Source organism: Bufo gargarizans, chromosome 9 (genome assembly GCF_014858855.1).
Source record: "Bufo gargarizans isolate SCDJY-AF-19 chromosome 9, ASM1485885v1, whole genome shotgun sequence".
NCBI lineage: Eukaryota > Metazoa > Chordata > Amphibia > Anura > Bufonidae > Bufo > Bufo gargarizans.
In genome coordinates, this window is record NC_058088.1 from 23,452,824 (window position 1) to 23,597,002 (window position 144,179).

The 144,179-nt window shown below is 44.6% G+C and overlaps 4 protein-coding genes across 7 annotated transcripts; 2 read left to right on the forward strand and 2 right to left on the reverse strand.

The window, feature by feature from the left end:
• Positions 1 to 19,013: 19,013 nt before the first annotated feature.
• Positions 19,014 to 72,741, forward strand: LOC122945953 (class I histocompatibility antigen, F10 alpha chain-like). 4 transcript variants are annotated; one of them, XM_044305178.1, is made up of 8 exons: positions 19,014 to 19,207; positions 19,488 to 19,588; positions 50,605 to 50,868; positions 64,652 to 64,930; positions 68,657 to 68,929; positions 70,088 to 70,186; positions 70,942 to 70,968; positions 71,966 to 72,741. In XM_044305178.1, the coding sequence occupies exons 1-8, from the start codon at positions 19,029 to 19,031 to the stop codon at positions 71,977 to 71,979; spliced, it is 1,236 nt and encodes a 411-aa protein (XP_044161113.1). In that variant the 5' UTR covers positions 19,014 to 19,028; the 3' UTR covers positions 71,980 to 72,741. The 4 variants fall into 4 exon arrangements, with proteins under 4 accessions (XP_044161113.1, XP_044161114.1, XP_044161116.1 ...); XM_044305179.1 differs by having other exon boundaries at positions 19,530 to 19,588; XM_044305181.1 differs by having other exon boundaries at positions 19,089 to 19,207; positions 19,378 to 19,588.
• A 15,741-nt stretch (positions 72,742 to 88,482) lies between these two features.
• On the forward strand, positions 88,483 to 110,423 carry LOC122919486 (class I histocompatibility antigen, F10 alpha chain-like). The gene is made up of 7 exons (XM_044268545.1): positions 88,483 to 88,602; positions 91,393 to 91,653; positions 92,401 to 92,679; positions 102,435 to 102,707; positions 103,008 to 103,097; positions 103,403 to 103,432; positions 108,538 to 110,423. The coding sequence occupies exons 1-7, from the start codon at positions 88,548 to 88,550 to the stop codon at positions 108,585 to 108,587; spliced, it is 1,038 nt and encodes a 345-aa protein (XP_044124480.1). The 5' UTR covers positions 88,483 to 88,547; the 3' UTR covers positions 108,588 to 110,423.
• A 2,065-nt stretch (positions 110,424 to 112,488) lies between these two features.
• LOC122919487 (olfactory receptor 5V1-like) lies at positions 112,489 to 114,995 on the reverse strand. The gene has a single exon (XM_044268546.1). It carries the CDS (start codon positions 114,850 to 114,852, stop codon positions 113,914 to 113,916), a length of 939 nt encoding a protein of 312 aa, XP_044124481.1. The 5' UTR covers positions 114,853 to 114,995; the 3' UTR covers positions 112,489 to 113,913.
• Positions 114,996 to 133,134: 18,139 nt separating this feature from the next.
• LOC122919736 (olfactory receptor 6C1-like) lies at positions 133,135 to 135,756 on the reverse strand. The gene is made up of 2 exons (XM_044268921.1): positions 135,694 to 135,756; positions 133,135 to 134,091 (listed from the first exon to the last, which is right to left on the reverse strand). The coding sequence occupies exons 1-2, from the start codon at positions 135,754 to 135,756 to the stop codon at positions 133,135 to 133,137; spliced, it is 1,020 nt and encodes a 339-aa protein (XP_044124856.1).
• Positions 135,757 to 144,179: the final 8,423 nt, after the last annotated feature.

Sequence of the window (144,179 nt, forward strand, 5' to 3'; positions counted from 1 at the left end):
TGGTTCGGCCCCATTCAACTTCTGGGTCTCTAAATTGTCCACGTGGCCAGAGCTAGCCTTTTATGCCTTGGAGGTGCTGGCCTGCCCGGCGGCCAGCGTTTTGTCTGAACGTGTATTCAGCACGGCAGGGGGCGTCATTACAGACAAACGCAGCCGCCTGTCTACAGCCAATGTGGACAAGCTGACGTTCATAAAAATGAACCAGGCATGGATCCCACAGGACCTGTCCGTCCCTTGTCCAGATTAGACATTAACTACCTCCCCTTAACCATATATTATTGGACTCCAGGGCACTTCCTCATTCAATCCTCTTTTTTTAATTTTACCATTATATTGCGGGGCAACCCAAAGTTGAATGAACCTCTCCTCTGTCTGGGTGCCGGGGCCTAAATATATGCCAATGGACTGTTCCAATGTTGGGTGACGTAAAGCCTGATTCTCTGCTATGGGACCTCTCTCCTCTGTCTGGGTGCCGGGGCCTAAATATCCGACAGTGGACTGTTCCAGTGGTGGGTGACATAAAGCCAGATTCTCTGCTATGGGACCTCTCTCCAATTGATATTGGTTAATTTTTATTTATATTTTTTTATTTTAATTCATTTCCATATCCAAATTTGTTTGCAGGGGATTTACCTACATGTTGCTGCCTTTTGCAGCCCTCTAGCCCTTCCTGGGCTATTTTACAGCCTTTTTAGTGCCGAAAAGTTCGGGTCCCCATTGAGTTCAATGGGGTTCGGGTTCGAGGCGAAGTTCAGGTCGAGTTCGGACCGAACTTCTCGAACCCGAACATCCATCACCACCATTTCTTTATAGCGGAATGGATCGTTTTGGCCCATTCATCACCATCAGAACCGCAAGGAGTACAAGAGATATGGACTAATATTTACATGTCTTCACCTGTAAATGTCAGAGGATATTTCAACTGACGCATTCATCAACACCTTGAGATGTTTCATAGCCATTAGAGCAGGGGCGGACATACCGCCTGTGCAGCTGGTTCAGCTGCACAGGGGCCCAGCGTGCGGGGGGCCCATACAGCTTGGACTGGTCCACTGGTGAGAGGGGACCCCTTCCTGAACTTCCGACTGAAAGATAATGTGCTGCTCAGGGGTTGATTTATAGAAGGGCTGACAGGTTTTAGTGTAATCAGCTCTCCTGGTCAGTAAGGCTGTGTCCACAGGGTCTGATTTTTACAAAATCACAGCAAAAAACACAGCATTTTGCCACAATTTTCTAAAAAATAGGACCTTGTGGACCTAACCTTACTGACCAGGAGAGCTGATTGGTCTAAAAACTGTCTAAAAGTGCTGACAGTCTCTCCTCCAATGGGCCAGCACTGCTAATTAGTGAGGAAGGAAGGACCCACTGCTGCTGTGTGGTGACAGAGCCCTGCTACTGAGAGGGGGAGGAGCCTAAGTATGCTAATGAGAGTAGGAGACCCTGAGCCTGCTACTGAGAGGGGAGGAGCCTGGCTGAGGACACCAGAACCAGCAATACAGAGCCAGGAGGTGAGGAAGGGATCTGTATGTAATGTAGTGCAAAAGAGTGCCTGCATGTGTGACAGTGTGTGCATGTGTACTAGTGTATGTGAGTGCCTGCATGTGTGACATTGTGTGCATGTGACAGTGCCTGCATGTGTGACAGCAGTGGCGTAACTACCGGGGAAGCAGGGTAGTTCGGGGCCCGGGCTGCCAAGGGGGCCCGGCGCCCCAGCAGCGTGTGTGACAGTTTATTTTCAAGTTAGTTAAATATCGTGTTCAGGGCCCCTTCACAGCAACCGCTAGTGTGAACTAATCTTACTGTCTGCTAAAGTCTCCTGGTCTGGGATTCGAACCCACAACCTCCAATCTATCAGTGAATCAGTGGCAAAGCATTTACCCTCACAGCCATAAAGGCTGCATTACAACTGACCGGGGAAAAATAAAATAAAATACATCTATACACATGACAGCTGCCCAAACACACCTAGCACTGCTACATCTATACACATGACAGCTGCACCAGCACACTCAGCTCTACTATATCTCTGTATATGACAGCTGCCCCAGGAAACCCAGCTCTACTACATCTATACACATGACAGCTGCCCAAACACACCCAGCTCTGCTACATCTATACACATGACAGCTGCCCCCAACACACCAGGCACTGCTATATCTCTATATGACAGCTGTCCCAGCACACTCAGCTCTGCTATATCTCTATATATGACAGCTGCCCCCGCAAACCCAGCTCTACTACATCTATACATGACAGATGCCCAAACACACCCAGCTCTGCTACATCTATACACATGGCAGCTGCACCAGCACACTCAGCTCTACTATATCTCTATATATGACAACTGCCCCAGCAAACCCAGCTCTACTACATCTATACACATGACAGCTGCCGAAACACAGCCAGCTCTGCTACATCTATACACATGACAGCTGCCCCAGCACACTCAGCTCTGCTATATCTCTATATATCTATCTACTGTATAGCAATACTTAGAGATATATAGATGTAGCAGGGCTGGTTGTGCTGGAGCAGCTATCATATATAGAGATATAGCAGAGCTGAGTGTGCTGGGGAAGCTATCATATAGAGATATAGCAGTGCTGGGTGTGTTTGGGCAGCTGTCATGTGTATAGATGTAGCAGAGCTGGGTTTGCTGGGGCAGCTGTCATATATAGAGATATAGCAGAGCTGAGTGTGCTGGGACAGCTGTCATATAGAGATATAGCAGTGCTGGGTGTGTTTGGGCAGCTGTCATATGCATAGATGTAGCAGAGCTGGGTTTGCTGGGGCAGCTATCATATATAGAGATATAGCAGAGCTGAGTGTGCTGGAACAGCTGTCATATAGAGATATATCTGAGATACTGCTATATCTGTATATGACAGCTGTCTCAGCACATTCAGCTCTGCTACATTTCTATATATGAGCAGCTGCCATGTGTATAGATGTACACTTAGCCAGCTATAACAGTAGAAGTCTCATATTTTTTCAGCCAGCATCAAGGCAGCTAGTATGGTCTAGTGGTTAGCTGCTCTGCCTCTGAAGCAGAAGGTCGAGGGTTCGAATCCCAGCAGACTCTTTTCTGAAATACAAGCACTGAGTCCATATAAGGACATACAGTACAAGGCGGGACACAGGAAGAGGCTGCATCGCATCGCTGACATGGAGGTAAGTAGAAGTGTTTATTATTATTTTTTTAATACCCGACTGTTACTGCCATGGGGGAGCGGGAGGCACCTGATACTGGCAGTGGCACCTGATACTGGCACATGGGGGAGGGGGGTTGGCACCTGATACTGGCACCTGGGGGGGAGGGGGGTTGGCACCTGATACTGGCACATGGGGGGGAAGAGGCACCTGATACTGGCACATGGGGGGGAGTGGGGTTGGCACCTGATACTGGCATGGGGGGGGAGGGAGAGAGGCACCTGATACTGGCATGGGGGGGGGGAGGGAGAGAGGCACTTGATACTGGCACTTTTTTTGTGGTGGTGGGGGGGGGGGGGAGATGGCACTATGATACTGGGACATAGGGGGGGGGGAGGCACCTGATACTGGCACCTGGAGGGGAGAGGGGGGGTTGGCACTTGATACTGGCACATGGGGGGGGAGGCACCTGATACTGGCACATGGGGAGGGGGGGGGGGAGAGAGGCACTTGATATTGGCACTTTTTAGTGTGGGGGGGGAGATGGCACTATGATACTGGGACATGGGGGGGAGGAGAGAGGCACTTGATACTGGCATGTGGGGGGTTGGCACTATGATACTGGCACATGGGGGGGAGAGGCACTTAATACTGGCACTTTTTTGCGGGGGAGATGGCACTATGATACTGGCACATGGGTGTAAGAGAGAGGCACTTGATACTGGCACATGGGGGGTGGGAAGGAGAGAGGCACTTGATACTGGCACATGGGGGGAGATGGCACTATGATACTGGGACATGTGGGGGGGGGGAGAGGCACTTGATACTGGCACATGATGGGGGGCACTTACTGGCACATTATTGGGGGGCATTATGGGGGACACTAGGCCGGCAGCCTATCAGAGGCCGGACACTGAGGGGCATCTACTGGGGCACTATATATGGGGCATTTTATACTGGTACATTTTGGGGGGCACTAGCAGGAAGGGGGGAGAGGAGCACTATGGGGGAATTTACTGGGGGCACTATATAGGGGTATTTTATACTGGCACATTATGGAGGCACTATGGGGACATTAGCTCAACTGGGGGCATTACAAGGGGGTATTTTTGCACTGTCACATTATAAGGAGAATTATTACTACTGGGGGGGGGGCATTATGGTGGGTTTTATTACTGCCCCATGGTATGACCCCCTAGTAGCAGCACCGGCCTCTCCCTGCTCTGCTATCCCTCTGCCCCTTCTCCAAATCCTTATTATAAAATCTTTCTCATTAGGATAAAACACAACATCAGCTCCGCCGAGCCCCCGGCCAAAGTGTGGAAGTGGCGTCCGAGATCCCCAAGGGCCAAGCCAAGTAACTGTAAGTGTTCATGTGGAGTATGTTTATGTTATGCACATATAGCCTACACTGTGCCCCACAATATACAGTATACCTCTATACTGTGCCCCACAATGTACAGTATACCTCTATACCAGGGGTGCACAACCTGCGGCCCGGGGGCCACATGCGGCCCTTGATACCATTCTGTGCGGCCCCCAACCATCTGGTAACAGACATGTATGCCTATGTCTTGTGGCTGCTCACATGTATTTTTGATGTATTTCTCCCATTAGATGGGAGTCCTGGAAGTGTAACTAGACATTAATGTTATATAATGTGTGTTCAATATGCCATAAGTACAATATTTCAGTTGTTAATACACCTTTAAATTTTAATTTCGGCCCTCGTCATTGGTTCAGTCTGGCAATGTGGCCCCCAACCAGGAAACGTTGTGCACCCCTGCTCTATACTGTGCCCCACAATGTACAGTATACTGCTACACTGTGCCCCACAATATACAGTATACCTCTACACTGTGCCTCACAATATACAGTATACTGCTACTGTGCCACACAATATACAGTATACCTCTACACTGTGCCCCACAATATACAGTATACCGCTACACTGTGCCACACAATATACCTCTACACTGTGCCTCACAATATACCGCTACACTGTGCCACACAATATACAGTATACCGCTACACTGTGCCTCACAATATACCTCTACACTGTGCCACACAATATACAGTATACCGCTACACTGTGCCTCACAATATACCTCTACACTGTGCCACACAATATACAGTATACCGCTACACTGTGCCACACAATATACAGTATACCTCTATACTGTGCCACACAATATACAGTATACCGCTACACTGTGCCAAAGTGGGGTTTACACAGGATGAGGGAGGTGCGAAGCGCGCTGAGGGGGGCCCTTACAAATATTTGCTGTGGGGCCCAGTCACTTCTAGTTACGCCCCTGTGTGACAGTGTGTGTATGTGACAGTGCCTGCATGTGTACAAGTGTATGTGACAGTGTGTGTATGTGACAGTGCCTGCATGTGTACAAGTGTATGTGACAGTGTGTGTATGTGACAGTGCCTGCATATGTACAAGTGTATGTGAGTGACTGCATGTGTGACAGTGTATGTGAGTGTCTGCATGTGTGACAGTGTGTGTATGTGGCAGTGCCTGCATGTGTACAAGTGTATGTGAGTGACTGCATGTGTGACAGTGTATGTGAGTGTCTGCATGTGTGACAGTGTGTGTATGTGGCAGTGCCTGCATGTGTACAAGTGTATGTGAGTGACTGCATGTGTGACAGTGTATGTGAGTGTCTGCATGTGTGACAGTGTATGTGAGTGTCTGCATGTGTACAAGTGTATGTGAGTGACTGCATGTGTGACAGTGTATGTGAGTGTCTGCATGTGTGACAGTGTATGTGAGTGTCTGCATGTGTGACAGTGTATGTGAGTGACTGCATGTGTGACAGTGTATGTGAGTGACTGCATGTGTGACAGTGTATGTGAGTGTCTGCATGTGTGACAGTGTATGTGAGTGTCTGCATGTGTACAAGTGTATGTGAGTGACTGCATGTGTGACAGTGTATGTGAGTGTCTGCATGTGTGACAGTGTGTGTATGTGACAGTGCCTGCATATGTACAAGTGTATGTGAGTGACTGCATGTGTGACAGTGTATGTGAGTGTCTGCATGTGTAACAGTGTGTGTATGTGGCAGTGCCTGCATGTGTACAAGTGTATGTGAGTGACTGCGTGTGTGACAGTGTATGTGAGTGACTGCATGTGTGACAGTGTATGTGAGTGCCTGCATGTGTGACAGTGTATGTGACAGTGCCTGCATGTGTACAAGTGTATGTGACAGTGCCTGCATGTGTACAAGTGTATGTGATTGACTGCATGTGTGACAGTGTATGTGAGTGACTGCATGTGTACAAGTGTATGTGAGTGCCTGCATGTGTACAAGTGTATGTGACAGTGCCTGCATGTGTACAAGTGTATGTGATTGACTGCATGTGTGACAGTGTATGTGAGTGACTGCATGTGTGACAGTGTATGTGAGTGTCTGCATGTGTGACAGTGTATGTGAGTGACTGCATGTGTGACAGTGTATGTGAGTGACTGCATGTGTGACAGTGTATGTGAGTGTCTGCATGTGTGACAGTGTATGTGAGTGACTGCATGTGTGACAGTGTATGTGAGTGACTGCTTGTGTGACAGTGCCTGTATGTGTACAAGTGTATGTGAGTGTCTGCATGTGTGACAGTGTATGTGAGTGACTGCATGTGTGACAGTGTATGTGAGTGACTGCATGTGTGACAGTGTATGTGAGTGACTGCATGTGTGACAGTGTAACAGTGTGTATATGTGACAGTGCCTGCATGTGTACAAGTGTATGTGAGTGCCTGCATGTGTGACAGTGTATGTATGTGTGACAGTGTATGTGAGTGTCTGCATGTGTGACAGTGTATGTGAGTGTCTGCATGTGTGACAGTGTATGTGAGTGACTGCATGTGTGACAGTGTATGTGAGTGACTGCTTGTGTGACAGTGCCTGTATGTGTACAAGTGTATGTGAGTGTCTGCATGTGTGACAGTGTATGTGAGTGACTGCATGTGTGACAGTGTATGTGAGTGACTGCATGTGTGACAGTGTATGTGAGTGACTGCATGTGTGACAGTGTAACAGTGTGTATATGTGACAGTGCCTGCATGTGTACAAGTGTATGTGAGTGTCTGCATGTGTGACAGTGTATGTGAGTGACTGCATGTGTGACAGTGTATGTGAGTGTCTGCATGTGTGACAATGTATGTGAGTGACTGCATGTGTGACAGTGTATGTGAGTGACTGCATGTGTGACAGTGTATGTGAGTGCCTGCATGTGTGACAGTGTATGTATGTGTGACAGTGTATGTGAGTGTCTGCATGTGTGACAGTGTATGTGAGTGTCTGCATGTGTGACAGTGTATGTAAGTGTCTGCATGTGTGACAGTGTATGTGAGTGACTGCATGTGTGACAGTGTATGTGAGTGACTGCATGTGTGACAGTGTATGTGAGTGTCTGCATGTGTGACAGTGTATGTAAGTGTCTGCATGTGTGACAGTGTATGTAAGTGTCTGCATGTGTGACAGTGTATGTGAGTGACTGCATGTGTGACAGTGTGTGTATGTGACAGTGCCTGCATGTGTACAAGTGTATGTGAGTGTCTGCATGTGTGACAGTGTATGTGAGTGTCTGCATGTGTGACAATGTATGTAAGTGTCTGCATGTGTGACAATGTATGTGAGTGTCTGCATGTGTGACAGTGTATGTGAGTGTCTGCATGTGTGACAATGTATGTAAGTGTCTGCATGTGTGACAGTGTATGTGAGTGTCTGCATGTGTGACAGTGTATGTAAGTGTCTGCATGTGTGACAGTGTATGTGAGTGACTGCATGTGTACAAGTGTATGTAAGTGTCTGCAAGTGTGACAGTGTATGTGAGTGACTGCATGTGTACAAGTGTATGTAAGTGTCTGCATGTGTGACAGTGTATGTGAGTGACTGCATGTGTGACAGTGTATGTGAATGTCTGCATGTGTGACAGTGTATGTAAGTGTCTGCATGTGTGTCAGTGTATGTGAGTGACTGCATGTGTGACAGTGTATGTGAGTGTCTGCATGTGTGACAGTGTATGTAAGTGTCTGCATGTGTGTCAGTGTATGTGAGTGACTGCATGTGTGACAGTGTATGTAAGTGTCTGCATGTGTGACAGTGTATGTGAGTGACTGCATGTGTGACAGTGTATGTGAGTGTCTGCATGTGTGACAGTGTATGTAAGTGTCTGCATGTGTGACAGTGTATGTGAGTGTCTGCATGTGTGACAGTGTATGTAAGTGTCTGCATGTGTGACAGTGTATGTGAGTGTCTGCATGTGTGACAGTGTATGTAAGTGTCTGCATGTGTGATAGTGTATGTGAGTGCCTGCATGTGTGACAGTGTAAGTGTCTGCATGTGTGACAGTGTATGTGAGTGACTGCATGTGTGACAGTGTATGTAAGTGTCTGCATGTGTGACAGTGCCACACAATATACAGTATACCGCTACACTGTGCCACACAATATACAGTATACCTCTATACTGTGCCACACAATATACAGTATACCGCTACACTGTGCCAAAGTGGGGTTTACACAGGATGAGGGAGGTGCGAAGCGCGCTGAGGGGGGCCCTTACAAATATTTGCTGTGGGGCCCAGTCACTTCTAGTTACGCCCCTGTGTGACAGTGTGTGTATGTGACAGTGCCTGCATGTGTACAAGTGTATGTGACAGTGTGTGTATGTGACAGTGCCTGCATATGTACAAGTGTATGTGAGTGACTGCATGTGTGACAGTGTATGTGAGTGTCTGCATGTGTGACAGTGTGTGTATGTGGCAGTGCCTGCATGTGTACAAGTGTATGTGAGTGACTGCATGTGTGACAGTGTATGTGAGTGTCTGCATGTGTGACAGTGTGTGTATGTGGCAGTGCCTGCATGTGTACAAGTGTATGTGAGTGACTGCATGTGTGACAGTGTATGTGAGTGTCTGCATGTGTGACAGTGTATGTGAGTGTCTGCATGTGTGACAGTGTATGTGAGTGACTGCATGTGTGACAGTGTATGTGAGTGTCTGCATGTGTAACAGTGTGTGTATGTGGCAGTGCCTGCATGTGTACAAGTGTATGTGAGTGACTGCGTGTGTGACAGTGTATGTGAGTGACTGCATGTGTGACAGTGTATGTGAGTGCCTGCATGTGTGACAGTGTATGTGACAGTGCCTGCATGTGTACAAGTGTATGTGACAGTGCCTGCATGTGTACAAGTGTATGTGATTGACTGCATGTGTGACAGTGTATGTGAGTGACTGCATGTGTACAAGTGTATGTGAGTGCCTGCATGTGTACAAGTGTATGTGACAGTGCCTGCATGTGTACAAGTGTATGTGATTGACTGCATGTGTGACAGTGTATGTGAGTGACTGCATGTGTGACAGTGTATGTGAGTGTCTGCATGTGTGACAGTGTATGTGAGTGACTGCATGTGTGACAGTGTATGTGAGTGACTGCATGTGTGACAGTGTATGTGAGTGTCTGCATGTGTGACAGTGTATGTGAGTGACTGCATGTGTGACAGTGTATGTGAGTGACTGCTTGTGTGACAGTGCCTGTATGTGTACAAGTGTATGTGAGTGTCTGCATGTGTGACAGTGTATGTGAGTGACTGCATGTGTGACAGTGTATGTGAGTGACTGCATGTGTGACAGTGTATGTGAGTGACTGCATGTGTGACAGTGTATGTGAGTGTCTGCATGTGTGACAGTGTATGTGAGTGACTGCATGTGTGACAGTGTATGTGAGTGTCTGCATGTGTGACAGTGTGTGTATGTGACAGTGCCTGCATGTGTGACAGTGTGTGTATGTGACAGTGCCTGCATGTGTACAAGTGTATGTAAATGACTGCGTGTGTGACAGTGTATGTGAGTGACTGCATGTGTGACAGTGTATGTGAGTGCCTGCATGTGTGACAGTGTATGTGAGTGTCTGCATGTGTGACAGTGTGTGTATGTGACAGTGCCTGCATGTGTACAAGTGTATGTGATTGACTGCATGTGTGACAGTGTATGTGAGTGACTGCATGTGTGACAGTGTATGTGAGTGTCTGCATGTGTGACAATGTATGTGAGTGACTGCATGTGTGACAGTGTATGTGAGTGTCTGCATGTGTGACAGTGTATGTGAGTGACTGCATGTGTGACAGTGTATGTGAGTGTCTGCATGTGTGACAGTGTGTGTATGTGACAGTGCCTGCATGTGTGACAGTGTGTGTATGTGACAGTGCCTGCATGTGTACAAGTGTATGTAAATGACTGCGTGTGTGACAGTGTATGTGAGTGACTGCATGTGTGACAGTGTATGTGAGTGCCTGCATGTGTGACAGTGTATGTGAGTGTCTGCATGTGTGACAGTGTGTGTATGTGACAGTGCCTGCATGTGTACAAGTGTATGTGATTGACTGCATGTGTGACAGTGTATGTGAGTGACTGCATGTGTGACACTGTATGTGAGTGACTGCATGTGTGACAGTGTATGTGAGTGTCTGCATGTGTGACAATGTATGTGAGTGACTGCATGTGTGACAGTGTATGTGAGTGACTGCATGTGTGACAGTGTATGTGAGTGCCTGCATGTGTGACAGTGTATGTATGTGTGACAGTGTATGTGAGTGTCTGCATGTGTGACAGTGTATGTGAGTGTCTGCATGTGTGACAGTGTATGTAAGTGTCTGCATGTGTGACAGTGTATGTGAGTGACTGCATGTGTACAAGTGTATGTAAGTGTCTGCATGTGTGACAGTGTATGTAAGTGTCTGCATGTGTGACAGTGTATGTGAGTGACTGCATGTGTGACAGTGTATGTGAGTGACTGCATGTGTGACAGTGTATGTGAGTGTCTGCATGTGTGACAGTGTATGTAAGTGTCTGCATGTGTGACAGTGTATGTGAGTGACTGCATGTGTACAAGTGTATGTGAGTGACTGCATGTGTGACAGTGTATGTGAGTGACTGCATGTGTGACAGTGTATGTGAGTGTCTGCATGTGTGACAGTGTATGTGAGTGTCTGCATGTGTGACAGTGTATGTGAGTGTCTGCATGTGTGACAGTGTATGTAAGTGTCTGCATGTGTGATAGTGTATGTGAGTGACTGCATGTGTACAAGTGTATGTAAGTGTCTGCATGTGTGACAGTGTATGTGAGTGACTGCATGTGTGACAGTGTATGTGAGTGTCTGCATGTGTGACAGTGTATGTAAGTGTCTGCATGTGTGACAGTGTATGTGAGTGACTGCATGTGTGACTGTGGAGTGACAGTGTGTGTATGTGACAGTGCCTGCATGTGTGACAGTGTATGTGAGTGCCTGCATGCAGTGGCGTAGCGTGGGTTGCCAGCACCCGGGGCAAGCCAAAAATTGCGCCCCCCCCCCCGCGCCTACCCCAGGCACGCCACTTTTAACAGATACTGTAGTAGATCACTAGCAGTCCTATGTTACACCTCAGATAACACAGAGATAACTCTCTGAGTACAGATAATGTAGTAGATGGGTGTGAGGCCCCAGAATTCTGAACACGTACAGTGTGACCTGAAGTCTGGGGCCAGAATGCGGCAGTATGGGCCAAATTCTCAATCTCCTCCCACAACCCTACCATGAAACAGATATGTGGATGGACATTATTATTACAGGAGAATGCCGCACCATACCTGTTACATCCAGTGACGTCTCCTGTGATGTAGACTCTCCTCGACGTCTTCATTCAGAGATAAGACCGCCATGACACCTTCTTTCAGCCGCTTCTCGTCTCTGCAGAGTTTCACCGAAAAAAATTTAGGTTCCTCACTTTACTATCATGCTCTCCTTCCTTCAACACTGTCATCCTGCTGCCCCCCAATACTGAGCTAGAGCCAGACAGATAGCTTTCATTCCCCCTGTATATTATAATGGCCCCCTCTTTATTATTAATGTACTGGCCCCCTCTTTAATAACAAAGAGGGGGCCATTATATTAGCAAAGAGGGGGTCATTACATTAATAATAAAGAGGGGCCATTATATTAGCAAAGAGGGGGTCATTACATTAATAATAAAGAGGGGGCCATTACATTAATAACAAAGAGGGGGTCATTACATTAATAATAAAGAGGGGCCATTATATTAATAACAAAGAGGGGGCCATTATATTAATAATGAAGAGGGGGCCATTACATTAATAATAAAGAGGGGGCCATTACATTAATAATAAAGAGGGGGTCATTATATTAATAATAAAGAGGGGGCCAGTACATTAATAATAAAGAAGGGGCCATTACATTAATAATAAAGAGGGGGTCATTACATTAATAATAAAGAGGGGGTCATTACATTAATAATAAAGAAGGGGCCATTACATTAATAATAAAGAGGGGGTCATTACATTAATAATAAAGAAGGGGTCATTACATTAATAATGAAGAGGGGGCAAATACATTAATAATAAAGAGGGGGTCATTACATTAATAATAAAGAGGGGGCATTACATTAATAATGAAGAGGGGGCCATTACATTAATAATAAAGAGGGGGTCATTATATTAATAATAAAGAGGGGGTCATTACATTAATAATAAAGAGGGGGTCATTACATTAATAATAAAGAAGGGGTCATTACATTAATAATGAAGAGGGGGCAAATACATTAATAATAAAGAGGGGGTCATTATATTAATAATGAAGAGGGGGCCATTACATTAATAATAAAGAGGGGGTCATTATATTAATAATAAAGAGGGGGTCATTACATTAATAATAAAGAGGGGGTCATTATATTAATAATAAAGAGGGGGTCATTACATTAATAATAAAGAGGGGGTCATTACATTAATAATAAAGAGGGGGTCATTATATTAATAATAAAGAGGGGGCCATTACATTAATAATAAAGAGGGGGCCATTACATTAATAATAAAGAGGGGGTCATTACATTAATAATAAAGAGGGGTCATTATATTAATAATAAAGAGGGGTCCATTACATTAATAATAAAGAGGGGGCCATTACATTAATAATAAAGAGGGGGTCATTATATTAATAATAAAGAGGGGGTCATTATATTAATAATAAAGAGGGGGCCATTATATTAATAATGAAGAGGGGACCATTACATTAATAATAAAGAGGGGTCATTATATTAATAATAAAGAGGGGGCCATTACATTAATAATAAAGAGGGGGTAATTATATTAATAATAAAGAGGGGTCCATTACATTAATAATAAAGAGGGGGCCATTACATTAATAATAAAGAGGGGCCCATTACATTAATAATAAAGAGGGGCCATTACATTAATAATAAAGAGGGGGTCATTACATTAATAATAATAATGTACTGGCCCCCTCTATTATTAATATAATGGCCCCCTTTTTATTAATAATGTACTGGCCCCCTCTTTATTATTAATATAATGGCCCCCTTTTTATTATTAATGTACTGGCCCCCTCTTTGCTAATGTAATGTCCCCCTCTTTGTTATTAATGTAATGGCCCCTCTGTTATTAATGTACTGGCCCCTCTGTTATTAATGTACTGGCCCCTCTGTTATTAATGTACTGGCCCCCTCTTTGCTAATATAATCGCCCCTCTTATTGCTGTGCCAATGCCTGTGAAGCCTTTCTGCTCCAGTCCTCTCCTCTCCTCTCCCACCCCCCATACTGCCGCCAGAGCCTCTGCAATTAGGTAAGTTAACATTAAAAAAAAATACTTACCTATCTCCATCCCCGCTTGTTCCCGCCGCAGGCGGTCACGAACGCCTCACTGTGCCTTCCTGCGCCGCGTCATCGCGTCATCTCGCGAGACCCGACGCAGGAGGTCACAGTGAGGTTATCGTGACCGAGTCCTGCGTCGCTCGCCTCTACTGCCTTATAGGCTTCAGGCCTAGTGGCCTGAAGCCTATGGGGCATAACGGAGGGGACGGGAGCCATAGGCTCCCGTAGCCCTCATTGAAATTTCGGATGCCTGGCGCCCCCTGCAATTTGGCGCCCGGGGCAACGGCCCCTCCGGCCCCCCCCACGCTACGCCCCTGCCTGCATGTGTGACAGTGTATGTGAGTGTCTGCATGTGTGACAATGTATGTAAGTGTCTGCAAGTGTGACAATGTATGTGAGTGTCTGCATGTGTGACAGTGTATGTAAGTGTCTGCAAGTGTGACAGTGTATGTGAGTGACTGCATGTGTGACAGTGTATGTAAGTGTCTGCAAGTGTGACAGTGTATGTGAGTGACTGCATGTGTACAAGTGTATGTAAGTGTCTGCATGTGTGACAGTGTATGTGAGTGACTGCATGTGTGACAGTGTATGTGAGTGACTGCATGTGTGACAGTGTATGTGAGTGTCTGCATGTGTGACAGTGTATGTAAGTGTCTGCATGTGTGACAGTGTATGTGAGTGACTGCATGTGTGACAGTGTATGTGAGTGTCTGCATGTGTGACAGTGTATGTAAGTGTCTGCATGTGTGACAGTGTATGTGAGTGACTGCATGTGTGACAGTGTATGTAAGTGTCTGCATGTGTGACAGTGTATGTGAGTGACTGCATGTGTGACAGTGTATGTGAGTGACTGCATGTGTGACAGTATGTGTATGTGAGTGACTGCATGTGTGACAGTGTATGTGAGTGACTGCATGTGTGACAGTGTATGTGAGTGACTGCATGTGTGACAGTATGTGTATGTGAGTGTCTGCATGTGTGACAGTGTATGTAAGTGTCTGCATGTGTGACAGTGTATGTGAGTGTCTGCATGTGTGACAGTGTATGTAAGTGTCTGCATGTGTGACAGTGTATGTGAGTGACTGCATGTGTGACAGTGTATGTGAGTGACTGCATGTGTGACAGTGTATGTGAGTGACTGCATGTGTGACAGTGTATGTGAGTGACTGCATGTGTGACAGTGTATGTGAGTGACTGCATGTGTGACAGTGTGTGTGAGTGACTGCATGTGTGACAGTGTATGTGAGTGACTGCATGTGTGACAGTGTATGTGAGTGACTGCATGTGTGACAGTGTATGTGAGTGTCTGCATGTGTGACAGTGTATGTGAGTGCCTGCATGTGTGACAGTGTATGTGAGTGACTGCATGTGTGACAGTGTATGTGAGTGTCTGCATGTGTGACAGTGTATGTGAGTGTCTGCATGTGTGACAGTGTATGTGAGTGACTGCATGTGTGACAGTGTATGTGAGTGTCTGCATGTGTGACAGTGTATGTGAGTGTCTGCATGTGTACAAGTGTATGTGAGTGACTGCATGTGTGACAGTGTATGTGAGTGTCTGCATGTGTGACAGTGTATGTGAGTGTCTGCATGTGTACAAGTGTATGTGAGTGCCTGCATGTGTGACAGTGTATGTATGTGTGACAGTGTATGTGAGTGTCTGCATGTGTGACAGTGTATGTGAGTGTCTGCATGTGTGACAGTGTATGTGAGTGTCTGCATGTGTGACAGTGTATGTGAGTGTCTGCATGTGTACAAGTGTATGTGAGTGACTGCATGTGTGACAGTGTATGTGGGTGTCTGCATGTGTGACAGTGTATGTGAGTGTCTGCATGTGTGACAGTGTATGTGAGTGTCTGCATGTGTACAAGTGTATGTGAGTGCCTGCATGTGTGACAGTGTATGTATGTGTGACAGTGTATGTGAGTGTCTGCATGTGTGACAGTGTATGTGAGTGTCTGCATGTGTGACAGTGTATGTGAGTGTCTGCATGTGTGACAGTGTATGTGAGTGTCTGCATGTGTGACAGTGTATGTGAGTGTCTGCATGTGTGACAGTGTATGTGAGTGTCTGCATGTGTGACAGTGTATGTGAGTGTCTGCATGTGTACAAGTGTATGTGAGTGCCTGCATGTGTGACAGTGTATGTATGTGTGACAGTGTATGTGAGTGTCTGCATGTGTGACAGTGTATGTGAGTGTCTGCATGTGTGACAGTGTATGTGAGTGTCTGCATGTGTGACAGTGTATGTGAGTGTCTGCATGTGTGACAGTGTATGTGAGTGTCTGCATGTGTGACAGTGTATGTGAGTGTCTGCATGTGTGACAGTGTATGTGGGTGTCTGCATGTGTGACAGTGTATGTGAGTGTCTGCATGTGTGACAGTGTATGTGAGTGTCTGCATGTGTGACAGTGTATGTGAGTGTCTGCATGTGTGACAGTGTATGTGAGTGTCTGCATGTGTGACAGTGTATGTGAGTGTCTGCATGTGTGACAGTGTATGTGAGTGTCTGCATGTGTGACAGTGTATGTGAGTGACTGCATGTGTGACAGTGTATGTAAGTGTCTGCAAGTGTGACAGTGTATGTGAGTGACTGCATGTGTGACAGTGTATGTGAGTGTCTGCATGTGTACAAGTGTATGTGAGTGTCTGCATGTGTGACAGTGTATGTGAGTGCCTGCATGTGTGACAGTGTATGTGAGTGACTGCATGTGTGACAGTGTATGTGAGTGTCTGCATGTGTACAAGTGTATGTGAGTGTCTGCATGTGTGACAGTGTATGTGAGTGCCTGCATGTGTGACAGTGTATGTAAGTGTCTGCATGTGTGACAGTGTATGTGAGTGTCTGCATGTGTACACGTGTATGTGAGTGTCTGCATGTGTGACAGTGTATGTGAGTGTCTGCATGTGTGACAGTGTATGTGAGTGTCTGCATGTGTGACAGTGTATGTGAGTGTCTGCATGTGTACAAGTGTATGTGAGTGCCTGCATGTGACAGTGTATGTATGTGTGACAGTGTATGTGAGTGTCTGCATGTGTGACAGTGTATGTGAGTGTCTGCATGTGTGACAGTGTATGTGAGTGTCTGCATGTGTGACAGTGTATGTGAGTGTCTGCATGTGTGACAGTGTATGTGAGTGTCTGCATGTGTGACAGTGTATGTGAGTGTCTGCATGTGTGACAGTGTATGTGGGTGTCTGCATGTGTGACAGTGTATGTGAGTGTCTGCATGTGTGACAGTGTATGTGAGTGTCTGCATGTGTGACAGTGTATGTGAGTGTCTGCATGTGTGACAGTGTATGTGAGTGTCTGCATGTGTGACAGTGTATGTGAGTGTCTGCATGTGTGACAGTGTATGTGAGTGTCTGCATGTGTGACAGTGTATGTGAGTGTCTGCATGTGTGACAGTGTATGTGAGTGACTGCATGTGTGACAGTGTATGTGAGTGTCTGCATGTGTACAAGTGTATGTAAGTGTCTGCAAGTGTGACAGTGTATGTGAGTGACTGCATGTGTGACAGTGTATGTGAGTGTCTGCATGTGTACAAGTGTATGTGAGTGTCTGCATGTGTGACAGTGTATGTGAGTGCCTGCATGTGTGACAGTGTATGTGAGTGACTGCATGTGTGACAGTGTATGTGAGTGTCTGCATGTGTACAAGTGTATGTGAGTGTCTGCATGTGTGACAGTGTATGTGAGTGCCTGCATGTGTGACAGTGTATGTAAGTGTCTGCATGTGTGACAGTGTATGTGAGTGTCTGCATGTGTACACGTGTATGTGAGTGTCTGCATGTGTGACAGTGTATGTGAGTGTCTGCATGTGTGACAGTGTATGTGAGTGTCTGCATGTGTGATTGTGTATGTGAGTGACTGCATGTGTGACAGTGTATGTGAGTGTCTGCATGTGTGACAGTGTATGTGAGTGTCTGCATGTGTACAAGTGTATGTGAGTGTCTGCATGTGTGACAGTGTATGTATGTGTGACAGTGTATGTGAGTGTCTGCATGTGTGACAGTGTATGTGAGTGCCTGCATGTGTGACAGTGTATGTGAGTGTCTGCATGTGTGACAGTGTATGTGAGTGCCTGCATGTGTGACAGTGTATGTGAGTGCCTGCATGTGTGACAGTGTATGTGAGTGCCTGCATGTGTGACAGTGTATGTGAGTGTCTGCATGTGTGACAGTGTATGTGAGTGTCTGCATGTGTGACAGTGTATGTGAGTGTCTGCATGTGTGACAGTGTATGTGAGTGTCTGCATGTGTGACAGTGTATGTGAGTGTCTGCATGTGAGGATGTGTGAAAAAGAGCGGTTGCATGTATGAATCTACAGTATGTGTTATTGCTCATTCAGTTGGCCGTATGAAGGAGTCTGCATCTGTTCTGCAATTTTGCAGAATGGCTGTGGATACATTCATTTCAACAGGTACGCAGAAGATGCGGGCGGCACATCGTGTGTTGTCCGCAGCCAGTTCCGCAGCCCCGCAAAAACAATAGAACATGTCCTATTTCTGTCCGCAATTGCAGACAAGAATAGACATTTTCCATCATAGGACGCAAGCGGCCAGTCTCCGTATTTTGTGGATCCGCAATTTGCGGACTGTAAGGCACAGCCGTCTAAATAGGCCCTTAGGCTGGCGCCACCTTGTGGCACATTGCGCAGACACAGATTGCAGCGACACTACGATACATCACAACTAGTAAAAGTGAATGGGGCCGTGACCTGGCGGTCTCAAAAATCCAACCTGCTGAATTTCTTGCAACTTTTCGATTGTGATTTTAATAAACTTCAAGGTCACAATGCGACCCCATTCACTTTACCTCAATTTATCGCAGAATTGTGCTGCTGTGATCCTTGGTTGCACGACACGTTGTTGCCCTAAAGCACTGTGCAGCCTTAAAGGGGTCACTGTATCTATTTTATTTATTTTTCACTTCCCCCCCTTTTTCATTGGTACTGTACTTATTAAATGTTGCTTCCTGGGCCAGCGCTGCGCTCCTGGTCCTTATAGGCTGCTTGGTCTTCTAGGATTATACACGTATTGTATATGTTTACTTCTGTATGTGTGGTGGGGGGCCCAGGCACATTCTTTGTACAGGGGCCCTCTGCGGTATGTGTCCGTCCCTGGGTATATCATCTGTCATATCTTCTAGCTCTGTCTCTCCCTCTTCTATCTCTGCCTCTCTTCTATCTCTGCCTCTCCCCATTTACTTCTGAATGTGCCTGGAGACCGGCACTAGGACCAGGGAGCGCTCCAGTCATGGCCTGAATTCACAGCGAGGCTGCTCATGCACAGGGTCTCCACACACTACATATGGGCGCGCGTCCTCCATTCCCCAGGCGCCTTTTCCCTGCACGCCTATTTCCCAGGACATCCATCGACCGAGCGACACCAGGTACAAACTACATCGAAACGTCACATGTATTACACAGCCGCACTATCCAATAAATACCTATTCTTTTGAATCCTTATTCTTTGTTATATTTTGTGCATTACAAAAAGCCCTACGTATTTTTATTTAATCCTGCTGAATCATGTCAAACTTTCACTTTCACTTTCTTGCAGTCCCTAAGCCTTCACTCTGCCTGTTAACTGCTTATCACCCACGGATTCATTTTGCTGTTGGAGAACATTTAAGAATCCCCCGATGAGAGCTGATCTATTGTGTTTTGCAGTGTTGCAGCTTTATGTTCCTTCCTGGTAACGTTATGTCACAGGATGGAGAACATGTGCTCTCTCGCCCTGATACTTCTGAGCTTGTCTGGAGCGTATTCAGGTGAGTGGAAATCAGCCAAATACTATATGCAGACACAAGTGTTTTCAATTGCATAGAAATATCCCGATGGTACCAGCAGTGTCGGACTGGGGTGCCTAGGGCCCACCAGTAAAATGTATTTTGGGGGCCCACCGTACAGATACATTCACATATTACCTGCTCACACAGCAGCAAGATGCTACCAGGTGATTGAATATGGGGGTCCCTGCAGTGACTCTGAGAAGGTAGGTCCTGGAGAGAAGAGGACACTGGTGGCTTTCCTCTACACCTAGAAGTCATCTCAGCTCTGATCGTGTCTATAATAATAAACTGGGGAGTTTCTTTAATAATCTATCAAGTTTTTTTATATGAACATAGGCTGGTGGAGGCAGTGGCGTACTGCCAATATAGGCAGACCACGCCGTTGCTATGGGGCCCGCGGCACAGGGGGGCCCGAAGCGCATGGAAGACTCCGCCCCCTACTCTGCACAAGACAGTGACAGTGTATTCATAGTTTCAGGCGGCGTTCTTGAACTTCTCCCTCCGGCTCCAACCCCACCCATTGTTCGGGCTGCATCTCCCTCCCAGGCAAGGATCCTGCTGCTGCTGATTGGCCAGTGTATCAGGCAGCAGGAGCAGCGCAGCCAGGCACACATAGAGACTAGGGTGGCCACTGGCTTCACGGACCTCGCCGGCCACGCCCCTAAAACTTACAAACCACGCCCACCTCCGCGAAGCCACGCCCATTCGCCTGTCGGGAACCGGGTAGAGGAGGGAGAGGTAAGAACTTGTGGAGGGGTCATGGGTGTCCTGGAGGGACAGTAGTAGTTATTAACGGTAACCCCTTTCAGCAGTACCATATTCACAGTATTTATTAACCCTTTTCAGCAGTCCCCTGAGGGCTTAATAAATACTGTGAATGGGGAACTGCTGAAAGGGGTTAATAAATAATGTGAAAGTGTGAAGGGCCTTCACATAAACCCTTTTCAGCAGTCCCTCATTCACAGTATTTAACCCCTTTCAGTCCCCTCTTCACACTTATTTATTTCCCCCTTTCAGCTGTTCCCAGGACCCACACAGTAGGTATTATTAACCCCTTACAAAATTACCAGCGCCTGCCCTTCCCCCCTTTGAGCAATCCCCGACGGCCCACAGCACAGACCAGGGAGTACCTCAGCGCAGCTGCGCTCCTCAGAGTCTGTTCCTCCACTTCCCGCGTGGCCGCGCCTGCCCAAACCAGAATTGACTGGCGCGATGCAGGCGCTGCCGGACGTGCGACTGATGTCGGTGCGCTCTACGCCGTGATGTGAGTGATCCTTAAAATGCCCCGTACTCGTCGAGTCAAGAGTCGCTGATGACCACAAAAAAGGAGGACTTCTGGCCGTCCGTCCTGGCCTTGTGCCAGACGGAGGACCAGGAGTCTAAAAACCGGACGTCTGGTCACCCTAATAGAGGAGTGCACTCGGCGTGGCAGAGTTATCCTCTGCGCTCACGTGCTGCCCGCCATCTGCCGCCCGCCCTTAAGACAGTCATCAGCCAGTGAGTGCCCCACACCCCTGGCCCATACTGAAGGACTGGTCAGTGAAGTGTGCCACAGTAAGAGGACAGCAGCAGACTTAATATAAAGCTCATATATGGTATTGGTTGGATATGGGTATTCTTGATAGGGGGAGGGCAGCAGCAAGCAGTGGGGTTTGGGGGGAAGGGAGCCATGTAGGATCATAGAGGACTCAGGAGGACAGTGTGCTTTCCTCCTACTCCCCCCCCCCCCCTCACTCCCGGGGAGAAGAGGGGGGAAGCACACTGTCCTCATGAGTCCTCTATGATCCTACAGGGTCCCCCAGCACATCAGTCACCTTGCAGGGGCGGGGGGAGAATATGATTGGTGGCTATGTGCACACTTAGCATCAGCAGCAATGAGTTAAAGGGGTTATCCAACCCCTATAATGCCCCCCAAAATGCTTGGGGCCGGGCACCTTACTTACCTCATTCCCCAGCACCCACATTGCTCCTGATGCCCACACAGCCGCCACTGCCTCCCTCTCGTCACGCAGATTAATACGTCCAGCGACATAGGGGGGGAGCAGCCAATAACAGGCCACAATGGGAACGAGCCTCCCTAGCATCGTGGGTGACGCTAGGGAGGCTTATTTCCGACGCAGCCTGCTATTGTCTGCACCCCCCAATTGGGCATAAGTATTAACTGTATGCGGTGCCTGGGCAATTTGGGGGGCATAATAGGGATTAGATAGCCCCTTTAACCCTTAGGATACCAGAGGTTTTTTCATTTTTGCATTTTATTTTTCCTTCCCTATCTTCCTTGAGCCATAACTTTTTTTGTGGGAAAAACCCACATTTTTTCCACCTTTTTAGGGGTTTTGTTCCTACAGCTTTCTCTTTGTGGCAAAACTAGGTCAGTACGATTACAACGATACCACATATGTATAGGTTTTTTATGTCTAAATAGTGTAAAAATACATTAACACTGATAAAAAAAAGAATTTTTTACTTTTTTACATCACCATATTCTGACCCCCATAACTTTTTTATAGTTATATGATCTACTGAGCTGTGTGGGGGCTCATTTTTTGCGGGATGAACTGTAGTTTTTATTGATACCCTTTTGGAGTGTGTGTGAGTTTTTAAATCACATTTTATTACATTTTTGGGGGTGAGAGAAGTGATGAAAAAATGGCGCTGGTAACAAAGCTGTGTCAGGCTTTACCGCAGTGGGCACAGGCAGGAGGAGTGATATATATGCAGGCTCCTTCCCTGCACTCGTTCAGTTGTGCTCGCATACATATGGCGCCCTGTGCCCACTCTGCTAAAGCCTGACATCGCCCATCTATGCCCGACTTTACCAAAGCAGACAGGCAGGAGCAGTGATGTGTGCTGTACATGGCTGAGATCCTTACTCCCATACAGAGAGAGTATGGATTATAAAGCGCTATAGGCCCCTGAATTCAGCACCTATTTCTTAAGGTTTCTAACGGTTTCAGTAGAACATGTATACATTTTTTTTATTGCCAAATGGGGAGGAGCCAGGAGGTGGGATGGGCCAGGGGTGGGTAGTGGGCGGGGTTGGGGGCCCAATTCAGACTCTTGCTATGGGGCCCAGTGATTTCTGTGTACGCCCCTGGGTGGAGGAGCTGTACATTGAATACATGTCTGTAGTGCAGTAAGTCTACTGTGTTATGTGCCACTTGTGCAGGGGGTGGGAGACTAGGGGCCCACTTTGCTGAGGGGCCCACCAGGGGGATTCCCCAGTGGGCCAGTCTGAGCCTGTGTTCCAGCAGTGTTAGGATACTGATCCTGAGCCCCAAATGCCTTCAGATAAGAAGAAAACCGCAGCACACTTTCATTACTAAAGAAGCTGCAGTTCTTTATTTACCCAACACTGTAACGTTTCAACTCTACATGGGTTCAGTGTCAGACTGGGTTGCCTAGGGCCCACCAGTAAATTTCATTTTTTGGGCCCAATTCACAACAACATGCAAATATTACCTGCTCACAGAGCAGCAGCAGCAAGACGCTAAAAGATGATTGATTATTGGGGTCCTTGCAGCGACTTTGAGAGGGCAGGTCCCTGGGCAAAGAGGATACTGGCTACCCAGCCTCTGTGCCAAGAAGTTATCTCATTTAAAGCATGGATAATAATACACCTTGGTACTTTGTTAAATAATCTACTTGGGTTTTTATACAGGCATAGGCTGGTTGAGATGCTGTACATGTAATGCAGATAGTCTACTCTGCCACGTGCCACTCGTGCAGAGAGTGAGAAACTAAGGGTCCAAATCAGGGGATTTACCTGTTCCCCGGTGAACTATAGTACATAGTACAGTGAGGTATATACTGTATACGAGTATGTTTTAACACATTGGTTGGCCCAGTGTCGAGATTTCATGAGTGGTGCCCCCACACAATAGTTATGCTCCCTTAGTGCCCCACATAGTAATTATGCTCCCTTAGTGCCCCCACGCAGTAGTTATGCCTCTTTAGAAACCCCTCATAGTAGTTATGCCTCTTAGTCCCCTCTGCACAGTCATTATGCTCATTTTGTAAACCAAAACAGTAGTTATGCTTCTTTAGTGCCCTCTTCACAGTACTTATGCTCACTTAGTGCCCCCGCACAGTAGTTATGCCTCCTTAATGCCCCATCACTGCCTGTGTCCTCCTCACTGTAAGAATAGCCCCTTAGTGCTCCGCTCACAATAGTGCTGCTCCTTTAGAGCCGACCCTTGCAATAGTGTTGCCCCCTTAATGCTATGTAGGAGGAGAAAGGAAATAAAAAGCAAGGGTTAATCCAATCTCCAAGAGATAGGATATAACAGGAGGCGCCAGTGGATGAAGTGTGAGGAAATGGAAAGAAATTTATGAGGTGCAAAGGGAAGGCCGCTGGAGGGGTAGCAACGCAGAAGTACGATCGCCGTGTTAAATAAATAGTGGGTAGCGGTGACTCTAAAAGTCTAGAACGGTTGACTGTGGAACAGTGGACCGAAAAAAGGCTGGTCAATGTGTAACCCTCATGAGAAGCGCCAAATCCCAAGAAGTGATAGAGAAAATTAGATTGACCAGCAGGGTGACAAATATAGTGTGTGTCACGGCTGAGGATGGGGAAAACCCTCAGCCGTGAGGTATCAGAAGGCGGATGGTCAATGCCAGGCCAGGACATTAATTAGGGAGCAGGTCACCTCCTACACATCCCTAATTCTGACCCTGTCTCCTATCCATAGGAGCCAACCCTGAAGGTAGGAGGGCTCATACTCCGGAACCTGATATTCCTGCTAGCCCTCAGGGTGGCCCTGGACTAGGAGCAGGGTAAGACGACCTGTTCCTCCTAGACACGGAGGAACAGGAGTCTCACTGGCCAAGCTACATAGAAAGGGGAACATGAACAGACATATGGCAATGACAGCTGAGTGAGACTAGTACCACACTTACCTGCCACAGACACACAACCTGGAACCCACATGCAAGTGCTGCTGTCCACAACAAACACAAAGGACACAGCACACAACAGACATCACACGGGAACCCAGGAAACCATATGTTGCAATAACAAATAGACCAAACAAACATCTTCTAAACACAATACATGAACTTATGACCACAAGGGTGGCCCCCACTGGCAGGTGGTATAACACAGGAGGCTACTCCAGCTAGCCATGGCTGAAGTACCCCTCAGACTGGTGATATTCACTGAGGCTTTATAGGCCCAAGTAGCCACACCCACACAGACACACCCAGTGTTCACACACACAGAAGGGAATTAACCCTTCCAACACCAGGCAAGGGAAGACAGCCACTTAAAGGGGAAGTACACACATAAACCCACACTTCCCCTGTTGCCCACACTTCACTTCAGTATTATTAATGAAGAATTCAGCTTCTTTAACGTGGACAATGAGCTCAACGCGTTTCGGGGTGTGCAAACCCCTTCATCAGGAGCAGGTACATAAAATCAATGGAAAATATAATAAGGCCTTTAAATGTGTTAGAAAAACCACTAAAAACAGTAGAAGGCGTCTTCTGGGGCCGAGGCTAAACACGTGGGACGCTGTAGAGACACGCCCATGTGTGAGCGCACTAGCGGCATTGCAAGATTCGAGGTGGAACGCAGGCCGTGCATCTGGCCCGACGTACGTTTCACCCTGGGATGCACAGAGGGACTTCTGGTTCCTGCACTATCGTCGAAAGTGGAATGCAAAACTTCAATTCTCAGCACGAACACCGAAAATGGAGTGCGCATCGGGCACCTACAGCAGATAAAATGCTGGGGGCACAAGATAGCATAATAATAAGACAGATAATTATCTGGGCACTTAATAGAGATATGTATCCCCATCAAATACAAAGAGCAAACATTAAAACATTTAAAGGGAACCTGTCATGTGGATATTTGATTATAATCTAACTAATTATATACAATCATTAACTACTAAAAAGTACCTTAGATGTATTCACTTACTGATGTGACAGATGGTTACCTCATATTATACACACAAAGATGCTGCATGCCGCATGCTAATGAGCTGATTTGAGTCCAGCGTGACGTCATTGAGTCCAGCGTTTATTTAATTCAGAGCTATAGCCACTCCCCTGCCCACCTGCTGCTGATTCCTATGGAAAAAAACTGTCATTCAGCAGCAGGTGGGCGGGGAGAGTCAGGAGCTCATGAATATTTTCGGTGTTTGTTTATTTCGGTTATCTTGCTGAACCCTTGCATCTGTGTTACCTAACCCGCTTCAGAACATTACAAAAAATATATATTACAACATTAGTGGATAAACAGCATACTTATACAGTACAGACCAAAAGTTTGGACACACCTTCTCATTCAAAGAGTTTTCTTTATTTTCATGACTATGAAAATTGTAGATTCACACTGAAGGCATCAAAACTATGAATTAACACATGTGGAATTATATACATAACAAAAAAGTGTGAAACAACTGAAAATATGTCATATTCTAGGTTCTTCAAAGTAGCCACCTTTTGCTTTGATTACTGCTTTGCACACTCTTGGCATTCTCTTGATGAGCTTCAAGAGGTAGTCACCTGAAATGGTCTTCCAACAGTCTTGAAGGAGTTCCCAGAGATGCTTAGCACTTTTTGGCCCTTTTGCCTTCACTCTGTGGTCCAGCTCACCCCAAACCATCTTGATTGGGTTCAGGTGCGGTGACTGTGGAGGCCCGGTCATCTGGCGCAGCACCCCATCACTCTCCTTCATGGTCAAATAGCCCTTACACAGCCTGGAGGTGTGTTTGGGGTCATTGTCCTGTTGAAAAATAAATGATGGTCCAACTAAACGCAAACCGGATGGAATAGCATGCCGCTGCAAGATGCTGTGGTAGCCATGCTGGTTCAGTATGCCTTCAATTTTGAATAAATCCCCAACAGTGTCACCAGCAAAGCACCCCCACACCATCACACCTCCTCCTCCTCCATGCTTCACGGTGGGAACCAGGCATGTAGAGTCCATCCATTCACCTTTTCTGCGTCGCACAAAGACACGGTGGTTGAAACCAAAGATCTCAAATTTGGACTCATCAGACCAAAGCACAGATTTCCACTGGTCTAATGTCCATTCCTTGTGTTCTTTAGCCCAAACAAGTCTCTTCTGCTTGTTGCCTGTCCTTAGCAGTGGTTTCCTAGCAGATATTCCACCATGAAGGCCTGATTCACACAGTCTCCTCTTAACAGTTGTCCTAGAGATGTGTCTGCTGCTAGAACTCTGTGTGGCATTGACCTGGTCTCTAATCTGAGCTGCTGTTAACCTGAGATTTCTGAGGCTGGGGACTCGGATGAACTTATCCTTCGCAGCAGAGGTGACTCTTGGTCCTCCTTTCCTGGGGCGGTCCGCATGTGAGCCAGTTTCTTTGTAGCGCTTGATGGTTTTTGTGACTGCACTTGGGGACACTTTCAAAGTTTTCCCAATTTTTCGGACTGACTGACCTTCATAACTTTTACCCTGTGTCCCAAGATAACACTATCTCCCCCATGTAATTTGTTTAAATTTCAATAAAATTATGCCCCAGCTTGTTGCACACACACACACACACACACCTAAACACATTACACACAAACATTACAACATACAGTATACACACACACACACACACACACACAACACATATATGCATACATTGTCTGTTCTGTCTTCTTACACGTTCACATAGTGTGCAGTCTGACATTCAGCATAAACCATTCCTGTCTTCCAAATAAGAGGACTGTTTTCTGTAGTCTAACTTGTTTATTGGCAAAACAGGAGTATTTGAATGTGGTAAAACTACAAGAACTTGTATAAGTATAAAGCATAACATGAAGCAGCAGAAGCATAAAACAACATGTATTATAACATTACATTAAAGGATATCTGTCATATTTTAACTCAAAATAAAATTTTCACACATGTAGTTACTACTGAGGTGATAATCCATAATCACTCATTTTTTCCTCACATACCCCATATTTAAGAAGATTCCGTCCATAACAACCGTTATTCACCAGACTTAATTCTGCCTCTCCTCTCAAGATGACCGCCGAGCCCTCACCCTGAGGCTAAGCCTGCCTTCCCTCACTACCCAGAATGCATTTTGCTAATCTCGGGAACGCACTGCCTGAGTTGTCCACGCTTCACGCCCTCTTCCTCCTGAGAGCCCATACATTTTAGCAAGTGGCTGTTCAGCCTGGACACATAAAAACAATGGTAAGCATTAACCCTGGCATCTAAACGGGTGCTACCGACAGCAGAGCTGTCAGGGCACCCGGCAGAGGAGCAATTACAGCGGTTCCTGCCTTTGGACTCCGATCCCCTCAGTGAGTGTTTTGGAGATCGGGCTTTGCTGCTGTGTTTCTGTGCCCTGATCTCCCATTCAGGATGTCCGAGCTGGAGAAAATGTTTATTTCGGACAGGGAGGCAGTCCATCCCCACCACCCCTCCTCTCCCCTGCAATTAAACAGGATGGCCGAGAGGTTTAGTAGATTGTCAGCTGTAAATCTACTGTAACTGCGGACTTCAGTGGATGTCTGCCGTTTAATCTCTACCTTGCTGCGGTCCGTAGGGACCGCTGTATGGAAGGGGTTAATGGTGAGGAAGCTCCCCGTCCCCCCTCCCCTCCTGGCGCTGCGCTTCGCCTCTCTGCTGCGGCAGGCTCTGGACTCCACATAACAGAAGAAGGGAGCTCCCCCCTTCCCCCCTCCCATCATTGGCTGCTCTGCTCTGGCAGCGTGTGATGGTTACCATGGCAACTGGATGCCATACACAGGCATCCAGCCTTGCCATGGTATGTAAGCTTGGCAGGCTCCTGCCAGAGGCAGCACTCTGATCAGGCTTCCTATGAATGGAAAATACACTGCAGTACACTATACAGTGTTTTGCAGTGTATTTTAGAACCCTCAGACCCACTGGATCTTCAAGAACCAACTGAGTCTGAGTCAAAAAAGTGTAAAAGAAAAGCGTAAAGAAAAAAAAAATCTAACATTTTCCCATATACGCATATTTATAATTTACAGAAAATTAATAAAATAAAATAACCTAAACATGTTTGGTATCGCCGCGTCCATAAGAACCTACTCTGTAAACATATCACCTTATCTAACCCCTTTAGAGGAACACATAAAAAAAATAAAAATGAATGAAAACCTTGGCAAAAAAAGACATTTCTTTGGTAACCTACCATCAAAAAAAGTGAAATACCAAGCGATCAAAAAGGCATGTGCCCCCCCCAAAATAGTAACAATCAAACCGTCACCTCATCCCGCAAAAAATGAGATCCTACATAAGACAATCGGACAAAAAATAAATAAAGCTATGGCTCTCAGACTATGGAGACACTAAAACATAATTAGTTTAATTTCAAAAATGCTTATAATTGTGTAAAACTTAAATAAATTAGAAAAATATACATATTAGGCATTGGTGCGTTCGTAATGACCTTCTCTATAAAATTATCACATGACCTAACCCCTCAGGTGAACGCCATAAAATAAATAAATAAATCTGTGCCAAAATTAAAAATGTTTTGGTCACCTTGCCCCTCTGGCTCCATCTCTCTCTATCAACCATAATTCTATCAATATAACTATTTACCTCTACCTCTTCATCGCCACTATCTCTCCATCGTTCTCTATCTCCTACATCCTCTAGTCTTTCTATATTTATTCTCTACATCTCCATCTTGATTTTAACTATTTCTACCATCTCATATATCACCATCCCTCTCTATATTATCTATTTGTCTAAAATTCTCTAAAAACATGCATTCATCTCATATTTATCTACTATAAAGCTGAGTATATATTATCGAACATTTCTGAAATAATTTAGATTTATTTTTTGTTTGTTTTTTGAAAGGCTGAGAGTAAAACAACACCTTTACAAGAATTTGAATTGTACTATGAGCAAAGTGATTCGGATAGTGAGGCAAGTATTATATGTCAATATTTCCGTAGTCATAAATACACCTATGTAAGGTGTAAATCCTCCATCGTATTTAGGTAGTCCTTCATTCTTCGAGTTATTGACGCTCACCTGTGTTCTATAAAAGGTATTGACTAGTGTGGTTGTGGAACAGGACCTTGTTTACTTATTATTCCTACACCCATTTGAGGCATAATATTAGGTGTAAGGCTACATGCACACGACCATTGTGTGTTTTGCGTTAAGCAAATTGCGGATCCGCAAAACACGGAAGGCCATTGATATAACTGCCTATTCTTGTCCGCAAAATGGACAAGAATAGGACAGGGTATATTTTTTTTTGCGGACAACGGAACTAGGGCTGAAACAATTACTCGATTGAATCGAGTAATTTGACACCCAAAAATCCTCAAAGCAAATTTTTTGCATCGGGGATTTGTTTGTGACATGTGACCACAGTGCGGGAGTGAAGTGCTTGCCATTACTCACCACTTCGTAGTCACCCGCTGGCCCGCGCCGCGCTGTACTGGATCCTGACACATCGTCAGGTCATAGTGCACGTAAGCGTGCACTATGATCCGATGCTGTGTGCAGAGTGGCTGGCAGCCGAGGAGGCGTGCGTGAGTGGCAGTACAGATCAGAGCTGCTGGTTATTGGTGGAAGGCTGGTAAGTGGCTGCGCTGCATGTGTGAAGGGGCACTGGGTGATTAGTGCTCGTCATGTGTGTCCCGGCACGGAGAATCCCTATGATAACACATTTACTGCTCAGTGGTGAAGAACGGACTTCTAGTTAGAGCTGTGTCACCTGTGCCGGTATGGCCAGAGGATGATAGGGGTAGTAGTGCTCACTGGCCTTGTTCAGAGGGGCTGATGACTGGCAGCATAGGGTGTTAGAGCGCCCCTGTCGTTAGTGGCTGCTTCATGGCGGTTTAGGTTTTGTTTCCTTTTAGTCCTTATACATCACTGTGCACACTATCCCTGTACTGTGACATCACTGTGCACACTATCCCTGCACTGTGACATCACTGTGCACACTATCCGTGTACTGTGACATCACTGTGCACACTATCCCTGTTCTGTGACATCACTGTGCACACTATCCCTGTTCTGTGACATCACTGTGCACACTATCCCTGTACTGTGACATCACTGTGCACACTATCCCTGTACTGTGACATCACTGTGCGCCCTATCCCTGTTCTGTGACATCACTGTGCACACTATCCCTGTACTGTGACATCACTGTGCACACTATCCCTGTTCTGTGACATCACTGTGCACACTATCCCTGTTCTGTGACATCACTGTGCACACTATCCCTGTTCTGTGACATCACTGTGCACACTATCCCTGTTCTGTGACATCACTGTGCACACTATCCCTGTACTGTGACATCACTGTGCACACTATCCCTGTACTGTGACATCACTGTGCACACTATCCCTGTTCTGTGACATCACTGTGCACACTATCCCTGTACTGTGACATCACTGTGCACACTATCCCTGTTCTGTTACATCACTGTGCACACTATCCCTGTTCTGTAACATCACTGTGCACACTATCCCTGTACTGTGACATCACTGTGCACACTATCCCTGTACTGTGACATCACTGTGCACACTATCCCTGTACTGTGACATCACTGTGCACACTATCCCTGTACTGTGACATCACTGTGCACACTATCCCTGTACTGTGACATCACTGTGCACACTATCCCTGTACTGTGACATCACTGTGCACACTATCCCTGTACTGTGACATCACTGTGCACACTATCCCTGTACTGTGACATCACTGTGCACACTATCCCTGTACTGTGACATCACTGTGCACACTATCCCTGTTCTGTGACATCACTGTGCACACTATCCCTGTACTGTGACATCACTGTGCACACTATCCCTGTACTGTGACATCACTGTGCACACTATCCCTGTACTGTGACATCACTGTGCACACTATCCCTGTACTGTGACGTCACTGTGCACACTATCCCTGCACTGTGACGTCACTGTGCACACTATCCCTGCACTGTGACGTCACCGTGCACACTATCCCTGCACTGTTTCTCCATTCACAGGTGTCATGTTCCCAAAATCGCATGTGTCATGTCTTCCCTGAGTCGCTCAGGTTATGTTTTCTCCAAATCGCAGGTGTCATGTCCCCAAGAATCGCAGATGTCAAGTATTCCCTGAATCGCTCAGGGTTATGTTTCTCCATTCACAGGTGTCAGGTTCCCAAAATCGCATGTGTCATGTCTTCCCTGAGTCGCTCAGGTTATGTTTTCTCCAAATCGCAGGTGTCATGTCCCCAAGAATCGCAGATGTCAAGTATTCCCTGAATCGCTCAGGGAAACGTTTATCTACAAATCGCAGGTGTCATGTCTTCCCTGAATCACTCAGGGTTATGTTTTCTCCAATTCACAGGTGTCATGTTCCCAAAATTGCATGTGTCATGTCTTCCTTCAGTGGCTCAGGGTTCAGGTGCCCTGAATCACTCTGGCGTCTGCCTCCCCTTAGTCACTTAGGGGTAACGTTCCAGGTCTGGTGTGTTCCCTGAATCGCTCAGGTCTGGTGTGTTCCCTGAATCGCTCAGGTCTGGTGTGTTCCCTGAATCGCTCAGGTCTGGTGTGTTCCCTGAATCGCTCAGGTCTGGTGTGTTCCCTGAATCGCTCAGGTCTGGTGTGTTCCCTGAATCGCTCAGGTCTGGTGTGTTCCCTGAATCGCTCAGGTCTGGTGTGTTCCCTGAATCGCTCAGGTCTGGTGTGTTCCCTGAATCGCTCAGGTCTGGTGTGTTCCCTGAATCGCTCAGGTCTGGTGTGTTCCCTGAATCGCTCAGGTCTGGTGTGTTCCCTGGATCGCTCAGGTCTGGTGTGTTCCCTGGATCGCTCAGGTCTGGTGTTTTCCCTGGATCGCTCAGGTCTGGTGTGTTCCCTGGATCGCTCAGGTCTGGTGTGTTCCCTGGATCGCTCAGGTCTGGTGTGTTCCCTGGATCGCTCAGGTCTGGAGTGTTCCCTGGATCGCTCAGGTCTGGTGTGTTTCCTGATTTGCTCGGGTGTGGTGTTCCTGTTGCTCAGGTGTGGTGTTCCTCCCACATTCAGGGTTCCAGGAATACTGCTGCTGATGCGCTGTCCCGGTTTAACGTTGATATCTTCTTTCTGAACATGCCACTCGCAGACGCAGCGGGGGCAGGCGTTCCGGCATACAGCGACCTGGGGAGGGACTAACATCATTGATCAGCAGAGCAAAGGACCTGTCGCACCGGAGCCTGTCTGAAAATACAGTCAGGAACTATCGTACGGGCTGGAATCTGTATAGAAAAGTTGCCGGGAGGCATCCACAGGGCAACGTGGATGACGTGTCATTCATTAGGGCCTTCATCGTGCATTGCATGCCAACCTCGGACTCGCTCACAATACCATCCGCCTGTATTTGGCTGGGGTGCAACATCAGTTCACGTTGGACAATCCGGCCCGGATCTCTTTCTTTACATCGCAGGCCATCAAGGCCACGCTCCGGGGCATGGAGAAAGCCGGTGCAAGTAGGCCGGTGGTCCGGCAACCCACGTCCGGCTCCTTGTTCAGGCAGTTGTCCTTGGCTCTGGATGGTGATCTTTTTTGGGCCCTTGGTTAGCACCATCATTAAAGCCACCCTTTACCTAGGGTGTTACGGGTTCCTTCGTCGGGGGAATTCACCGCCTCCGTCCGGAACGTCCGCCATCTCCAGAAGCAGCACTTGACCTGGCATCACGATCATTTCATACTAAGCATCCTGGCTACCAAGACCGCCCAGACAGGACCTCCTACTCTGGTGAGGATTTACCCCTCGCACAACGACTGGTGCCCGGTCAAGGCGCTGCAGCAATTGTCTTCAGGGCTGCAGGCGGCGGCGCCAGATAGTCCTTTACTTCCCTTTAAGGGGGGTCCATTGTCCACCTCTCAGTTCATGTCCCATGTCCGCTCCTTGGTTGCAGGGTTGGGTCAGGACCCCAAGGCCATCTCGGGCCACTCCTTTCGCATTGGGGCGGCCTCAGCCGCTTCTAGGCTCAAAGTACCACCGCATGTCATCAGGAGTATTGGGCGGTGGAGGTCGTCTTGTTTCTCCAGATATGTACTAAATCCTCAATCCGAGATTCGTGATGCGTTCTGTTCTCTAGCCCTGTAATGCTACAGTAAGTGTTTGACAGTATGTTATGTCTCCTTTTTGGCCCCTTTTAGGCCTACCCTCGCTCCGGGCTCCCGGCATTAACCAGCCTTCGGTAAGCCCTGAGTGGTGCGTTCAAGGGCCGTCGCCCTGACCACAAATATATATATATATATATATATATATATATATATTTATTGCCCAAAGAATTATATAATTGGAGTTTGTGCGGGCTGTTACATTTTACCTTAATGACTGGGCTCATATTTTGCATGAAGAGTTGACATTTTTATTGGTACCATTTTTGGGTACATATGAATTTTTGATCAATCATTATTACACTTTTTGGGGCAAGGTGACCAAAAAATGTTACATTTTTGCAAATGTTTGATTTATTTATTTATTTATTTTTATTGCGTTCACTAGAGGTGTTATGTCATGTGATATCTTTATAGAGAAGGTAGTTACGGACACAGCAATACATAATAGGTATACTTTTTCTTATTTACTTAAAGGGGTTGTCTGAGTTATGAAAAAAAAAATATATATATATAGCACTGAAAATCTGATGGGCAGCAATATATAACTAAGCTGAGCAACTTTTATGCAAAAAAAAAAATATATTTCCTAATTTCCCTGTTTTTTTTCTGGCCCATTGTTAACGTGCAATAAAAACAATCTCTGCCGCTCCCCCTGCACTGCTAAGGGAGTGAATACAAGTAATGCCCTGGGTGACATGTCTGCCTGCTGGGAGAATCAGCAGCATGTTGCATGTGTAGGACTACAAGTCCAGCTGTATAATGACACTGCTAAGGGAGTGAATACAAGAGCTGCCCTGAGTGACATGTATGCCTGCTGGGAGACTCTGCAGCATGTTGTATGTATAGGACTACAAGTCCCAGCTGTATAATGACACTGCTAAGGGAGTGGATACAAGAGCTGCCCTGAGTGACATGTCTGCCTGCTGGGAGAATCAGCAGCATGTTGTTGTCACGGACGGTGTACAGGAAACAAGGCAAAGCAACATGTATAAATGACTCGCTGGATCCAAAAGCTAAGGAACCAAGGGAGACCCCTGCAGAAGACCTGGCACTTTCCCTGGCTGCTCAGCCTATGCAAAGATCCTAATGGTGGAGATTTGCATATCCATGAACCTTGACTATAAAGCCCTGAGCACCCTACAATAGTGAGGGGACACGACCACCGGCTCCCTACACAAGATACGGAGGGAGTCAGGGTCACCTGGGATCCAGCAAACAGAAAATAACAGATAAAGGTACAACACTTGGCTTTGAAGCAAACATGAGAACAAAGTCAGCATGCACACACACTCCAGGAAGTAGTATAAGCCGCCCAGAAAAGCCTTCTGGGGAGGAATTTAAAGGGAAGCAATTAGTCCAACACATGACAGCTGAGAGAGGCTAACGAGAGGAGGAGCTGAATACCACAACACAGAAACTCAAGGAGGAGGTTCTGAAAGGCCTCTGTCAGAGCTTCTCAGCTGTCTGGTTGTGACAGTACCCCTCCCTCTACGAGTGGACTCCGGACACTCAGAACCCACCTTCTCAGGATGGGACCTATGGAAAGCCCTGATGAGATGAGAGGCCTTAATGTCCGTCACTGGGACCCACATCCTCTCCTCAGGACCATACCCCTCCCAATGAACAAGGTACTGAAGAGAACCGCGGACAAGACGAGAATCCACAGTCCTAGAGACCTGAAATTCAAGATTCCCATCAACCATAATCGGAGGAGGAGGCAAAGGCGAGGGTACAATGGGTTGAACATAAGGTTTCAATAAGGACTTATGAAAAACATTATGGATCTTCCAAGTCTGAGGAAGATCAAGACGGTATGCAACAGGATTGATGACAGACAGGATTTTGTAAGGCCCAATAAACCTAGGACCCAACTTCCAGGAGGGAACCTTCAATTTGATATTCTTGGTAGACAACCACACCAGATCACGAACATTCAGGTCCGGACCAAGCACACGTCTCTTATCTGCCACACGCTTATATCTCTCACTCATGCTCTTTAGATTATCCTGAATCTTTTGCCAAATAGATGACAAAAGACGAGGAGAATCTGTCCTCATCAGGTAAACCAGAAGACCCCTCTCCCGAGAAAGTCCCAAACTGTGGATGAAACCCATATGCACCAAAAAATGGTGACTTATCAGAGGACTCCTGACGGTTATTTAAAGCAAACTCAGCAAGGGACAAAAAAGAACACCAATCCTCTTGATTCTCCGCCACAAAACAGCGCAGATATGTCTCCAGATTCTGATTGACGCGCTCTGTCTGGCCATTCGACTGCGGGTGGAAAGCAGAAGAGAATGACAACCAAACCCCCAAGCGAGAACAGAACGCCTTCCAGAATCTGGAAACAAACTGCGTGCCCCTATCAGAGACTATGTCTGAAGGAATACCGTGCAATTTGACAATGTGATCAACAAATGCCTGCGCCAGCGTCTTAGCATTGGGCAAACCAGGAAAAGGGATGAAATGCACCATTTTGCTAAAACGGTCCACCACCACCAGAATCACAGTCTTCCCCGAGGAACGAGGCAGGTCCGTTATAAAGTCCATGGACAGATGTGTCCAAGGACGGGAAGGAATGGGTAAGGGAAGGAGAGGACCTGATGGCCGTGAATGAGGGACTTTGGCACGAGCGCAAGTCTCGCAGGCTGCCACAAAACCCTCAACCGACTTACGAAGCGCAGGCCACCAGAATCTCCGAGCGATGAGATCCAGTGTGGCTCTTACCCCCGGGTGCCCAGCAAGGACCGTATCGTGGTGTTCTTTAAAAATCTTGTGTCTTAAAGCGAGAGGCACAAACAACCTCCCAGGAGGACAAAGATCAGGAGCCTCTGACTGGGCTGCCTGCACCTCTGCCTCCAATTCAGGAAAAAGAGCAGAGACCACCACACCTTCAGCCAAAATGGGACCCGGGTCTTCAAAATTCCCGCCTCCCGGAAAACAACGTGACAGGGCATCTGCCTTCACATTCTTAACTCCAGGGCGGAACGTGACAACAAAATTAAACCTAGAAAAGAACAACGACCATCTGGCCTGTCTCGGGTTCAGACGCTTGGCTGACTCCAAGTAGGCCAGATTTTTATGGTCAGTAAATACGGTAATAGGGTGTCTGGCTCCCTCTAGCCAATGGCGCCATTCCTCAAAAGCCAACTTGATGGCCAACAATTCCCTATCTCCCACATCGTAATTTCTCTCTGCGGAGGAGAGTTTTCTTGAGAAAAAGGCACACGGTCGACAATTGGCAGGAGAGGAACCCTGAGACAAGACCGCCCCCACACCCACCTCAGAAGCATCAACCTCAACTATGAAGGGTAAAGAAACATCAGGTTGCACCAAGATGGGAGCGGAAGCAAAACTCTCCTTGATATCAGAAAAAGCCTTACGCGCCTCTACTGACCAAGAAGAAAAATCTACCCCCTTTCTGGTCATATCAGTGAGTGGTTTAACAATAGAAGAATAATTCAAAATGAACTTCCTGTAATAATTGGCAAAGCCCAAAAAACGCATCAGCGCCTTCTGATTCTCAGGAAGCTCCCACTCAAGCACAGCGCGGACCTTCTCGGGGTCCATGCGAAAACCAGAAGCGGAGAGAAGAAACCCCAGAAATTGAATTTCTGGAACCGCAAACACACATTTTTCCAGTTACGCATATAATTTATTCTCCCGCAGGATGAGCAAGACCTGACGTAAATGTTCCTTATGAGTTTTGAAATGGGGAGAAAAAATCAAAATGTCATCCAAATACACCAATACAAATTTTCCCATCAAATGATAAAAAATGCTGTTCACGAAATGCTGAAAAACGGCTGGGGCATTCATCAAACCAAAAGGCATAACCAAATTCTCAAAATGGCCCTCAGGGGTATTGAAGGCCGTCTTCCATTTGTCTCCTTCTCTGACCCTGACCAGGTTGTATGCCCCTCTTAAATCTAATTTGGAAAATACTTTAGCCCCAACAACCTGGTTAAATAGGTCCGGGATCAGAGGAAGCAGATAAGGGTCACGAATTGTGATACTGTTCAGCTCCCTGAAATCCAGACAAGGTCTTTAAAGAACCATCTTTTTTCTTAACAAAGAAAAAACCAGCGGCAACAGGTGACTTCGAGGGTCGTATGTGTCCCTTTCTCAGACTCTCAGAGATATAAGCACGCATAGCGATCCTCTCAGGTTGGGAAAGATTGTATAAACGAGATTTAGGCAGCTTGGCGTCTGGGATGAGATTAATAGGGCAATCGTACTCCCTGTGCGGGGGCAAATCCTGAACTCCACTCTCAGAGAAGACATCCGAAAATTCAGAGAGAAAAGATGGTACAGTCTTAGTAGCAACCTCAGAAACAGATGTCATGAGGCAATTCTCTCTGCAAAAGTCACTCCAACCATTTATTTGCCTCGCTTGCCAATCAATGGTGGGGTTATGCTTAGTGAGCCAGGGCAGCCCCAACGCCAGAGGGGTAGGTAAACCGCTAAGGACGAAACATGACACATCCTCAACATGAGCATCACTCACAATTAAACGGATATTGTGAACTATGCCCTTTAATGATTTTTGAGAAAGTGGAGCGGAATCGATAGCAAAAACAGGAATATCCTTTCCCAAAGTGCGCACCTGGAAACCATGAGTTATCGCAAATTGATTATCAATGAGATTAACCGCTGCTCCACTATCCACAAAAATCTCACAAAAAATGTTCTTGCTCTCTAGCGCCACCCTAGCCGGCAGGACAAAACGGGAACTACAAGCAAATGGAAAACCTTCAATTTCCGCCTCAACCCTGCCAATAGTAACAGACGGAACATTTTTAAAAGATTTTTTCCTGTTTGTTTCTTTATTACTCCCAGAAAACTGCCTGAATCTCCTAGAGGGACAAATATTTGCCAAATGATTTATACCTCCACAACAAAAACAAACCCTCCCATGCGAGCTGAATCTTCTATTGTCAGAAGCAATCAACCCCAGCTGCATGGGCTCCTGCTCAGAAGGGGCTGACGGCGACTGAGACCCCTGCGCACAGAACGGGACCGCTGCACTGTCCTGGGACTGAGTATGACAGGAAGGGGACATCTCTCCTCTCTCTCTAAGACGCCTGTCAATACGAACGGCCTGAGACATAGCAGAGTCCAAAGAAATAGGCCTCTCATGAAAGGCAAATGCATCTTTCAATCCCTCTGAAAGACCATGGCAAAATTGACTTCGGAGCGCAGCATCATTCCAACCAGTATCAACTGCCCATCTCCGAAATTCTGAGCAGTACATTTCTGCGGATTGTTTACCCTGGCATAATAGACGTAGTTTAGACTCAGCCAGAGCAATGCGATCCGGATCATCATATATCTGACCCAGGGCTAAAAAGAATTCATTCACTGAACGGAGAGGCCGTGCCCCCTCCGGCAGCGAAAAGGCCCAAGACTGAGCGTTACCTCTGAGCAGCGATATAATGATCCCCACCCTCCGTTCCTCATCACCAGAGGAATGGGGAAGAAGGCGAAAATGGAGTTTGCAAGCCTCTCTAAAACGCACAAAATTCTCACTACCCCCGGAGAACGTATCCGGGAGCGAGATCTTAGGCTCAGAACAAACTCCATGAACGCAAGCTGAACCGGTCACTTGAAGCTGAGAAAAAGTCTTACGGAGATCAGCTACCTCCAATGAAAGACCCTGGAAGCGTTCAGCCAAAAGTGAAACCGGATCCATGCTTGAGACGGTTACGGCGGCTTATAATATCACGGACGGTGTACAGGAAACAAGGCAAAGCAACATGTATAAATGACTCGCTGGATCCAAAAGCTAAGGAACCAAGGGAGACCCCTGCAGAAGACCTGGCACTTTCCCTGGCTGCTCAGCCTATGCAAAGATCCTAATGGTGGAGATTTGCATATCCACGAACCTTGACTATAAAGCCCTGAGCACCCTACAATAGTGAGGGGACACGACCACCGGCTCCCTACACAAGATACGGAGGGAGTCAGGGTCACCTGGGATCCAGCAAACAGAAAATAACAGATAAAGGTACAACACTTAGCTTTGAAGCAAACAGGAGAACAAAGTCAGCATGCACACACACTCCAGGAAGTAGTATAAGCCGCCCAGAAAAGCCTTCTGGGGAGGAATTTAAAGGGAAGCAATTAGTCCAACACATGACAGCTGAGAGAGGCTAACGAGAGGAGGAGCTGAATACCACAACACAGAAACTCAAGGAGGAGGTTCTGAAAGGCCTCTGTCAGAGCTTCTCAGCTGTCTGGTTGTGACAGTTGTATGTGTAGTACTACAAGTCCCAGCTGTATAATGACACTGCTAAGAAGGTGGATACAAGAGCTGCCCTGAGTGCTGGGAGAATCAACAGCAACTTGTAAGTGTAGAACTACAAGTCCCAGCTGTATAATGACACTGCTAATACACACAGGATCTTCCCCCTACCTTCTTATTCAATGCTCTCTCTAGTCTGTCAGCTTCTGTTCCCAGAACTGTCACTGCTGCAGCTACCCAGTCTGTGCAGCTTAAGGGGTTAAGAATCCTAGGAGAGAGCAGCCCGGCAGTGAAGGGGTCGTGGCCAGCACAGTGACATCTCGTTTACAGGCTTGTAAACCAACTTTATCAGAGCAGGGAGAGAAGCTGATATCACAGTTCATTGGAAAGCTGTTACATTTGCCTAGTTAGGAACATAGAACAAAACAATAACTCTGACAACCCCTTTAATTTTTGCACAATACTAGCATTATTGAAACAAGAAAAAAAAATGTTTTAGTGTATTCATAGTCTGAGAGCCATAGCTTTTTTATTTTTTGGCCAATTGTCTTATGTAGGGTCTCGGTTTTTGCGGGATGAGGTGCCGGTTTGATTGGTACTATTTGGGGGGGCATACACCTTTTTGATCGCTTGGTGTTGCTTTTTTGTGATGGTAGGTGACAAAAAATTGTCTTTTTGGAACTGTTTTTATATATATATACTGTATATCCTGGGAGTACCTTGCTTCTTCGATTTCTAGGTTCATTCCAGAAGTTATAGGTTCAGCCAACTCCACTGCAAGCACAGCAGCGCAGAGCTCCAGTCTGGGAATCGTGTGTTCGCGGAGTGGCACCGGTTTGGTCCGGCTCAGGACAAATCCTATATGGCATTGTTCTTTGACATCAATGGTCTGTAGGTATGCTAAGGCAGCAATTGACTTGACTGAAGCATTGCAGAAGATATATTGTCTTTCCATCTTGACTTCAGTAGATAGCACGGAAGCATAGGGTCGTGCCACATAAAGGCTGGACAAAGCTTCAAGAGACTTCCTCCAACCTTTCCACAGGTCCCTTTTCTCCGCTGGAAGCAGATCATCCCAATCAGACGTATCTGTGGTGAAGGCCCTTAGCATAACTTTACCTTGGATGGTAACAGGCGCTACGAATCCCAGAGGATCATATAAGCTGTTTATGGTGGACAGAACTCCTCTACGTGTGAAGGGCTTTTCTTCCTTGCTGATTTGGAAGGTGAATGTGTCTGCCTTTAAGTCCCAGAGCAAATCGAGGCTACGCTGCATGGGAAGGGAGTTGGTGCTAAGATCCAAGTCCTTTAGATCACTTGAATGGTCTTGGGGTGAGAAGGCTTTCAATAACTCACGGCTGTTGGAGGCGATTTTGTGCAACCTCAGATTAGAGCGAGTATCTCTTAAATTCCTTTTTAGGAGATTGATTGCTTTCTCATTCATGGGTGTGGATTTCAAGCAGTCGTCCACGTAGAAATCTTTTTCCACAAAGGATCTGACATCTGACCCATACTTTGCTTCACCCTCTCGGGCTGAATGCCTGAGACAGAAGATAGCGACTGCAGGGGAAGGACTGTTTCCGAAGATGTGCACTCTCATTAGGTACTCTACAATGTCTTCATTTGGGTCGTTGTTGCGGTACCAGAAGAACCTCAAGTAGTTTCTATGTTCTTCCTTGACGAGGAAGCATAAATGCTATGGAATCTCTGCGGAAGCGGAGAAGTACCTCTAGTAGTCTGTTGTTGAGGTCTGGACCAGACAGTAAGACATTGTTTAGCGAGATGCCTTCGCACCTATCGCTTGAGTCAAATACTACTTGTATCTGCCCTGTTTTTTTAGGATGATACACGCCGAATATGGGTAAGTACTAGAGATGAGCAAATCGAAGCTGATGAAGTGGAATTCGATCCGATTTTCAGGAAAAGTTCGATTCACAACGAATGCGAATTTCCTCGCGCTTCGTGGTAACGAATCGCATTTTTTTTTTTAAATGGCGGCTACACATGTGAGGACTAAGGACATGGGGCAAGGAACTCTGGAAGGGTGGGATCACCCAGATTGACATGCATGCATGCAGCCAATCAGCAGTCAGCCAGCACTGTGATGTCACAGCCCTATATATACGGCAGCCATTTTAGATTCTGCCATTTTCCAGCGTTCTGAGTGCAGGGACAGATGTGAGAAGGCGCTAGGGACAGCAATTGGAAAAACTTGATTGTGAAAAAAAAAAAAAGAAAAAACTATTTATAAATGCAGGGAAAAGATAGGGAGGAATCATTTCACAGCATCTTAGTGCAGGGAGAGACGTCAGAAGGCGCTAGGGACAGTGATGGGAAAGCGATTTGCAAGTGCAGGGAAAGATTATTTGGGGATCCAAATAGCCATTATACAGCTCTGTCATTCCAGCTATTTGTTCTTGGGGTGCAAGTGCTATCTTGAAAAGCCTTTAGTGGCTTATATCTGTGGAAAAAGAAAAATATATACGCATTTCACTGCTGCAGTTTTTTCTGGTGAAAGTGTATAGGGGTGTATTTAAGTAAAAAAAGAAATATATACGCACTGCACTGTTGCAGTTATATCTGGTTAAAGCGTATGAGGGATTATTTCAGTACTAAAAGAAAAATATATACACACTTCATTCTTGGGGTGCAAGTGCTATGTTGAAAAGCCTTTTAGTGGCTTAAATCTGTGGGAAAAGAAAAATATATACACACTTCACTGCTGCAGTTTTTTCTTGTGAAAGCATATAGGGGCGCATTTCGTAAAAAATAAATAAAAAATCTATACTCCACTGCTTAATTTTTTCCTGGTGAAAGCATTTGGTGGCCTATTTAATTAACAACAAGAAAAATCTATACTCACTTCACTGCTTAATTTTTTCCTGGTGAAAGCTGTGGGGATTTGCTCTGGTAGACAGGCTTGTGGACGCAGTATAGAGGCAACGACAACATCTTTAACTTAAACAGTTTGGTATTTATTCACACATAAGGATAAGCAAAACAAAGTCAGTTTCAAGGAAAACAGTCATCTTGAGTCTGGTGTTTGTTCACACCATGCAGCAATGCAGAAGTCCTTGGACATAACAGAAACCACCTGCTCTCACACCAACAAGGCAACAGGCCTTTACGCAGGCCCAAACTCCCAGGTCCCAACACAGAGACTGACAGAGCTTCACTGAGAGAGAGGAGTAAATTCCCACCACCTGACAGTGCTGCCTTTGTTTTATAGCCCAAACCAAGACCCGCCCTAGAACGTGGGGAGCAGTCACCCACCCTGCACTTTGGCTGCTCCCAGTAAGAGCCGGCCCGGATCGGCTTTACAGCCATACTAAATAGCAAAACCATGTCAGCCAGCACTAGCTGCCGCTGACACATGAAATTACCGGCTCTTACCTCACCGAGGCCAGGAATCTCGGTGACACATACCTTCTGTCAATGATGGACCCTTGCGCCTTCCTACAAAATGTATAAGGGCCTATTTCAGTAACAAAAAGAAAAATCTACACGCATTTCACAGCTTAATTTTTTTCCTGGTGAAAGCGTATAGGGTCGTATTTCAGTAACAACAAGAATAATCTATACGCACTTCACTGCTTAATTTTTTCACGGTGAAAGCGTATAGGGGCATTTTTCTGTAACAAAAAGAAAAATCTATACACACTTCACTGCTTTATTTTTTCCTGGTAAAAGCTTATAGGAGCGTATTTCAGTACTACAAGAAAAATATATTCTCAGTTCACTTCTGCAATCATTTCTTGGTGAAAGCGTATAGTGGCCTATTTCAGTACAACAAGAAAAATATATTAATCGCTTTTAGGGGTGTTTTTAATTTGCGTTTAATTTATTTAGTTCAGCTAAAAGTATGTCAGGCAGAGAAGTGGCGTCAGACACCCCCAGCCAACAGTCAGTGGGTTCGTCAGACACAACCCTTAGTTAGCATGGCCCGGGAGCAGGCCCTGTTCCCTCACCTGTCCTCAACCTGCTTCTGTCTTTTGCTGTTCCACCACCCACAGAAGTATTGCATGCTGTGGGCTCAGCTCTACTATACAGCAAGGACAATCAGCAGCTACTGGCCAGCCAAGATCTGGAGGAGACATCTGCCGCTTCCTCCGCTATACGGGCAAGTAGTGATGAGGAGAGTAGTGTTGAAGGTGGTGTTGCGAGCGGTCAGGTTCCTGACCCACAGAGTGTTGAGGATATCAGTGACGTGCAGACACTATCGATGATAATAAAGCCGATTGCACTTGGGAGCCGGGTGCAGAAGGGGCTTCATCATCATCAGGAGAAGAGGGTGGCAGCTTGCCTGTGAGCAAGCGACGGAGCCAGCAAGTCGATAGGGTGGCCGAGAGTCAGCAGGGTGGCAGCAGTGGGAGGTCGGGAGCTAACCTTTCCAGGGAAGTAGTGGTGCAGGGGTTCACGGAGGCAGCGGCGGTAGCAGTCAGTCAGTGCAGACTGTTGGGGGGAAAAATCACCTACTCGGCGGTGTGGCTGTTTTTTGTGAAGCCGACAGAGGAGGTAAACGTGGCCATATGTAGAATCTGTGGGCATAAAGTAAAGTGTGGCCAGGATGTCAATGTTGGCACTACGGCCCTGTGTTAACATATGCAGCAATGCCATACAGTGGCCTGGGAGAACCGTGGCTCCGATGTAGTGGTCCAGCCTGCCGCAGCAACCACTGCATCACCCACTGGCATGCACCCGGTTTCTGGCACTCAAGGCTTCACCACCTCAGCCGAAGAGAGCTGTCTGTTCCTCCCATCATCTGTCGGTCCTGATGCTCCTGCTCCTCCTACTCCTCGTCACGCATTCCGTCAGCAATCAGTTGCCAAGAGACAGCGGTATGCGTGCACGCATCTAACAGAGCAGAAGCTGAATGTGCTCCTGTCCAAGTTGCTAGTGCTGCAGTCCCTCCCTTTCCAAGTAGTGGACTCTGTACCTTTCAGAGAACTGATGGCTTGTGCCGAGCTGAGGTGGAGAGTCCCAAGCCGTCATTTCTTTGCCAAAAGGGCAGTACCAGCCCTGCACAAATATGTAGAACAGAAGGTGAGCCAGTCCTTGAGCTTGAGCTTGTCTGCCAAAGTGCACGGCAGCGCCGACGCGTGGAGCTGTAACTACGGTCAGGGACAATACATGTCCTTTACGACCCACTGGGTGAATGTGGTTCCTGCACAGCCACACCGGCAACTTGGCCAGGTCATGCCGCTTCCGCCTCCAAGTTGTCACGCCATTGGTCCTGCGACAATGTCCACCTCTGCTCCCTCATCCTACACTATGTCCTTGGCCTCCACTGTAGGGACAAGTCACAGTGCCCCTCCAGCATACCACATGTGCAGAGCACAGCAGTGTCACGCTGTTCTGCACCTGGTTTGCCTTGGCGAACTGAGTCACATACAGGGGAGGAACTGCTCCGTGTGATTCATCAAGAGATCGAATCCTGGCTTTCTCCGCAACAACTTAAAATTTAAATCATGTTGACCGACAACGGGAAGAACATGGTGTCGGCGCTGCGTCAAGGAAGGCTGAGCCATGTGCCTTGCATGGCACACGTGTTCAATCTGGTTGTCAAGCGGTTCCTGAAGTCTTACACTCATCTGCAAGACATCCTAAAAATGGCCAGGAAACTTTGCATGCACTTCAGCCACTCGTACACCGCAAAACTCTATGAGCTGCAGCGGCAGAACAGCATCCCCCAACATAGGCTGATATGCAACATTTTCACCCGTTGAAATTCCACCCTCCATATGTTGGACCGACTATACGAACAGAGAAAGGCCATCAACGATTTCTTGATAATCCAAGCGGATAGGAGTACTCCCCTGTGTAACTTCGATGTCATCCAGTGGCAGCTCATGGGTGACACTTGCCATTTGCTCAGGCCCTTTGAAGACGCCACATTATTTGTCAGTCGCCAGGACTATGGGATGAATGACGTCATTCCACTGCTTCATGTCTTGGAACAAATGCTGGTAACAATGGCTGGTCAGGCGACAGGAGATGTGGCGCCTAGTTTTCACAGCCACATGAGCTTTGTGGGGGCTGAACTGGAAGGGGAGGAGGACTTTGGAGCACAGGCAATGTATAGCGAAATGGGTGGTTTTTCTACTCAGGTGACAGGAGAGGAGGAGCAGGAGCAGCCAGAGATGCTACAGGGCGATTAGGAAGACGAGATAGAGGACCCAGACACACCGTGGCAATATGCAGTGGAGATGGAGTCCCTCTGAGTCACTTGTACAAATGGCCCGATGCATGCTCACTTGCTTGCGTAGTGACAGCCGAATAGTCACCATTCGGCAGAGGGATGACTTCTGGCTACCCACCTTGTTAGACCCTCGCTACCGGTCCAAAATGTTTTTTTTTTTTACACCCACTGAGAGGGAGGACTGAAAACTGAACTACTATAGAGACATACTATGTAGTCAGTTGGCTGCTGCCATCGTCCACCCTCTCGCAGGTCTGACTGGGGGGCCCTCTGTGCTCACGTTCCACTGCCATGGCTGCTAGGGTGGGGTGGCAGGAGCAGCCTGAGTCCACAGTCGCTGATGAGTAGCTTTCTTCACCCGCATAGTGAAGAAACTACTCACCAGCAGCAGCTAGACCTGGAGCAGGACCTGAACCAGCAGGTGGTGGCATACTGGGACAGCACCCTGCCACGCCACATTGAAGATCCGTTGAACTACTGGGCAGCCAAACTGGATTTGTGGCCGCAACTAGCCGACTTTGCCCTGGAAAAGCTGTCCTGCCCGGCCGGTAGTGTGGCATCAGAGCGGGTGTTTAGTGCGGCGGGGGCCATAGTTACCCCAAGGAGAACTCTTTTGTCCACCAAAAATGTGGAGACACTGACCTTTGTCGTCAATCAGGCGTGGATCAGCCAGGATTTCCACCCACCAATTCCAGATGCATCAGACTAGATCATCCATGGTGCCAAACCAACACTTTGACAAAAGAGACTGGTTTCTTCTGGCTACCTGCCCCAGCTACTACTTTGATGCTGCCACCCACCTGATGCCACACATCTGATGCCAAGTGCTCCTTCTTTCACCCACCTTCGTCAGCTGCCTTATCCACACTATGTCACCTTGCCACTCTGTGGCCTCCTCCTGATGCTGCCGCCACCTCCACACTCTGTCATTGTGGCAGTCTGTGGTTTAATACTGCTTCCAACTCCATACTCTGTCATTGTGCCACCCGTGGCCTTAACCTGATGCTGCTGCTGCCACCACCTCCAGACTCGGTCATTGTGCCACTCGGTGGCCTCCTCATACTGCTTCCAACTCCAGACTCGGTGATTGTGCCACTCGGTGGCCTTCTCCTGATGCTGCTGCTGCCGCCATCTCCAGGCTTGGTCGTTGTGCCACTAGGTGGCCTTCTCCTAATGCTGCCAACTCCAGACTCAATTATTGTGCCACTCTGTGGCCTTCTCCTGATGCTGCTGCCGCCACCTCCACACTCTGTAATTGTGCCAGTCAGTTGTCTCCTTATACTGCTGCCAACTCCACACTCTGTCGTTGTGCCACTCCGTGGCCTTATCCTGCTACTTCTGCTGCCGCCACCTCCAGACTCTGTCATTGTGCCACTCGGTGGCCGCCTGATGCTGCTGCTGCCACCACCTCCAGACTCTGTCATTGTGCCACTCGGTGGCCTTCTCCTGATGCTACTTCTGCTGCCGCCACCTCCAGACTCGGTCATTGTGCCACTCTGTGGCCTCCTTATACTGCTGCCAACTCCAGACTGTGTCATTGTGCCACTCGGTGGCCTCCTCATACTGCTGCCACCTTGAGACTCTCTTTGTGCCACTTGGTGGCCTCCTCATACCGAAACTAAACTCAAACGTGATCTGTAATGATTCTTAAACTCTGGCAAATGAACTAAGATCATTTTCTAGCCCTGCTGGGCAGAACATTGTCACATATAATTTCACAGGTTGCATGCATATATACACAGGCGCTCAGTTACACACATATCTACACTTATCTTTTTCGCAGAGAGATGAAGTCTGGGTCTGCAGCATTCCCCTCCTGAAGTCCCGACTGCTGAACTTTGTCATGTTACAGCAGCAAGAGGCTCAGGCTGTAGTAACATTCTGCAGAAGGGTGAAAGGAAGCCAGGATTTGGATCTGCCCTACATGCCAGATAAGAGCAGTGATAATATTGGATACTCTATAAAGCCTGCAGGCTTGGAAGAACAGCCATGGATATTGGGAGTAGGGATGAGCAAATTTCATATTTTGAAATTTGTTTTCAGTTCGTGTTGCGGTATTTGCTGAATTGCTGGCCATAGTTAATTACTGTTATGCTGGCTATAGATTTCTATTATGACGGAATGAATAACGGAATGCCTCTAAAGGCATTCCGTAATAGAATTGCGTTGTTGTCCATGGTAACGGAATCCATAACGCAATTCAATAAATACCACAACATGAACCAAAAGCGAATTTCAAAATATGAAATTCGCTCATCCCTAATTGTGAGGCACCTCTGTTCCTGCTTCTTTCTCTGCTAGAGCATATGGGTGGAAGTTTTTTAATTAGAGGGCAGGCCCACTAGAGGATCCCTCCCTTCTTTGGTGGTCCACTCCATCACAGGTTGTGCTCAGGGCCGGTGCCACCCATAAGCAGAGTAGGCCACCGCGTAGAGCGCACTCTTGCTGGGGCGCCGGCGCTCTGGAGTCTGGCCACAATAGAAGTCACAGTAGCAGACTGCTACTAGCAGTGGCGTTGCGAGGGGGGTGCGGGCCGTACCGGATGACATGTCTGATGGGGTGATCCCGGTCCGGACCCAACACGCACGTCTGCGCAGCCAGCCCCGCCCCTTTAAAACTACACTGTCCCAGCTCCCTTGCGGCGGCGGCCCCAACGCTGCACTATCCTCCTGAGAGCGTACAGCGTACAGCGGGAGGACGGGAGCGCGAGGAAGAGGAGCCGCAGCGTTCTAGGTAAGTATTGTAGTTTGTAGTTAGTTCTGCCTGCCGCGATGATTTAAGTTTTTAGTCAAAATGATTTTTATTGAAATATCACAAGTAGATATCAACTTCGACATGATTTAAGTTTTGATGGGGGGCATTGGGGGCTGAGTGGGGGGGTATTTGGGCTTATCTGAGGTCTGATTGGGGGTCTTTGGCTGATCTTAGGTCTGAAGGGGGCTGATCTGAGGTCTGATGGGGGGTCTGTGGGCTAATCTGAGGTCTGATGGGGCTCTGAGTGGGCTGATTTGAGGTCAGATGGGGGTCTTTGGCTGATCTGAGGTCTGAAGGGGGCTGAGTGGGGGTCTTTGGGCTGATCTGAGGTCTGATGGGGGTCTGTGGGCTGATCTGATGTCTGAGTAGGCTGATCTGAGGTCGGATGGGGGTCTGTGGGCTGATCTGAGTGGGCTGATTGGCGGTCTGATGGGGGCTGTGTGGGCTAATATGAGGTTTGATGGGGGGCTGAGTGGGCTATGAGGTCTCTCTGCAGTGGCAGATAGACTCACTGAGGCCAGCAGCAGCCATTTTAGTCAGATTACAGCCACTCTGCAGCTATGTCTCTAATCTGAATGAAATGGCTGCTGCTGGCCTCAGTCTCTGCCACTGCTGCTCTTAGGGTGGCCAGACGTCCGGTTTTAGTGCAAGGATGAAGATATTGATGGAATGCAGCTGTATGAGGAGCTCCTGTTGTATGACCAAGCATGAAACCAACTGACGTTCTGCGTTTTGCTCCAAATCTAGCAATAGCACTTTGAATACTGCTGACACTCCCCATCACAGTGGCTTCAGGTGAAAGAAGCTTCTCAAAACTGAAAATCATAAAAAATTATCTGCGGTCTTCAATGTCTCAAGAACGGCTGGTGGTCTTGCCATGCTTTCTATTGAGAATGCCATTGCTCAAGATATTGATTTTGAAATATTGCTGAAGGACTTTGCTAATGCTAAAGCAAGAAAAGTAACTTTGTTGTAGACCCAATAGCCTTGGTGAAATTATGCTTTTACAGCGTAAAGATCACAGATTGGCACTTGCATTATTGATTGTATTTAAGTTTGTACTGTTATGCACTGTTATGTTAGTTTGCACTTTGTTGTTTTGCACTATAATTTAATCACAATTTGCACTTCAGTTTATTGACATTATTTTTATTTTTTGTACTGTATTTGAGGTGGTAGAAATATTGGAATATTAGTCTTTAATATCTCTCCTGTCTCAAAGTGTTTTAATTTTTATTTATTTATTTTACCATTCTATTCAGACTTAATATTTCTATTGCAATTTTTATGTTTGGAAATCTTGTTGGCACTTGATATGTGCAATGCTGCTTTTATGTTTTGCATATGAGAAAATGTTTACAATTAAAATGTTTTAATTAAATGTTCTATTTTACTATTTTTATTATTTGGTCGAAAGGCTGATTGGGGGAGGGGGGATTGTAACGGGACTGCTGTAGAATATCTAAAATTAGCTGGTCAAGTAAAATGTTTCATGCAACACTCATTAAATAGGTGACCGACAAAAAGGGGAGGGTCAAAGGGCGTGGTCAATGGGCAGAGTCAGGGGGGCAGCAAAATTAGCTTTTGCCTAGGGTGGCAAAAATCCTTGCACCAGCCCTGGTTGTGCTCCTGATTAATAACCAGGCAGTCCACACATATATGTATACACCCTTGTTTCTGATGATCATTTGAGCAGTATTTTATGTAACAGTATGTTTGTCTCTCGTAGACAGTCACTCTCTGCGCTATTATTCCATCGGGGTCTCAGCTCCAGGATCGGGACTTCCTCAATTCTCCATAGTTGCATATTTGGATGATCAGCAGGTTGAACTATATAGTGGTGATATTGGCAGAAGTGTTCCTGTGGCTCCGTGGTTGAGCAGGAATGTTGGTCCTGAACACTGGGAGAGACGGGAAATTATTAGTAAAGAAAATGAGGCTTTATTCAAACATGAAGTGAAGGCAGCTGTGAAGAGATTCAACCACACTGGAGGTGAGACATACAATAACTCTGGAACGCTTTCACTTATCCAAGTCATTCTGAGACTGTTTTCTCGTGACATATTGTACTTCATGTAAGTGGTAAATTTGAGTCAATATGTTTTATCTTTATTTATAAAAAATACTAAATTTACGGATTTTTTTTAAAAAATCACTATTTTTGAAATTCACATTTCTTTGCTTTTAAGATGGACAGTGATACTTTATAAAAATAGTTATTAGGTAACATTCCCCATATGTCTACTTTGTTGGCATCATTTTGTAAATGTCATTTTATTTTTTAGGATGTTAGAAGGCTTTGAATTTTAGAAGCAATTTTGATGTTTTAAAAAAAAAATCCAAAACCCACTTTTTAAGTACTAATTCAGCTATTAAAGGGTTTCTACTAGAGATGAGCGAACTCGAACTGTATAGTTCGGGTTCGTACCGAATTTTGGGGTGTCCGTGACACGGACCCGAACCCGGACATTTTCGTAAAAGTCCGGGTTCGGGTTCGGTGTTCGTCGCTTTCTTCGCGCTTTTGTGACGCTTTCTTGGCGCTTTTTGAAAGGCTGCAAAGCAGCCAATCAACAAGCGTCATACTACTTGCCCCAAGAGGCCATCACAGCCATGCCTACTATTGGCATGGCTGTGATTGGCCAGAGCACCATGTGACCCAGCCTCTATTTAAGCTGGAGTCACATAGCGCCGCCCGTCACTCTGCTCTGATTAGCGTAGGGAGAGGTTGCGGCTGCGACAGTAGGGCGAGATTAGGCAGATTAACTCCTCCAAAGGACTTGATTAACTGATCGATCTGCAGCTGTGGATCATTGAGCTGCTGATCCTCAATTGCTCACTGTTTTTAGGCTGCACAGACCGTTTGTCAGTCTCATTTTTCTGGGGTGATCGGCGGCCATTTTGTGTCTTGTGGTGCGCCAGCACAAGCTGCGACCAAGTGCATTTAACCCTCAATGGTGTGGTTGTTTTTTGGCTAAAGCCTACATCAGGGTGAAGCTGTCACACCAAGTGCATTTAACCAGCAATAGTCTGTTCATTTTTTGGCCATATACAAAATCAGGGGCAAGCTGCGCCTGTCACCAAGTGCATTTAACCCTCAATGGTGTGGTTGTTTTTTGGCTAAAGCCTACATCAGGGTGAAGCTGTCACACCAAGTGCATTTAACCAGCAATAGTCTGTTCATTTTTTGGCCATATACAAAATCAGGGGCAAGCTGCGCCTGTCACCAAGTGCATTTAACCCTCAATGGTGTGGTTGTTTTTTGGCTAAAGCCTACATCAGGGTGAAGCTGTCACACCAAGTGCATTTAACCAGCAATAGTCTGTTCATTTTTTGGCCATATACAAAATCAGGGGCAAGCTGCGCCTGTCACCAAGTGCATTTAACCCTCAATGGTGTGGTTGTTTTTTGGCTAAAGCCTACATCAGGGTGAAGCTGTCACACCAAGTGCATTTAACCAGCAATAGTCTGTTCATTTTTTGGCCATATACAAAATCAGGGGCAAGCTGCGCCTGTCACCAAGTGCATTTAACCCTCAATGGTGTGGTTGTTTTTTGGCTAAAGCCTACATCAGGGTGAAGCTGTCACACCAAGTGCATTTAACCAGCAATAGTCTGTTCATTTTTTGGCCATATACAAAATCAGGGGCAAGCTGCGCCTGTCACCAAGTGCATTTAACCCTCAATGGTGTGGTTGTTTTTTGGCTAAAGCCTACATCAGGGTGAAGCTGTCACACCAAGTGCATTTAACCAGCAATAGTCTGTTTATTTTTTGGCCATATCCCAGTCTAATTCTGTCACTAAATCCATACCGGTCACCCAGCGCCTAAATACTAGGCCTCAAATTTATATCCAGCTAAATCTGTCCCTAGTGCTGTAGCTGGGCGAGTTATTTAGTGTCCGTTCAAGCACATTTCTTGTTCTGGGTTGAAATACAATTCCCAATTTAGCAATTTCATAATTTAGTGGTTCCTGCTATATCAGAGCTATTTGAAATCTATCCCAAAAAGGGTATATAATATTGAAGGTGCACATTGGGTCATTCAGAATAACTTCACACACACCCGCTACTGTGTATTTCCAAGTCTAATTCTGTCACTAAACCCATACCTGTCACCCAGCGCCTAAATACTAGGCCTCAAATTTATATCCAGCTAAATCTGTCCCTAGTGCTGTAGCTGGGCGAGTTATTTAGTGTCCGTTCAAGCACATTTCTTGTTCTGGGTTGAAATACAATTCCCAATTTAGCAATTTCATAATTTAGTAGTTCCTGCTATATCAGAGCTATTTGAAATCTATCCCAAAAAGGGTATATAATATTGAAGGTGCACATTGGGTCATTCAGAATAACTTCACACACACCCGCTACTGTGTATTTCCAAGTCTAATTCTGTCACTAAACCCATACCTGTCACCCAGCGCCTAAATACTAGGCCTCAAATTTAAATCCCTCTAAATCTCTCGTTACCCACCGCTGTACTGTTGTTGCTGGGCAAGATATTTAGTGTCCGTCAAAGCACATTTTTTGTTCTGGGTTGAAGTACAATTCCCAATTTAGCAATTTCATAATTTAGTGGTTTCTGCTATATCAGAGCTATTTGAAATCTATCCCTAAAAGGGTATATAATATTGAAGGTGCACATAGGGTCATTCAGAATAACTTCACACACACGCTTCTGTGCATTTCCAAGTCTAATTCTGTCACTAAATCCATACCGGTGACCCAGCGCCTAAATACTAGGCCTCAAATTTAAATCCCTCTAAATCTCTCGTTACCCACCGCTGTACTGTTGTTGCTGGGCAAGATATTTAGTGTCTGTCAAAGCACATTTTTTGTTCTGGGTTGAAGTACAATTCCCAATTTAGCAATTTCATAATTTAGTGGTTTCTGCTATATCAGAGCTATTTGAAATCTATCCCTAAAAGGGTATATAATATTGAAGGTGCACATAGGGTCATTCAGAATAACTTCACACACACCCGCTACTGTGTATTTCCAAGTCTAATTCTGTCACTAAATCCATACCGGTGACCCAGCGCCTAAATACTAGGCCTCAAATTTAATTCCCTCTAAATCTCTCGTTACCCACCGCTGTACTGTTGTTGCTGGGCAAGATATTTAGTGTCCGTCAAAGCACATTTTTTGTTCTGGGTTGAAGTACAATTTCCAATTTAGCAATTTCATAATTTAGTGGTTTCTGCTATATCAGAGCTATTTGAAATCTATCCCTAAAAGGGTATATAATATTGAAGGTGCACATAGGGTCATTCAGAATAACTTCACACACACGCTTCTGTGCATTTCCAAGTCTAATTCTGTCACTAAATCCATACCGGTGACCCAGCGCCTAAATACTAGGCCTCAAATTTAAATCCCTCTAAATCTCTCGTTACCCACCGCTGTACTGTTGTTGCTGGGCAAGATATTTAGTGTCCGTCAAAGCACATTTTTTGTTCTGGGTTGAAGTACAATTCCCAATTTAGCAATTTCATAATTTAGTGGTTTCTGCTATATCAGAGCTATTTGAAATCTATCCCTAAAAGGGTATATAATATTGAAGGTGCACATAGGGTCATTCAGAATAACTTCACACACACCCGCTACTGTGTATTTCCAAGTCTAATTCTGTCACTAAATCCATACCGGTGACCCAGCGCCTAAATACTAGGCCTCAAATTTAATTCCCTCTAAATCTCTCGTTACCCACCGCTGTACTGTTGTTGCTGGGCAAGATATTTAGTGTCCGTCAAAGCACATTTTTTGTTCTGGGTTGAAGTACAATTCCCAATTTAGCAATTTCATAATTTAGTGGTTTCTGCTATATCAGAGCTATTTGAAATCTATCCCTAAAAGGGTATATAATATTGAAGGTGCACATAGGGTCATTCAGAATAACTTCACACACACCCGCTACTGTGTATTTCCAAGTCTAATTCTGTCACTAAATCCATACCGGTGACCCAGCGCCTAAATACTAGGCCTCAAATTTAATTCCCTCTAAATCTCTCGTTACCCACCGCTGTACTGTTGTTGCTGGGCAAGATATTTAGTGTCCGTCAAAGCACATTTTTTGTTCTGGGTTGAAGTACAATTTCCAATTTAGCAATTTCATAATTTAGTGGTTTCTGCTATATCAGAGCTATTTGAAATCTATCCCTAAAAGGGTATATAATATTGAAGGTGCACATAGGGTCATTCAGAATAACTTCACACACACGCTTCTGTGCATTTCCAAGTCTAATTCTGTCACTAAATCCATACCGGTGACCCAGCGCCTAAATACTAGGCCTCAAATTTAAATCCCTCTAAATCTCTCGTTACCCACCGCTGTACTGTTGTTGCTGGGCAAGATATTTAGTGTCCGTCAAAGCACATTTTTTGTTCTGGGTTGAAGTACAATTCTCAATTTAGCAATTTCATAATTTAGTGGTTTCTGCTATATCAGAGCTATTTGAAATCTATCCCTAAAAGGGTATATAATATTGAAGGTGCACATAGGGTCATTCAGAATAACTTCACACACACCCGCTACTGTGTATTTCCAAGTCTAATTCTGTCACTAAACCCATACCTGTCACCCAGCGCCTAAATACTAGGCCTCAAATTTAAATCCCTCTAAATCTCTCGTTACCGCTGTCCTGTTGTAGCTGGGAAAGTTATTTAGTGTCCCGTCAAAGCACATTTTTTGTTCTGGGTTGAAGTACAATTCCCAATTTAGCAATTTCATAATTTAGTGGTTCCTGCTATATCAGAGCTATTTGAAATCTATCCCTAAAAGGGTATATAATATTCAAGGTGCACATAGGGTCATTCAGAATAACTTCACACACACGCTTCTGTGCATTTCCAAGTCTAATTCTGTCACTAAATCCATACCGGTCACCCAGCGCCTAAATACTAGGCCTCAAATTTATATCCCGCTGAATTTGAATACAATACATTGGGCCAAATAATATATTTGTTGTTGTGGTGAACCATAACAATGAGAAAAACATCTAGTAAGGGACGCGGACGTGGACATGGTCGTGGTGGTGTTAGTGGACCCTCTGGTGCTGGGAGAGGACGTGGCCGTTCTGCCACATCCACACGTCCTAGTGTACCAACTACCTCAGGTCCCAGTAGCCGCCAGAATTTACAGCGATATATGGTGGGGCCCAATGCCGTTCTAAGGATGGTAAGGCCTGAGCAGGTACAGGCATTAGTCAATTGGGTGGCCGACAGTGGATCCAGCACGTTCACATTATCTCCCACCCAGTCTTCTGCAGAAAGCGCACAGATGGCGCCTGAAAACCAACCCCATCAGTCTGTCACATCACCCCCATGCATACCAGGGAAACTGTCTCAGCCTCAAGTTATGCAGCAGTCTCTTATGCTGTTTGAAGACTCCGCTGGCAGGGTTTCCCAAGGGCATCCACCTAGCCCTTCCCCAGCGGTGAAAGACATAGAATGCACTGACGCACAACCACTTATGTTTCCTGATGATGAGGACATGGGAATACCACCTCAGCATGTCTCTGATGATGACGAAACACAGGTGCCAACTGCTGCGTCTTTCTGCAGTGTGCAGACTGAACAGGAGGTCAGGGATCAAGACTGGGTGGAAGACGATGCAGGGGACGATGAGGTCCTAGACCCCACATGGAATGAAGGTCGTGCCACTGACTTTCACAGTTCGGAGGAAGAGGCAGTGGTGAGACCGAGCCAACAGCGTAGCAAAAGAGGGAGCAGTGGGCAAAAGCAGAACACCCGCCGCCAAGAGACTCCGCCTGCTACTGACCGCCGCCATCTGGGACCGAGCACCCCAAAGGCAGCTTCAAGGAGTTCCCTGGCATGGCACTTCTTCAAACAATGTGCTGACGACAAGACCCGAGTGGTTTGCACGCTGTGCCATCAGAGCCTGAAGCGAGGCATTAACGTTCTGAACCTGAGCACAACCTGCATGACCAGGCACCTGCATGCAAAGCATGAACTGCAGTGGAGTAAACACCTTAAAACCAAGGAAGTCACTCAGGCTCCCCCTGCTACCTCTTCTGCTGCTGCCGCCTCGGCCTATTCTGCTGCTGCCGCCTCGGCCTCTTCCTCCGCCTCTGGAGGAACGTTGGCACCTGCCGCCCAGCAAACAGGGGATGTACCACCAACACCACCACCACCACCTCCGTCACCAAGCGTCTCAACCATGTCACACGCCAGCGTTCAGCTCTCCATCTCACAAACATTTGATAGAAAGCGTAAATTCCCACCTAGCCACCCTCGATCCCTGGCCCTGAATGCCAGCATTTCTAAACTACTGGCCTATGAAATGCTGTCATTTAGGCTGGTGGACACAGACAGCTTCAAACAGCTCATGTCGCTTGCTGTCCCACAGTATGTTGTTCCCAGCCGCCACTACTTCTCCAAGAGAGCCGTGCCTTCCCTGCACAACCAAGTATCCGATAAAATCAAGTGTGCACTGCGCAACGCCATCTGTGGCAAGGTCCACCTAACCACAGATACGTGGACCAGTAAGCACGGCCAGGGACGCTATATCTCCCTAACTGCACACTGGGTAAATGTAGTGGCAGCTGGGCCCCAGGCGGAGAGCTGTTTGGCGCACGTCCTTCCGCCGCCAAGGATCGCAGGGCAACATTCTTTGCCTCCTGTTGCCACCTCCTCCTTCTCGGCTTCCTCCTCCTCTTCTTCCACCTGCTCATCCAGTCAGCCACACACCTTCACCACCAACTTCAGCACAGCCCGGGGTAAACGTCAGCAGGCCATTCTGAAACTCATATGTTTGGGGGACAGGCCCCACACCGCACAGGAGTTGTGGCGGGGTATTGAACAACAGACCGACGAGTGGTTGCTGCCGGTGAGCCTCAAGCCCGGCCTGGTGGTGTGTGATAATGGGCGAAATCTCGTTGCAGCTCTGGGACTAGCCAATTTGACGCACATCCCTTGCTTGGCGCATGTGCTGAATTTGGTGGTGCAGAAGTTCATTCACAACTACCCCGACATGTCAGAGCTGCTGCATAAAGTGCGGGCCGTCTGTTCGCGCTTCCGGCGTTCACATCCTGCTGCTGCTCGCCTGTCTGCGCTACAGCGTAACTTCGGCCTTCCCGCTCACCGCCTCATATGCGACGTGCCCACCAGGTGGAACTCCACCTTGCACATGCTGGACAGACTGTGCGAGCAGCAGCAGGCCATAGTGGAGTTTCAGCTGCAGCACGCACGGGTCAGTCGCACTACAGAACAGCACCACTTCACCACCAATGACTGGGCCTCCATGCGAGACCTGTGTGCCCTGTTGCGCTGTTTCGAGTACTCCACCAACATGGCCAGTGGCGATGACACCGTTATCAGCGTTACAATACCACTTCTATGTCTCCTTGAGAAAACACTTAGGGCGATGATGGAAGAGGAGGTGGCCCAGGAGGAGGAGGAGGAGGAGGAGGAGGAAGAGGGGTCATTTTTAGCACTTTCTGGCCAGTCTCTTCGAAGTGACTCAGAGGGAGGTTTTTGGCAACAGCAGAGGCCAGGTACAAATGTGGCCAGCCAGGGCCCACTACTGGAGGACGAGGAGGACGAGGATGAGGAGGAGGTGGAGGAGGATGAGGATGAAGCATGGTCACAGCGGGGTGGCACCCAACGCAGCTCGGGTCCATCACTGGTGCGTGGCTGGGGGGAAAGGCAGGACGATGACGATACGCCTCCCACAGAGGATAGCTTGTCCTTACCCCTGGGCAGCCTGGCACACATGAGCGACTACATGCTGCAGTGCCTGCGCAACGACAGCAGAGTTGCCCACATTTTAACCTGTGCGGACTACTGGGTTGCCACCCTGCTGGATCCACGCTACAAAGACAATGTGCCCACCTTACTTCCTGCACTGGAGCGTGATAGGAAGATGCGCGAGTACAAGCGCACGTTGGTAGACGCGCTACTGAGAGCATTCCCAAATGTCACAGGGGAACAAGTGGAAGCCCAAGGCCAAGGCAGAGGAGGAGCAAGAGGTCGCCAAGGCAGCTGTGTCACGGCCAGCTCCTCTGAGGGCAGGGTTAGCATGGCAGAGATGTGGAAAACTTTTGTCAACACGCCACAGCTAACTGCACCACCACCTGATACGCAACGTGTTAGCAGGAGGCAACATTTCACTAACATGGTGGAACAGTACGTGTGCACACCCCTCCACGTACTGACTGATGGTTCGGCCCCATTCAACTTCTGGGTCTCTAAATTGTCCACGTGGCCAGAGCTAGCCTTTTATGCCTTGGAGGTGCTGGCCTGCCCGGCAGCCAGCGTTTTGTCTGAACGTGTATTCAGCACGGCAGGGGGCGTCATTACAGACAAACGCAGCCGCCTGTCTACAGCCAATGTGGACAAGCTGACGTTCATAAAAATGAACCAGGCATGGATCCCACAGGACCTGTCCGTCCCTTGTCCAGATTAGACATTAACTACCTCCCCATAACCATATATTATTGGACTCCAGGGCACTTCCTCATTCAATCCTATTTTTATTTTCATTTTACCATTATATTGCGAGGCTACCCAAAGTTGAATGAACCTCTCCTCTGCCTGTGTGCTAGGCCTAAATATATGCCAATGGACTGTTGCAGTGGTGGCTGACGTGAAGCCTCATTCTCTGCTATGACATGCAGACTGATTCTCTGCTGTCATGAAGCCAGATTGTCTGTTACGGGACCTCTCTGCTCTGCCTGTGTGCTAGGCCTAAATATATGCCAATGGACTGTTGCAGTGGTGGGTGACGTGAAGCCTCATTCTCTGCTATGACATGCAGACTGATTCTCTGCTGACATGAAGCCAGATTGTCTGTTACGGGACCTCTCTGCTCTGCCTGTGTGCTAGGCCTAAATATATGCCAATGGACTGTTGCAGTGGTGGGTGACGTGAAGCCTCATTCTCTGCTATGACATGCAGACTGATTCTCTGCTGACATGAAGCCAGATCCTCTTTACGGGACCTCTCTCCTCTGCCTGGGTGCTGGGCCTAAATTTATGACAATGGACTGTTGCAGTGGTGGCTGACGTGAAGCCTGATTCTCTGCTATGACATGCAGACTGATTCTCTGCTGTCATGAAGCCAGATTGTCTGTTACGGGACCTCTCTGCTCTGCCTGTGTGCTAGGCCTAAATATATGCCAATGGACTGTTGCAGTGGTGGGTGACGTGAAGCCTCATTCTCTGCTATGACATGCAGACTGATTCTCTGCTGACATGAAGCCAGATTGTCTGTTACGGGACCTCTCTGCTCTGCCTGTGTGCTAGGCCTAAATATATGCCAATGGACTGTTGCAGTGGTGGGTGACGTGAAGCCTCATTCTCTGCTATGACATGCAGACTGATTCTCTGCTGACATGAAGCCAGATCCTCTTTTACGGGACCTCTCTCCTCTGCCTGGGTGCTGGGCCTAAATTTATGACAATGGACTGTTGCAGTGGTGGCTGACGTGAAGCCTGATTCTCTGCTATGACATGCAGACTGATTCTCTGCTGTCATGAAGCCAGATTGTCTGTTACGGGACCTCTCTGCTCTGCCTGTGTGCTAGGCCTAAATATATGCCAATGGACTGTTGCAGTGGTGGGTGACGTGAAGCCTCATTCTCTGCTATGACATGCAGACTGATTCTCTGCTGACATGAAGCCAGATTGTCTGTTACGGGACCTTTCTCCTCTGCCTGGGTTCTGGGCCTAAATTTATGAAAATTGACTCTTACAGTGGTGGGTGACGTGAAGCCTGATTCTCTGCTATGATATGAAGACTGATTCTCTGCTGACATGAAGCCAGATTCTCTGTTACGGGACCTCTCTCCTCTGCCTGGGTGCTGGGCCTAAATTTATGACAATGGACTGTTGCAGTGGTGGCTGACGTGAAGCCTGATTCTCTGCTATGACATGCAGACTAATTCTCTGCTGACATGAAGACAGATTCTCTGTTACGGGACCTCCCTCCTCTGCCTGGGTGCTGGGCCTAAATATATGCCAATGGACTGTTGCAGTGGTGGCTGACGTGAAGCCTCATTCTCTGCTATGACATGCAGACTGATTCTCTGCTGACATGAAGCCAGATTCTCTGTTACGGGACCTCTCTCCTCTGCCTGTGTGTGTGCTGGGCCTAAATATATGCCAATGGACTGTTGCAGTGGTGGCTGACGTGAAGCCTCATTCTCTGCTATGACATGCAGACTAATTCTCTGCTGACATGAAGACAGATTCTCTGTTACGGGACCTCCCTCCTCTGCCTGGGTGCTGGGCCTAAATATATGCCAATGGACTGTTGCAGTGGTGGCTGACGTGAAGCCTCATTCTCTGCTATGACATGCAGACTGATTCTCTGCTGACATGAAGCCAGATTGTCTGTTACGGGACCTCTCTCCTCTGCCTGGGTGCTGGGTAGTGTTGAGAGCGAATATTCGAAAAGCAAATTTTTTTCGCGAATATCGCAACTTCGCGATTTCGCGAATATTTCGAATATAGTGCTATATATTCGTAAAAACGAATATTCGTTTTTTGTTTTTTCCCCCCCCCCCCACAAAATTACAGTACACATATAATTGATTGTTTCCCAAAGGTCCAACAGCTCAGATCTTACTCACATTGCCTAGAAAGTGATTGAGGCGCGAATCTTCGTAAGGCGATTTTATTAGCGCACATGCGAATATCGGCACGTCCCAGAACAGAGGCAAAGGGCTTTGCATTCATACATTAGTGAATTGAGTTGCGAATCTTCGTAAGGCGATTTTATTAGCGCACATGCGAATATCTACACTTGTCCCAGAACAGAGGCAAAGGGCTTTGCATTCATACATTAGTGATTGAATTGAGCTGCGAATCTTCGTAAGGCGATTTTATTGACGCAAATGCAAATATCTACACTTGTCCCCAGAACAGAGAGGCAAAGGCCTGTGCATTCATATAGTATAGCACCATATTCGCGAATACGTAGAACTTCGTAAAATTCGATTTACGAATATTCGTATTTTTTATTTTACTTTCCACCTTACAGATTACATTGATCTGTACTCTGTCAACTACTGTCATCACCCCCCACTGTATCTCGATTGATTCCCAAAAGTCTCACATTCCCTAGAAAGTGATTGAGGTGCGAATCTTCGTAAGGCGATTTTATTAGCGCACATGCGAATATCTACACTTGTCCCAGAACAGAGGCAAAGGGCATTGCATTCATACATTAGTGATTGAATTGAGTTGCGAATCTTCGTAAGGCGATTTCATTAGCGCACATGTGAATTTTGCATAGCATATGTATTATGCGATAATTCGAATTATCGCATATGCGAAATAATAACGAATTTGAATAATCGCGAATATTTTACGAATATTCTTTCGAATATTCACAAAATTTCGCGAATTCGAATATGGGACATGCCGCTCAACACTAGTGCTGGGCCTAAATTTATGACAATGGACTGTTGCAGTGGTGGGTGACGTGAAGCCTGATTCTCTGCTATGACATGCAGACTGATTCTCTGCTGACATGAAGCCAGATTGTCTGTTACGGGACCTCTCTCCTCTGCCTGGGTGCTGGGCCTAAATATATGCCAATGGACTGTTGCAGTGGTGGCTGACGTGAAGCCTCATTCTCTGCTATGACATGCAGACTAATTCTCTGCTGACATGAAGACAGATTCTCTGTTACGGGACCTCTCTCCTCTGCCTGGGTGCCGGGGCCTAAATATCTGAGAATGGACTGTTCCAGTGGTGGGTGACGGGAAGCCAGATTCTCTGCTATGGAACCTCTCTCCAATTGATTTTGGTTAATTTTTATTTATTTAATTTTTATTTTAATTCATTTCCCTATCCACATTTGTTTGCAGGGGATTTACCTACATGTTGCTGCCTTTTGCAGCCCTCTAGCTCTTTCCTGGGCTGTTTTACAGCCTTTTTAGTGCCGAAAAGTTCGGGTCCCCATTGACTTCAATGGGGTTCGGGTTCGGGACGAAGTTCGGATCGGGTTCGGATCCCGAACCCGAACATTTCCGGGATGTTCGGCCGAACTTCTCGAACCCGAACATCCAGGTGTTCGCTCAACTCTAGTTTCTACCACTTGCATATGACATATTTGGTGTTCAGACACTAGCGATCCGCTAGTGTCTGATGTAGCATACAAGCTAATTATTACATTAATCCGTTCGGCCGATAGCTCAAAAAAAGCACTTATATATTCATGCAAATGAGCCTCTAGGTGCTATGCAGGCGTTTGCAGGCGAAATCTCGCGCCTGCGCCGTTCGTCGAGGCATTCGGCGCAGGCGCAGTCAATGTCTGACCGCTCCCCGCTCAGACATTTCCACTGCGCCTGCGCCGCGTCATCGGCGCAGGCGCAGTGGAAATGTCTGAGCGGGGAGCGGTCAGACATTGACTGCGCCTGCGCCGAATGCCTCCGAATGCCGCGACGAACGGCGCAGGCGCGAGATTTCGGAAGGCTGAAGCAGGGGGAGGATCGAATACAGTTAGAGATGGGCGTGCTGGAGCGAGGCGCTGGGCGGCAAACTGCAAGGTAGACGGAGCCTCTAGGTGCTGGAAAAACGCCTGCATAGCACCTAGAGGCTCATTTGCATAAATATATAAGTGCTTTTTTTGAGCTATCGGCCGAACGGATTAATGTAATAATTAGCTTGTATGCTACATCAGACACTAGCGGATCGCTAGTGTCTGAACACCAAATATGTCATATGCAAGTGGTAGAAACCCTTTAAGTCACTTTGTGAGGCTTACATAGTAGAAATCACCCATTAATGACTAAATTTTTGAACTTCTCCCCTCAAATTATTCACAACTGATTTTAAAAACTTTTTTAACCCTTTAGTTGTTCCATAAGAATTAAAGAAAAATTGAGGTGAAATTTCAACATTTCACTTTATTTGCAGATTTTACATTTTTATCAATTTTTTCCTGTATTACATTAATGGTTAACAGCCAAACAAAACTCAATATTTATTACCCTAGTTCTGCAGTTTACAGAAACAACTCATATGTGCTTATAAACTGCTGTATGGGCGCCCAGCAGGGCGCAGAAGGAAAGGAGCGCCATATGGATTTTGGAGAGCAGATGTCGCTGGGATAATTTTAAGTTGCCATGTTGCATTTGAAGACCCCCTGATGCACAGCTACAGTAAAAACTCCCAAAAAGTGACCCCATTTTGTAAACTACGGGATGAGGTCACAGTTTTAGGGCAAGTTCGCACTTGCATTAGGGTATTTCATTATAGGTTCCGTTTATAATTGAATATAACGGAATTCATGTACGGAATGCAAAACTGAAGCATATGCTGTGAAGATACGAGATGTGCAGCACCTGAAACTACGGATACTGGAAGCCTGTGCTAGCATTTCTCCTGCGGTGTTGCTATCAGTGTGTGAAGACTGGGAGAGGAGGGTTGCATTGACAATCCAACACAATGGGCAGCACATTGAACACATTTTATAAGTGGTCAGAAACTTGTAAATAACTCATGAAAGAATAAAGTTACGTTAAAACCAAGCACACCATTGTTTTTATTGTGAAATTCCCAATACGTTTGATGTGTCACATGACCCTCTTCCTATTGAGAAAACAAAAGTTGGATTCAAAATGGCCGACTTCAAAATGGCCACCATGGTCACCACCCATATTGAAAATTCCCCCCCCCCCACATATACTAATGTGCCACAAACAGGAAGTTAATATCACCAACCATTCCCATTTTATTAAGGTGTATCCATATAAATGGCCCACCCTGTATATATATATATACTTTGCATGACCTGCTCTTGTCTTTTCTGCAGGATTCCATTTCGTGCAGGTGATGCACAGCTGTGAGATGAGAGATGATGGAAGCACCATAGGGCATCAGGAGTATAGATATGACGGGGAAGAGTACATGTACTTGGATATGAAAACAGCACTATTTATCCCCACCATGGCTGAAGCTCAGATCACCACACAGAGATGGAACAGTCCGGATATAAGAAGGGGGGAGTGGGTAAAGAATTTTCTGGAAAGTAGATGCATCGAAACTTTGAAAAAATACCTAGAGTTTGGAAGAGAAGATCTGGAGCGGAGAGGTGACTTCAGACTACCACATGTCTATAATTTTGCTACTGTACCTCACTGAGAATTCAAAAATATAAAAAATAATCTGCCCATCTATAGTTATCAAAAATGTGTCTCAGTAAATACAGCATATTTACACAGACTTTAAATAAAACCAATTCAAGGCACAAATACCATACTCGGCATGGGAGATACAGAATGATTACATGATCCTCCAAATAACATAGAAAAAATATTTAAAGCGACCAAAGAAAAAGTTTCATATTCACTCTGGAGTAAACAGAACACTAACATGGTGACCTTTTCATCTTCTCAGCTGCAGATCCACCAATTCCCAGCCTCCTCTTTTGCCATCCACGGCCACACTGCTTCAGACCACGGGATGCATACCGTTCATTTGCTAGTTGAAGACACTTCCTGCTTGTTCAGCCCTGCCCTTAGAATGGCCAGCACTGCTCAAGTGCACAGTGCCGGTCAGGTCAAGGGCAGCAGAAAGTGTCTTGGACTACCAAATGCACAATATCCATCAGATAGTCTTGGATGGCAGAGGAGGAGGTTGGGAATTGGCCGATCTGCAGCTGAAAAAATGGAAAGGAGAACACCAGGTAAGTATTCTGTTCAGTAACCAGTTATGTTATTGATTCCCTAAATACTTACCTTGTTTGTGAGACTTTTATCTGTAGGTGTTGCTTATATTGCTGCTTCTCGCTGTATTTGTTGTGCATGTTGGTATTTTCCTTTGTCTTCAGAGCACTGTTTCTTTAAGGGAAAGATGAGAGTGATAGTGTGTGACAAGCATTACATAGTACCGTGTTAGCTTTTGCGTTAATGGACACAAAAGTATTAAGGGGCTGGTATCTTTTTAGGCTAACTAGAAAAAAACATATTGCAAGCTTTTAGAGCACAAAGGCTCCTTCTTCATAGTGATGAGTGGCAGGGGAAATATTTGAATTTGCGATATTTCGCAAATATGTTGTTGAATATTTGTGATATATTCATGAATTCGCTATTATTTTTTTTATTGCAAAAATTGGAAATGTAATATATGCGTAATGCGTGCGAAATACAGGCGTGGGTCACTATAGCTACATTTTTCAAGCTACTAAAAGTTTCCTTAGAGTGGAGAAAATGGTTGGCACGGCAGAACATTACATTAGCTTTATATGCAGATAGAGTTCTCCAATATATTCGCGATTGCAAAATCGGCACTAATGATGCGAATATTTTGGTAATTTCACATTTTAACAGGTCTGAATACATATTACTGATTGGTGCACTAAGCATTGTTGTGAACTTGTGACATCACAGCACTATGTATGTAGCATGTAGGTTCTGCTGTCCATACATATCAGCTACACTATATAATAATATCACTATCTAACCTACACTGACTATCTTCCACTAACTTTCTGATTTATACATATATAAGCTAACTAACTAAACTAACTAACTATCTAATGTAATGACACAGGAAAGCAGAGAGCACAGCAATGACACTGCTCTCTCTCTCTCTCAGATCTGCAAAATACTGCATACACTGGCTGCTGGGGAGGTTCTTATATAGTAAGGGGTAGGCAACTTTCCTATTGGTTGCTAGGGATGTTGCTAAGCTTAGTCAAAGACATTGCTGCCTTCACATTGGCCCACAAGCAAGAAGGGAGGTTACTAATAAAAAAAATCTACAATATTCGAAATTACGAATATATATCACTATATTCTAAATATTTGCGAATTCTCGAAGTGCCGATATTCGCGATTGATATTCGCGATTTGAATATTTGCGCCCAACACTACTTCTTCAGGCAAGATTATAAATGAAAGACATGTTACAGCAAAACATGTACATGGGGGGGGGATTCATAATTAAGATACGGTCGAACAACAAGTGGACATGTGTCACCGCCAGCTCTCTGATAAGGTCTGGCAGACGTTCTTCTGTATCTCTTGTATGATGTTCTTTGTTTTGGTTTCACTTTGTCATCTCATTTCCTTCTCCCAGCTGTCACCTATTCACACTAATTGCCTCCCTTTATATTCCCTCCCATACTGCCTCAGTTTGCAGTTTATACTACTTCCTGGATTGAAGTGATCACTGCTGGAGACTTCTGTTACTGCTTGTTCAGATAAGTCCTTTCTTGTATTGTGTTTCTTTGCTGGCTTGATTCTAGGTGACCCTACGTATTAAGCGCATGGAGCCGGTGGTCGTGTCCCCTCACTATTATAGGGTTTTCTGGTGTCACACAGTCTAGGTACGAGGGCATGCAATCGTCTACCTCTGAGACCCTTGTATGTGCTTAGCAGTCAGGGTGAGCTCTTAGGGTTTTACAGGGGTCACCTTTATGCTCCTTAGTTTGGGATCAAGCCAGTCGGATGTTTATCCATAACTTCCAGCTATCTGCAATATCATCCACGACAACATGGTGAGCGGAGACAAAGTACAGTAGATTAGGGATTGGGAGGCGAGCTGAGGGAGGTGGAATATAGTCATCACTTTAAATTCCCACATTTTCCTGTCTCTATCATTCTTAAAATTCCCTTTCAGAATTAAAACCTTTAAGTCATCCATGGAGTGTCCTGGTCCAGAGAAATGGATTCCCACAGTTGTATCAGCCATGTGGTTTATCTTGAATCTGTGCAAATTCATTCTGGATTACAGTTTCTGTACAGTCTCCCAAATATAAATCCCTCCATTACGACACCTTGTACAGAGTATCATATACACCACATTGGTGGATTCACTGAAGAAGGTGTCCACGATCTTATAGGTCTGTTGGGTGTTGGGTATACGGACTGTCTTTGTGGATAAGATATGTGTCCAGGTCTTGCATTTTTTGTGGCTGCATGGAAAAGTGCCCGTCTGTGATGGTGATGAGAGGGCACTCCTGACAAAGAGATTCCTCAAGTTTGATGGTTGTTTGTATGCCAGAACAGGTAACTCCAAAAATATTTATTTTAGTCTTTGTCTTTATTGAATAAGGGTTGGAGGTCCACCGCAATTTTCTTTAGGATGTTCGTTTGGGGGTTGTACATGACCACTAAAGGCACACTGTTGGTGACCTCCTTTTGGTGACGTAGATCACATGTGACAGATTACATGTAATTTAATGTATTTTATAGTGTTCGCTCCTGTCACTGTCACACATTGTGTATCATCAGGGAACAAGCAGTATTATGTAGCTGAAGCCACATGGTGTGAGAGAGGAGGCTGCTGTAAAAAACTTAGCGTCCGTACTAAGTAGTCCGGTTGGAGTGGTGGGTCAATTAACAGGGCAGGATGCAAGCTGCCAAAGAAAAGCTGGTGATGCATGGCACAGGAGGATCACAAGGAGGTACCCAATGAACACTGTAGATTATGAACCAGTTGGCTTACCACCACTAGAAACTGAGATCTGAGTGCTGCGCTGTTTAAGTGGTTAAAGTTAAATAAACCCTGAGAGGCAAACGAATGCTCCCCTGAACCACAGGCTTGAGCGGACAGGCTTAGAGGCAACATCATGTTCAGGTGCCACAGGTTATCCAGGTGCTGAAAAACTGCCCTGCAAAACCAGTATTCACTTTAGACTCATGCGGAGAATAATTGCTAACAACTGTGCCTCGCTGTGTTATCTGTTTGCCCCTCAGTGAGAAAAAGTCCAGCATTCATCTACATTCTTCTTGCATCAAACCCACAACCTAGCATATGGACATATTTCACAGTCATACTTAATATGTCTTTTTTATTTTATTTTGCCTTCCAGTTCAGCCAGGGGTGAAGGTCCAAGGTCAAGAATCTACTAAAGTCACAAAGCTTCACTGTCACGTGTACGGATTTCACCCCAGAGCCGTGTACGTGAAGTGGATGAAGAACGGGGTGGACGACATTCCCTCATATGAGACCACACATGTCCTTCCCAATCCTGATGGCACCTATCAGATCAGGGTCAGTGTGGAGGTGATCCCTAAAGAGGGCGAGAGTTACTCCTGTTATGTGGATCACAGCAGCCTGGAGGAACCACTCCTTGTAAAATGGGGTAAGTGTGATCCACACTGGGGGCGGGGGGTATAACTAGCGGAAGGGAAATGGTCATTATTTCTAAATTGATGTTGAGCACATGTCTCATTTATGTCCTTTGCTGTTATACCAGCTACCTATGCTTGCCCATAACATTTCCACCGACCAGAAGATGAGTCGCTGACAACAAACACTGTCCCCAGTTAACTCTGGAGAAGCAAAAGTGTGAGACAAATTACAGACTGTGTTTTTTCTGTCCCCTATCAAATTTTTAAGATCCATGGACTGCTTTTCTCTAAATTAACCCCCACCCTTATGTTAAAGGGGTAGCCTCACTTCATTTCTTCTCTTGCATACCCTCTTTTACCTTGTGGACTCTAGGTCCCTCGCTCACCTTTCAGACTCCTTTTAAGAGGTTTCCAAGGGAGATTTTTATTTTTTTTTGTATTTTTGAAAATTGCCAGAATGGGTCAAAAATAAGATATAACTATTACTCTACCCATGAATCCCCGTTGCTACCATTCCACTGGTGCTCTGGTCCCTGCTGCTCTCCACTTCCCGGTACCGTCTTGTCACAATTGAAATGCCAGGAGATGACTTCTCAGCCAGTCGCTAATTACAGTGATGACCGAGCCAGGGCCAGTAAGTGCAGAGCAGTGAGGACTAAAGCAGCATCAAAATGGCAGCAACAGTGGATTGGTGCTTATTTTTTTTTTATTTTTAGCCATTTATGGCCCCTTATTGAAAAAGAAAAAATATTGCCCCTGGAAAAATGAAAAGTTGGTTTTCCTTAAAGGGTTTGTTTCACTTCACTAAGTTGCATTTATCAGGTAGAGAAAGTTAATATAGGAAAAACCACCGGCCTATGTGAGCTCCCATGGTCCTGGCTACCAAAGAGGCTGACGCTTTTTCCTATAGTGTGCAAGCACGACCACCACTGATGGATTGCAGGGTGGTCGTGACCATGGAAACGAGCAGTTTATAATGTGATGGAAAAATGAATCCAGCCAGCAAATGAAGCAATATAGATAATAACAATACATTCTCTACATGATAAATGCAACTTACTGAAGTGAGACAACCCCTTTAACTTCTGGGCCGCATAGCAATCTGTCTGTTACCCTAGTAGTTACACCAATGCGTTATTATCATCAAATTTCCTCCTTTTACCTTTAAGAACCAAAACAGAACATCTTTCGGACTATAGTCATCTGTGCGGCCATCAGTGCGGTCATTATTGTGGTCATCGTCATTACTGGAATCCTTATATACAAAAGTAAGTTTCAGCATTGCGATGCAAGTGGCTCAGTAATTACAAATACTGCCACAAATGCTCATTCTGCATTGGGTTGCACTCCATGGTTAGATACTATAAAAAAGCCAGTCAAGTATGGACTTCACAAAACGGTGGTGTCCCGTGGTATCTGGCAGCAGATGCTTTTGATATCTGATCCTCATGAGCCCATTGTTGGTACCCTTGGTAGTGGACAGGGGTCATCAGGAGCACTATGAATGGTCTGCAGATACACAACACCATAGACAGCATTCTGTGAGGCCCTGTGTGTCCTGACATCTTTGTGTTATAGCCAGTATGGACATTGTCAGTAATTTACTCTATAGTAGTTCTTCTGTGAGATTGGACCAGCTAACCTTCACTTCCCACATGCATCAATGGGTCTTGGACACTCATGACCCTTTTGTCGGTTCACTACTTGTCCTTCCTTGGACCAATTTTTGTAGGTACTAACCACTGGATAGTGGGGACACCCCAAAAGACCTGACATTTTGGAGATAATCTGGACCAATCATCTAGACAACATCATTTGGCCCTGGTCACAGTCGCTCATATTCTTACACTTGCCGACTGCCCATTTTTCCTGTATCCAACACATCAACTTTAAGAACCTACTGTTCTCTTGTTGCCATATTATATTCCATCCCCTGACAACTGCCAGATTCTATAGGAAATGTCTAGCATATATTTACTCTTCAGTTTTCTGTACATAATTCTATCTCCTTTTGTTATTTCAGATCGGAACAATTACAGAGCGGCCAGCAGTAAGTATTTGCTCTCTAGCTCTGCTCTGTGTGAGTACAGTGTGTGAGGGGGCTTGCAGTTGCCTGCGGTCTTGTCTTGTGGTCAATCACAGGTGAGGGCTGAAGTATGTTACCTCACGTGTGGTTGCCGCCGGCAACATGTTGTATTGGCAGTATAGCAGCCTGAGCTGTTGCTAGGCAGCTTGCTGTCAGGTGCATGTGAACAATGCCTTGCAGAACCGGATGATGAATGCTACACAACTCCAGGCACATTTTAGGGAGGTGACAGGCACCCAACTGTCACGTTAGACCATTTGAAACCATTTACATCTGCGTGGTCTGCATGCTAGATGACCTGCGAGGATAACTGACCACACCACCAGGCACAGGCATTATCGTCTTGCATGGGCCAGGGAGCATCTACGCTGGACCAGGGACCAGTGGGCCTCAGTGCTGTTCACTGATGAAAGTCTATTCACGCTGAGCAGAAATGATGGCCACCAACGATGTTGGAGAAGTCAAGCAGAACGCTATGCATCCGCCACTGTTTTCACCAGACGAGCCTTTGGTGGTGTTACAGTGTGGGCAGCTGTGTCTAGTCAATACAGAACTGCCCTACACTTTGTGAATGGTCCAGTGACAAGCACATACTACTTAAATAATATCATTAATCCAGTCATTGTGCCTCTGTATGAACAACACAGGACTGATTTAATCTTCATGGAGGACAATGCACCAGCTCATCGAGGTCACATCATTAGGGAACAGCTGCTGGAGTCAATATGTAGAGGCTCATAAATTGTTGTTGGCTTTTGTTTCAATAAATTCTTTGGGATGAGAGAATCTCTATTGCTGCTTCTACTTAAATGTCCTACTTTCATGATATAATATCACTGTAGCGTGAATTTTTACATGTTCCATAAATTTCACCAAAAAGCCAAATATCCCTAACTTTTTGTGAGTAGTGTATACAGTACATACTGCATAAACGCTAATTTTTTTGTACTTATTTTTATAGCTTCGGACACATAAGTTGACACCAGTAATGAGCTGAGGAATCATGACTCGATGTTGGGATGTAGGCCAAGATAGAAAGAAAATTAAAGTATATGGCCTGAAGGTTGGATGATATCGCAGCCTAGTGTACAAGGATCATTGCTGGACCTCTCCATTCCCTCACTGACTGTGACCATAATATTAACTCAAAACAATGTCTTCTAGCGGGTTGGAAGTCAACAATCTGCCCTTTACTTCTATTCCAGTCTCCATGAAGCTATTTTTAACCCCTAAAGACCAATTTTTTGGACTTCAGGCATCATTAATTTAGTAAATAATTGCAATGTAATATGCCTATGTCACCCCATACCTTGAAATAAATCCAGCTTCAATTTGTCCCCTCTGGTGGTGCTTAAAGTCCAAAACCATGTTATATTTTAAAGGGGTTACCAGGAGTACATATCCTCAAGATAGGTCATAAACATCCGATTAGTGGGGGGTCCAACTCCAGCTTTTCTGGTGAGCGATGCAAAATTGCGGAACGGACCCATGCAGGAGATTTGAAACTCCGATCACGATAATGATATATTAAGAAAGTAACCAGCACAGAAACTAGTACCCAAAATATTTTTCAAGGGTAGAAATGTATTTAAAGGTCAAAAATATTTTTGGGTTTTTGCCTCTCAGCATTCTGGTGGTCAAAACATTTTTGTTTTTATCCTAATGTACCAGTGTGAGGTCTTACTTATGTGTCTACTGTTTTTTGTGACTGCTACATATTAAAATGTATTAAATGCACAAATAATGTGTTTTTTTTAAGGTAGCATCCAATAGATAAAAATTAACTTTAAGACTTTAAGGTTCCTCTGATCTTCATCGTTGGAACATTGTCTGACTCCACCTGCCCCTGCTAGACTGCAAGAGCAGGAGCTGTAATCCAGCACCGTGCCACGCTCCGGGAAGAAACACAGCTGTGTTTCTGTTCAGCAGTTCAAGGGCCGCAAACTGTGGCTCTGCAAGTTGCCCGCAGCCCACAGGCAATGGGTTGTGCACCCCTGGCCTAGGCACAGCTCAGCCCCATTGAAGTGAATGCAGCTTACCTGAGATACAAAGCAAAGCCGCTATACAATGTACGGCATGGTGCTTGGTGAGCTGAGAGAAGACTACGACACTACTGCAAGCACCGATGCCTTCTCAACCAGCTGGTGTCGGACCCCACCTATCAGATACTAATGCATGGACACACAACTAAGGCCTCTTTCACACTTGCGTTGTCCCGATCCGGCGTGTACTCCATTTGCCGGAATTACACACCGGATCCGGAGAAACGCAAGTGAACTAAAAGCATTTGAAGACGGATCCATCTTCAAAATGCTTTCAGTGTTACTATGGCACCCAGGACGCTATTAAAGTCCTGGTTGCCATAGTAGGAGTGGGGAGCGGGGGAGCAGTATACTTACCGTCCGTGCGGCTCCCGGGGCGCTCCAGAATGACGTCAGAGCGCCCCATGCGCATGGATGACGTGCCATGCGATCACGTCATCCATGAGCGTGGGGCGCCCTGACGTCACTCTGAAGCGCCCCGGGAGCCGCACAGACGGTATGTATGCTGCTCCCCCGCTCCCCACTATACTTTACCATGCCTGCCAGGACTTTAGCGTCCCGGCAGCCATGGTAACCATTCAGAAAAAGCTAAACGTCGGATCCGGCAATGCGCCGAAACGACGTTTAGCTTAAGGCCGGATCCGGATTAATGCCTTTCAATGGGCATTAATTCCGGATCGGACCTTGCGGCAAGTGTTCAGGATTTTTCGCCGGAGCAAAAAGCGCAGAATGCTGCAGTATTTTCTCTGGCCAAAAAACGTTCCGGTCCGGAACTGAAGACGTCCTGATGCATCCTGAACGGATTTCACTCCATTCAGAATGCATTAGGATGACGACGGAACTGTATGCCGGAAGAAAAGAACACAGGTGTGAAAGAGCCCTTATGTGTTTCGGGCTGTTTGGATGCAAGTTTAAACACGATCAAACTTCAAGAAAAAAGAAAAAAAATGGAACCCTGGTGGAGGACTAAAGCTACACTAATAGTGCACCTGCCATTTTAAAAATAAAAACATATGTGTATATTTGACAACATATATGAAAATACATACACATATATGTACAGAAAGGAGAGTCTGTTTCACCATCGTAGCTGCCTACTTATATGGATACCTCTAATCTCAATAATGCAAAATTAGGTCATACTTGCAATTAAGACCCTTCAGAATGCAACTAGCCAGAGATCCTTCTGTGATCACCACCTCTTAATGGGCCATTGTATGCTCAGTGCCCAGTACTCCGAGAGAAATCACCTCTCCCTCTTTAATAAGGGACAAACACCCCAAAACAGTTGTCTGCAGATGGATATTTGGTTTAAAAGTCAGACGTTGACTCTTAAGGAGCCACTTCCAGAAGGTGATGACAGCAAGATGGTTTTGTGTCTCTGGGAGATGCCTCTTTATTGACTAATAATTGCATACATCCTTTACACAGTGTCTCAAAGACTGTCTGCTTCAGGTTCACATTGTCTTTGAACTGTTATAACGATGTATGCATGTGTTTGTCCAAAAAAGACCCACTGTTTTTAAATTGTATCTGATTTATGGAAAGCGCATCAGGACTTTTTTCTTCTTCACTCTATCCATCCAGCCTGAGGGTTTACATACCTTATGGCAGTATATCCAGTGGTTGCAGCACTCTTCCCATCGCAATGTGAATCGCTCCAATGCCAGTCGATCTGGATAAAAATGTGTCTATTAGTTTGGTCTCCCATGGCCATAGTTAGAATATTCTTCTCCAATATGTACATCATGCATTTCAGAGCCATTTTTATCTAGACCAGCATTGCATGGTTATATGGCTATGGATTCTAAGCAGGTGCGTAGCTATGGGGAAAGCAGAAGAAGCTGATGCCTTGGGGCCCAAACTCAGAATGGGCCCACCAAGGATGAGGACTAGAAGATTTTATTGTTAGGGCCCGGCCAATAGTATTATACAAAGACATTATATGGACCGGATGGATGCCATCCTCATCTGAGAGCAAGATCCTGACAAGCCACAGGCGTGGGGGCTGCACAAAAGGAGCGGGTTGTGTTGTGTGTGTTATGTTGAGTTTCTTCACGGTCCTTTCTGTGGGGTTATCAACATAAATTATTGCCACTATCCCTCTGCAGAGAACCCACCTTTTTAAAGGATTACCCCACTCACCCATAGTTCACCCTCGATGGCCCTTAACTAAACCTTGGATAAATCGTCTCCCTTACATTGTCCAAATATGTTTCTGCTGGGGAATCACCCACCATCTTCAGTGGGCAAACAAGTTCGTGGTCACTTTGTGGATATGTATCCATTCTCAGGTGCAAAGGTTCAGGCACTTGCCAGGGTTTAGCTCAGACTGGGTCAGGCTCTGTTGTCTGCCTGTCCATCATGTTCTATACTGTACTGCTACAGCTGCCGCTACTACTACCCCTGCTGCTGCTACTACTACCCCTACACAGTCACATATCTACTGACTTGTCCATCATGTTCCATACTGTACCACAGCTGCTGGGAACCCTACCCTAGACAATATAGCAAACATGAAACAGCTCCCAAAAAGGGATAATTTTTTACAGCTTTTTTTTTTTTAAAGCCATTGCTTCTTGATTTTCATATAAGTATATTTCCTTTGTGAGAGATTTTTTTTTTTTTTATAAATCCTGTATTATTCATACTTGACCACTGGAGGGCAGCTACTTAGCTATGTGATCCTCATGTATCTTCTCTATGTTCTAAAATCACTGTGGGAGGGAGGATGAAAGTTAGTTTGCAACTTTTAAATGTACCAAGAAACTCAGGGTTGAAGTTGGTGAACCACTACCATCTAGGTAAGGAGCCAATGACCTTTTCTTAAGTAACACCCTTTTGTCTACCTCATACCCACTATATAAGAGGATGTATCTTTAAAGGGTTTCTACCACTTAGGCGTCACATATTTGGCTGTCAGACACTAGCGATCCGCTAGTGTCTGCTCTGGCCAACCATTCTAATACAATTGCTTTTGGGGCGGTGGTTTGGCTAAAAAAACTACTTTTATTAATATGCTAATGAGCCTCTAGGTGCTATGGGGGCGTCATTAGCACCTAGAGGCTCCGTCTACCTTTAGAAACTGCCGCCCCCAGCGCGTCCCTCCAGCCCGCCCATCTCCTCCTGAATGCGATCCTCGTATGTATTCTGCGCATGCGCAGGAAATGTCTGACAGCTTCCCCGCTCAGACATCTCCACTGCGCCTGTCCTCGGAGCACTATGGCGTCATCGCGCAGGCGCAGTGGAGATGTCTGAGCAAGGAAGCGATCAGACATTCACTGCGCATGCGCAGAATACATACGAGGATCGCATTCAGGAGGAGATGGGCGGGCTGGAGGGACGCGCTCGGCGGCGGCCGTTTCTGAAGGTAGACGGAGCCTCTAGGTGCTAATGACGCCCCCATAGCACCTAGAGGCTCATTAGCATATTAATAAAAGTAGTTTTTTTAGCCAAACCACCGCCCCAAAAGCAATTATATTAGGATGGTTGGCCAGAGCAGACACTAGCGGATCGCTAGTGTCTGACAGCCAAATATGTGACACCTAAGTGGTAGAAACCCTTTAATAAAGTGCAGGATGAGAAGTTTTTTCCCATGAAAACCAACTTGTGTCCTGGTCTCAATGTGAAAGTTGTAGCAGCGCTCATACTTATACTTCTAATTGATTTGGCACCACACAAACAAGATGAAAGTTGTTAGAGTGGCGATTACACCTTTAAAATAACACCAAACCTGTTCCTATTCCTAAAAAAGGGTGCTTCACAGTCTCTGTGATAATGTGGTGTATTTAAAGGGATTCTGTCACCTGGTTTTAGCTTATAGAGATGCGGACATGCACGGCTAGATCGCCCAAGGGGCTGTACTAACCTTCTTAGGGCCCAGCCACGACCCCCTGTGAAGGAGCCCAGCACCGTCTGCGTCCTCCGAATCTCCTCCTAGCTCACAGTTAGATTGCCGTAATTGCGCAGTTCCTTCCCTGAGGCTGATGCCAGCACAGGGAAGGAACACTATACCGGCACTGCGCATGCGCGAGCTCTCGCATCGCGAGATCACGGCAATCTAACTGTGAGCTAGGAGGAGATTTGGAGGTCGCAGAGGTGCTGGGCTCGTTCACAAGGGGTCGTGGCTGGGCTCCAAGAAGGTTAGTACAGCCTCTTGGGTTCCTTACCAGGCTCATATACAGGTCCTTCTAAAAAAATTTGCATATTGTGATAAAGTTCATTATTTTCTGTAATGTACTGATAAACATTAGACTTTCATATATTTTAGATTCATTACACACAACTGAAGTAGTTCAAGCCTTTTATTGTTTTAATATTGATGATTTTGGCATACAGCTCATGAAAACCCAAAATTCCTATCTAAAAAAATTAGCATATCATGAAAAGGTTCTCTAAACGAGCTATTAACCTAATCATCTGAATCAACTAATTAACTCTAAACACCTGCAAAAGATTCCTGAGGCTTTTAAAAACTCCCAGCCTGGTTCATTACTCAAAACCGCAATCATGGGTAAGACTGCCGACCTGACTGCTGTCCAGAAGGCCATCATTGACACCCTCAAGCAAGAGGGTAAGACACAGAAAGACATGTCTGAAGGAATAGGCTGTTCCCAGAGTGCTGTATCAAGGCACCTCAGTGGGAAGTCTGTGGGAAGGAAAAAGAGTGGCAGAAAACGCTGCACAACGAGAAGAGGTGACCGGACCCTGAGGAAGATTGTGGAGAAGGACCGATTCCAGACCTTGGGGGACCTGCGGAAGCAGTGGACTGAGTCTGGAGTAGAAACATCCAGAGCCACCGTGTACAGGCGTGTGCAGGAAATGGGCTACAGGTGCCGCATTCCCCAGAAACAGCGGCAGAAGCGCCTGACCTGGGCTACAGAGAAGCAGCACTGGACTGTTGCTCAGTGGTCCAAAGTACTTTTTTCGGATGAAAGCAAATTTTGCATGTCATTCGGAAATCAAGGTGCCAGAGTCTGGAGGAAGACTGGGGAGAGGGAAATGCCAAAATGCCTGAAGTCCAGTGTCAAGTACCCACAGTCAGTGATGGTCTGGGGTTCCATGTCAGCTGCTGGTGTTGGTCCACTGTGTTTTATCAAGGGCAGGGTCAGTGCAGCTAGCTATCAGGAGATTTTGGAGCACTTCATGCTTCCATCTGCTGAAAAGCTTTATGGAGATGAAGATTTCATTTTTTAGCACGACCTGGCACCTGCTCACAGTGCCAAAACCACTGGTAACTGGTTTACTGACCATGGTATTACTGGGCTCAACTGGTCTGCCAACTCTCCTGACCTGAACCCCATAGAGAATCTGTGGGATATTGGGAAGAGAAAGTTGAGAGACGCAAGACCCAACACTCTGGATGAGCTTAAGGCCGCATTGAAGCCTCCTGGGCCTCCATAACACCTCAGCAGTGCCACAGGCTGATTGCCTCCATGCCACGCCGCATTGAAGCATCCTGGGCCTCCATAACACCTCAGCAGTGCCACAGGCTGATGCCTCCATGCCACGCCGCATTGAAGCCTCCTGGGCCTCCATAACACCTCAGCAGTGCCACGGGCTGATTGCCTCCATGCCACGCCGCATTGAAGCAGTCATTTCTGCAAAAGGATTCCCGACCAAGTATTGAGTGCAGAACTGAACATAATTATTTGAAGGTCGACTTTTTTTGTATTAAAAACACTTTTCTTTTATTGGTCGGATGAAATATGCTAATTTTTTTAGATAGGAAATTTGGGTTTTCATGAGCTGTATGCCAAAATCATCAATATTAAAACAATAAAAGGCTTGAACTACTTCAGTTGGTGTGTAATGAATCTAAAATATATGAAAGTCTAATGTTTATCAGTACATTACAGAAAATAATGAACTTTATCACAATATGCTAATTTTTTTAGAAGGACCTGTATATAAAATCATATATAAATAATACAATAAAAGCACACAGTGCTATGGGACAGGTATATTGCGGACATGCTAGCTGTGATCTCTATAAGCTAAAACGAGGTGACAGAATCCCTTTAAAGAAACAGTCTCAAAAAATGTATTTTTTAAGGAAGTTCATGACATGCCTTTTGGTCTGAGAGTTTATTGCTGAAAGGGTAGAGGTCTTGAGAATCCTGCTCAATGGTTGCAAACCACTTCCAGTATCTTCACCCTACAGGATTGCTGCTTTTAGTTGGGCCTGCAAGGTACAGCCCTCCATGACTAGTGAGAAGAAGAGCAAGTATATCCTGCACATTTTGGAGACCACTTTCAGCTTGTTCCTGTACCACGGTGGGTGATACCTGTGCCACTCCAACTTTAAAAAAAGTGACTAGAAACCAAGACTGTGGCTTGCTTATGGGGGTCTTGCATAAATTTCTACTGTGAGTTTCTATGTGAGTGGACAGAGAATGTGCATCCAAGTTGTGTGCCAATTAAAGACTGTAACCACCAAGGTGTGTGCCCAATTGTAACTGTAAAAGTCAGTGCCACTGTTTTTAACTGTTACATTTGTTGCCCCAACAGGCGTAGGTTTAGTTCTTTTTTCCTGAACTTTGCTTTGTCTGTCTCAATTACTGAAAGAAGAAAACACAGGTGAAGTCCCCTAGTGCATTACCTCACCAAATATGACCAATGCAAATAAGGAGTATCCCTACCAAAAGTGGTTGTGCAATACCAAGCACAACACCGAGATAAGGTGAAGAACCTCTCCAGAGGTAACCGGGCTACTGCTCCCTCCCCTGGGTACACAGATCTGATGACCATCAATAAATTATATTCAAGTGTGCAAAAAGAGGGATATTCGGGAGTAATGTTTTGGATGTAGGGGCAGATTTATCATAGACTGGTGGTATATTACGATCTATGATAATGAGGAGCACTTCCAGTGGGCCAGAAAACTGGCATAAAAGATGATAAATGTGGCAGGACAGTTGGCCCTGCCTCCTCACCACCCTTGCCACAGCAGAGAAACACCACTGGTGTTGAAAAAGTCACAAACATGCAGATATTTTTTCACATAAAAAAAAATGGCATATGTTAGAAATTAGGCCCATAGATTTATTAAAATGTGGAAAAAATACTTTTTTTTAATTTACTCCTGGTCATGGGCCGACTGGCCATAGACCCTACAGGAAAATTTCCTGGTAGGCTGATGCCCTGGGGGGGGAGGGGGGGGGGCAACCAAGCACTTCTCATGGCCACCAGCAATGTATATTAAGATCTGATGCTCTCAGCATTAATGTAGGAGCATCAGGCACATACATCTGGCCAGCGGTTGCAGGTAACCCCTGAATTCAACTGTATATCTGTCCTCGAGATGATCAAACAGTTTCAGACTTTGGCACGGGTGGCCATATGTTTTGCTGCACTGTGGTATTTGGTTTTGCTCAGGGGCGGGCTGGGACGGGGGGCAGGGAGGCAATTGCTGCCCTAAAGCATGTTAAAAACGGCCGCTGGGCCGTCTTTAACAAATAATAATTATTATCTTTTTAATCCCTCAGGGCCGCACCGCCGATCACCACAGGCGGCGCGGCCCTGGTTCTAGTTGCCGGTGGGGGGGGGGGGGGCAGTAGGAGATGGAAGCGCTCATCTCCATATTCATCAGTATCGCCGTCCTCAGGACAGCGATACCGATGCCTGTGCTGCGGCGGGGCAGGAGGAGGGAGAGGCGTCTCCCTTCCCTGTTCTTCTGATAGGCATGCAGCCTATCAGAGGCCGGCTCAGACGTCATCATCATCGCGCCGCCTGAGCCGGGCAGCACACAGAGGGGGACACAAGCTGGAAGAGGCCTGCATTGCATCACTGCTGATGGAGGTAAGTATTAGTGTTTTTTTTGTTTTTGTTTTTTCTTTGCGGGGGGAGCTGGCACTATGGGCATCTGGCATTTCTTACAGCCCCATTTTTTTGGGGTGGCACTCTGGGGGCATTTATTTCTTGCCCATTTTGGGGGGGCACTATGGGGCATTTCTTACTGGCACATTATGGAGGGCACTATAGGGGAGAGCGGCACTATGGGGCATCTATTGGCACTATAGGCCCATTATTTGGGGGCAGTGGGGGCTCTAATGGGGCCTTTTTTTATTGGCACATTATGGGGGCACTATGGCATCTGGTGGCACTAAGGGGGCATTTTTTGCTGGCACATTATGGGAGGCACTATAGGGGAGAGAGCGGCACTATGTGGCATTATTTGGGGGCACTATGGGGGAGTGGAGCACTATTGGGGCATCTGGTGGCACTAAGAAGGGGCAGTTTTTACTGGCACATTATGGGGGAGAGGAGCACTATAGGGGCATCTGCAGGGGGCACTAAGAAGGGGCATTTTTTTTACTGGCATATTATGGGGGACACTATGGGGAAGGGGGAGAGGAGCACTATGAGGGCATTTACTGTGGCACTATATAGGGGTATTTTATACTGGCATACATTATGGGGACATTAGCTCAACTGCGGGCACTAAGCGGGGGTATTTCATGTACTGTCATATTATAGGGAGATTTATTACTACTAGGAGGTATTATGCAGAGCTTTACTACTACTGGGGGGCTATGAGGAACATGATTACTAGTATGGGCACTATAGGGGCATTATTACTACTAAGTGTGCTCTGGCAGAGAATTATTTCTATTGGTGGGATTTTGGGGAGCACTGTTACTTTGGGGGGCACCCTGGCATAGTATCAGCTTAACACAATTATTTTTGGGGGACATTATCTTTATACTATTTGTGTCTGGACGCAGTTATTTTTTAGAGCACTGTGTGCCAATAATTGTTGAAGGGGGCACTATCTGTGTGGTAGTAATATTTCCAGGGGGACTGTTTCTGCAGTATAGTATTGGGGGCACAGCGGGCACAGTATTGGGGCACTATCTGTGTGGTAGCAGTATTTCCAGGGGGACTGTTTCTGCAGTATAGTATTGGGGGCACAGCGGGCACAGTATTGGGGCACTATCTGTGTGGTAGCAGTATTTCCAGGGGGACTGTTTCTGCAGTATAGTATTGGGGGCACAGCGGGCACAGTATTGGGGGCACTATCTGTGTGGCAGTAGTATTCCCAGGGGTGCTGTTTCTGCAGTATAGTATTGGGGGTGGCAGGAAAGGGTGTTCAGAAGATGTGAAGATGATGGAAATGTGGGAAACTAATGTCTGTTTGTCAGTCTCTGCAGAGACGGGAGATGGCTGAAAAATCATCATGGCGGTCTGGTCTGAATGGAGAAGATAAAGAAAGAGAACGTCTACAACAAAGGTGACATCACTGGATGTAAGAGGTATGAGGCGCTATGTAGGAGAGGAGAGGCTCCGGCTCCTCCCCCTGCCATTTGCAGAAGGAGGATTCAGAGCTGGGTGAGGACGGCCAAAGGGGGCAGCAGTACACGGGTGGGTGGCAGATGGTGGGGGGAACCACAAGCCCTGAGCAGGATCGGGGAAGGGAGGAGCTTCCTGGCTATAGCCTGCTGTTTATTGTATAATGTGAAGCAGGCAGTGCAGCCAGGACAGGCCTCCCCTCTCCGTATGATGTGTAGAGACAGGTCTCAACAATAGAATTTCAGCTGTACAGTTTGTTGGGCGTGGCCTATTATATGTAGGAGGGGCTTTTAATAATAGGCGGGGCTAAAAATGGGCCACTTGACTCGATTTGCCCCACAGGACTAAGGCTGCCAGCCCTCCCCTGGTTTTTCTGCACTGTTGGTATTATGTTTTGCTACACTGTAGTATTTGGTTCTGGACCCACCTTTAACATGGGGACACTTTTAGTTATTTTTTTTCCAGGGCCAATTTAAGTTTCCAGCCTGCCCCTGCTCCTGGTTTTGGCTTCCAAAGCTGCCTCAGAATACCTGAACATGTGGTCATACTATGATATTTTCCTTTTTTTTCTTCTGGATTTTCTGGATTTTGCAAGTTTTCCCACCTACAAAGAATGGAGAGGTCTGTAATTTTTATTGTAGGTACACTTCAACTGTGAGAGACAGAATCTAAAAAAAAAATCCAGAAAATCATAATGTATCATTTTTAAATAATTAATTTGCATTTTATTGCATGAAATAAATATTTGATACAATAGAAAAACAGAACTTAATAATTGTTATAGAAACCTTTGTTTGCAGTTACAGAGGTCAGACATCTCCTGTAGTTTTTGACAGTTTGGATTTTGGCCCACTCCTCCATACAGATCTTCTCCAGATCTTTCAGATTTTGCGGCTGTCACTGGGCTACATTGAGTTTCAGCTTCTTCCAAAGATTTTCGACTGGGTTGAGGTCTAAAGACTGGCTAGGCCACACCAGGACTTTGAAATGCTTCTTACGGATCCACTCCTTAGTTGCCCTGGCTGTGTGTTTTGTGTCATTTCCATGCTGGAAGACCCAGCCGCAACCCATCTTCAATGTTGGCCATTGAAGTGAAGGACGTTGTTGGCCAAAATCTTGCAATACATGGCCTTATCCATTCTCCCTTCAATATGGTGTAGTCATCCTATCCCCTTTTCAGAAAAGCACCCCCAAAGTATGATGTTTCCAGCCCCATGCTTCATAGTTGGGACACTTGGGACAGTGTTCTTTGGGTTGTACTCATCCTTGTTCTTCCGCCAAACACGGCAAGTGGAGTTGATACCAAAAAGTTCTATTTTGGTCTCATCTGACCACATGGCCTTCTCCCATGCCTCCTCTAGATCATCCAGGAGGTCCTGGCATACTTCAAACGGGCCATGACATGTACTGTCATGAGCAGGGGGACCTTGCGTGCCCTGCAGGATTTTAATCCATGACAGCGTAGTGTGTTACTAACTGTAATATTTGAGAATGTAATCCCAGCTCTCTTCAGGTCAATGACTAGGTCCTCCTGTATAGTTCTGGGCTGATTCCTGACCTTTCTCGGAATCATCCTTACCCCACGAGGCGAGATCTTGCATGGAGCCCCAGACTGAGGAAGATTGACAGTCATCTTGTGTTTCTTCCATTTTATAAAAATGCGCCAACAGTTGTTGTCTTCTCACCAAGCTTACTACTGATGATCGAGCATGCTCGGCCAAACACCAGTTCAGCTTGAGCATCTCGATGCTCGGCACATGGCGGTATTCGGCCAAACACCATATGTGCTCGAGCGTAATGCTCGAGTTTCCGCCCCGCACGTTTCTTGGCTGCTATGCAGCCAATAAACGTGCAGGTAAGTACTGCCCTCACTGTAATGCCGTAGCCATGTTGGCTGCTGGCATTACAGTGATTGGCTGGCCGGAACAAGTCATCGGGTGCTATATAGCAACCAATGACACGTGTTCGGCTCATTCTTAGTCAGGGAGAGCTGTGCTGAGGAAGGGAGAGACAGTGTAGGGAGTGATTTAAGAATATTTTTACCACCAAAACTTTTCAGAGACCCAAAAGTCCTTTTAAGGACTATTGTGTGTGGCAGCAGCAATCTATATTTTTAGCGCAACCTGCGCTAAATAGCTAAAACTTTACAGACCCAAAAGTCCTTCTAAGACCTATTGTGTGTGGTAGCAATATCTATTTTTAGGGCATCCTGTGCTAAATAGCGTACAATAGTTAGGCAGCTGCAGACAGCGACATTAGCTGCACCACATCTCTAGTCTTAAGTGTGCGCATCCCAAAAATATCTCACATCCAGTGGACTTTTTCCGTAGACGGTGTCCGCTGCGGACAGTGACATTAGCTGCACCACATCTCCAGTGTAAAGTGTGCAAATCCAAAAAATATCTGTGACATACAGTATACTTTAACCCACCAAAAAATTCAGCAATAAACCTCAAATAAATAATACTTTATTGAGTATTATACATACACATGCTAAAAGTTCGTAAAAAGAATAGCAGCAAATATCAACTTAAAGGAGGATAAGGAGGGGGCAGCAGATTCCGTCCTCCACACTCAATAATCACTTGCGGCTCTCACCACAATGATACACAATAAATGGTATTTGAGGCCCAAAACAGGGCCATGCAAACCTACCCAGAAATTAACTGTTGTAATACGCAGCGGTGTAAAAACACACTGCACCTCAGTACATACCAATATAATAGCGTGTATCATGAGTAATATAAAGCACAACCATCAAGCTATACCAAATGTGGGAACATGACTCTGCAGCCGCCTCCACCTGATGCCGTTTCGCCAACCAGGCTTCTTCCGGTTCTAGGTGAAGGCCTGCTGGTGAACTGACCCTGTAAAAAATTACATGCGAGGGCCTGCTGGTGAGCTGACCCTGTAAAACATTATATGCACCACGGGCCCACGGTCTGTAGCTCAGTAGTCCGGGTGGCTCCCTGGTCACAGGGCTTTTAACCCATGGTCTGTGGCTCAGCGTCCCCATCTCAGCGTCTTCTTCTGGTCACTTATGCAGACTGGCATAGTCTTCCACTCTAAGCACTGGTCCCTAACTGCAGAAAACTAAGGGCTCTAACTGCTCTCCTTATATACAGTTTCTAGAACCTTCTAGTGGGAGGGGTGGAGTGGAGAAGCTCTGCACAAACAAATACAATGTTACACTTTTTGTCATAGACTTACATTAGAGCTACAGTGATATTTAATGGCAATGACACACCAGTTTTTCCAGACAAAAACAAGTTTCCAGACATAACAACAGAGTTAAAACCAGACATTCAAAAGATCAGACTGTCTGGTTTTGATGGTAAACAAGTCTGGCTTTTTCCCTCTAAAACAGGCTCTTCTTTAAACCCTATGGCAGCTGTGGAAAATTACCAGCTTCTCATTCAAAGTCCTAATAGTCTCTCAGTATTCATTAACCCTTTCGACAGAGCCTTGTAAATACAGTGATAATGAACAGGATATATATAACAACATATAAAATGCAGTTACAAAGTATTAAACAGTGCACATTAACCCTTTCAAGTGAAATAAAGTAAGACGTTTATAACTTTGCATAGGGGAAACAAGGGCAAATGTCCAGACTTCACAGTATCCCTGCTCCAGGGCACTACAGATGACCTATCCTGAGGATAGGTCATCAATAGTAAAAGCCAGGACAACCTCTTTAAACCCTGTGGGGGGGACTGGGGGGGGGCGGCAGTAGAAAAAGAAAATGGCGATCTCTACACCTTATCTGCAGTACTACTCGTGTATTACTGCAGATAATAGCCCAAGATCCCTTTAAAGGGATCGTTTCTCATTGACAATGCAATCTAGTCTGTAGTAGGAGAAGCTGAGCAGATTGATATACAATATTAATTTGTGGGAAAAGATTCATTAAAACTTAATAAACTCCTCAAAATCTTTGCTTATTTTTTATTACACAATCCCTTTAATCATAATTGAATAGGTTTAACAACACTGTAACATAGTTTGTGTAAAAATAAAATCCAAAAAGCTACCGAGCTATCAGCAGCAAACAATATTGTAAAGGTGCGTATTCCACATTACCACACCAAAAGAAACAGCATCTCATAAATAAGTAATATCCATATAAACTTTATTAATAAGTAAAATAAAATTGAAATAAAAAAATTAAAGGGTTGGCAGCAACCAGATACCCAAAGAGGACATCAGAGGGCGCTGAAATATCAGGTCATTATAATTAGTAATGTAATTCAAAAAACTGTGTAATAAAAACCACTGTATTAAAAAATAAATGGACTCCAATTAGAGTAGCCAATAAGTATCACATAGTGCCACATAGTAATACAAAAGAAAAAAAAGATTAAACAGATTACCGACCAATATATATTACTATACTACTACTATTTAATCTTTATTTTCTTTTGTATTAGGGCTCATGCACACGACTGTATGTATTTTGCAGCCTGCAAAAAATATGGATGACGTCTGTGTGCATTCTGTATTTTGTGGAACGGAACATCTTGCCCCTAATAGAACGCTACTGTCCTGTCTGTAATTCGGACAATAATAGGACATGTTCAATTTTTTTGCGGAACGGACATACAGAAATGGAATGCACACGGAGTAACTTCCTTTTTTTGGCGGAACCCATTGAAATAAATTGGTACCGCATACGGTCCGCAAAAAAAAAACTGAAGTAACAGGGAAAGAAAATACGTTTGTGTGCATGAGCCCTTACTGTGTGGCGCTATGTGATACTTATTGGCAACTCTAATTGGAGTCCAGTTATTTTTAATACAGTGGTTTTTATTACACAGTTTTTTTTTTATTACATTACTGATTATAATGACCTGATATTTAGCGCCCTCTAATGTCCTCTTTAGGTATCTCACTGCTGCCAACCCATGAATTTTTTATTACTATATTTTTTTTTACTCTGATTTATTGATAAAGTTTATAGGGATATTAATTATCTTGGAGGTGTTGTTTCTTTTGATGTAAATAGTTTCTGTTAGGCCTCATTCACATTTCTGTGTCTTTTTGACACCTGTGGAAACTCCTTCCGTGTTTCATCCATGAAGATGTCCGTGAAGAATCCGCTCTTGGTCCATATGTCCATTTTATTATCTCCCTGTGTGTCATCGCTATTCCATGGACACTTCTCAGCTGAAAGTTCATTTCTAGAACATCTCCTACCAATGAGCCACGAAACACTGACAGAACACAGATGCCATCCATGTTGTGTCAGTGATTTTTCACAAACCCATAGACATTGGGTGTGCTTGGTTCACAGACCAAAGTAGTGCATGTCTCTGTGATTTTTCCACGGACACTGATGTGTGAAAAAACACATTAAAGGCGTCTTTAATACTGATGACCTATCATCATGATAGGTCATCAGTATCTGATCGGTGGGGTCTGACACCTGGGACCCCCTCTGATCAGCTGTTTGAGAAGGCAGCGGCGCTTGCAGAAGTGCAGTGGCCTTCTCCCAGCTTTTCTTAGGCCAAGTGACGACACGTTCATCAGTCTTGTGGTCTAGGCACAGCTCAGCCCCATTCAAGAGAACCAGGCGCAGCAGCGCTCACAGGAGCCCTCTCAAACAGCTGATCGGCGGGGGTCCCGGGTGTCAGCCCCCACCAATCAGATACTGATGACCTATCCTGAGGATAGGTCATTAGCACAGAAATCTCGGAAAACCCCTTTAACATCAGTGGGTATGTGTGGAACATACAGATGGCACAGAAATGTGAATAAGGGCTGACATTTTGTAAACATTTTCAGGATCCCTGCTTGCTGTCAGTAGATGAGAACATTCCTGTTTCCCTCCAGAGGCTCATACCTCTGACCCAGTTCTGCTTACACAGGAAAACATTTTTTATCCTGAGGACATAATATAATTTACCAACATCTGGTCAGGCCTGAAACACATAAGCAAAAGTGTCAGGATTTTAGCCCATGAAGGTGCTGATATCTTCTAAAAACTCTGTGTGAACGGGTCCTCATTTGTGAATCATCACAGGTTTTCACTCTCGTTTTTTAACCTTTTCATCTTCACTCTGCCTGGTAACTGCTGATCATCTGCAGATTCATTTTCCTATTGGAGAAAATTTTAACAACTGTCCAATCAGCAGACGGTCTCTTTAGTTGTGTTTCCTTTCACTTTTCTTCCTGGTGTATTTATGTTATTTGTGTTATATCACACACAGGATGGAGGAGATTTATCTCACCCTGATATTTCATGCCATATCCTGGGTGCACGCTGGTAAGTGTATCATTATTATACATTATATCACAGTATTATTTTATGTTACACTATTACCTTAAAAACTTACATTTTATTGATTTCCTAGTAAAATTATGCAATAATGAAAAAATTCAAAGAAAGACCCCCCTCCCCCAGTTTTGTATTAAAACCGCGGATTCTTGAGTGTTGGATTGTACTATACTATGTTTATAGGAATTATTAGGTGAATATTGCTATAGGGAAATGGCTATGCTAGTCTCTGTCTGTAGAGGATTATTGTGTCATACTTCTGGGAAACTCCTCTCTTTGGGCCATTTGTGTTGCATAGTACAATACATTCGCTACACACTATATGGTCTAATTTTTTGCCTTTGTGTTCTGTCTATAACACTGGTGACTTCTATTCCATGGTCTTTAGGCTAAATATAAAGATACATTCAGGAGCGGTCGGGCACTTCGGACGTGGTCCGAGGGCCCGGCCGAGATGGGGGCCCGCCGCAGCAGTGCACATAACGTCAGTCGTCACTGTGTTCCTTCCACACCGCACTGACATCACACACACCGCGGCGCTGTTCGCGCACTCATTGGCGCTGCTGGATTTGCGGGAGAAGGAAGGGAACTCTGAGGAGCGTGAGCACAGCTGCTCTGAGGTAGTGGTTTTGGGTTAAGTGGTAGCCTAGGCAGCTTTACGTCTCAGCCGTGTCTGGTCTGAAAGAAATTGAAAGACTGTGCTGGGCTGGCGGCGCTGCTGTTGCTGTGGGCTGTGGTAGGGCCGGGGGTGAAAATGGGAGAAAAATAAGTTATAAAAAAGTCTGATAAATACCAGTGTGAATGAAGGACTGTTGAAAGGGGTTAATAACTACTGAAGGCCCTTCACAGTAGTTATTAACCCGTTTCAGCAGTCCCCCATTCATAGTATTTATTAACCCTTTTCACTAGTCCCCTCTTCAGTGAAGAGGGACTGCTGAAGGGGTTAATAAATACTGTGAATGGGGGACTGCTGAAGTGGTTAATAAATACTGTGAATGGGGGACTGCTGAAAGGGGTTAATAACTATTGAAGGCCCTTCACAGTAATTATTAACCCCTTTCAAATGTCCCCTGTTCACAGTATTTATTAGCCCCTTCAGCAGTCCCCTCTTCACTGAAGAGGGGACTAGTGAAAGGGGTTAATAACTACTGTGAATGGGGGACTCAGGACTGCTGAACTGGGTTAATAATACAGCGCTTTTCCATCCCGCAGAGCCCAGTAAAGCACTATAAAGCGCTATAGTGACGTATTTTTTTTCTTTTGCCGAGCACTTACTGGGAGAGGGGTGTGGTTTATCAGGTTGAGGGTGTGGCCTAGAATGTCCTCCTTTTTGGGGTGAAGCAAGTGGCCACCCTAGTCGCGAATCGTAATACTTACCTGTATAGGATAGGACTCAGGAGGGGCCTGGTCCTGTACACGTGGGTTGGGCTTGCGGCAGAACATGGGTGGGGCCTGTAAGGGGGCCCTTGATTTATTTTGCCCGGGGACCCTGAGGCTTCTCAGTCCGCCCCTGGATACATTTTTCCATGTAAAAGACAAGCTGATTGTTCCATAACAAAAGCAAAAACATTGTAACACCATGTGCCTCACTGCGTATACCTCAAGAGCATAATTATAGGAGGTGCAGAGGGGGCAAAAGACGGCCTAAAGGTTGCCTCTACAGCCCATACATAGTAATTGCGAGGCTGTGAACAGATTCTTCACAAGATTGAAATGTCTGATCACTGGAGGTCCAGCCACTGGGAGCCCCCCTGATCGGAACAATTGGGGTCTTCTGTCCAAATACTAATGGAGCATATGCACTAAATTCAGAGTCTGTGGAGTTGCCAAAAAAGCCTCTGGCTGTACCATTAGGCTTGGGTGGATTGGCAATGCACATGATCAGCTGCCACTGTCAACGGGGGGGGACTCCCTTTCTCATAATCCATGGGGGTCTCAGTGGTCAGACCCTTACCGATTAGACATAACACTTATTCTGGTAGATAGGTGGACCAACTCTTCTAAAGTTACATGACTGTGATAAGCAAGTTCAGCTTCCTGCCTTAAGGACTCACTGGAGCCTAACAGTTGCCCAAACTCTCAAATATGCAGGGACTTCCTAATTTTCAGCAGCAGTCTCAACAAAATTGGGCCGTCCTGGGTATAAAATGTTGAGCTATTTAGAAAATGAGACAGAACATAACATCAAGTAATACCATTTAAATAGAGTGTATAGTAGATTTGGGCAAACCCGAACTGCAACTTTGCATGTTCGGGTACCCGGACCCGAATCGGGACTTTTTCACTGAAGTTCGGGTTCGGGTCATTTTATTATTTTCCGTTATAACATGGTTATAATGGAAAATAATAGAATTCTTAAAACAGAATGCTAAATAAAATGTCTACTGAGGGGTTAAAAAATTAAATAAAACTCACCTCATCCACTTGATCTCGCATCTTCTTTTCTTCACGAGCTGCAAAAGGACCTGCTGTGATGTCACCGCGCTCACCACATGGTCCTTTTGCAGGTCCTGAAGAAAAGAAGATACCGGCTGCGCGATCAAGCGGATGAGGTGAGTTTTTTTTATTAGTGACAATCATTCAGTGTAATTTTTTATTAGCCGGTGGTGACAGCGACATTACTTGCGCTATACCTCCAAAATGCACTGTGTGAGCTATCTCTTTAGTATCAAAATTTTAATACCATGGAAATTTTTATATCAAAATGTTGAATCTAACTAACAAGTTGACTAACCAACCGTAGATGAGGCTGTATCATAGTCTATATGTCTCTTTCAGTGAGTCACTCCCTGCGCTATTATTACACGGGAGTCTCAGGCCCAGGATCCGGGCTGCCTGAATTCTCCATAGTTGGTTACATGGATGATCAGCAAACTGAGTTATACAATAGTGATATCGGCAAATGTGTTCCTGTGGCTACGTGGGTGAGGAAGGAGAGACCTGAGCAATGGTTGAAAAAGACACTGATTAGTAAAGCAAACGAAGCTTTATTCAAACATGAAGTGAAGATAGTGATGAAGCGGTTCAACCATACTGAAGGTGAGATGCACAATATCCTATGTGGTATGAGGGGATCCAGTAGCTCATTACTATGTAAGGGGTATATTCATAGAAAGTAGACAAATCTTAGGTAGAATTTTCCACTTTATTGGAATCGGTGCACAAAATATTTTTTTTTACATTTATTTATTTATATTTTTTACCCAAGAACCATTAGTCAGATGTCAATAAGATTTTGAGATTGTTCATCCAGAGAGAAGGAACTGCACCACAGTGCTTCTTGCATCCTTCTTCAGGCGTTCAGCAGCCAGTCTAGCACATGATCAATGGCCAGCATTCAAGACATCACTACTTTATCATGTGAAACCCAAGACAACTGCCCCAACAAATGGCCCCATGAACGATGCTTCACTACTTATAATTGTTTGTAGCAATTTATTTCCATTATGCTACACATCCCATGTTTACTTCTTTGTTGACTGGTCACCGAGCTTTACACAGGGCATTGATCGGTAACAAGCGTTCGCACTTGTGATCATTCACCTGATCATCTGACTGTGTAAAAATCCTTTACTGCGGGTGCGTCCATTAGCTGCCTCAATAAAATTTGGACAATTTTTAGAAACCTGTAGATTGCAATTTGCCTGTATTCCACTTGTACGCACCTATTTATGAACGACATGCAACACGTATAACAGATGTGACAAGTGATACACATACCCTTATGAAACATGCACATACATCTATACACGCGATCTGTATAACATGTTCCTGTTTTGTGTGCAGGCTTCCATTTTGCTCAGGTGATGCACAGCTGTGAGCTGAAAGATGACGGCAGCATTGTAAGTTATGAGGAGTTCCGATATGACGGAAGAGAATACATGTACCTGGATATAGAGACGGGATTATTCATCTCTACCATGGCCGAGGCTCAGATCACCACGCAGAGATGGAACAGCCCGGATGTGAGAGCCGGGGAGAGAATCAGGAATTACCTAGCGAATGAATGCATTGACCGGCTGAGGAGATACGTTGTATATGGGAGAGAAGATCTGGAGCGGAGAGGTGATACTGTCATGTCTGCATCTATTTCTATACCTAATCTCTCCCCATCAGTCCATTGAGATGGGGCCCCATTTCAGGTTCAAGCTTTCCATTCCCATAATTGAGATCCTCAGACTTAGGGTGGCAGCGCCAGAAGAGACGCACTTCTGAGCCATGCCCCTTGGCGATGCGACCGTATCCTTAATAACAGGATGCAATGCTCTGTTTCTCCCCACAGCGGGTGTGTGCTGGGAGAGATTAGCAGTGGGATGATTAGCTCAGCTGCTCTATTACTGTGTGCTAGTGTTTCTGACTCTTGGAGCGCCAAGTCAATGGACCTGTCAGGCAAGGGTGGAGTGGGAACTTAAAGGGAACCTGTCACCTGGATTTTGTGTATAGAGCTGAGGACATGGGTTGCTAGATCGCCGCTAGCACATCCACAATATCCAGTCCCCATAGCTCTGTGTGCTTTTATTGTGGGAAAAAAAACGATTTGATAGATATGCAAATTACCTGAGATGAGTCCGGTCCCTGAGATGAGCCCAGCACCACCCCGCATCCTCCGAATCTCCTCCTTGCTCCCCGACGTCACAAAGCTAGAGCACTGCAATCTCGCAATGCGCAAGCTAGCGCATGCGCAGTGTCAGCATAGCGTTCCTTCCCTGTGCTGGCATCAGCCTCAGGGAACGAACTGCGCATGCGCACGCTCGCGCATCGCGAGATTACGGCGCTCTAGCTTTGTGTCAAACAATTCAGACAGCACTCCAATTTTTTATGGTGCTTAATTGGTTTTTATTGGCCGGACATGGTGGTACACAAAGCAACGTTTCGGGCACATAGGATGCCCTTCGCCAGGCAGAAAAGTGTCCACTGGACCGAGGGAAAGACCTGGCGCTTCGCTTCGCGAGATTACGGCGCTCTAGCTTTGTGACGTCGGGGAGAAAGGAGGAGATTCGGAGGATGCGGGGCGGTGCTGGGCTCCTTCACGCTGGACTCAACTCAGGGACAGGACTCATCTCAGGTTTATTTGCATATCTATCAAATCATTTTTTTGACACAATAAAGGCACACAGAGCTATGGGGACTGGATATTGCGGATGTGCTCAGCTCTATACACACAATTCAGGTGACAGGTTCCCTTTAAAATGGCCCTGGAAAAAAACCCTAAGAGATGCCCCATGTTGTAGGCCGCAACACAAGCAGGCAAAGTCAGCAATACCATAGCGCAAAAAAACATTCCTTCAGAACCAGATACCACAGTGCAGCACAATTTATTGTCTAAAAATCAGAAACTCTGAGATGACCATCAGTAGATGCCATTTTCTGTCCTACTCCTCCTCCAGATTAAGATCCAGATCCTGATTAAGATATTGAGCAGGGGTGAGGTGCGGGCCACAGCAGTTGAATTCTGCAGGGCATATGCAGTCGCTGGCTGGGTACATGAGTACCTGATTCTCACAGCATTAATTAATGCTCATTATCTTTCTGGTCAGCGGCAGAGGAGGGCTTGGGAAGCCTCCTAGGAGATTTCCCTGTAATGTCTATGGCCAATGTGCCCATGCTATCAGGTTCTGATCCAGGGGCTCGGCGGTCTATTTAAATCCCTTCCTGACCAAACACCATTGCCAGTGATAGTCTGCAACTCTCACATGTAACAGGACCCAGCATTGTCACTATACTTTATGCCGGGCCCCCGTCAGAGCACGCATCACTACTAGTAGGGCCAGTCTGGGGCCTGATAGATGCCGGACCGAGTGGATGTGATGCTGCTGTTATGAGCATTCTGACGGGGACCTGGCATAAAGTACAGTGACAGTGCTAAGCCCGTTACCAGTGAGTAAAGACTGGGGAACATTACTGTGGTCACTATAGGGATATTACTGGAGGCAGTGGGGGATGAACTTTACTGGGGGCACTATAGGGATATTACTGGGGGCAGTGGGGGATGAACTTTACTGGGGGCACTATAGGGATATTACTGGGGGCAGTGGAAGGACACACACTTAGATTGTGACCCCAATTGGGGACAGCTTGATGCTAATGTCTGTAAAGCGCTGCGGAATACAGCAGTGCTATATAAGTGTGTAAAATAAAGTAAATTACTGGGGCAGTATAGGGACATTACAAGGGGGTGTGGGGGGATATTACTCGGGGCACTGTGGGGACATTATTACCAAAGACACAATAGGGGGCATTAATAATACTGCAGACACAATAGTAGATATGATTATTGGGTTCACTGTCAGAGCATTATTATTACTGGGGCACCACAGGGATTATATTTATTACCGGAGTCACCAAGGGTGCATTTTTAATACTGAGTCACTATTGGGTCATTATTTTTATCAGGGGCATTATGTGGGCATTATTATCATTGGGGAATATAGACGGCAATATAGGGGCCTTTTTACTGGGGGAATTATGGGGGGCATTACTATTACTGATGGCACTGTCAGGAGCATGGGGGCTTTGGTAGCTGGTGTATGTGCTGGGGGGTCAGATAATGCTGGACACAGAGGGTGATGTTTGGGAGTGAGTTATATGGCATGTCCAGGTTAATTTCCCATCCTGCATAGGCTACAGCTGACATGAGCAGCCAATGGGTGTTGGGGGTTTGGAAGCGCAGGGGAGGAGCACTGCAGAGAGGGAGGAGATCCACCATTATTGTGCCATGCTTGTTATATCAGCACAGTCAGAAGCACAGCCAGCAGGTAATTAATTTTAACTTAATCAATTTTATCACATGGATTTCATAGAGTAAGGGACATAGGTTATTTAAATTTTATAAATTGGGGGCATAATTTAATTTTTAGGGGTTGGGGAGTCCACACATGGTGTAGATGCTGTAGGTTTATGTAGTGATCAGCGGCAGCAACCTACAACACATTCAACCATATCATGCGGAGGGGGCCCCCCGATCCAAAATTGCCCTGGGGCCCTTAGAACTCTGGTTTCGCTACTGATAGTCTTGTCTGGCTTATTACCTAGGTTCCTTGTTCCTTATTCCTGCATTAGTGTACTGATTCCTCTGTGCTTCTGACTTTGGTTCTTCTGACCACCCTCTGTCTCTCTTTTGGGACTGCGTAGCCTGTTTAGCCCTGACCCATTCCCATATGACTCTGCTTTGGTGTTTGTCTGTTGGTGTTTGTCCATCTCTGCACTTAGAGTAGGGACCGTCGCCCAGTTATAGTTCTGCCAAGTAGGGCTTGTACTGCAAGTATCTAGGGAAAGCGGACTGGGCTCTAGGTTAGGGCTCAATGTTCTTGTCTGTCCCTACCTACAGGTGTTACAGAAAGTGGCGTCACTTTGCAATAAACCTCCCTTCATCATGCAGTGATTGGCTGCTGTGGTCACAATGCTCACAATTTCTCTATCCCTTGAATTTTTGGGAATGTTTGCAGGGATGCACATCAGGGATGTGGCTTCTCCTGTAGTATATCTGAATTCAGAATTAATGCACACAGAAAGGGAAACACATGTCGATGGCTGCCTCTTTTTTTCTCATTGCAAATTTTTTAATTTAGAGCCAAACAATTATTTACCATACAAATTAAAATCCACAATATCATTTATTTTATTACTTTAAACCCAAGCCAATACTACCCTCCTTCTTCCCTCCCCTTGCGATGCCTCTCCAGTCCCCACCATAACTGGGGTAAAGAGGGGGATTAAGGCAGGGAAGATTAAAAATTCCAAACACCCCATATCCTCATTTTTCCTCAAGATTCCTTTGTTTATATAAGACCCTCTCATATATTTTAATCCTGTTAACCAAGTTTAACCACATAGTCACACTTGGAATATTCCATGAGAACCAGACCCGTGTAATCAAGAGTCTTGCCAGAAACATTTTTATCAAAAGATTATTTTCATACTTTTATAAGGAATCACTACTTTCAGTTTTTGGGAAATAAAATTATCAATTGCTTCCCAATATTCTTTTAGTTTTGAACAACGCCAGAACATATGCAAAAAATCAGCCCCAGGTAAACCACACCGTGGACAGTTAGAAGTATTTCTTAGTCCACATTTATTCAACCATAGTGGCGTAACATAAATTCTATGTAGAATATTAAATTGAACCAAAACTTGATTAAAATTGTGAAACACTAATTTTAAATTAGGCAATATAATTCCCCCATCAACTAATTGTATCCCTGGACAATCAGTTCCCCAAGCCCTTTGTCTGGGGGAACATATATTATTAAATAGTGCTTTAAGTAACAATTTATAAAGTTGAGCAATCTTATCCTCGTAAACTAAATTCCCATTAATTCATTTAAAGGTCTATTAGTATCTATGTCAAGCACAGATTTTTTCTTAACACTAGAAAGTGCCGAACATAACTGAAAATACCTAAACCAAGATATGTTAGTTATATTCTCTCTTTGTGATAGCTCAAAAAATGAAAATATACGGTATCTCCATTCCTCACCACCTGTGTAACATACAAAATAAAAAAATTTCGCCAATACTGGTCTCCAGCCAATTCATCTAAGGCATGTAAATAGTAATTCTGCCAGAGGGGAGTACAGCATAAAGATCCCTTTATTCCCAACCATTCTCCCAACCAGGACTTATTGACAGTTTCCTAGCCTCTTTATAGCCCTGTTCAGCATTCGATATTCGCTCAGATTCCAATAAGGTAAACATATGATCATATATAGATTTACTCACCAAGGTTCTACATAGTGGGCTTTTCTCCCAATGACAATATAGCCATAACTGTGCAGATATAAAATAGCCCTTAAAGTATGGAAGGTTCAACCCTCCCTGCTCCATCGGCCTGTAAAGATATTGCAATTTAAGCCTTACTCTCTTTCTTCCCCAGAGTAAATCATTTATAATTGTCTTAATTAGCTTAAAAAACTTGTCCTCAATCCATATTGGGCAATTCCTAAGAATGTAATGGAATTGGGGTAGAATCACCAACTTAACTAGGGATACTCTATCAGCTCTAGATAAAGGAAGTCTGAGCCATATCGTAATTTTGGACCTAAGTTTACTTATCAATGGAATCAGATTGAGGTACACATAGTCTTCAATCTTCGAAGATGTCCTCATACCCAAGTATTCAAATGAGTCAGAAATCTTCAACATACTCAAAACCCCCTCACTGGGAAGTTCAAGTCTATCTACCGGCATAAGAGTGTTTTTTGACCAATTAATATCTTAATTAAGACCTGAAACTTCACCAAAGGAGGTAACTATTCAAATAATTCTTGGGAGTGTAGTATTAGTATGATGTATATAAAATAGCACATCATCTGCATATAAAGAAATGCAGTCCTCTACTCCTAATGTCCCAAAGACTTAAATTATAGAATCTTGCCTTAGCCTAGCAGCAAGAGGCTAAACAAAGATGTCAAATAATAATGGCGAAAGTGGACACCCTTGACGGGTACCTCTTTTCAATAAAATACTCTTTGTCAAGCTCCCATTAATATTTAAACACGCCTTAGGGAACTATTTATGAAGACTTTCCAGAGGAATCTCCACTCCACCCTGTCAAAAGCCTTAGAGGCATCAAGAAACAGGATGGAACGAGACCACCCCCTCCCCCCAGGAGATTGTAGATTCAGAAACAAGGGATGCAAATTATAGTGGGTACCTTTATTGGGAATAAAACCATTCTGATCAGGAAGTATAATTGATGTAATAACCTTAGCAAGCCTTGTAGCCAGAACCCTTGAGAGAAGCTTCACATCCGTATTTAAGAGAGAAATCTGCCTATATGACCCCATATCAAGGGGATCCTTGTCTTTTGTTAGTATTAATGTTATTACAGCCTATGTCATTGATTCCAGAAGGCTACCATCCTCCAATGATTCAGTGACTACTCTCAGCAGATAAAGGAGAATAAACTCCCTATATTTACGATAGAATTCATATGGGAATCCATCTAGGCCAGGGGAGGAATTTCCCCGAACAGGCCTTTATTGCGGCCTGTAACTCCTGCAGGGAGAAATCAGCATCAAGAAATTCTCTTTGGGCGTCTGTAAGGACAGAAAGAAAGATGGAATCCTGATATGAATCCATCACTTCATCTGAAGTATTATTGTCTGACTTGTATAAATCTGAGAAATACTTCAAAAAAATTTCCTTTATACCATCTTGATCTTCAACAATTATACCTTCAGAAGAGCGAATACTTACTATATCTTTTTTTTGGTCCTGATTCGAAATCATCCTGACCAACAGTTTCCCTGGACGGCCCGACTCAGCATGATATTATTGTCCCTTAAAGAAGAGCCTCTGCTGGGCCTTATCCAGGAGAAAATTAGAATACTCCTGGCTTGCGTTTTGCATAATTTTCTATTTTTTCTGTTTTATTCCTAGAAAATTCCTGCATAGTACTAACGCCGCTTCTTTTAAATCCCTCTCCTTCCTACTATATCCCTTTCTTAAATTGAAGATATTGCTAACAAATAGCCCCGTCATAAAGGCCTTAAATGCATCCCATACCAATTGTGTTTTCACTGTGTTATAATTTCTATCCCAGAAACACACAATCTCTTGTTCGATCATTTCGTGATTATCCATTATGGAAATCCAGTGTGGGTTCAATCTAAATGGAGGCCTCACACTACACTCATTATCCACCATGGATAGCTCAAGGGGAAAAGGTACATGATCCGATGAAGACCTGGCTTCATATTTCATCCGCTTTATATATCTGAGATCATTTATATTTATCAGGGTCAGATCTATCCTAGACATGGAATTTCCGGATTTACTTACACACGAAAAGGCTCTTTTCCTTTTCCCTAGACATCCCCATATATCAATAATCCTCGATTCTTGACAGAATTGTGCCAAGGGGGACCCTTGAATTGGAATGTAAGTATCCCCCCCCATAGAAATCCTATCCATCCCTGGATTCATAACACAGTTAAAATCCCCATTCACTATCGTGGGATATTCCGGCCATTGATCCATAAAAATTTGCAGGCAATTGAGTACGTAAAGGGAAAAAAGGAGGAGGAACATAAATAAAGGCCAAAATACATAGTTTTCCAACAAGCTTCCCATAAAGAAAAATAAATCTCCCCTGCTTGTCAATAGAGGATGCCTCGCAGATAAAATCAATCGCCCTATGTGTTAAGACTGTCACTCTTCTGGAATAGCTAGTAAAAGTGGAATGATAAGTCTGTGGGGCCCATCCCTTACCAAACCGCGAGACCGTCTCCTCAGTGAAATGAGTCTCCACTAGGCAAACAATCGCTGGTAGATGTCTCCTCACCAAATCAAAAACCTCCTGTCTTTTTAACTTATCACCCAGGCCTCTAACATTCCAAGTTAGAATTCTGATCGACATAAAATCAGCCAACAGATCTACATACTACAGAACTAATCAACATCCCACCCCCTCCTCCTAGGAGACGCATCACAACCCATCCCATACTTCACCCCCCCCAAACCTGATCCGTCACATTACTGCAACAGATCTCTCCACTAAGACCATCCCTCCCCCTCTCCTCCAATCCCAACACCGCACAGAGAATTATACAAAACAACTGCTTAAATATTATTCCGATCCAGCCAATCAGTCACGAGATCAGGAGTATCAAAAAAATTTGTTACACCATCCAAAATTTGGCGGAATTTAGCTGGATAGACAAGTTAGTACTTAATGTCTCTTTCCTGGAGCCGTTTTTCAACCGCAGTAAAACTGCGTCTCTTTAGGCGGACACTCTCTAGCTCTTCTCAAAATCATGTCTCTGTCCCGTGAAACAAGTATCTTCCCCCAAAATACCCCTGGCTGCCTTCTGGGAATTGGTTTGCCCCCTGGGACCCGATGTTTTTACCAAAAACAATGAAGAGAAGTGTTCTTTTCCAAATCTCTCTAATATTAGAGACTGTATCATTTCAGCAGGATTTTTTCCTTCTGTGCCTTCGGGTAAACCCAGAATTCTCACATTACACCACCTCGACCCATCCTCCAAATCCACTGCTTTTTTCTTTAAGATATTAACATCCATCCTCAAAATAGCGTTTTCAGATTTAAATATTTTAGCTTCATTCTCTAAAATCCCCACAGCTTTTTCTATAGTTATAACTCTGTCCCATAGCTTTGAACCATCATCCCTTATCAGAATCACATCAGCTTGAATTACCCCAAGCTGCGTTGAGATATCTTGTATTAGTTCTCCATTTTTTTAAATAGCAGCCAGGATTTCTTTTAGTGTGGAAGGTTGAACAATAGACAAATCTGCGTGCTCTCTCTCCAACCCCTCATTTTGAGAAAGGTCGTCGACCACATCTTCCATTCTAGATCCAACATTTTTTTAACACTAGGATCAGGCATTCCTTTTCGTCCTGCTCTTGTGATTGCATTAACAGATTTCACTGATACATTTTTACCAATTCCATAGGCTTCTGTCCCATTATAGAATAGTCCGCTGATCACTTGTTTTGCTTAGGCCACATCTTTTTTTTCTTTTTTTTCTTTCCTTCCCTTAATCCCTTTCTTTTCCCCTTTTTTCCTCTCCTTTTCCTCTTTTTTTCCTTTCCCCTTTTCTTCCTTTTCTTCTTCTTCCCCCCTTTTTTTTCTTTCCCTTCCTTCCCATTCCTTTTTTTTTCTTCTTTTCCCTCTTTTCTTTTTCACCACTTTAACAAGTCCACAGGACCAATTTTTCGTGCTAATCAGGAGAGTTTCTCATTCAACTTCATCATATTTCTCCATAGGCAAAACAACATGGAAAAAAGGAAAAACAAAAACACAAAAAACATAAACAAAAAAAACCAGGGCCACTATGGGCAGACCCCACCACTCTCCTTATGTTGAGCAGAAGTACAGCGGCAGTTCATCTAGGGCAGCAGCAACGGTGTTCCGGTAGCTGAATGAAAAACATCGCTGCAGGGAAAACTATAGCGTCAGATAAGTAACCGGAGGATAATTATCAACAGGCAAGCGGAGGAGGAGGCAGATACACCACACAGAGGAAGAGTAGATTTAACCTGGAGACAGGGAGAAGCCCGAGTCAAGGGCATTTCAAACCTCCTTCTTCAGAAGCCAGCACGGACAGACAGCAAGAAAAGGCAGGGAGAGCCAAAGGGAACCGGAGCACCGACCAGGGATCTGAAGTTCAGGGCACTTCACCCCCGTAGGCACCCATCAAATCGGGCCAGCATGCAGCACTTCCAGCGCTTAGGAGCCGCTCCAGCCGGCAAGCAGGACCGAGCACGGCGTGGTGATGTGAAAGGAGAGGGGGGGCGACACAGCCAGACCTACATCATCACATCATCCCGAAACCTTGTCTTTTGGTGTCTGCCTCTTAAGTTACTGCATAAAGGAGTTGCTTCACCGAAACAACTCATTACCTATCTATAGAATAGGCGATGAGTATCTGAACGGTGGGGGATCCAAACACTGACTTCCCCACCGATAACAAGATCAGGTGTCCTTGAGTCAACCAAGTGAATGAAGTAACAGTCACACATGTGCACCACTGCTCCATTCAATTCTCTGTGGCTCACAAAGAGAGACCAAGTACCGTGCACAGAAATCTCCGGCAGTCCCATAGAGCTCAATCGAGTTGAGTGGGAAAGCCCCTGTAAAATATCCTGGAATAATAAGAGATGTGAGAATTAGTGTGGTGGTGTCCTCCGAGATGTCATCTGTAGTAGATTTCTGTTACCCAATCCAATATCATATACAAAAACATTTGAAGGACCAAAAGGGAAACATCCCAAAACATTGTGTTAAATCAGTGAAAAGTACCATAAGTATCCATGACGTAACACTTAATATATTTGTCCATTTTCCCTCTTAGTTCGGCCAGGGGTGAAGGTCACAGGTCGGAAATCAGATAAGGTCACAAAGCTTCACTGTCTTGTGTACGGATTTCACCCCAGAGCTGTGGACGTGAAGTGGATGAAGAATGGTATAGATGAGGTTCCCTCCTATGAGACCACACATGTCCTCCCCAATCCTGACGGCACCTATCAGATCAGGGTCAGTGTGGAAGTGATCCCCAAAGAGGGCGAGAGATACTCCTGTTATGTGGATCACAGCAGCCTGGAGGAGCCACTCCTTGTAAAACTAGGTAAGCGCGATCTACACCGTGAGCATGGCAAAAAGAATTGGGTGTTCCTTATAGAAGATGCAGAAATGTATAAACTTTCATTGCACTTGGCTCTGGATTGTAACTTATGCTTTTTAATATGCATTGATTGGATCTACTTTATGCTATGTGCTGGACAAGTTCCATATAGTACAAACGTTGTTAGCCCAGGGTGACCAAAATAAGATGGAAAACCAACTGAGAAACATATCCACAGAGATAGATAGATAATAGATAAAATATATGAATCCGTTTATTTATCCCATAATTTCTCCCTTTTAGAGCCAGAGCAGGACTCCCCCCTGATGATAATCATCATCGTGGTCGTGGTTGTTCTTATATGTGTCATTGCCGTGGTAGTTCTATTCAAAAGTAAGTTTTTACAATGAAGGGCTTCGCTCAGCCAAGCTACTAGAGTTTGGGGTAATCTTTTAAAAAATATATTTTCTCCTTCCATGCTGGTAGACAGTGTGGGATCTTTACTAGTAAAATCTGTCAAAGTTACATATTCCACAAAAGTGGTGTATATAAGTTATTAAGTGCATGTGGGATATCAATCAAGCCAGGAGGGGGACCCACCAGGGTGAATACATAGTAGAGTGATTGCACCCAAATGACTCATATCGTTATAAAGGTTTATAGTGAATTATTCCTCAGTTTTCCTCTGCTTTTTCCAGAAATAAGGAACAGTTACACAGCGGCCAACAGTGAGTATTCTGCTATATGCTCTGCAGCTCTGCTTATACCCTCTATATAGCAGATGATTACTATATAGAGGTAGGGGTGTCAGGGGAACCATTGCATTACCATAGATCCCTGGTGGTCTAGGGTGTCTAAGATGTTGAAAGACATCTGCCAGCAGATTTGTACAGATGCCGTCAGCTGCAATGCGCACATACAACAGGTCAGCCAGTTTCATAGGTACAAATCTCTTGACAGGTGCCTGTAATTTTTTTTTACTTACCCAGACACCCACCAGGGTATCTAAACGTGTGAACAAATATCCTACTACATAGACCAGAACCTTGACTTCAACAAAAAAAAAGAGAGGCAGCATTAGTAAGTGCCTTGTATTAACTTTCTCTACATGATAAATGCCATTTGCTGAAGTGAGACGACCCCTTTAATGTGGATTAAAGACGACACTTGTTTTGCATTATTTCAGAGTGCTGCTTTTTTGTTAGACTTCATACTGAGGGGATAAGTTGGATAAAAACCCCAAGAGGCGCTCACCCACCCACACTGCACCCTTGGGAGTGCTGCCCACATATATGTTTTGTTTTGTGCAGAACCTTGACTTCAATGAAAGTACAGCACTCCCTCATTTTTTTTAAAATGATTTGAGAGTATTATAACTTGGGACAATACCTTATCTTATAGAAAAATAGTGCATTATGATAATAAACAAACAGGTAACTAATGCAGATGAAGCACAGCAACGCACAAAATAATAGTAGAGGACAGTATAGTATGCATAATACAGAAAGAGAGCAGTACAGTACATGTAGTACAGATAGAGAGCAGTACAGTACATGTAGTACAGGTAGAGAGCAGTATAGTACATGTAGTACAGGTAGAGGGCAGTACAGTACAGGTAGAGAGCAGTACAGTACATGTAGTACAGGTAGAGGGCAGTACAGTACATGTAGTACAGGTAGAGAGCAGTGCAGTACATGTAGTACAGGCAGAGAGCAGTACAGTACATGTAGTACAGGTAGAGGGCAGTACAGTACAGGTAGAGAGCAGTACAGTACATGTAGTACAGGTAGAGAGCATTGCAGTACATGTAGTACAGGTAGAGGGCAGTACAGTACATGTAGTACAGGCAGAGAGCAGTACAGTACATGTAGTACAGGTAGAGAGCAGTGCAGTACATGTAGTACAGGCAGAGAGCAGTACAGTACATGTAGTACAGGTAGAGGGCAGTACAGTACAGGTAGAGAGCAGTACAGTACATGTAGTACAGGTAGAGAGCATTGCAGTACATGTAGTACAGGTAGAGGGCAGTACAGTACATGTAGTACAGGTAGAGAGCAGTACAGTGCAAGTAGTACAGGTAGAGAGCAGTACAGCACATGTAGTACAGGTAGAGGGTAGTACAGTACATGTAGTACAGGTAGAGAGCAGTGCAGTACATGCAGTACAGGTAGAGAGTAGTACAGTACATGTAGTAAAGGTATAGAGCAGTACAGTGCAAGTAGCACAGGTAGAGAGCAGTACAGTGCAAGTAGTACAGGTAGAGAGCAGTACAGTACAAGACATAAGGTAGAGAGCAGTAGAGCACATGTAGTACAGGTAGAGAGTAGTACAGTACATGTAGTACAGGTAGAGAGCAGTACAGTACATGTAGTACAGGTAGAGAGCAGTGAAGTACATGTAGTACAGGTAGAGAGTAGTACAGTACATGTAGTAAAGGTATAGAGCAGTACAGTGCAAGTAGTACAGGTAGAGAGCAGTACAGTGCAAGTAGTACAGGTAGAGAGCAGTACAGTACAAGTAGTACAGGTAGAGAGTAGTTCAAAACATGTAGTACAGGTAGCGAGCAGTATAATACATGTAGTACAGGTAGAGAGCAGTATAATACATGTAATACAGGTAGAGAGCAGTATAATACATGTAGTACAGGTAGAGAGCAGTGCAGTACATATAGAATAGGGAGAGAGCAGGACAGTGCATGTACTACAGGTAGAGAGACATGAAGTACATGTAGTACAGGTAGAGAGCAGCACAGTACATGTAGTTCAGGTAGAGAGCAGCACAGTACATGTAGTTCAGGTACAAAGCAGTACAGTACATGTAGTACAGGTAGAGAGCAGTACAGTACATGTAGTACAGGTAGAGAGCAGTACAGTACATGTAGTACAGGTAGAGAGCAGTACAGTACATGTAGTACAGGCAGAGAGCAGTACAGTACATGTAGTACAGGTAAAGGGCAGTACAGTACAGGTAGAGAGCAGTACAGTACATGTAGTACAGGTAGAGAGCAGTACAGTACATGTAGTACAGGTAGAGGGCAGTACAGTACAGGTAGAGAGCAGTACAGTACATGTAGTACAGGTAGAGAGCATTGCAGTACATGTAGTACAGGTAGAGGGCAGTACATGTAGTACAGGTAGAGAGCAGTGCAGTACATGTAGTACAGGCAGAGAGCAGTACAGTACATGTAGTACAGGTAGAGAGCAGTGCAGTACATGTAGTACAGGCAGAGAGCAGTACAGTACATGTAGTACAGGTAGAGGGCAGTACAGTACAGGTAGAGAGCAGTACGGTACATGTAGTACAGGTAGAGAGCATTGCAGTACATGTAGTACAGGTAGAGGGCAGTACAGTACATGTAGTACAGGTAGAGAGCAGTACAGTGCAAGTAGTACAGGTAGAGAGCAGTACAGCACATGTAGTACAGGTAGAGGGTAGTACAGTACATGTAGTACAGGTAGAGAGCAGTGCAGTACATGCAGTACAGGTAGAGAATAGTACAGTACATGTAGTAAAGGTATAGAGCAGGACAGTGCAAGTAGCACAGGTAGAGAGCAGTACAGTGCAAGTAGTACAGGTAGAGAGCAGTACAGTACAAGACATACAGGTAGAGAGCAGTAGAGCACATGTAGTACAGGTAGAGAGTAGTACAGTACATGTAGTACAGGTAGAGAGCAGTACAGTACATGTAGTACAGGTAGAGAGCAGTGCAGTACATGTAGTACAGGTAGAGAGTAGTACAGTACATGTAGTAAAGGTATAGAGCAGTACAGTGCAAGTAGTACAGGTAGAGAGCAGTACAGTGCAAGTAGTACAGGTAGAGAGCAGTACAGTACAAGTAGTACAGGTAGAGAGTAGTTCAAAACATATAGTACAGGTAGCGAGCAGTATAATACATGTAGTACAGGTAGAGAGCAGTATAATACATGTAATACAGGTAGAGAGCAGTATAATACATGTAGTACAGGTAGAGAGCAGTGCAGTACATATAGAATAGGGAGAGAGCAGGACAGTGCATGTACTACAGGTAGAGAGACATGAAGTACATGTAGTACAGGTAGAGAGCAGCACAGTACATGTAGTTCAGGTAGAGAGCAGCACAGAACATGTAGTTCAGGTACAAAGCAGTACAGTACATGTAGTACAGGTAGAGAGCAGTACAGTACATGTAGTACAGGTAGAGAGCAGTACAGTACATGTAGTACAGGTAGAGAGCAGTGCAGTACATGTAGTACAGGTAGAGAGCAGTATAATACATGTAGGAAAGGTATAGAGCAGTGCAGTACATGTAGTACAGGTAGAGAGCAGTGCAGTACATGTAGTACAGGTAGAGAGCAGTATAATACATGTAGTACAGGTAGAGAGCAGTACAGTACACGTAGTACAGGTAGAGAGCAGTATAATACATGTAGTACAGGTAGAGAGCAGTGCAGTACATATAGAATAGGGAGAGAGCAGGACAGTGCATGTACTACAGGTAGAGAGACATGCAGTACAGGTAGAGAGCAGTACAGTACATGTAGTACAGGTAGAGAGCAGTACAGTACATGTAGTTCAGGTACAAAGCAGTACAGTACATGTAGTACAGGTAGAGAGCAGTACAGTACATGTAGTACAGGTAGAGAGCAGTACAGTACAAGTAGTTCAGGTACAAAGCAGTACAGTACATGTAGTACAGGTAGAGAGCAGTACAGTACATGTAGTACAGGTAGAGAGCAGTACAGTACATGTAGTTCAGGTACAAAGCAGTACAGTACATGTAGTACAGGTAGAGAGCAGTACAGTACATGTAGTACAGGTAGAGAGCAGTACAGTACTTATAATACAGGGAGAAAGCAGTGCAGTACATGTCGTACAGGTAGAGAGCAGTACAGTACATTTAGTGCAGGTAGAGAGCAGTACAACAAATGTAGTACAGGTAAAGAGCAGCACAGTACATGTAGTACAGGTAGAGAGCAGTGCAGTGCATGTAGTACAGGTAGAAGCAGTACAGTGCATGTAGTACAGGTAGAGAGCAGTGCAGTGCATGTAGTACAGGTAGAGAGCAGTACAGTGCATGTAGTACAGGTAGAGAGCAGTGCAGTACATGTAGTACAGATAGAGAGGACAGTACATGTAGTACAGGTAGAGAGCAGTGCAGTGCATGTAATACAGGTAGAGAACATAATCAAGGGAGTAGGACCGGTGTGATGTTCCCCTGTGAAATCCTCTACACAACTTTGTCTATGTGGTCACCATGCCGATCTCCAAGCATCATTGAGTCCAAGACAAAAACGTTTCACATCCCCGAAGAGAATAGTTGCTGGATGTCTGTCCTTAGCCAAGTGTCCTGCAAATGCCTTCTAATGGATCACTACGTGCTTCTAATCAGATGATCCATCCATGCATAAGTTCTCCTTTGTCTACCTCTTTTTGTCATTTCACTTCATCGTTCTTCTCACAACCCCTGAACGTTGAACAGTGCTGTCATCTTAGCCTAGCAGCGTAGGAATTTGCTGGATTAATAAACCAAGGTCTCTCTATTCAAGGTTCCTGTCCCTCTCAGTCTGTGAGAAGTGGTGATAATTGGCACATCAACAAATAGGAGGCATCACACAATCATTCCATACAACTTGATAAATTTTTGAGGTTTTATGTGGCTTAAAAACTTTGCTTTCAATATGGCTTTTATGCCCCTCCCACGTGCCACAGATTGGAGCTAATTGCAGATCTTAGCAGCACCTGCTTCTTCCTCAATTTGCATAACTTTCATTGCTTGTCCTTCTTGGTGTTCCAATTTTAATATTGAGAAGTGTGCATACTCGATATACTCATTTTTTGTACATATTTTTTATAGCATCTGATACGCCAGCTGACACCAGTAATGAAGTTGATGAGGAATTATGAAGAAAATGAAGTTGCCTGGCCTGAAGGATGTAGGATATCACTAGGGCACAAGGATAGCTGGACTTGTCCTTTCCCACACCGACTATGACCATTATACCAACTTTACAGAATTTGCTCTAGCGCTTTTCTAACAAAAAAACACAAAGGTAGTCAACAATCAGGCCTATGGATCAGGAATATGGATTATTATTTACTGTCAGCCATGTTCCCACACCAGCCATCTGCTGTCAGATAGCAGAGGTAGTGAACTCCACAGGGGGGGGCCTGCTTCAAAGCCCGGCACTGCCTGTCGCCAAGGTCTATTTGGACTGTGGCGCTAGTCGAGGAGTAAGGGAGGTGGGGGTATCCTCAAATATCCGTGCCAGTGTTTTGCTGGGGACGGACCTGGGGCGCCTTGTGTCTAAGTACGTGGCCGCTGACACCCCGAGGTCCGATCCCCCAGAATGTGATGCCATGTCCACCCCTGTTGATACTGTTAATGTTCATAATATGCCTGTTGATGGGGATGTGGGGGTGGGGGATGTAATGTGTGCCTCTCCCTTCAGTGGGGAAGGGGTCATTTACATTAAGCTATTTTTCCATTAAGCTATTTTTAACCCCTAAAGACCAACTTTAGAACTTCAGGCTGCTAATTTATTCGATTATTTAATTACTATAATATATTATACCTTTCAATGTATCTGGTTACATCAGGCATATAGCCATGGCTGGCCCAGATTAGTTCTCAAACTGCCATAGCAACCCATCAGTAACTCACAACGGAGTCAAGATGGGCACTGATTGGGTGATAGAGGGGTAATATGTCAAACCACCTGGATGCAGTGTCTCATTATTGACTGTAACATCTCGAATCAGAGTTCTCTTCAGTCCTGGACAATGCAGTGGGATGTGACTTGCTGATGGTGCAGACACAGGTTCTTCCTAAGTGTCATGTATGGTAAAATAACCACTAAATTGCTAAACTGCATAAGATGCCCATAATCATCAGGCTGGTCATCATACGACACAGAGAAAGAGTCCATTACTGAACTCTAAATACCATATATGCAAATAATTAAACACTACTAGAAAAGGACAGTTTTGTCTTAAGCAAATCTCGATCTTCTATCATTGTGATGGTCTTAGGTACAACATTTTGCAGTATATCTTTAGATCAGTAGCTGTATTTTTCTATAGCATGCTACCTTTAGCCACCACTAGAAGGAGCATGGGAGCATACCGCAAACTGTCTGCTAATGAGCTTAATGTATACAAAGTACCCTCAGTAATGGTCGCCACAGTTCTACAGCATTTTATATTGTAGGTTCTGCCTCAGAGGAGAGGAGCTCTGGTCACTGTAAAGATATATTAAATTAATCTGCACAAAATGTTGCCTATTCAGATTTAATTTTTAAAAAAAATAATTTTCATGGGTAGATATTTATTTAAAGGACCAAATAACAATATATATATATTTATTTAATTATTTTTTTGTCTGTTGGCATTCTGGTGGTCAAAAGATTTCTATTTCTATTATGATATACCTGTATGATGCTTTATTTATGATTTTGTAGGACTAGTTGCACTTTTTTGGTACTATTTCTAGGTACATATACTTTAGGTTTGTGGTTCATTTATGTTAATTTTTAGTTTGTAGAAAATACTGAAAAAAGTGTCATTCACCAGTCACTTTAAATAATAATATGAGTGTATTATTTGGTTATTATTTGGTTATTACTGTACAAATAATTTGTGTGATTTCTTTATTGTAGCATTCAAGGGGTTAAAATGACTTGTAAGGTTTCTCTGCTCTCAATCATTTTTTTGGGGGCCTTTTTAATAAAAACAAAAACATGGTGTATGTTAATGATAAATTTCCCAGAAATTTGCATCTTTATTAACAAACACATACAGATATTGCTAAAAAGACAACAGGAACTTGAAATTAATAAAATGTCCCAGAAGCGCTATATCTCCCTCCTCACTGGGGGTATTAGGTCTTGCGATCCATACAAGTTAGAGCGCAGTATCATTCATTTTCTCAGGAACTTAAAATGCATTGTCTTTGAGATATTTTTATTGTGCAAGTGTCAAAAAAGAGGTATCTTCCAGAGAAGGAGAATCATTCGTACCATTTTTCTTATCGGTCAATGTCTGACTTTTTCCTGCTTCATTGCACTGTCCATCCAGCCTAAGGCCTCATGCACACGACAGTTTTTTTTCACGGCCCGCAAAACGGGGTTCCGTTGGTCCGTGATCCGTGACCGTTTTTCCGTCCGTGGGTCTTCCTTGATTTTTGGAGGATCCACGGACATGAAAAAAAAGTCATTTTGGTGTCCGCCTGGCCGTGCGGAGCCAAACGGATCCGTCCTGAATTACAATGCAAGTCAATGGGGACGGATCCGTTTGATGTTGACACAATATGGTGCCATTTCAAACGGATCCGTCCCCATTGACTTTCAATGTAAAGTCTGGAGTTCTGTTATACCATCGGATTGGAGTTTTCTCCAATCCGATGGTATATTTTAACTTGTAGCGTCCCCATCACCATGGGAACGCCTCTATGTTAGAATATACTGTCGGATATGAGCTACATCGTGAAACTCATTTCCGACAGTATATTCTAACACAGAGGCGTTCCCATGGTGATGGAGACGCTTCAGGTTAGAATATACAAAAAAACTGTGTACATGACTGCCCCCTGCTGCCTGGCAGGTGCTGCCAGGCAGCAGGGGGCAGACCCCCCCCCCCTGTTTTTAACTCATTGGTGGCCAGTGGGCCCCCCCTCCCCTGTTGTTAACTCGTTGGTGGCCAGTGTGCGCACCCCCCTCCCTCCCTCTATTGTTTTAATACATTGGGGCCAGTGTGCGCGCGCCCCCCAACCCCCCCTCTATTATTTTAATACATTGGGGCCAGTGTGCGCGCGCCCCCCCAACCCCCCCCCTCCCTCTATTGTTTTAATACATTGGGGCCAGTGTGCGCACCCCCCCAACCCCCCCCCCCCCCCCCTCCCTCCCTCCCTCTATTGTAATCATCATCGGTGGCAGCGGAGTAGAAGATTTTCATACTTACCTGCTTCTTGCTGCTGCGATGTCTGCGTCCGGCCGGGAGCTCCTCCTACTGGTAAGTGACAGCAATGCGCCGCACAGACCTGTCACTTACCAGTAGGAGGAGCTCCCGGCCGGACGCAGACATCGCAGCAGCAAGAAGCAGGTAAGTATGAAAATCTTCTACTCCGCTGCCACCGATGATGATTACAATAGAGGGAGGGAGGGGGGGGGGGTTGGGGGGGTGCGCACACTGGCCCCAATGTATTAAAACAATAGAGGGAGGGAGGGAGGGGGGTGCGCACACTGGCCACCAACGAGTTAACAACAGGGGAGGGGGGGGGCCGCACAATGATATTCAAACTGGGGAGGGGGGGGGGGGGTCTGCCCCCTGCTGCCTGGCAGCCCTGATCTCTTACAGGGGGATATGATGGGGTTAATTGTACTATCATATCCCCCTGTAAGAGATCGGGTGCTGCCAGGCAGCAGGGGGCAGTCTTGTACAAAGTTTGCAGTGTATTCTAACTAGAAGCGTCCCCATCACCATGGGAACGCTTCTGTGTTAGAATATACTGTCGGAAATGAGTTTTCACGAAGTGAAAACTTAGATCAGAAAAAGCTTTTATGCAGACGGATCTTCGGATCCGTCTGTATGAAACTAAAACCTACGGCCACGGATCACGGACACGGATGCCAATCTTGTGTGCATCCGTGTTCTTTCACGGACCCATTGACTTGAATGGGCCCGTGAACCGTTGGCCGTGAAAAAAATAGGACAGGTCATATTTTTTTCACGGCCAGGAAACACGGCTCACGGATGCGGCTGCCAAACGGTGCATTTTCCGATTTTTCCACGGACCCATTGAAAGTCAATGGGTCCGTGAAAAAAAACGGAAAACGGCACAACGGCCACGGATGCACACAACGGTCGTGTGCATGAGGCCTAAAGAGGTTTTCCAGGATTTCCTCAGTATTTAGTTAGCTCCCTAGAATGTTTGACCCAATGAAAGAATCATGCTCACCTGATCCCCACCTCTTCTGTCCTGCACCTTGACTGTGCTTGGCAAGTTTCCAGTCCTAGTCTTGTGTCTTGTCGGCCAAGGGATGGAGTCACATGTGATGTTGCAGCTAATAACAGGCCTCAGTGGTGACGTGTACCCAATTGGCACATGAGCCAGCAGTAATGTATCACTTGGGGACACATCAGGCCAGTCATTGGCTGCGGCAGTGCATGTAAACTTGGCCATGGCAAATGACATATTAAAATGACCAACAAAAATTGTGGAAACCATTTCAATAATTTATTTTAGTGTCAGTTTGAAAAAACACTGTAAGAAACAGATTAATAGAAAGCCTTTGGCGTCACATAAAAAAAATCATAAAAATTGTTTTGGTAGTCCAACAAATAAAAAGTTACGTGCGTGAAAAAGTATCTGGTCACCGGGACCTTTTCAGTTCTTGTCATTAAAGGGTTACACTGCATGCCATCCATCTATGTTGACAGGTGCAGTTAACTCATCCATCCATACATGTTATTCTGCATATTTTTACCCAATTGCATTAGGCCGGGTTCACCTCTGTGGCACAAATGATGTCGGCTGGATTAAAAATAGTAACATGCAATGGTTTTTGCCCGGGAAAAACTTGTCATTTATGCTGGTAAAGCAGCCAGGTCACTGCTGGATCCTACTATAGTCAATGGAGATACGGTGGTACATGGTCGTATCCCACACTGCCCGATAGGTGAGCTCCGGTTGCCTGATCCTCTACCAGATTCCAAGCTCTACTGTGGGCACAGGACTTCAGCCATCGTGAAAAAACCTGGATCTTGACTCCATCTACTGCATGCAGCTACATGATTTATATTTTAAGGAAATTGAACAGTTTCTCAGACCCAGCATAGGCAAAATTCACTTTATTAGAAATCAAAGGCCAATAGGACTGTTCATAAAATTCTGATCAGGGAGCCCAGACTCTCAAAGTTACGATGATCTTGAAAATAGTCTGATTTTAGATTCAGGGATTAATAGCTTCATTGCAAAGCGTTCACAGTTCATCCTCATCCTCACCCTTGGCAGGGTTGCATTTTTTGGGAATATTATGTCAGTTTGCTGGTTGCAACGCAGCACCTGCCAAAGTTGCAGGTTGCATTGTGACTCAATTGACAATCATTAGAGAAGATGTCACATTGCGAGCATCAAAATTCAGCATTTTCAGGCAGGCCTTGATATTTATCTTTCACAGTGCAACTACAATCTGGGAATAGTTTCAGTTAAAAAATAATAAAAATAATTCATTTATCACTGATATTTTGCTAGTTTTAGTCTCCTTCTTAATGATGATTTCACGTCTCTGTTTTTTAAGCTGTAGATCAGTGGGTTAAGCATGGGGACAGCAGCTGTGTTAAAGAGAGAGAACAACTTATTGGACTCTAAAGAGTCTGCTGTGGTCGGTCTAAGGTATTGACAAACCAGGGTCACATAGAGAAGGATAACAACGGTAAGGTGGGAGGAACATGTGTAGAAGGCTTTACGTCTCCCAATGTTAGAGCGGATCCTCAGTATGGAGGATATGATGAACACATATGGAGTAAAGGTAAGAACAAAAGGTGCAAGGGTTAAAAGTAACAGTCCTTCAATAAGGCTCAGGAGCTTCAAGGTGGAGGTGTCACTGCAGGAAAGACTTAGAAGAGGCACAAGATCACAGAAGAAGTGATTGATGATGTTGGATTTATAACATGTGAATGTGGATAACAATGCAACGTATGGTATTACTTCTATGAAGGAAGTAACCCAACAGGCCATGGCTAATAGACCACACACTTTAGAGTTCATGATGATAGGGTATTGTAAAGGTCTGCAAATGGCAACGTAACGATCGTAACTCATGGCCGTCAAGATCAACAACTGATTGCAAGCCAAGCAAGAAAATATGTAGAACTGTATTATGCAACAAAGGAAAGAAACATAGTTATTTCCTGTTATATTGGCTTCCAGGATCTTATGTAGACTGATGGTGCTGGAAGAAATGTCCAAGATGGACAAGTTAGCCAAGAAGAAGTACATAGGAGTGTGAAGGTGATGGTCTATGCAGACCAGCAAAAGAATGGTCATGTTTCCCCCAAGAGTGAAGAGATAAATGAGAAGAACCAGAAGGAAAATCAGAAACTGCAACTTTGGAAGACTGGAAATTCCCTTAATAATGAAGAAGGCCACCATTGTTTGGTTACTGTCTTCCATGTATGATGCTGTATATATGGTTGTGCTGGAACAAAGAGCATCTCATTGAGAAGATGATAAAAGACTTATTTATCAAACTGGCTTTGTCTTTATTTTGTAGTAAAATCCACATTTTCACATTTTTATTTTTTTTCCATTGTAAGACATATTAACCCATTAAGGACTGGGTCATTTTTCACCTTAAAGGGAGTCTGTCACCACTTTTTTGCATGTTAGACCATTAAAATAGGGTTATTTGATCCAGCCAGAACATAAAAACGGTACCTTTGTGGTAGAAAACGGACTTTTCAATTTGCAGAAAACGAACTTATAAGATTATTTTCGGAGCCCTCTCAAGTGCCCAGGGCGGTCTCTCAATCCTCGGAGCCCCTGGCTGGCACCTCCTAAACAGCTGATAACTCCGCCCTCCGTGCGCCTCTGCCCGCCCGTTTACTCCCCTCCCCTGTCCCTTTCCACTGCGGCTGTGCGGTCCAAATCGTAGCGGGCGCATGCGCAATGCGATGCCCGCTCCTGGCAGGGCATCGCAATACCTATTGCGCATGCGCCCGCTACGATTTGTACCGCACAGCCGCAGTGGAAAGGGACAGGGGAGGGGAGTAAACGGGCGGGCAGAGGCGCACGGAGGGCGGAGTTATCAGCCGTTTAGGAGGTGCCAGCCAGGGGCTCCGAGGATTGAGAGACCGCCCTGGGCACTTGAGAGGGCTCCGAAAATAATCTTATAAGTTCGTTTTCTGCAAATTGAAAAGTCCGTTTTCTACCACAAAGGTACCGTTTTTATGTTCTGGCTGGATCAAATAACCCTATTTTAATGGTCTAACATGCAAAAAAGTGGTGACAGACTCCCTTTAAGGACCAGACTGATTTTTGCAAATCTGACATGTGTCAGTTTATGTGGTGATAACTTTAAAACGCTTTTACTTATCCCGGCCATTCTGAGATTGTTTTCTCATCACATATTGTACTTCATGACACTGGTAAATTTGAATCAAAATATTTTATTAGAATTTTTTTAGAAATACCAAATTTACAAAAAATCTGGAAAAATTTGCAACTTTACAAATTTTAATTTCTCTGCTTTAAAAACAGATATTGATACCTCATATAATAGTTATTACTTTACATTTCCCATATGTCTACTTCATGTTAGGATCATTTTGTGAATGCCATTTTACTTTTTAGGGACTTTAGAAGGCTTAGAAGTTTAAATCTTAAACATTTTCTGAAAATTCCCAAAACCCACTTTTTAAGGACCAGTTCAGGTCTGAAGTCACTTTGTGAGGCTTACATAATAGAAACCACCCAAAAATGGCCCCATTTTAGAAACTACACCCCTCAAGGTAATGATAACGGATTTTACAAATGCTAACCCTTTAGGTGTTCCACAAGAATTAATGGAAAATGGAGCTGAAAATTTCTGAATTTCACTTTTTGGGCAGATTTTCCATTTTAATCTTTTTTTTTCCCGCTAATAAAGCAAAGGTTAACAGCCAAACAAAACTCAATATTTATTGCCCTGATTCTGTAGTTTACAGAAACACCCCATATGTGGCTGTAAACTGCTTTATGACCACATGGCAGAGCGCAGAAGGAAAGGAATGCCATATGGTTTTTGGAAGGCAGATTTTGATGGACTAGTTTTTTGACACCATGTACCATTTGAAGCCTCCCTAATGCACCCTAGAGTAGAAACTCCCAAAAAGTGACCCCATTTTGAAAACTACGGGATAAGGTGGCAGTTTTGTTGGTACTATATTAGGGTACATATGATTTTTGGTTGCTCTATATTACACTTTTTGTTTTGGCACAGTTTTTATTTTTTGTTATTTACAACATTCATCTGACAGGTTAGATCATGTGGTATTTTTATTGAGCAGGTTGTCCCATTTGAAGCCCCCCTGATGCACCCTTAGAGTAGAAACTTCAAAAAAGTGACCCAATTTTAGAAACTACACCCCTCAAGGTATTCAAAACTGATTTTAAAAACTTTGTTAACCCTTTAGGTGTTTCACAAGAATTAATGGAAAATGGAGATGAAATTTCAGAATGTAACTTTTTTGGCAGATTTTCCATTTTTAATAATTTTTTTCAATATTTATTGCCCTGATTCTGTAGTTTACAGAAACACCCCATATGTGGCCGTAAACTACTGTACGGGCACACGGCATGGCACAAAAGGAAAGGAAAGCCATATGGTTTTTAGAAGGAAGACTTTGCTGGACTGGTTTTTTGACACCATGTCCCATTTGAAGCCCCCCTGATGCACCCCTAGAGTAGAAACTCCAAAAAATTGACCCCATTTTAGAAACTACAGCACTCAACTGCTGTACGGGTACACAGCAGAGCACAGAAGGAAAGGAACGCCATATAGTTTTTGGAGGGCAGATTTCACTGGGATAAATTTAACTTGCCATGTCACATTTGAAGACCCCTGTTGCACCCCTAGAATAGAAACTACAAAAAAGTGACCCCCATTTTGGAAACTAGGAGATAAGGTGGCAGTTTTGTTGGTACTATTTTAGGGTACAGATGATTTTTGGATGCTCTATATTATACTTTTTGTGAGGCAAGGTAACAGAAAATAGCTGTTTTGGCACTGTTTTTATTTTTATTTTATTTACAACGTTCATCTGACTAGTTAGATTATGAGCTATTTTTATAGATATCAACAAAAGAGAACCGGTACTAAATAATACCCAATAAAATTAAGTCTTTATTATGACATAAAAACATACAGACAAATACATAAATGTAGAGACCGTACAAGGTGCCTATAGGTGCAGTCCACAATAACACCACTGTCAGCAGATATTAAGTCACTTCATTGCCCTCAATCTCAGTGTGGGGATGCTGTGAATAGAAGATCTAGATCAGCATGTGAATATCAAAGCTGTCTCTAGCCATAAACACAGCTACCTCACATTATAAACACATCTGGCATGGATATACAACGGGTATATTCTGACCTATACCGTATAAACAGTTCAGTGCATCACAATGATGCCGTAGTGCATGTATCAAACCGGTCTGAGTCTCTTTCTTACCCAATATCAAGTGACGTGTATGTGGGCTGTCTCTATCTGGCGTAGTCCTCGACGTACGTTTCGCTAATGCTTCATCAGGAGGATTTCCTTTCTAATGGCTTAGGAGGTCTTTTAAATGGTTGGTGGCCAATGGCTGGCTTTGCCTATGTCATGTGGTCCTGTTAACATTGATTTCCTTTGCGTCAGGGTATCATTTTTGCGGGATGAGATGACTGTTTGATTGGTACAATTTTGAGGTGCATATGACTTTGATCGCTTGCTATTACATTTTTTGTGATGTAAGGTGACCAAAAAAATTGCTTTTTTGACACTTTTTTTTTTATCTGAGGAGTTAGGTCATGTGGTATTTTTATAGAGCAGGTTGTTACGGACGCGGAGATACCTAATATGTATACTTTTTTTTTTTACATTTAACACAATCAAAGCATTTTTTGCCTTGAAAACAGCATTAGTTCTTCTAGGTAGACTATTAACATTTCTATTTTTGAAAGCATTTTAACTTTGCAATAATTTTTCTAAACCTCCTTAAAACTTTTGCACAGCACTGTAAGTCAGTACGTAACGTGATAGCTTGCCTGTGCTAAATTTAGCAAATACTGTACCCCTCTTTCCTAAATTTTGTGCATCAACCGTTACTTTTTCACAAATAAGCAAATATGAAGACAGACTTCAATTTGTCCCCTGTTGATAAATCAGGGCCTTTCTAGTTGATTCCTACTGTGGTACATCAACTAGATATACCATTAATATCTGACTGATTTTCCCAAAAACATTTTGCTAATTTTCTACAGTTAAAAGTGTGCACATTTTTTTTGGCTGCAGAGGTTGTCCTGTCGCTCCTTTTTGCAAATTTTATAGAGTTAATAAGTGTATAGATTAGCGTATTTTACTGCTTCACCAGCAGGGTATACTGTAGTTGCAAAGGTTGTTCTAATCACACCTTTTTTTTTCGAAAACCTGCTGCAAATTTTCTACAGTTACTAAATGTACAAATAAGCACATTTTTGTTCATCAGCATCAGGGTATATTTTTCTTGCATAGGTTAGCCAATTTTGCCTTTAAAAAAAAAAATAATCAGTTGAATATTTTCTATAGTTGATAAATTTATAAATATGCATGCGTTACTGCTTCACCAGCAGCATATATATATTTTGGCCACATAGGTTGTCCATTTGAAAAAAAAAATTCCCCAAAACTTGTTGCTCAGTTACCACATTTAAAGGAGTTGTCCAGGAATTCCTGATGATGAGCTATCCTCAGGATGTCATCATTATCATATCAACTGTTTCAGACAGCCACCACACTCGCTGCACTCTGCTCAGCTCCTCATGCTCTATAACATGCTGCCTGCAGATTACATTGCATTTTGCACTGAAAGGTCCTCTTCAAAAAAGGGCAAGAGGCTTAATCTATTTCTTAAGCAACACATGGCAACCACTATTGCTTAACAAAATATATATATTTTTTCTAATAGCTGCCCTCTGGAGCACGACACATGTCTCATCTATGTTGGAATGGAGATTATTTGTAATATATACGGTATAGAGGAACCCACCACAGAGTTTCTCTTTGAAGCCTTCGAGATTCCACACTTTGTGACAAGACTGGTTTAAATTTCAGGAGTCACCTAATTTGTAGACCCTATTTGTTTGATGTCCCTGGAATCCTGGAAGGGAGGGATTTTCCTCCTCCTTTTCCTTATTCCCTTCTTACCCTTTCCTCTTTTCCCTTTCTCTTCCCTCTTGTTTTTTTTCTTGTTTCCTATCAGTTATTACAAGTTTATTCTTTTTCAAACGTATCACTTATAACTACTTACACCTTTTTAGATAATGTACTATAACTCTTTTTCCAAACCCACAATAATGCTATGTCTGACATCAGGCTAGATTGCTGCTTCACACACCTGCTAACGAGCAGTAGAAGGTGATAGTACCGTATACTGTTCATTGTTATATACGTGTTTATTGTTGAACCCTGTGTCGGCCCAAGTTATAAATCTTGTCTGTTTATAAAATTGTTAAGAAATGAAGATTAAACACTTAAGATAAGATGCCTTTATTGTCACTGTACAATACAATGTAATACAATGTACAATTCAATGAAATGTTGTATATATTTAATCAATCAGTTCACAATTTGTGAAAAATCCAAATTGTGAATGTTGTGAACTGTTCAATTGATTCGATATCTATAAAAGAAAGTTTTGCAGCATTACAGGGCGCCACGTGTTGTTTATTAAGTGGTTATGTAGGAATAGAGAGGGCCTCCCATAAACATGAAGTTGGTAACTTTATTACTTCCTCTTGTTATATTCGACATTGGACATTACAATTAAAGGGGTTGTATTAGATTTTGATATTGATGGCCTGTCCTCAGGGTAGGTCATCAATATCAGATCGGGTCCGATTCCCGGCACCCCCCATCCATCAGCTGTTTGAAGAGACCACAAGGCTCTGATGATAGCTGCAGCCTCTTCCTAGGCGATGTGATGTCACACTCATCGGTCACATTGACTAGGCACAGCCCAGTTCCATTCAAGTGAATAGGGCTGATCTGCAATACCAAGAACAGGAGCTATTCAATGGACAGCGCTCCCTCAAGCAGCTAATTGGAGGGGTTGCTTGGAGTTGGACCCTCGCCAATCTGATATTGATGACCTATTCTGAGAAAAGGTCATCAATATTAAACAACAGGAAAACCTCATTAATCTAACAATTGATGTTGTATAATTCATCTGAAAAAGGTTTAACTTGTTGAACCTGTATCTTTTTCAACCGACGTAACTATACAAGAAGGTCAGGGAACTGGATCACGGTTGATGAACCTGTATCTTTTTCAACCTACGTAACTATACAAGAAGGTCAGGGAACTAGATCACTGGATCGTAGGTGTGGTATATCGATCATAGGACATCAGTTAATAAAGATACTCATCCCTGGAAGAACTTACAGTGGACACTATCTGAATATCTTCCTAATACTGTGTAGTACTGAGGCACTATATAGCGGGTCACAGAGTGCCTATGGATCCATAGTACGGATCTTTGTGCATAAAGCCTTACAACGGTGGATCTGATAATAAAATACCAGAATTGTAGCTGGAACGAGTACATTTCTGTGCGAATGGCCAACACAGTCTGTGTTTGGTGTTGTGATCTTGTTTATCAATGGGATTTGTCCAGTTTTATAGTAATATGAAACATAGATGTCGTGGTTAACACTTACCCGCTACTCAGATCATTCATTGTGCATTATCTCCAAACCAAGCAGAGAATTTATTAATCTTCTGGTAAGCCTGGGGCAAAATCTCCAGAGGTACAAGATTCCCATAGGATCAATCATTGCAACAACATAACAATATTATTAGATCATTAACATTTTTCTAACCTTATTTTAATTACATAAGTAGAAGGTGTGGTGTGTAAGGTACTTCTGACAAAATACCATTGTCCTCATGTTTTCTGGGCCTCCCTGGCCAAGTTCCAAGGAAGAGTTGGACTCTGGTTGGGAAACAATGCTTTATACTGTAGAGGGTTTGTATTAGAACAAACGTTTGTCACCTAAGAACTGAATAGATGGGGGGAAAAAAATCACTGGGGGTCCAACTGCTGGACCACCACTGATCACGAAAATGGAGGCTCCATGCAGAGAGAACTAGGCTTTTCAGCACCTGGGACAAGATTTCAGCATGGCTTACCCCCACCTCCACCCAACTTTATTACATCAGTAAAAGGGACAATTTCAGAGAGACAATATCAGTGTCGCAAACTTTTGTATACCAAGCTACGTCTCTAACTCCGCTCACTGTATAACTATACTCATCCAATCCTACCCGGTCCCCCTAGGGTAATGGGTAAATAGCTTTAAACTTTTAAGAATATCCTTACAAATATTTTTACGCCCATTTTAGGAGTAAAAGTAATTGCAAGCCCCTATTTTGCAACTATCTAGGAGTGGCGAGGGTGTGACGGGGACCAAGATTGATAAATTGCACTAATCCTCCAGGGGGGATCAACATAAAATGCTGGTCTTTGCAAATGACCCCCCAATATGTACACCTGATAAAATCTATCATAGGGTACATGACGGTATCAATGCACCTGCGATAAATAAAAGAACCAACTGTTCCTACTGAATCCGGGGTTTTGCTTGCGGGTCTGCATGATGTCCGATGTGACAAGGTCCCTGTGGTTATAGGGCAAAAAGAATAATCACATAAGGAAGTGATGGTAAATAGAGATGAGCGAATCGAAGTTGATAAAGTGGAATTCGATCAGAATTTCAGGAAATATTTGATTTGCACCGAATCTGAATTTCTTCACGCTTTGTGGTAACGAATCGCATTTTTTCCGAAAATGGCTGCTGCACATGTGAGGTCATGGAGCAAAGAACTCTGGGAACGCAGGATCACCCATTATGCCATGCATGCAGCCAATCAGCAGCCAGCCAGCCCTGTGATGTCACAACCCTATAAAAAGCCTCTACCATCTTGGATTCTGCCATTTTAGTGCAGGGAGAGACGTCAGCTGGCGCTAGGGACAGTGCTAGGAAAGGCTTAATTGTGCGATAAAAATGACTTACAAGTTCAGGTAAAGATTATTCTAGGTGTAGGGAAAGGATAGGGAGGAATCATTCCACAGCATTTATGTTGAACAGAGTTCAGTAGGGGAGGTTACAGCCTGGGTACTAGGAACAATCCTATTACACCTTGCTGCACTGACTGGGGACCCAAATTGCCATTATACAGCTCTGTAATTCCAGCAAACAGTTCTTGCTATTGGGGTGCAAGTGCTGTTTGATACAGACATTAACAGGGTTTATTACAAGGACATATTTCTACATCTTATTTACCCTTATGCAGTGCAGTTATATGTTCTAAAGCATTTTTTGGCTTGTATTAGTGGGAAAAAAGGGCTTATTAGTCGTTGTGTGGTGAAGTGCGAAAATGACAGCCCCTTTTGGCGTGTATTAATGGCACAAAAAAAATGTTATTTGCCGTTTAGCGGTGCAGTTATATGTTCTAAAGCACTTTTTGTCGTGTATTAGTTGCAAAAGAAAAATATATTTGCCGTTCAGTGGTGCACTTATATGTTCTAAAGCCTTTTGTGAAGTGTATAAGTGGAAAAAAAATTTGGGTCTATTTGCCGCTCAGCGGTGCAGTTATATGTTCTAAAGCCCTTTTTGGCGTGTATTAGTGGGGAAAAATAAAAAGGGCTTACTAGCCGTTGTGTGTTGAAGTGAGAAAATTACAGCCCTTTTTGGTGTGCATTAGTGGCAAAAAATAATATTTCAGCTGTGAAGTTACATTGTACTACAGCCATTTACAGGGTGTATTAATAGGATAGATACGTACGTCCTATTAGCCATTCTGTGGTGAATTGTGATTGTTATATTTATGTTTTTGAGGAAAAATAATATGGGAAAATTGATGGGTGATTGTAGACTTTCTTCTGTATGAACCGAATTACGTTGATTAGCCATTCAGTGGTGAAAATTTGTTTGTGATACAGCCTTTTTTGGGAAAATTGGTCAGTAGCTGTAATATATGTCCTTTACGGCCCACCGGGAAAATGTGGTTCCTGCCCAGCCACACAAGCAACTTGGCCAGGTGATGCCGCTTCCGCCTCCACGTTCTCACGCCGTTGGTCCTGCGACAATGTCCGCCTCTACCTCCTCATCCTCCACCGTGTCCTCAGCCTCCACTGTAGAGACAATTCACAGTGCTCCTCCAGCATACCACATGTGCAGGGCACGGCAGTGTCACTCTGTTCTACATCTAGTTTGCCTGGGTGAACAGAGTTACACAGGGGAGAAACAGCTCTGTGTCCTTCTTCAAGAAAAAGATTCCTGACTTTCTCTGCGACAACTCAAAATCGGAACCATGGTGACCGACAAGGAGGGCTGAGCCATGCGCCCTGCATGGTACACGTGTTCAATCTGGTTGTCAAGCGGTTCCTGAAGTCTTCCACCCATCTGCAAGACATTCTAAAAATGGGCAGGAAACTTTGCATGCACTTCAGCCACTCGTACAACGCAAAGCACACCCTCCTTGAGCTGCAGCGGCAGAACTGCATCCCCCAACATAGGCTGATATGCAACGTTTCCACCCGTTGGAATTCCACCCTCCATATGTTGGACCGACTATACGAACAGAGAAAGGCCATAAACAATTTTTTGATCATCCAAGTGGACAGAAGTACTCCCCTGTGTAACTTCGATGTCAGCCAGTGGCAGCAGAGTGATGAGGAACACGAGGCAGAGGACCCAGACACACCATGGCAGTATGCAGTGGAGATGGAGGCAGGGAGTCCCTCCGAGTCACTTGCACAAATGGCCCAATGCATGCTCACTTGCTTGCGTAGTGACAGCCGAATTGTCACCATTTGGCAGAGGGATGACTACTACCTCTCCACCTTGTTGGACCCTCGCTACTGGTACAAAATGGTGGCCTTTTTTACACCCGCTGAGAGGGAGGACAAAGTGAACTAATATAGAGACATCCTATGTAGTCAGTTGGCCGCTGCCTATCTGCGCCATTGTCCATCCTCTCGCAGTTATGACCCGGGGGGCCCTCTGTGCTCACGTTTCTCTGCCATGGCTGCTATGGCTGGGTGGTGGGGTAGGAGCAGTTCCAGCTCCATCAGCAGAAACTTGAGTCTAGAGTCGCTGATGAGCAGCTTTCTTCACCCGCCTAGTGAAGAAAGTACTCACCAGCAGCAGCAGCTAGACCTGGAGCAGGACCTGAACCAGCAGGTGGTGGCATACTTGGACAGCACCCTACCACCCCACAGTAAATATCCGCTGGACTACTAGGCAGCCAAACTATATTTGTGGCCGAAACTAGCAGAGTTTACTAAAGCTGGAAAAACTGTCCTGCCTGGTCAGTAGTGTGGCATAAGAGCAGGTGTTTAGTGCATCGGGGGCCATAGTTACTCCAAGAAGAACTCGCCTGTCCACCCAAAATGTGGAGAGACTGACCTTTGTCAAACTGAATCAGGCATGGATCAGCCAGGATTTCCACCAACCAATGCCTGATGCATCAGACTAAATCATCTATGGTGCCACACCAACACTTTGACAAAAGAGACCGGTTTCTTCTGGCTACCTGCCTCAGCTACTATTCTGATGCTGCCACCCGCCTGATGCCACACATCTGATGCAAAGTGCTCGTTGTTTCACCCACCATTTTCAGCTGGTACTCGTATTGCCACCCACCTCCTCACTCTGTCACTGGGTCACTCTGTGGTCTCCTGATGCTGCTGACACCTACACACTATGTCACCTTGCCACTCTATGGTCTCCTGATGCTGCTGTCACCTCAACACTATGTCACCTTGCCACTCTGTGGTCTCCTGATTCTGCTGCCCTCTCCCCACTTTGTCACCGGGTTACTCTGTGGTCTCCTTATGCTGCTGTCACCTCCACACTATGTGACCTTGCCACTTTGTGGTTTCCTGATGCTTCTGCTGCCACCTCCACACTGTCATATTGCCACTCTGTGGCCTCCTGATGCTGCTGTTGCCACCTCCACACTGTCATTGTTTCACCCTGTGGCCTCCTCCTAATGCTGCTGCTGCCACCTCCTGTGGCCTACTGATGCTGCCGCCACCTTCACACTCTGCCATTGTTCCACTCTGTGGCCTCCCGATTCTGCTGTCACGTCTATACTCTGTCATTGTGGCCCCCTGATGCTGCCACCACCTCCAAAATCTGTCATTGTGCCATTCTGTGGTCTCCTCATGCTACTTCCACCTCACCACTATGTCATAGGGCTACTCTGTGGATTTCTCATGTCGCCGCCTCCATACTGTCATTGTGCCACTCTGTGGCCTCCTCCTGATGCTGCCGCCACCTCCAGACTCTGTCATTGGGCCACTCTGTGGTCTCCTCATGCTGCTTCCACCTCACCACTATGTCATAGGGCCACTCTGTGGATTTCTCATGCTGTTCCCACCATCCCCACTTCATTACTGGGCCACTATTTTGCCTTTCAGCCTGGCTGACATCATCAATTATTTGACTCTCCTTCTGATCTGTCAGAAAGAAGAAAAAATGAGACGCACAATGAATCCTGTCTGTGTAGCAGCTGTAAGGCCTGTATGGTCCCATCAGAATTGGTTTGTGATTTGGTAGCCAAAAACAGGAGTGGGTACAAAACACAGAAGACATGCAAATATTCATCTCTGTTTTGGATCCGCTCCTATTTTTTTGGGCATTAGCAATGCTGATGGATTACTGCCCAAATGCTGATCGAGTAAAGGCAGATGCTCCTCAGACAGGATCAGTTTTTTGGGGGTTATTGTTCTGACGGATCAGAGGAATGGCAAAAAAATCAGTGACAACAACACAAACTTACTGCTGACACCCTCTCCACTCTGTCGGAGGGCTCTACTTGTATAAGCGTTTAATAGAACAGGTTCTGTAGACATCTAGGTGGAATCAGCTAACGACGGTGTAAAAGGAGTGTGCTTCTTCTTGGCGCTAACATAGACCTGTAAGGCTGAGTTCATACTGGAGTTATTTGGTCAGTTTTGGCCCCGTGACTGCCCAAATAAGTGAAGTATGCAGTGACTCCCTATGCGTGTTACTGCAAGGCACAGTGTTCTGCACCCTTATAAAGGGTCTCTGCAACCAGGAAATAGCCTTTTTTTAAAGGGAACCTGTCACCAGTTTTATGGTGTCCTAACTAAGGGCAACATAAATAAGTGACTGATTCTTTTAGCAAAATGCTTGGTCACTTTCTTTAATTGACCCAGTCAATCTGCCAACATCTTGCATTCAAAAGCTCCAGCTGATAATGATTAGTCATGAATATTTATGAGCTCCTGACTCTCCCCGCCCACCTGCTGCTGAATGACAGTTTGTTTCCATATGAATCAGCAGCAGGTGGGCAGGGGAGTGGCTATAGCTCTGAATTAAATATACGCTGGACTCAATGACATCACGCTGGACTCAAATCAGCTCATTAGCATGCGGCATGTGGCATCTTTGTGAGTATATTATGAGGTAACCATCTGTCACACCAGTAAATGAATACATCTTGTATATAATTAGTTAGATTATAATCAAATATCCACATGACAATTCGCCACAAATAAATTAGGATTAAACCATTATTATTATTTTTTAATCCGAAAACATTTTTTTAATTTTGTAAAAAAATTTGTGGAGAAATTCGCTCATCTCTAATGGTAATTGTCCCTGTTAAATCCCTAGCAAGAGGCGCTGTGCTGGCCCTGTAAGACTGAGCCATCCCAATGCTATAACAGGGTAATCAAAGGCATTGCTTTTCCCTTAGTGCTAAGTACTAATGCTAACGTTGTGCCCCATCACAGTAGTATTGTGCTTCCTTCACAGTAGTAATATCCACATTTTGTGCACCCTCACAGTAGTAATGCTCACATTGTGCCCCCTCAAAGTAGTTATGCCCACATTGTGCTCCCCTTACAGCAGTAATACTGCCCTTTTCAGTAGTACCCTCTACCAGCGCCATTAATAAACAAAAAAAAACTAAAAATACACTAAATACTCACCTATTTCTCTAATGATCGTGCACATCCGGTCACACACACATCATGCTGCTGGATGTGTATGAGGAGGCTGATTCCCAGGCATTCACCGCTCCTCCCACATAGCCCTGCATTCCGATGTGTGGACCGCAGGGGAGCGGCACAGCTCAGCAGAATGGTGAAGCAGGTTGCGAACAGCTCCCTTCTTCACCATGTAAATAAACTGCACAGGCAAGTCCTAACCCCTCTGCACCCATTAGATTTTTTTTTCAAGCGTGCCCTAATTTTTTTTTTTACAGGGAAATTGTTAGTAGCCCTATATACCCCCACAGAAACACAGTTTATTTTATTAACTGTCCCCCATAATAGTGACCTACTCAGCGGGGTGCTGAGTAGGTCACTGTTATGGGGGACAGTTAATAAAATAACTTAACTGTGACCTCCACAATGCCCACCCCTTAACAGTGACCTCCACAGTACCCCGACCCCTTAACAGCGACCTCCACACCGTCCTGCCCCTTAACAGTGACCTCTAAACGTGAAGAAAAGTGGCTGAGTTGTTATGGAAACCTGGAGTAAAACTGTGTGTATGTCAAGCCTGAAGGACCTTCTATTGGCTAATAATGATGGTGACATATTAGTATTTTTTGGAATATCTGAAGAACTGTATGTCCTAGAGAGCTGAGGCCTTTATGGAAACCTTTCCAGACACCTGATGTACCTATGTGTCAAATTTGGTGTCCAACGGTTTCAGCGTCTGGAGGACAGACATTGACTTTGGCCGTTGACAAAGGTCACTGGATGACCGAAACATTTTGGAAACTAAATGTGATTCTAAATAATATGGAATTTACTCTGGATATGAATTCATATATGATTTTTTTGATGATATATTAAATAAGCATTTAATAAACTGCTCCAGGAGTGCCGCGGATTACTTCATATTCTAACCTTCATGACCTGAATGACCCACATGCTCAGATCAGATCTAAAAAAAAAAATATAAACTTACCTCTCCTGCTCCGGACGCCGCCACTCCTCACATCCAGGGTTCTTCTTCTTCCTGCCGCACGCTGTGACCCAACACGCACAACGTGAGGTCACATCGATCCGACGTCCTCATGCTGTGCACAGCAAGTGGTTGAGGACTAGGAAACGGTGAGTGCAGAGCATGGGAGCGCTGCATTCACCTCTTCCCGGTCCTCCACTTTGGGGGGGAAAAAGTGTGTCTTATAGAGCAAAAAATACAAATACCCCTTTTGACTATGTTGTAAGTACTTTGAATGAAGTGCATTCTTCTGGCAGGTCAATGTACTGGTAGCAGGGGCTCAGGAGCTGTGCTGCACCGTCACTTTTGTGTTCTGGCTGTATTGTACAGCTGGCACCACACTCACTGCCAGGATCAGAGTTAATGCCGATCCTGCCATTTTAACCTTAGATGCTGCTGTCAATGTTGACTGCTTCATCTACAGTAAGTGATGATGGAAAGGAAGGGGGCTACATCTCTCACCACACTGTTCCTCCACAACACAATCACAGTGTGCCAAGGGGTTGCCATGGCAGCCAGGGGTCTTACACTTACAATAGCCCCTAAGACTGCCATGTACCAATGCACTTAGAAAAAAAGTAATAAAAGTAATAGAAAAAACATGTTTGGAAACACAAAATAAATAAAAAATTAAGTGCAAGTGCAAAAATTGCCCTTTATCCCCTTCAAACACCTTTACTTTTCAGGAAAAAATGAAACAACTATACATAATTTATATAGCCATATCCGTAAGTGTCGCATGCAATAAGATGGTCTCATTATTTATCCCATACGGTGAAAATCGTAATAAAAGAAACTAAAATCAAAATAGTAAAATTGCTGATGGAAACGACAGCTTTTCCATAAAAAACAAGCCCTCATGTAACACAATTTTCTTTTTCAAAAACAGTTATTATTGCATAAAAGTAGAAAAACAAAGAAATGTTATTAATTTATTACAGCTGAAATTATAACAAAAATTTAAAAAGTACAGTACCTGTCAGCAGGATTAGCCCTATTAAATCAAGCACACTGCCCAGTAGGGATGATCCTGACAAACCAAATGATACCTGCCTTTTAAAAATTGGTCTTTTATTCTGTATGCAAAAAAAAGGCTTCAACGCACCGACTGGTGTGGTCGGCACTGGACAACTAAGGTGCACTTAAGGGCTAAGGCCCGCCCTTGGTGCTCTGAAGCCCTAATTTGCATAAGCAATACGGTTTTTTTTTTCTTGATAAGAATGCAACCGATTTTCACAAGACAGGTATTATTTTAATCAGCAGGACTAACCCTATCAGTTAGTATATTTTAATAGGGTTGATCTTGATTAGTTATTAATATCTGATCGATGAGGGTCGGACACCCCATAACCCCGCACCCCCACCGACCAGCTGCTTCCGGCACTGGAATTAGCCCTCTGAATGAAACAGGAAGCTCTGTTTAGCGTCACCCGTGATGCTAGGGAGGCTCATTCCCGTTGCAGCCTGCTATTGGCTGACCTCCCGAACCCGGATGTTCTCATCCGCGCGACGGGGAGATGCAGCGGCACACGTGCCGACATCTGAAGCGACGCGGATGCCGGGGAGAGAAGTAAGTACATCCTCTTTGAGGGGCCCAGGCATATAGGGGGGCATTATAGGTCTTGGATAACCACTTTTAATGGATCTGGCACTTCCGTCTTTTTCATTGTTCGGCACCTACGACAAAGCCGCAGATGTGAACGAGTGCTTCCTTTGACTTGGTAAGGAATGAATAAGAGAAAAAGATGGGGTACAATGTACCAATAAATATTGAAACGGGTGAGATTAGGAACATGACAGCATTTCCATTTGCTGAAATTTACAAGAACAGGAGGTATTGCTCACAGCATCCAGTCTTTATTACATTTTACAGGGGGTTGATAAAGTAAAAGATGACTTCTGATGCTGCAGAACTAATTTTGAGACCAGATTATTTTTTTACATTGCCCATTGCCACATGCTGCACGGATACGTGATACTGTATTCTTAGCCTGCAATTGGCTAATCCTTGCAATGAAGGTCCATCTCATTGTTACCGGTTAGGGGTGTGTCCCTGCACAGTCTGACACGGGCAGCACTGATTGGATAGTGTCAGACTGTGCAGCGATACATCCCCGACTGGTATCACCCAGCTGGATCTTCATTGCAAACTGCTAGCAATTCATTCATGAACTTGTAGCAGGAATAATCGAGGGATGGCGCAGCATAGATATGCATGAGAAGATGCTCCAGAATTATTATCACATGGGGAATGCAAGTTGTAACTTAAAACAAGACATGTCAGGAGAGTAGATAGGTCATCTTCAAATGGTTTCTTTGACTCATGTTCACTGTAGAAGTAGATGACAGGTCCTCTTTAATAACTACAATATAATTAGTGGTTCCTCTGTATTTTCTTGACCAAACTTTATCGTACCACATGACATTTGCGGAACATTCTACATATTGTTGCAGGGTTGTGGTCTCAGAGAGCCAACCTTACGACTCTGATTCCAATCATGCAAAATTGACTCCAACTCCTCAATCTGGTATTGTAGGAAAAGCAGTGACTTACCCGGAAGCTAGTTGTACTTTCTCAATCTCTAGGTTTATTATTACTAACATAGGAGAGTAAGAAATATGCATCTACTTTCTTCTGTCTACTTTTTATTTACTCTGGGGTGACCTAAGATTGTACATTCCAATGGGACATCCTTCTTAAAAACTTCATGCTCCATCACACTTGTAAACGTTAGTGAGGAAGATAGTATCTTATCGGAGCTTTCCATCATTTGATACCATGTGGATTAGTCGGTACAGTGTCTAATCAATCAATAACTGGTTAAAAAAAAACATTGTACAATTTGGCGCATGAAGATGTAAGCCGTGTACCGGGGTGGGCTCCCCAGGATACAGTGAAGTCGCAAACGAGGAAAGTAACCCCAACACCAGATTTGCCAAAACATTATTTTACTTGCACGTGGTTATAAACACAACCACAAATGCTGGGAACATACAATAAATTTACATACACCCAGCCCGAAGGCTGAGACCCTCGTGCTGCACAGAGCGGCGCCCTCCGATGGATGCAGGAGGAAAGTACAGTAATTTACCTACTGGCGGGCACAACTAAACTGCCACACCTTACCTGTTATTACCCTAAAAAAACAAGAATAACTGTATGGGTGTGCGGTACGGGCTAACCTGCGGTGCAGCACAACAGCTTACAATCTTACAGTGCTCTACAGGATTCCCCCTCCCATAACTGGTCTTGTAGCACGTGCCTGAGTATTCCTTCTGAGCAAAACGTCAGCCTGGTTTGAGTTTATGGGAAGTTTATCAGCTCTCCAATGTGAAATTTCCCTTTAAATTGTGGAGTCCTTGCAATGAACAATAGCAACACTTATGGCCTGACACAAACAGAAACCCTAACTAACTACAGGCCTGGCCTCAGTCTCTAGGTGCCAACAATGTGATGAGGTGCGTGCACGATCTTACCAACCCAGGTCTGCTCTGCATCTGCTGGTGACTCTGAACAGAACAAATGCCTCTCCAACAAACATGCGGTCCTGCAGTGTATGTCACTTTGCTCTTCAGCTCTCATCAGTGTTCCAGGAAGCAATCCTCGTTCCTCTGGACAGGATCAGGGTCTTAAACACGATCAGCTTCACTTAGCTGCAGCTCTGATCACTGAGGGATGCTCTCACACCTGGATGCCATCGGTGTCACAGACACTCCCGTGACAGGGGTCAGGAGATCAGAGAGACTGGCAACACATGGGTTAATCTGAATGGTTCCTTGTGGATATTTTGTGTCTGTGTTGTTTTGGTATGACCACACCTCTGGTAGGTGTTGTTGGTTTGGTCATTTAACTTCCCCTATTTATTTCTGCTTACCCCTTCCTGGGTGCGGTTTATAGCTTCAGTTACTGGACTCTGTGCTAGCTGGTTGCTGGATCTCGGTTGAGTTCCTGTTAGACTGCCTTTGCTCCATGTAAAGTTAAGTGTTGTCCTTCCTATTTGTATTTTGTTTGTTGTATTCCCCTGTCTGTTGTACTTTGGCCTGAAGGAGACTCCTGTTCATCCTTCTGGTGGAGGAATAGGTTGTCTTAGGTCCTGTCACTATACCAGGACCCTACAGGGTGTGTTAGGGCTCTAGGTTCCTGTGTATGAACTTTCCTGCCATCAAGGTCTGTACATACTGATAGTGAGTCAGGACTTGGATTAGGGTTGTTCTAGGAGGTGACCGTCTCCCTTACCCTAGTTTCCAGGCCTCGTTCCTGTTCCCTTCCCACCTGTGCTCAGTGTGGAGTGTTTCCCCACACTCCATCCGTGACAGTCAGATTCTCTGCTCACCCAGTTCCTCAGTCTCAGCTTCCTCTAAGATGGCTGCTTCCTTTTCTTCCCCAGGCTCTGAAACTACACCTCTAATGAATATGAAAATATATGCAGTCTGTTAGCTGTGTTTTGGAAACAGCGGCATCTTGTGGGAAAACAGCAGAATGTCAGTCCAGATCATTTAATTTAATCTATACAAACAGTGTTCAGACAATGAGAGCTGTTTCCCCATCTCACATACACATGACCCCCATACAAATTACAAAGTAGTCCACAGTAGTCAACTGAAGTTCCCCAAAACTCTTTCGAGCCCTAGAATAGTGCAAATGAAGAGCAGCATCTTTTGAGATGGAATTGTAACACTGACGCTCATATCATTAGTGATTTCAGCTGCTTTCTTGCCGCCATCTTAACATCTTTATTTTTCAAACTATAAATAAATGGATTTAGAACGGGTACGGCCGCTGTGTTAAATAAGGAGAAAAGTTTATTGGAGTCCAAAGTGTCCGTAGAGCTTGGTCTTAGATATTGGCATACAAGACTGATGTAGAGGATATTGACCACTGTAAGGTGTGAAGAACAAGTATAGAAGGCTTTGCGTCTGCCGGAGCTGGATCGTATTCTCAGGATGGTGGCAATAATGAAGACATAGGAGATAAAGGTGAGAAGAAAAGGGGTAAAACTTACAAGAAACAACCCTTCTATGAAGATAATTAACCTCAAAAGAGTGGTGTCACTGCAAGACAGCTTCATGATTGGCAAAATGTCACAGAAATAGTGGTTAATCACGTTGGACTTGTAGCAGGAGAAGCGTGATATTGCTAACATGTGCGGTATGACTTCCATAAAACCCAAAACCCAGCAGATGGCACATAAAAGAACACAGACCCTACTATTCATAATCATGTAGTAGTGCAAGGGATTACATATGGCCACATATCGGTCATAACTCATGGCTGTCAGTATCAGCAGCTCGTTGCAGGTCAAGGAAGAAAATATGTACATTTGTGACATACAGTTGGTGAAGGACACAGTTTTATCTCCAGACATGTAGGACAAGAGTATTTTATGTAGGGTTATTGTTAAGCAAAACACATCTAGGAAGGACAAGTTGCCCAAAAAGAAGTACATGGGGGTGTGAAGCCGAGGCTCCAGGCAGACAAGCAGGAGAAGGGTCATGTTTCCACATACTGTTATGAGGTATATAATCAAGACAAGGAGGAACACCAGTATTTGTAGCTGGGGGACATCTGAAATTCCCTTAATGATAAAATAGATGATGGGGGTTTGATTCTGAAACCCCACATTTTCAAGGCTATTTGAACTCTGGAAGACATAACAAGACAGGTTCATACAGTTTGTTTTCAAAAATTCTAAGATTTATCATAGTGGCCTCTTCAGCTTCCACAGCCAGTCTCTGATCATGGTCCCTCCTAACACGCTAGGAATGCCTGCTTAGCCAGTCACTGGCTGAGATGGGTCACTTCCGTGAGGAGTGATTGGCTGAGCAGGCATTTCCAAGTGGTCAAGTGGGACCAGAAAGCAGAAAACGGCGGAGAACTGTGAAGGAATGTAAAGTGTCACAATAGAAGAAGTGGGGGACTGATGATGTGAATATTGATTTATTTATTTACTGTTCACCATTGGGAGCCTTTTTGAAAAATAATTATATGGCTGACACCCCTTTAATACATGACTAGACCTTCTGGTTTGGCTGAAAACTCTTGAACAACTGTAGTCTAGATAAATAAAATTGGCTCCACACCTGTTTTTATATCCAGGCCTTATCTTTAAATCTCAAGAACCTATGTCATTCTATTCAAAAAGTGATACTAAAAAATAAAAAGGTTGTTTTTACATTGGGTCCCCTGCACCATAAGCACAGACTGACCCCTTGATATACCTGCAGACAAAATGAATGCAAAAACGAAAACCTGTATCACAAAGTAGCTCGAAGTTCACTCATTAACCTAGGTTAAAATTCACATTACACAAACTTCATCATCATTAATTCTGTATTTAGATTTGTTGCATAGTTTGGTCAAGTTCAACCTTGAAATTTAAAACAGGAATTACTGATCCTTTGCTTGGGACTACAAGATTAACCAGAACAGATGGTTACTGCAAAGGGCACCTTCCACTCTTACTGTGTACTACATGGTCACCAACACCACTTTCATGGTACATCGGGCAGTGCAGAAAAAGTAGGGACAATCCCCTTTTCCAGGCAAGATCAGTCAATTGCCATGGGTCCCACAGCTTGATCCCATAAATAGGAATTATTTGATTATTCCTGTTTCAATAGTTTTTATTGAGTTTTTAATTTCAAACGGTTAAAGAAAGTACATTACAGTTTGATTTGTTACAGTGTCAAACAGAATACCATTCTAATCAGGTAATCAAAGGAGAATATAGATTCCAATATAATATAGTTATTCAGATAACATTATTTTATGTTAAGCATCATACTATTCTTTATTGTGCTTCAATGAAGGAACCTTCTAGTTGGTGCTTGGAGACTGCTTTGTGTGGCCAAAAAGTATTGTGTACTGTATGTAAAGTGTAGAAGAAAAAATAAACTGGTAGATGAGGGTAGAGATGAAATAAACAAAAAGATAGGTAACTAGAAAGAACTTAGAAAACCTATTTAGGTCCATTATGCAAAGGAAAAAATCACAACCTAATCTAACTGTCTAATAATGAGAGGTACCTCGATGAAGACCATGGTGTCCAATTTTGTGTGTATTTATTAAGTGTATTGTTGCTTCTGGCAACAATTTTTTTCAAAGCTACAATTGACATTTACAGTGCCTTGCAAAAGTATTCACCCCTTGACATTTTTGCGTGTTTTGGTGCCTCACAACCTGGAATGAACATGGATTGTTTGAGGATTTGCATAATTTAACCCCTTCACACCCAATGACGTACATTTACGTCATCGGGCCGGTCTTTAAACATGGCGCCTCCGATCGCGTGTGCAGTGGGCGCCATACCCGCGGGTGGCATAGCCGTGGGTGGCATAGCCGCGGGTGGCCGCCTGCTTCTTATAGCAGACACCCGCAGTTCATGTCCACAACCAGCAGTAATGCAGATCGCGGACATTTAACCTATAAAAAAGTGTAAAAAAAAAATAAGTTTTTAAAAATAAAAAAAAATAAAAACATAAAAATTCAAATCACCCCCCTTTTCCAAAAATTTAAATAAAAGAACTAAAAATATTTAAAAAATACACATCATGGGTGTCGCGATGTACGAAAACGCCCATAGTATAAAAATATAATCCCCATACCACAAACAGCAAAACGGAAAAAAGCGTCCAAATGGCCGATTCGCCGCTTTTGGTCGCTTCATTTTCTACAAAAAAAGTCAGACACACCCCAGAATGGTATCAATGAAAAGATCAAATCGCCCCACAAACAATGAGCCCCCATACAGCTCCGTTCACATAATTACAAAAAAGTTATAGGGGTCAAAATATGGCGACAAAATAAAACAGATTTTTTCCCCCACTTTTTAAACGCAAGAAAAACTATATATATAAGGTATCGCCGGATTCATACTGAACCTGTAGAATAAAAATAACCAGTCAGTTTTATCGTACATCGTAAATAAAAAACCTGTAAAACTGTGGTGGAATTGCTTTTGTTTTGCAATTTCACCCCATTTGGAATTTTTTCCCCGCTTTCCACTACATAATATGCAATATTAAATGGTGGTGTTGGAAAGTACAACTTGTCCTGCAGAAATAAAGCCCTCATATGGCTATATGAAGTAGATAAATAAAAAATGTATGGCTCTGGGAAGGCAGGAAGCGCAAAACGAAAACGCAAAAAATAAAAACTCCGGGCTTGAAAGGGTTAATTTACAGAAAATGCCCACAACTTTGAAGATTTTTTATTTTGAATTTTTTTGTGGAGCAAACAACAAATAGTACAAAATAACAGAAAAAGTCAATGTGCATAACTATTCACCTTCTAAAGTCAATACTATGTAAAGCCACCTTTTGCGGCAATCACTGCTCCAAGTCTCTTTGGATAAGTCTCTATGAGCAGTTGCCACATCTTACCACTGGGAGTTTTGCCCGTTCCTCCTTGCAGAACTGCTCCGGCTCCTTCAGGTTGGATGTTTGCACTTGTGAACAGCAATCTTTAAGTCTGATCACAGATTTTCTATTGGATTGAGATCTGGGCTGTGACTCGGCCATTCCAACACATTTACACGTTTCCCCTTAAACCAGTCAAGTGTTGCTGTAGCCGTGTGTTTGGGGTCATTGTCCTGCTGGAAGGTGAACCTCCGTCCTAGCCTCAGATCATACACAGAGTGGGACAGGTTCTGCTCAAGAATATCCCTGTATTTAGCACCATCCATCTTCCCCTCCACTCTGACCAGTTTCCCAGTCCCGGCTGCTGAAAAACACAGCTCCTGCTCCGTACAGTATTAGAACGAAGGTGGCCAGGAATAAGCTCTACACGGGTCTCCCGTGCAGCAGAGAGCAGGAGCCCAGTGGTCACATGACAGCCAGGGTCCTGCTTTATAGACCTGGACCTGCAGAGGCACCATTCAGGGCAATTTAACCCCTTAGATGCTACAGCTAATAGTGGCAGTGGTTTGGAGGGTGGGGGCTCCCTCTGTCAGGCATCGGCACCCCAAGAATGAGATTGCGGGGTGCTGATATTTAATCATAGCAGCCTGGGACCTAATGAAGGCTCCCAGGCCCACGCTCAGTACACTGTACTGCATAAAAAAGTTTAAAAAAACACATTTTTCTATTTAAAAAATGCTTTTCAGCTTTTCAATGCAAAAATAAAATCCCATCCACATATTTGGTATTTTCACATCCGTAACAACCTACCTGCACTATATATTTATCATGTAATTTTTCCCGCACAGTGAATGCCATAAAAATAAACAACAATGGCAGAATTGCTGTTTTTTGCTTATTTGCCACAAAAAAAGCTAAAAGCAACAATCAAGCCCTCACAAAGTTCCATAGAAAGAAAAATAAAAAAGTTATGGGTCTTCGGATGCAGTGATGTAAAACATTTTCTTTATTGTGCAAAAGTTGTAAAACTTTAAAAAAACGATACATATTTGGTATCGCTTTAAATGTTTTTTATGCTGCAAAGTAAATGTCACAATATGTAAAATGTAAAAACTCTGTGGCGTTATTGCAGGTTTTTTTTCCCTTACCCCCAAAAAGAGTTAATAAAAGTTAACCAGTAAGGCTGAGTTCACATCACTGTTCAGCTTTCCATTCTTCTGATCCGATAGAAGAAGAGAGAGAAAAAAAAACAACAGGATTGTGTTAAAAAACTGATCATGTTGCATCAGTTATTATCCGTTGAAGGGTCCGTTGAGTTCCATCCTAGGGGCTCAATACCGGAAAAAAATGCATCAGTTTGGTCCTAATGCATTCTGAATAGAAAGCAATCCGTTCAGTATGCATCAGGATGTCTTCCGTTCCGTCCCTTTTACCGTATTTGGCTGGAGAAAATACCGCAGCATGGTGCAGCATTTTCTCCGGCCAAAATTCCGGAACACTTGCTGGAATGCCGGATCTATTGAAATGTATTAGTGCCGGATCCGGCATTAAAATTAACGCATTGACGGACTTGGTCTTCCGGTCTGCGCATGCGCAGACCTTTAAAAATGTGAAACAAATAAATACCGGATCCAATTTTCCGGATGACACCAGACAGACGTATCCGTTATTTCAATGCATTTGCCAGACGGATCTGGATCTGTAAACAAATGCAATCCGTTTGCATACGGATTTCCAGATCCGGCAGGCATTTCCGGCAACGGAACTGCCTATCGGAATCCAACAACGCAAGTGTGAAAGGGGCCTCAGCCATTTCCGTCAGAGACAGTGATATGAACTCAGCCTAAGCTATGTTCCCCCAAAATAGTGCCATCAAACACTACAACTTGTCCCAATATAAACAAGCCCATATACAGCTACATCAACAGAAAAATAAAAATAAATGATAGCTCTTAGAATGCGATGATGAAAAAATGGGAAAAAAATGTGCTTCGTCACTAAAGGTCAAAATATATATAGAAGGCAGGGGTGAACCATGCAGCCATTCTCTGCACTGGTCCCATAACAGCCTCTGGGATCTGTAAGGACACTGCTCATATGGATATTTGGAAATATTACAGGGGTTCCCTAGGTTGTATGTTTTCTATTTAACCCTCTAATTCAGGGTGCCCCTGGTGCATCCGTAGCACATACTGGCAGCCTATGGCATGGCCGCAGTGGGTGTGTGCCATGTATGGGCACAGAGAACGAGGAGAGGGTCATTTACAGGCAGTGCTCAGGTCAGGGGGCACTCTCAGAAGGGAGAATGTTTTTACAAAAACAAGTATTTGGAAAGACCTCTTCTGCTCCATGAATATAAGAGCTAAATAATAAACTGTGCGTACATCCCGGAGAACCCCTTCAAATCCGTATAAATCTCATTATAATTGGAAATAAGTCAATAGAAATTCAGCGAAGAGAAGATGTTTAATAGAACAAGATCATTGATGGCCTGAACTACTGTATGCCAGTGAGCGGCAGCAGCCCGGCGTCACTTACCTGAAAGAGTAAATCCATTCTGTGCTGTCTCATTGGGAACTTTGCTTTTATAACCTTTTTCCGCAGAGAAAAACCCCCCAAGGATGAAATCTCTAAAGAACAAAATTGAAAAAGGTAAAAAAAAAAAAAAATGTCATACTTTTTCTTTGTTATTAACTAGATCATAAAAAGTAAATGAGCCAAATAGTAAACATGGCTATAGATGTAAGGCCAACCATTCTTCTGATCACCCCATACACATGCTTGCTCGGCTCGGCAGATCATGCATGTTTCCAAAATGGGGAGAGGGGAGAAAGCTGCTGCAGGATTCCACTGAGAGCAAAATGATTGGGCAGCTGATAGTCAACTGCCTGATCCTTACCTCCCTCGACTTCTGCTGTTAGGAAAGAGTCAGGAGACCCGATACTCGCTAGATAGTCAACTGGTCCTGCATCTGAAATTGGTGGGTTCAGAAAAGATGACAAGTATTTCAGGTGTATAGCTAACTTAACAACTTCACATCCGGGCCATTTGCCCCCTTCCTCTGACCAGGCCTAATTTTGCAAATCTGACATACAGTATGTCACTTTATGTGTGTAATGGCTTTGGAACGCTTATCCAAGCCATTCAGAGATTGTTTTCTCATAACACATTGTACTTCATGATAGTCATACATTTTAGTCAATATATTTCACCTTTATTTATAAAAAAAGTCCCAAATTTACCCAAAATTTCAAAAAAAGTAAAAATTTCAATTTTTCTGCTTTTAAAACAGAAAGTGATACCTCATGAAATATTTGATACTTAACATTCCTCATATGTCCACTTTATGTTGGCATAATTTTGTAAATGTAATTTAATTTTTTTAGGACGTTAGAAGGCTTAGAATTTTAGAAGCAATTCAATTTAATTTTAAAATTGCCAAAACCCACTTTTTAAGGACCAGTTCAGGTCTGAAGTCACTTTGTGGGGCTTACACAGTGGATACCCCCATAAATGACCCCATTGTAAAAACTACAGCCCTCAAGTTACTTAAAACTGATTTTACAAACTTTGTTAACCTTTTAGGTGTTCCACAATAATTAAAGGAAAATGGAGATCAAATTTTTTAATTTCACTTTTTGGGCAGATTTTCCATTTTAATCCTTTTTTTTCTTTACACATCGAGGGTTAACAGCCAAACAAAACTCAATATTTATTATGATCATGACTAAGAGCTTGCCAGCTCGAAACATGTCGGTTTGACGGGAGGTGTTGGGAGACTCTGTCCACGGCACTGTATGTACCTTATGGATATGAAATAAAGACTATGCAAGATTTTAATTCAACCACGTGCTGGAAATTTCTCATCTGTTGAAGTTTGTATTATAATACTTTATGGGGCAAGGTGACCAAAAAATTGGTTGTTTTAGCACAGTTTTTATTTATTTATTTTTACAGCGTTCACCTGAGGGATTACGTCATGTGACATTTTTATAGAGCAGATAGTTACAGACATGGCGATACCTAATATGTATACTTTTTCTGATCTATTTAAGTTTTAAACAATAATAGCATTTTTGAAATTATGTTTTAGTGTCTCCATAGCTTTTTTATTTTTTGACCTATTGTCTTAGTTAGGGTCTAATTTTTTGCGAGATGAGGTGACAGTTTAATAGATTTTTCGGGGGCATACGCCTTTTTTATCGCTTGGTGTTGCACTTTATGTTATGTTAGGTGACAAAAAATGGCTTTTATTAGCACCGTTTTTATTTTATATTATTTATGATGTTCACCCGAGGGGTTAGGTCTTGTGCTATTTTTATAGAGCCGGTTGTTACGGACACGGCGACCTAATATGTATACTTTTTTTTATTTCACTTTAACACAATAGTAGCATTTTTGAAACAAAAAAATAATGTTTTAATGTGTCCATGTTCTGAGAGCTATAGTTTTTTTTTATTTGTGATTTTCTTATGTAGGGGCTCATTTTTTGCGTGATGAGGTGACGGTTTTATTGGTACCATTTTGTGGGACATATGCCTATTTGATTACTTGCTGTTGCACTTTTTGTGATGTAAGGTGACAAAAATGGCATTTTTTTACACATTTAAAAAAAAGAAATGTATGGTGTTCACCCGAGGGGTTAGGTCATGTGATATCTTTATAGATCTGGTTGTTACGGACGCGGCGATACCTAATATGGATACTTTTTTTATTTATTTCACTTCACCACAATAATACCTTTTTTTAAACAAAAAAAATTTATGTTTTAATGTGTCCATGTTCTGAGAGCTCTATTTTTTTTATTTTTTGAGCAATTTTCTTAAGTAGGGGCTAACTTTTGCGGGATGAGGTGAAGGTTTTATTGGTATCATTTTGTGGGACATACGCCTTTTTGATCACTTGGTGTTGCACTTTTTGTCATGTAAGGTGACAAAAATGGCTTTTTTTGACAGTTTATTTTATTTTTTTATGGTGTTTATCGGACTGGGTGGATCATGTGATCATATTTATAGAGAAGACCATCACGGATGCGGGAATACCAAATATGTCTATTTTTTATTTTTTTATTCTATTTTTAACTTTTTTTTTTATTCCTTAAATTTTGTTATTTTTACATGTGAAACCTTTTTTTATTTTTTTATTTTTTTATTTTACACTTTGCGTCCCCCCATAAGGTCATACAAGACCTCTGGGGGACATTTAACTTAACTTTTTTTTCTTTTTCCACTATTGATTTCTCCTGTAACTGGGGCTGACATAGTTGCCTCCGTTACATGGGAAATACACCCCCCAGCGAGGCTGTACAGCAGAATACAACGCTGTACAGCTTCAGTACAGGGCTGATCGAGGTCTGTGAAAGACCCGACAGCTCCTGCACTCTCCTGGCCCCGGCGATCACATGACTGCCGGGCCAGAACACGAAGCGCATAGTGCTTCCTGATATGTATACACAGCGCTCGTTGAGCGCTGTGTATACAGCGATCTAGAAGGCAGGGACACCTGGGAACTGTCCCTGCTTTCTCTCTGGGTTGCCCTGCTGGCACTGACAGTAGGAAACCCACTCTGCAGCTGCATGACTAGCGTGCAGCTGCGATCTCTAAATGAACGTCCAGAGATCCACCTCCCGGACGTTTATAGTCAACGGGCGGACGGGAGGTGGTTAAAGTCTTAAAGGCTAACTTATTCCTTATTCCTATCACATTCAATGGGGGCATATCGCTAGGATATGCCCCATTGTCTGATAGGTGCGAGTCCCACCTCTGCGACCCGCACCTACAACGAGAACGGAGTGGGGAGAGCTGTGGCTGGAGGACCCTGGATTTCCCGGGTTCCATCCACCACCAAGCGCTGCTCCCCGCTGCTCCCATAGAAGTGAATGGGAGTGCATCGCGCATGTGTGGCCCCTACTCCCATTTATTTCTATGGGGCTTAAAATCAGCCATAACCCTCACTGTGCCCCCAATGATTTCACTGCCCCACATATGCCGCCATTGCTCCCCAGATACCCCCTGCAGAGTTTTCATTTGTGCCGTGCCTGAGCCGCTGCCATCAGCAGAGAGTAAAGAATAGGTAGGGGGCTCTCAGCTGCAAGGGCCGAAATTGGTGCTGGCACCGATCTCAACTGTTTAACCCCATAGATGCAGCGGTGACTAGCCACCCGCAGTATCCATGGGGTCAGCTCCCTCAGCCATCAGGCAGCCACTGCTGCGATGGCAACAGTCTGATGGTTACCATGGCAACCAGACACCTTACAAAGTTGTACGGGTTGCTGTGTATCTAAGACTGATCAGACCCTGAGGTTTTAATCAGGCTTAGTGTAAGGGTAACACTGACAATACGGTGCATTGGAATATATGACTAGAGATGGCCTTGAGGTTCGCCTAGCGGTCGTTTCGCTGCGAACTTTGCTCGTTCGCTGTTCGCTGAACGGGCGAACATATGGCGATTTTCGCGCCCGCCATATTCTTTTACAATGTAAAGAACTTTGACCCATCAGGTGGTACAGGACAGGGAATTGAGACGTTTCAGCACATGGACATACCCCCTACCTTATAAATACACCCGATCTGGCAGCCATTTTACCTTAAGGCTGGGTTCAGACCTGAGCGTTTTACAGCACGTTCCTACGCGCTGTAAAACGCTCAACAGGCAAGAACCAATGATTCCCTATGGGAATGGTTCTCACCTGAGCGTTTTACAGCGCGTACGATTGCGCTGTAAAACGCCCGACGCCCCAAGAAGTACATGAGCTTCTTTGGTGCGTCTTGTCGCACGTTCCCGTACATAGACTTCAGCGGGAACGCGCGACAATGGGCGTTCGCTTGTCTCTGTATGCGCGATTGCTAACGCCCGTACAATCGCGCATACAGAGCGCTCCATCGTGAACGCTCAGGTGTGAACCCAGCCTCAGTGTTTTGCCAGGTTGCTGTGTGGAGCAGGGACAGACTGTTAGGGACACAAAACGCTAGCAAATAGGGCCACAAAAGTCCTTTTAAGGACTGGTATACTGTAGGTGTGCTATCGATAGGTGTGATATACTTATAATATACTTTCTAACATAGAAAGTATATTATAGTGCATTTGTATTGTGCTGCAGTTGTGTGCGATACTGCAGCTACACAGACAAATAATTTCTACTGGCGTGATTTACCAGTTGCCCCCCCAAAAAAAAACCTGATTGAAGCAGGGGGTTATATACCAATAATATACTTTCTATATAGTGCATTTAGGTAGTGCAGCATTTGTTTGCGGTTTTGCTGCGTTACCGCATCTACACAGAGTGACAAACGCTATTTGAAGAAATTTCTACTGGTGTGTTTTACCAGTTGCTCCCCCAAAAAACTGATTTAGGCAGGGGTGTGATATACCT

Coding starts and splice junctions, on each gene's coding strand:
- LOC122945953 (XM_044305178.1), top strand. CDS start 19,029: ATGTGCCTGGAGACCGGCACTAGGACCAGGGAGCGCTCCAGTCATGGC. Junction 19,208..19,487: donor CATCGACCGAGCGACACCAG/GTACAAACTACA, acceptor TGTGTTTTGCAG/TGTTGCAGCTTTATGTTCCT. Junction 68,930..70,087: donor ACCACTCCTTGTAAAATGGG/GTAAGTGTGATC, acceptor TTTACCTTTAAG/AACCAAAACAGAACATCTTT.
- LOC122919486 (XM_044268545.1), top strand. CDS start 88,548: ATGGAGGAGATTTATCTCACCCTGATATTTCATGCCATATCCTGGGTG. Junction 102,708..103,007: donor GCCACTCCTTGTAAAACTAG/GTAAGCGCGATC, acceptor TCTCCCTTTTAG/AGCCAGAGCAGGACTCCCCC. Junction 103,098..103,402: donor CGTGGTAGTTCTATTCAAAA/GTAAGTTTTTAC, acceptor TGCTTTTTCCAG/AAATAAGGAACAGTTACACA.
- LOC122919487 (XM_044268546.1), bottom strand. CDS start 114,852: ATGGAAGACAGTAACCAAACAATGGTGGCCTTCTTCATTATTAAGGGA.
- LOC122919736 (XM_044268921.1), bottom strand. CDS start 135,756: ATGGCGCCCACTGCACACGCGATCGGAGGCGCCATGTTTAAAGACCGG. Junction 134,092..135,693: donor ACCGGCCCGATGACGTAAAT/GTACGTCATTGG, acceptor TATGTCTTCCAG/AGTTCAAATAGCCTTGAAAA.